The sequence below is a fragment of the Vanessa cardui genome, chromosome 5 (genome assembly GCF_905220365.1).
Source record: "Vanessa cardui chromosome 5, ilVanCard2.1, whole genome shotgun sequence".
In the NCBI taxonomy this organism is placed as follows: domain Eukaryota; kingdom Metazoa; phylum Arthropoda; class Insecta; order Lepidoptera; family Nymphalidae; genus Vanessa; species Vanessa cardui.
The window spans coordinates 15,052,945-15,197,123 of NC_061127.1; the positions used below are offsets into that span (position 1 = coordinate 15,052,945).

The window sequence follows — 144,179 nt, forward strand, 5'->3', positions numbered from 1 at the left end:
TGCACGCATTCTAACCACTGGGCCATCTCAGCTCTGTAAGGGTTGAGGTCTTTGAAATACCTTTAAAACTATATGCTAAATAATTCTTCATTATATATTTGGTGCAATGAACATCTCAAAAACTCTGTCTTAGTGATTCTCCATAATGAATTTTATGCAATGGAAAGAACTCAAAAATTAAGTCTATCATTGGGCTTTAAGAAAACTTATCTGAATACCACTAAATTTACAGTGATCTTGTCGCTTTAAAATGAGTTCTACTTTTAAGAGTATAAGGAACAATTTATTTTAACTCATATGATGTTCATAGACATTTATAGTCATGAGAGCGCATTAACAATGTTAATGTTCTTTATACTCCTTATTTGTCGTTAGATAGTTGGATGACCTACTCACCCAAGATGACAAGAATATTTGAAAAAATAAATATATTTTAACGAACTTGGTAATGTTATAACCAGCCATTGAAGTTTAAATTATTTGAAAATTTTCTTTATGAATCTTTTTTCTTATCTATCAAAATGTAACACTATCATCAGTATCATCAGCCTCTTGCTGTCCACTGTTGAACATAGGTCTCCCCCAGACCGCGCCACGTTGCTCGATCCTCTGCCTCTCTAATCCAGCCTGCACCGGCGATCCTGCGAAGGTCGACGGACCAGCGGGTCGGAGGTCGTCCTACATTACGCTTACCGAGACGAGGTCTCCACTCTACTACTCGTCGCTCCAGCGGCCATCGCTCCCACGACAGATATGGCCAGCCCAATACCACTTCAGCTTGCTGATCCTCCTAGCTATGTCTGTTACTTTATCGTTATCAAAATGACCATTTTGCAAAGGCTTCACGAATAGATGTTGCCCTTCATTTCTCAGCTCTGGGATAATCTTTACACTTTCAATCATAGTAGAAATAGTCATAAGAGATACCACAGATTCCATAATTGATATTAAAATTATTGAAATATGAAAATGTAAAAAGTTCTGCTCTTAACCGTTGTTTTCATTGTTAACTATAAACAAAATAAATTATAAATGAGTAATGTTACGGTATTCAATCTGTAAAAACAAATTCATAACCACAACACCAATAATCCCGCAATAAATTATCGAATAATTTGTTTTTAACTGATCCGTTCTCAGAGACCGCTTGATTTTGAAGCGTTTCATTTTATTATACATACGTTGTAGGTTTTGAATCACGTTTTTTTAAATATGAAAACAGATTAAATTTACATAACTCAACCATGTATATAAACATATATTATATGCCTATCTATAAACAGTCGCTTGCTACAGAGAGTTATGAAATGATAACAAATTAATAAAAATATATATTACAATTAAAATACAAATGTTAAACAAGTTTTGAGCTCATTCTCAATTCGGTATAGAAACGAAACGTTCGAAGAAGCTCAAAGAGATGAGAGAGAAAAGTAATCTGTCGTGTTAAAAATAGATAACACTTATCCTTGACTGAGAAACGAAAATCTAAGATAAGTTCTTTCTGATAAACGGAGATAGCGATCTATCCACAACTTGGATTATTGAAAATAATCGCTAAGCGATCACGGTTTGGATTAATTTTAAGTACGAAAATTATGACCTTATTGTTACACATTTTAAGGTTGTATTTGCATTAAAAAGGAACTGAATTCTGACGTACCGTTAACACTAGTTCAGAAATCAGGGCTGCACGATTTTTTACAAAATATAGTTTGCTGTAAATTTTTCGGCGTCTCGGTACATATTTCCTCACAGGCAATATTCAGTAAGTCTACGTGACTTGTTGTTTTGTTAGTGAGTTAGGGCCTATATGCCCAGTGATTATCAGAGTATCATGATGTTGCCAATACTAGTTTTCCTGAGGATCTACTGGCAAAGAAGAACAACACAAAGAGTATTATGTCGTCAAATTTTTTTTGTCGTTGCCTTATGTAGAGAATTTATTTGACTGTCTCCTTGATCAAAAAAAAAAAACATTTTAAGCTCGGATTTTAGAAATTCGAAGTGTGTTATCTTAAAAAATAGCTCAATACGCAAAGCAGTCCTGTGATTGAACTTTGTCTTACTGCTTAGGATTTATCATCCTAACGAATGGGGAGTATGAGGGGCTAGAATTGTTTGGGATACCTGAAAGAATTTTTCTGTTTTTACTTTGATAATAATATTCTTTTAATTGCTTAGGAGGGTATCATCATTCGTTCATCGTTCACTGTTACTTACATTGTAATTAAGGATGTTTTTCTTCTATTTTTACGGCTATACGTACAAAGGTATATAGGTATAAATGAAAAAGTTAAAGACTTATATTTCTTATGGTAATTTCAGATGAAATATATTAACCTGTTTAAGAATAAAGTAATGTATCAACTAAGCTCACCTGCGAACCAACGATAAGGCTGTAACTCTCAGAGCGTACCCTTTTCCTAGTCGTATTATATAATATTTTTGCGTAACACAGTGATGTTTGCAAAATAATTTGCGTGCTTCAACTTTGCGTGAATGGATTTCGTGTTTGAATAAATTTGTTAAAAAACTACTTTCGGGGGTGAGTAGTCAGGTGTCCCCTTTTTTATCCTGATAGATTATATACAAATTTAATGATGATGCGTACAGTAACTGCTGAGTTTCTTGCCTTCGAAATCTTCTTAGTAGAAGAAGACTTCGAAGGACTATTTGCAAACATGGATTCTTGGTATTCTATGTTAAGTGCTAACCGAAAATATATTGGAAATAAGTTAGTCAGTTAGTCAATAATTGCAAGAAATTTTCAGTATTTTCATAAGGTTATTAAACGTTAAAATAACACGAACAAGAATTTCAAAGTCCAACCGATAAAAACATTTATTCCCTTTGAATATTCGCGTTAAAAAAAACACTTCCGCAGTCCCGGTCGACATTTGTGACCACTGTCCGGTATTTGAAATAAAACTTAGCAAAAATTTCGAGCTTTATCTTTAGTTATTTTTCTGATAGTCTAAACAATTTTGCGTATGGTCTAGTCTTTTCTATATATTGAAAAAATAAACTTTAATATACCTATATAAATTTCTGCGAACCAAACGCTAGAGTGATATACTATCCTGTTTTTCCATATACAACAACAACAACAGCCTATAAATTCCCACTGCTGGGCTAAAGGCCTCCTCTCCCTTTGAGGAGAAGGCTTGGAACATATTCCATCACGCTGTTTGTGAATGTTGAATTTCTATGAAATTTGCCACATGCAAGTTTCCTCGCGATGTTTTCCTTCACCACTGATCACGAGATGAATTATAAAGACAAATTAAGCACATGAAACAGTGGTGCTTGCCTGGGTTTGAACCCGCAATCATCGGTTAAGATTCACGCGTTCTAACCACTGGGCCATCTCGACTCTTTACCTCGACAATATAAAATATCATAAATATTTTTACGGTTTACGCTATCCACAAATTGTAAAAATCTAAACAACCCATCAATATCTCACTGTTAGGTAAAGGCCCCTTTAGCTTTAATGGGATTCCATCCCTCCTCTTAAAGATAAAGGAAAGAAAACGAAGGGTTTTCTTTACTAATTACTTAACTCGTTCAATTAGCTAACTTGTTGAATAAAGAAAAAACGTTATAAAAATATAATCTTTACTGAAGAACCACTTAAAATTAACGATTAATTAATTTACCCGTCTCCGATGTTGGTTCAACATGAGCGAAGGGAAATCAAGTGTCGACGATCAATCATGATCCATAAAAGAGGTCGGTATTGTCTCTTTTATTCTAGCTTAATTAAACGGATGGAATAACTTGGAGGTCTATAAAGGCTATGAAAGAAATGCTATAGAATTTATGATTGCGTGTTGCTTACACACATGTAGTTAATTATTTTCTTTTTATCGGCATAAATACGACCGGTTTTGTAAATGTTGTACTTAATAACATAGGAAATTAAGGGCAAAGAATATAGTCAAGATACAGCCGGTAAATTTCCGAGTGCTCGGCTAAAGCCTCCTCTCCCTTTGATGTGAAGGTTTGGAGCATATGCCACCACGCTGATTTAAAGCGGATTGAAGGATTCGGTGAAATAAGAGAGACACACAGCGCAAGACACAGTTTTTCTCAAGATTTTTTCCTTCACCACCGAACACGAGATGAATTATAAACACAAATTAAGCACATAAAAATTCAACGGAGTTTGCCTCGGTTTGAACCCGCAATCATCATCATGACGTACGTATTCTTACCGACATCACATTAGAAACTTCTTAAATGTTTAATGTTTCATTACTTTACTGACAATTTATTATATACAAGAACGTTTCTCTAGAATCAGAGTACCTATTAAAAAAAATGAGTCAAAATCCGCTGCGTATTTTTAGAGATTTAAGCATACATACTTAGGGATATAGAAACAGAGAAAGCGACTTTGTTTTTTACTGTGTAAAGATTATGATGGTGATTATAGTCCGAAAAATTTATGAACGTCCAGTAGCGTTGTGCACACTCTCCAAACAATTTTCGTTGGAGAACTTCGAATCGAACGATGGGTTACGACGGATTGACAAATACTGCGGGGGTTGCCCTATCCAGGCGGGTCAGGGACAAGAAGGAAGTAGTGAGGTCCAATTGGACGCGGAAGTCAACCTTGGGCATTTTGTCAATTCATGCACGGACGCACTTTGGGAGTGGTTCTATAAAATCAATATATTTTGACTTCCAGGCTTCTATGTTATATAGATATATAATTGTATTTAACTAACATCACCCTGTATTTTTAATTATTGAAAAAGAGTAATTACTGAGTTTTTTGCTACGTCTCTGTAGAATCTATATTCGAAACCGGTGTTAGCTTCACTTAATATAATATGTTAAATGACGATTCAAAAGTTCTTTTAACAGTCTACTTGAAATCTACTTGGAAATCTTTTATATTATCAACATATGCTTATGAAGTCCACTATGAAGTAATTATCTACTCGCGACTCGCCTCTATGTATATTACTATTTATATATTATTTCACAAAGCTTAAATTAATTAATGAAGAAAATGATATATCTGAAATCTATACTCCATGATACTCATGAATCTAAATCTGAAATTACCTATATAAAATCAAACAAGCTTAACTTTGCATAAAATATTTTCAGTTATTCAAAGAAGCATAACATTTAAGATAATTAAGGCTAAATGACATACCTATTCTATTTTCCTTCAATATAATTAGTAATCTTTTACATGATAAAAAATATTTCTGTTCCAGATTATGATTGATTACTAATATATCACGATCTGGTATAATATATATTTTGATAATATTGCAGAATCATCGGGTCAATTAGCAGGTCTAATGAAAAGCCCGTAATGAGAGGAAATTAATGGAAATCGAGTATTATTTTCGATATAAATTAATTTTAGGTGCACACTCTTATATTGTAATTAGAAACGTGGGTTAATAAGGTTTCTTAACAGGAAAATAATAAAAATATACTTTATTCACGTACTCGTAGTCGAATATAGTAAATTTGTTGATGGAAATAGCTTAAGATTTTTGAGGGATTGTCTTATAGTATTATCTTTATAAGTCTCTAAAGAGGTCGTAATAAATTTGGCTGTCAGATGGCTTATATCGCAATTGAACAAACAATTAACATATTATAGAGTCATTTATTTTTATTATTATGGAATATTATATGTATGTAGTATGCTAAGTTCTTTAGTTTAACGATGAAAATGTGAAAATATTTACGTAGGCTATTGAAAAATGTTTCAAGGGGTGAAATAATAATGAAATAAATTGGACTATCAAATTGCAATGAAACACTGAATGCGAACTGCCTGTAATTTGCCAGAGATAGAAATATGAAAAACAACTATTTAAGATTTTTGGTACCCATAACATTTAGAAATATCGTGGATTTCTAAAACTGTTCTCCAATTATGAAACTCAATAAATTATGTGATTTTGATACTTGAATATTAATTGAATAATTCAAATAAGTATCTTAGTAGACACCCTATATTGATTCAATTGAGTCAGAATCAAGTGAGTATGAATTTTCTTTCATTGAAATATATTAACCTAAGTTCTCTCATTACTGGAGAATTGAGGTCATATTCCACTACGCTGGCCTGATACGAGTTGAAGAAGAAACTTGGAAAAAGGAAGGGCGTGCCATGGATTTTTTTTCTCTATAGTCCAGGAGTCTCAATTCGACATTATTATTTTTTTATATATAAATTTTTATAACATTATTAAACGCACATTATTATTATATAATTACTTACTAATACTGCCGATTCAGCTTACTAATTTTTAGTAAACTGAAGTGGCAGTGGGCTGGTCATATTTGTCGTAGAACCGACAACCGTTGGGTAATACGTGTTCTAGAGTGGAGACCGCGTCTCGGCAAACGTAGTGTAGGACGTCCTCAGGCACGGTGGAGTGACGATTCACGCAAGATGGCAGGCAGGAGCTGGATGCGAGTAGCCGGAGAAAGACCACAGTGGCGTGCACTTTTAGAGGCCTATGTCCAGCAGTGTACAAAAACGGTCTGATTATGATAATTACTTAAACATAAAAATATTATTATCGTGTCAAGATGAATTCCACGTTAACGTTACTTACGCCGCAGATTCAGCTAGATTAATATAAAATTTAATGTGAATCGATGGCGTCTGACTTTTCTCTTTATTAGAAAACATTTTTAATTAACTTATATAATTATATCTAATTTTAATACTTTGATTACATTCAATATAGTCAGAGGTTTAATAACACTCGTAATTAATTATACAGTACTCAGTTCTAGGTATTCGAGCTATCAATAAATGGCAACATCATAACATTTTTGTTATAGATTCAAAAATATTTTTAGGTAAAATATACTGACTATACGAATATGACGAATGTTTATTTTTCGAAACATTTATTACTTTTTTTCTCTATGTAAACATTTTTCTCTTTGATGTGAAAATACACTGAAACGATATCGGAGCTGTAGGGTATATATGTAAATGATATTTTTTAATTATTTGTTTTAATCAATAAAATATAATATTACTTTATAATAATACTAGTAGTCGCCCGCAGCTTCGCACGCGTTCGCTTTCGCGCTGGGAGCTTGGCAAAAAACGTAGTATGTCCTTATTGTTGTCTTAAATTTTCTCGATTATTACACATTTAAATAAAACTAATTATAACGGATGAATCGCGTATAATAATTATTTTTTTTTTTTAAACATCCCGACGTTTCGAGCACTTTGCAGTGTTCTTGGTCACGGGTAGACTAAGACAAATAGACAAAATAGACAAATGTCATCTTAGTCTACCCGTGACCACGAACACTGCAAAGTGCTCGAAACGTCGGGATGTTTAAAAAAAAAATAATTAATGTACGCGATTCATCCGTTATAATTAGTTTTATTTAAATGTAGTATGTCCTTTCTTGAAGTTCAAGTTTGTTTCACAACGAATTTCATCAAATTCGATTCATCGGTTTGGTCGTGAAAGAACGACAGTCAGACAGAGTTACTTACACATTTATAATATTATTATAGAAACATAAATTTATGATTTAAAATTCTATGATAATTTCAATAATTAATAGTATATGTATGTATATAGAAGTAATTTAAAATGTTAATTTCAATAATTGTATTAACCAACATGACTTTGTATTTTTTAAATGTTGAAAAGAGTAACTACTGAGTTTCTTGCCGGTTCTTCTCGGTTGAATCTACTTTCCGAACCGGTGGTAGCTTCACTTAATTGTTAATTGACGATTCAAAGGTGCTTGTGGAGGCCCACTTGAATAAAGTTTATTTTGATTTTATTTGATTTGATTTGGATATGAAATCACGAGAAAACATTGTCTTATTACAAGGATCATTAGGAAGGCTTATCTGCTTATAATACGGAAAGGGGTTTGTTGTATTGTAAGCGCGGATGTGTCGCGTGTAATGGCGCCTCATTTCACTCTGATTCATTATTCATGTCTAATCTTACCGACAGGTTCATTTAACCTACACTTATAACTCGATTAATAAACCTTATATATAGAAGTTTATTTTTAAGCGACTTCAAAAAGGAGGAAAAAAAAGAGTGTTCTCAATTCGACCAGTATATAATATACTTTTTTTTACGTTTGTTTGCCGATTACTACGCCATTTATGAACCGATTTTGATTAGTTACAAATAAGATACTCCTGGAATGGTACCATAATGAGGATATCAGAGTCTGATGATGTGATCCTGGAGAAATCGAGGGAAACCCACAAATTTTATAGGCATATGAACCGTGTTTTACATATAAGTAAGTGTGAGTCCTCAATTACTAGGAGTTAGGAAATAGTTCTTTCAACATTAATATAAGGATTTATACTCCTCTTCGTAGTTTTTATGAAGAGAAGTACAGGTTCACTAAACATTTATTTTGTTATGTTATTGTTTTTTATATCATGCTCCAGAAGTGGTCCCATATAAGTTTTATTGAAATAGATTCAGCGCTTTTTGAAAAAATCAACGAAAAACCATTTGTTACATAAGGACTTTTAATTTCTATTTTGAGAAAATAACACTAAAAACAGTAAAAAAAAAATATTATTTCTAAAAAATAACACCAACTTCAAAATGATCACAAAAAAAAGTAATAAAATAATTTGATTTAAACACGTATTATTGAAGTCGGACGATTTTGAGTGAAAAACAAAATGTAGAAATATTTACATACGATCGTCCGATTATTACTTTTTTGTGATCATTTTGTAGTCGGTGTTATTTTTTAGAAAAAATATTTTATATTATATCTGTTTCAGAGCTATCAACGCCGTCACTCAGATTAACAAGAAAGTTGGTTATGTATCTATAATCTCTATAGTAAATAAATATCAATTGATGATTGGGTAAATAAAATACAAATTTAATTAAAACATTTACTTTCCGTAGTGTTACACAAAGCGTAATCCATAACTATCTTATACATCATATAATATATATATTTAATGATAAATAAATAAATTAAGCATTTTATGCCAAGTGCGTCATTTATACAATATTAATTAAAAAAAAATCTTCTACAACTAAGGCGATTCTATTATAAAGTGCTAATTAAATTTAACTAATGCTATATTTAGTATAATTAATTTTAACTTATATTATTTCGATGTTTTAATCTATATGTTAAATACTATTACATATTTCGTAATCACATTACATATAATTCTATTTACACGAAAAAGACGCATATTTCCATATTTGGGCTCAATAAATATGGAAATATACGTAAATGTTAATATTTATTTATGTATATCTAAATTGTTTTTTTAATATATACAAATTGACTACAATTAAAAACAAATATTTACACCTCGAATCTAAAAATCAAATTATACAATTCAAATTTATATTCATTAAAACACACTACCTAAGAATGTGTAACTATACAATACTATACATTATATTTACAATTAATACTATTTTAATCTTTATACGGTGGTACTTATAACACAAACCAAGATTTTTATTTATTTAATAGCTATAATAACAATTATTACATAATTAACTACGAAAGAACAAATTGTATAATTGGATTATACGTTGTATTTCTAGATTTACATTATAATATTAAATTTGCTTTATTGTTAATTATATGTGGTTCAACAAGTTAAATGGTAGCTGATAGATAACAAATGATTATTTATGAGTCGCACACAATTAGTAATCTATACTATAGTTGCTTGATCGGATGTTATGTGTGTGCGACTGCGCAGTGATTCTCAAACGATGTCGTGGCAGGAGTTACCGTTGCCAGTTCGTGTGGTCTTGGTTGGTTGTGGTCGTCCTGACATAGCTTCGGAGTACGGCGGCGGACAGTACATCACCTGGACAAATAACATGTATAATTTAATACAGTTATTGATTACTTAGTGTATAATTAAAATACCATTATGATTACCTAATGTATTTACATGTAAAAACATGTTCATTAAATCTCAATGTAATTAAAAAATATTGCTTTAATAGTTTGTGTACTTTTTTTTAATTTCAAATGTTTTATGTTTATAAGCGCTTTCTTCGTGTAATATTTGCATTTTTCTTATATGAAATTGTAAATTAATTGAACGTAAGACACGCAATGTTTAACATTAACTCGTTCGTAAAAGCTGTTATTATTTTATTCGTAATACATTTAAAATAACGTATGGGTTTAATTACGGACGAGAGATTTCTGTGAAAGTTAAAAGAAATAACGCAAATTTTCTTCCAACATTTTACTCGGGTCTGAGTTGTTTATTTTTAAAACGAACGCATTGACAAGTACGATACAACTTAGATGTAGCATCGGCAAAATTCGTAAAACCGATCACATCCGAATTAAGTACGCTATCCCAAATTGTCAAGATTTATTTCTTATGTGAATATGATCTTTACACAAACGTAATAACTTGTAATATCATATGACCTAATGTATTCACCATTTGACACGTCGACTTACATCCACTTCCTGTCTTGAGTTGAACTGACGCGAGAATCTTTAGCGATGAATAGCTATTCCTATTGTTTGTATTAATCAGCAGTAATCGGTTTTATTGAATTTATGCCGGCCGATGCTACATCTAAGTTGTTTACCGTAGTTCTTTCCGTATAAAAAGTATGTCGTAACAATTACATTCCGTTTTATTTTAATAAAACGTTCATATAAAAGAATATTTCATCTCGATATTTTGATTTGGCAAACCTTTATTATAGAAATATTGGTATAAGACTTCGTACCAAATTGTAAATAAATATTAGCTCTCCAATCAGAAGGCTCGCGGTGGCTAAACGTGATCAAACAAAAAATTTAAAACGACGCTATTGAGATAGCGAATCATGTTCGTTGATATTTTTACCCTTGTCCAATAGGTTTTCCTGTTATGATATTTTAGACAAATACTAGCGGCCCGTCCCAGCTTCGCACGGGTAGACATAATTTTATTTCTAACTTTTAACAATTGTCATACCTGAACTTTCCTTATGAATCCCTCTATCAATTATTGAAAATCGCATTTAAGTCTATTCAATAGTTTTGGAGCTTATCGCGAATATACAGACAGATAAACGTAACTGGGAGACTTTGTTTTATAATATGTAGGGATGTATTTAAGTTTGATTTGGATTTGATCCCATTACTGAGCTGGTGCCACTTTGTTCTCCATAAACTTCAGCTTTTAACCAGAAATTTTGGAATTAATTCCATTGCACTCCAATTCAATATATGTAGCAGAATTTATCATATATAATGTTCTAAATTAATAAGTGGTCGCTGGAAATAGCTTCTCTAATTTGCTCCCTAAAGGGTTGACTTAAAAAATAATCTATCTACGTCCTTGCTTTATTTCTAACTGTGGAAGACCAACAGACATACTATCGCATTTATATTATTGAGTACGAATAACAGATTGGTCCATATAATTTATGACTTATTGAAATCCAACGACTGTTTCAAATCCATGAATAATATTCTAATATATCAAAATGTTACAAGCTCAGCTGAACGCAATACCTCTTCAATGTAAGGACAAACTCAAACGGCAGGAACCCGTGTCACGTTACAGATGATATATTTATTTCCAATAAATATAATAATAATAAAAACATCCAAAAAGATGAAATCGTTTTTGAGAGTATCTCTTATAGTGGAACTTTGTTTTTGTAATTTGTAAACTAAGAGATTTACACCCACAAGGGGTAAATTAAAAAAGGCTATGTACTTCCCCGAAACTCAAACTTTCTCCATACCAAAGTTCTTTTTAATCGGTTCAGCGATTTAAGCGTGAAGAGGTAACAGACATAATTACTTCAACATTTATAATATTATGAATGAATTAATGAATGAATGAATGAATGAATGAATGAATGAATGAATTAATTAATTAATTATTAGATATATATTAGTTTAGATTTTACTCATCATTGACATAAATCTACTAAATATGCTGGTGAATATGAAACATAGAAACTTTCACCAGTCCTCACTTTATCTCCCATTACTGCATTTTCATTAACATTACATATATTACATACATACATTTCCATAATGGCTTGTTAGTCTATTGTTGTGATCACTCATCTTCAGGTGGCACATTTGTTTATACGTCTAACGCTGCCATAAAAAATATAATGAATTAAACCAACTTTTTTAAAAATATATCTCGAATTGACAATATCCTTTGTTAGAAGTCGGTTAAAAATAAATATTTGTCAGTTGTAGGGCATAACAAAACTAACCTTTGTGTATCTTTCAGTTTGTTTATACAAAATGTCATTAAATTTGGTTCAGTGTTTTTTCCGTGAAAAAACAAAACAGAAGCATAAGAAACGCCTCAATCATTATAATCATCTGTCCATATTGATGCACTTATTACACGAAATTCGAAAACTTCTTTCTAAATATCTGCAGCACAGACATCTATACCATACATATAATAAAATTATATTGTCTGTTTGTTACATTAAAATAGCCCTTTTTTTCTTAATGCATATCTATGTATACAAGGTACATATACCACAGTAACATTTTTTACAATTTTTGTCTGTCTGTCTGTCTGTTTGTTCCGGGTATTCTCTAGAACGGCTGGACCGACTGATACAATAAGTAACTTAGGTTACAATGTTTTTCTTGTTAAATTCAAACGCGTGAAAGGTCGCGGGCACAGCTCGTTATAATCGTAAATGAACAATAGTTCATTGCGTCTCTTCATGAATAATTTAAAAAATATACACAGTTTTTCCTATACTTATTATATTATGAAGGTATTGTTCGTCTGTTAGTGGTGGCTTGGTCTGCCAGCGTTTATTATAAATATATCAGCCCGTACAACTCTTTGATCTGAACAATATTTCATTTTATAATTTTTTCAATACACCCGCATAAACATATAACTCATTGTGCTTTCTTTTGTAAAGGTTGAATGAAAAAAAAAACTTCGATGCTCCGTATAATCAAGATTTTTGTTCGCTCATCTAATTAGTCGAGTTCAAAGAAATTTATTGATGCATACGATGTTTCATGATGTAAATACAGTTTTTACGATATACGTCATCAGACTTTATTGATGATCTCAGAGCGCTTGGTACTTTGTAGTGTAGCAACGAAAGTGAATACAAATATCCGGTAGTACAAATGACGCATCTATTTGTAAATAAGTAAATAATTAAATTTATAATAAATAGATGAGTTGATACGAAAAATATGCAGAAAAATTTAGGCTCATATGGATACCTTGTCATTAGTGCATTAAAAAAAAAACGAATATAAATAAATGTAATTATTAATGTCAGGACCGTGGTCGTGTGGTGTGTACGCCGGCTTTCAAGTTTCATAGGCACGCTACTCCGAGGTCCCGGGTTCAATTCCCGGCCGAGTCGATGTAGATTACCTTTAGTATTCTATGTTGTCTTGGGTCTGGGTGTTTGTACCGTTACTTCTGATTTTCCATAACGCTTACTTAACTTCCTTTCCATTAACTTCCATTGAGATCAGAGTAATGTATGTGATGTTATTTCATATTTATTTATGTAATTAATTTTTATATTTGACATGACCTGTGTTATCATTGGCAGTATACATATATGTAAACTATGAATGTTTCATTTATTTTAAAAAAAAAATGTTTCATATTAAATATTATGTAAACGTGTTGTCTTAAATTTATCGTAGTATGTGTAAGGCTTTCTATTTAATTATTTTTGCGAAGTTGGAAACCAACTTTGCATTGGTGGTAGGGCTATGTGCAAGCCCGTCTGGGTAGGTATCACCCACTCATCAGTTATTTTACCGCCAAATAACAGTACTCAGTATTGTTGTCTTCCGGTCTGAAGGGTGAGTGGGCCAGTGTAACTACAGTCATTGTCTATGGGTGACCATTTACCATTAGGTGGCCCATATGCTCATCCGCCCAACTATATCATAAAAAAGGTGTTATTAGTTTCCTCCTCGTATCGATACGATAATAGTCACTGTTACAAAAAGGTTCTCTATCTCTAGGGATTCTCAACCTTTGAGAGTTACTCTAAAGAAAAATACCTTAAGACATAATACTATGAAAGTATATTTACTTTACATATATATATGTATAAATCGAGTCAAATTAACATCAATTAGTCTTGCTGTTCTAATCGCGTATCTTGCAGAGTTAAATCTCCAAGTCAGGTACGATAAACGATTTCACCGAAGTTTTGATTCCGAAGTGATTCCTGGTACAACTGTAGTATCAATTACATTTAGACCACTATTGTTTGAAGTTAACTTGAAATTTTGCTGCCTTACATTAGGTAAGGCAAGGTGTTGTGTGGCAAAAGAAGCCAGCTCGCTTTAGCTGGTCCCAATACTTCGGAAATTATACAGAAACAGCATATTAAAGGTAAAATTTACGAATTAAATTATAAAGTAACAAATAATATATAATTTTGAATGAGAAATATTCAATATCATCAAAGAATATTCAAAAGACAATTAGAAAATACAAATTTTCATTTAAAATTATATTTATATTTGTTATATCGATCGTTTTTCAATTAAACTATATAAATAAGGGTTACATTATGTAAACAATAATTAAAAAGCTTTTGTAAATATTTCGTAATTAAACAAATATTGTCTTAGTAAAAACGTTATTTGTACTTTGATTTAAATATATTTTTATCATAACAAGCAAATCGAAATAGTTTAAATAAACATATAAAATAAAAAATAAAATTATAATATATTGGTAAAAAGAATATTTACATTTAAAAATAGACCCTGTAATATTTTTTACTAAAAGCTTATAAAGAGAATATAAAAGAAAATAAGCATACCAAAATTCCATCATTTTTTTAAAAGTATAGGGCAAATCTATATATTTAATTATTTTGTGGAAACAAACGGTAATCATAAATAATTAATGAATAAAATTAAAAATTAATTTATAAACAATAACTTCCAATTATTTAATAATATAATTAATTGTTAAAGACATTATATGTTTACGTACATAAATACTAAATAATAAAGTCCATTATTCAAATAAAATACAGCAAGATATTACCAATTTCCAAGTAATATTCCTTGCTTCCCGATGGAACTTTCAATTATTCTGCCGTAGCTCGGGGCGCGTGATAAATTCTTAATAAGGCAGCTTGCAACCATCCGAGGAACTCGTGATAATGAGCAAAAGAACTAAAAATTCTCATCTCGAAAGACATATGGTTTCTAATTTGTTATATATACTTTATTTATTAGCATAATTTGAAAACATGCTCCTAATGATACCTAAAAATGTGGCGAGACCTGATTGGTTGCAGAAGGTAAAAACGGGAGTTGAGAAGTGTTTAGGCTGAAACTGCTTTGTGACAAACGAGCTCGTAATAAGCGTAATGATTTGCAGACAGCTATATTATCTGTTAAAGTTTTTCTCTATAGATTATGGATGGTATCAATTGTGGCGGCTTTTACCACCTATGACATCAGAGAACTTGCAGGCAGTCGGTGTCAGCCAACCCTATACTATACCTATCAAAAAACAATACGAGAATACTTTAAGAAGTATTTCTTACAAATTACCTTTTATACGATATTAAACTGGGTCAATCAAGAGGCTCGTATCGCTTCTTTCTTTTGATTGCTGAAGCGTGTGCCTGTGGCTGACACCGGCTCCAAATATAACAATAACTATAACTACATTATATAATCGTAAATCGACTTTTAAGTAGTCTAATATTTTTCATTTCATTTTACCTAGGAGGACTCTCAAAAATGTGTTAAATATGCAATTATTTTTATTACTTTTTAGTGCATTTTAATTTGTTTTAAAATACTGTTTTGTTTGAAGTCGGTTTTTCTTTTTGTTAAAATTTTATTTATCTTCTTCTTGGTAGAACACCATAAAATTCAAACATATAATATAACGTTTTGAAATCGCTTTTATGAGCTTACTTGAATGAAGAATATTTTGTTTATGAAACATTATAAGATAAAAATTAATTAATAATTTTTTTTTTAAGAGTACATACAGGAAGGCAAAACGCCTGTAGATATTGGAGACGAGAGAAAAATTAACTATATCAAAAATCAAAATCAAAATCAAAGTATACTTTATTCAAGTGGGCTTTTACAAGCACTTTTGAATCGTCATTTAACAATTAAGTGAAGCTACCACCGGTTCGGAAAGTAGATTCTACCGAGAAGAACCGGCAAGAAACTCAGTAGTTACTCTTTTTCAACATTTAAAAAAATACAGTCATGTTAGTTAATTTTTAAGTTAATACAATTATTAAATTAATATATCCTGCCTGGAAGTCAACATGTAATAGTTTATATAACCAATGCATCAGGCACCAAACTTCGGAGCTGAGTAGTTATGTCACTTGTACATGTTACATTAGCTACATCCTCCAACAATGCTAATGATGATACACCACAACAAATTAGTGGTACCTTCCCAGATGGCTTTGCAGAAAGCCCTATCATCAAGATAGATGATGAGATTAGAGTACTCTGTTTTGATGCAAGATGAGAGATTTATGAAATGATACTAAAAGGTATTGCCGTAATCCATTCCGTGTCATTAACGAGCTGTAACACGCAAACCAAGAGCAGCGCGTTGGTTCTCATTTGAGCCTGTAGCATTAAGATACGGTTTTTCATTTTACCTCAGTTCTTTTCACTGCATATTAGGACAGTTATATCAAATAAAATCATCATATATTCAAGTAGGCTTTACAAGCACTTTTGAATCGCCATTTAACAACTATATTAAGTGAAGCTAACACCGGTTCGGAAAGTAGATCCTAACGAAAAGTACAGGCAAGAAACGAAGTAGTTACTCTTTTTCAATATTTAAAAATACAGTAATATTGGTTAAATACGATTATATATGTATTTAATATATCCTGCCTGGAAGTCAACAGGTATTAATTCCACGCTTTTTTATCATATGTATAATCTTGAATTGAATAACATCCCTTCTTTAACAATGTTTTTTTTCAATTATTTGAATTTATGAAACGGCAAAGTTAGACATGTCTGTGGAATAGTGATCGATATTCACTTTAATGATTATAAAATTTAATAGTTATAAGCATCAAAATAATGAAGAAGATTTCTAATATTGAATTTATGGAAATTCGTTTAATAGTTGATAGTTTTTCGATTATAAACAATTCATTCCTCTTTATAACATCAGTATAGAATCATTAATTACTCTAAAATTTTAATGGAAATTCCATACAAATAGTTATTACCAATCTATCAGTTTGATTATTTATTTTAGAATATTATAACAACTGGTACATTAATTTTGGTACGTGTATTTGTTTCTATCAATATTAATGCTATGTTAGTATATATATCATGTTCGTTATTAAAACTTTTTCGTGGAAACTTCCCACGTGATATTCACCTAAACGAGGGAGGGGGCGTTATACTATTTCTTGATAAGTTTCTGCTATTTGAGATAAATTTAAAAATAATAAGTCTCTTTGATCATAACGTCGATAAGAAAACATACTTTATTCTTGAATATTATTTTCGAATTTTTCTTTAGAACGAGGATAGAAACAGCTTAAAACCTTATAAGTATACCTATACTAGCGGGCCAAACTGTCCCACCGGTACAAATTACTCTTTTATTTCTTTATGTCTTCTGTGGAAACCTAACTTATTTTTTGCAAATTAAGGTAGACTGAGTTAATCCTAAAAATCATCAACAATGTATCTGTGAGAGTCTAGTCAAAATCGGTTGAGCTTTTTCGGAGAGAACACACACAGACGGCACGACGGAGAATAAAATTAAAAACTGTGTTATTTGTTTGAATCTCATATATAAGGTAAATTGTTTGAGTATTAGTAATTTTTTGAGTATTTTGCAAATATTATATACCTTACTAATATTATTTTAATATTACAAATATACATATCAATTTTATTTGTTTATATAATTAAGATTAAAACTACTAACATTTCGAAGATGAATGAAAATTCTAACGCGCTCGGTAGTTAATATCTTATATATATCTATATATATTATATATATCTTAACATAATATAATATGTAAAGGTCACATAAAGTTTCTTAAATTAGAAAAAAAATAAAATAATGATAATTTAAATTCGTTTCAATCATCTTAATATTGAGCTGAAATGGCTCAGAGGTAAGAACGCGTGCATTTTAACCGATGATTTTGGGTTCAAACCCAGGCAAACATCACTGCACATATGTGCTTAATTTGTGTTTATAACTCATCTCGTGCTCGGTGGTGAAGGAAATCATCGTGAGGAAACCTGCATGTGTCTTATTTAATCGAAATTTAGCCATGTGCATTCCACCAACCCGCATTGGAACAACGTGGTGGAATATGTTCCAACCTTCTTCTTAATGGAAGAGGAGGCCTTAGCCCTGTAGTGGGAAATTTTGCTGTTACTTTACTTTACTTTTTTGTACTTTAATATTTCCATCGCAATGTATCCTTTGAATATTTTAATATAATATATGAATTGTTTAAACCATTATTTGCAACGTAGTATAAATTAAGAATAAATTTAAGAATAACATTACATTTAGAGATGCAGCAAAATTCAAAACCACATTTTCAAGAATGTTACTTCTAAAGAACTTTGTAAAGCAAAAAGAACACGTGTTTATTTCGCTGCGAACTAGCAAAGGTAAGTAATGGTTTACTTGGTGGTAGGTTTTTTGCAAGCTCGTTAGGTTAAATAAAGGTAACATCTCATCAGAGATTATACTGCCAAATATCAAGACTTATTATTGTTGTGTTCCGGTTTGAAGGGTGTAATTGTATGTAAGAATGACTATTAAGTATTAATGATTATTCATTGTAACATTGATGACTTTGATAAAATCTGTGATAATCATTGTATGGACACAAGAAGTAAGGATAAGCCTATAGTCCCACATTTCCGACTCCGCAAAGTCAATAAATTCATCTTGGGGCAAGGTATCCGTTTCTATGATACAATTCCTCAGACATTTTTAACTTTGCCGTTTCATAAATTCAAATTATATGTTAAAATTATATTGGTAGAGAAGGAATATTATTCAATATATTTTTTTTCGCCGAATTTCTTGCCGCTTTTTCTCAGCAGATTCTGCTTTCCGAACCGGTGGTAGCTTCACTTAATATAGTTGGTAAATGACGATTCAAAAGTGTTATTATCATATATTATATAGAGCACAACTAAAATCCATCAAACTAAGAATTGAATTGATATTACATGCTGTCATTATATTATATTATTTGATTTTGATTTGTAAATACGGGCATAAGATGTGTGTGTGTGTGTGTGTACTGGCGATAAAAGGAATAGTTTATATGCAGTGAGGTCCGATTAGCGGCCAGCCTACACATAATTCATCGAAGATTGCAATGAATCAAGACAAACTAGTATTTTACACATTTCCTATATTACTATCGAAATAACTGACTCAAGCTTTAGTAGCGATTCGAACGGTTTTGTTTCAGTTGAATGTAAAATTTGCTTTGTCACATTATCCTGAAACTTCAACGAAGCTCGTGTTGTCATAGTAAATAGCACACGCGAGCTCTCGTTCTATTGTTACTTTAGTTGAAGTGCTTTAGAAATAACTACAAGTTGCTAAATCCTTTCAAAAACATGATTATTTATATTTAAACATTTAAATGTACCATTGAATTGGATTTTAATTTTCAGACGATAAAATAAAGTACGATAACAAAAACAACAACAGCCTGTAAATTTTCCACTGCTGGGCTAAGGCCTCCTCTTCCCTTTCAGGGGAAAGTGTGGAATATATTCCACCACGCTGTTCCAACTCGGGTTAGTGGAATTCACCTGAGGCTGAAGTCTATGAAATTAAATACATGCGGGTTTCCTCACGATGTGTTCTTCACCTCCAAGCACGATTTGAATTATAAACATAAATTAAGCTCATGAATATTCATTGGTGCTGGCCTGGGTTTGAACCCGCAATCATCGGTTAAGATGCACGCGTTCTAACCACATCATAAATAATGTACATTGCTTTTCATTTGAGTTGTTCAATAGTTTTCTAAACGAAAAATTTAATAATAGTAGTTTTCGTATGAGCAAAAATGTCAAATGCTTTTCATACACGAGTACGTTTTAGAGGAATTAAATTCTAACTAAAATTCTGAACATCCATTAATTCAGCGACAAAACTGTCATTTGCAACAAGTACGAGTATTTAACAGTTTTAATTTCTATGGAGACAGTCATCAAGGATTAGTAAAAGTTTCATTTGAAAACACTCTGCTCTAATTTTAAATTATATATTGTGCCGTTTGGGGTCGAAGCATTTAGTCCCAGAAGTAATAATGAAGCACATTTTAAACACCATATATAATATCTGGTTTTAGAGTTCGAATTTACCAAAAGTTGTATGTTTTAAACCTATACAGTCCCGCGGCTTCCACACCCACTCACAATTTAAAATACAGTTCACTACAAGTACATACAAAATAGAGCAAAGTAATGGCTATAAAATCATAACTGTAATTACCTGGAGGAGTTCAATATATTCAAAAAAAAAGAAAAAATCAAAATAAACTTTTACAAGCACTTTTGAATCGTCATTTTACAATTACGAGCTTCCACCGAAAGTAGATTCTACCGAGAAGAACCGGCAAGAAACTCAGTAGTTACTCTTTTTCAACATTTAAAAAATACAAAGTCATGTTAGTTAAATACAATTATTTAAATTAATATCCTGCTTGGAAGTCAACAGGTATTAAACCACGCTTTTTTATCATCTACAAAATCTTGTATCGAATAATATTGTATTTTCTTGATTGCAAAACTCCGGGAGATTTTGTTGGAAGAAATTTCAAATAAATGTCATCAGTTCAAAACTTGAATCCAAGTCCTTAGAATTTGCAAGTAAAAGCATAATAATACTAATAGGCTAATAGGTTAATTTCAATAAAAATACAAATTTCGAATGAACAAAAATTACCAATACTCGTATTTTACCCTAAAGATTTTATAAGGCTGTTGTGGTCAATAGCCCAAAAGATTTGGATCAAACCTCTGTTATTCACATCGCTAGAAATTCCGTTTACCATTGATCAATTGCGGTTGAAAGGTAAAGAGGTAAATAGCGTGATCGAATACTGCATTCATGGTATTACATGATCAAAGCTAAAACGACAAAAATTGGACTAGTTCAACCGACCGGTATAACAGCCGCCCTCAGTTCAATAAAAAAAAAAGAATTATATATGTGCTTATTTCTAATTGTATGGTATATCATAATGGTTGTATTATTTGAAATTTATTATAAAAGTGTGACCTTGTACGCGTTTGAACTCAAAAGTAAAATATTATTTTAGCCTTAGTTACTCCATATTATATCAGTTATCTGCCACAGAAAATTCCGTCAAAATCGGTCCAGCCGTTCCAGAGATTACCCGGAACAAACAGACAGACAAAAGTTGTAAAAACGTTATTTTGGTATATGTACCGTCTATACATACAAATGAATTGAATAAAAAAAGCAGTTTTAATATTACAAACAGACACTTCAATTTTATTACACGTTCTATACGTAACATTAAAAAATGTTTTATAATTTTCTCTAATCATTGATTATGTTTAATTTATATTTTTAATATATGTATATTGTGTAATGTGATAGTGCATTATGAAACCTTCTGTAAATAAAAGAACATTTGCCAAGATAAATTTGAAATGTATTTTTTTTGTTTTGATATGAACTGTTAGTTACTAAACTACTGTTAACTAACTACTGGTAACTATATTTGCTAAATTTTCTTCCAAGTGTTCGATATTCAATAGTGGGCCAAATTATAAAGCCTGGCTGCCATATTAAGAGGTTTCTAAAGGAACTCTCCTTAATTAAGCATAAATAGGTCGAGTTCGTGCCTCATCAGACTAATTAGTGTTGGGAGTAGTTATAATTAAAGTTTTATCAAGGCCTCTATCTGTGCCGCTTTTGCATGAGATTTTACCGGACGTGATCTTGATATATTGGAGGTTTCGTCCATACACATAACTTATCTGTATAAGTTATATATAGCTATATAAAAAATTAAAATTGAATCTTGAAGGTTTTTCGGATTTGGATTTTGGATCTTTATTTTACAAGATATAATAAATGTAAAGTTTGTTGGTTAAAAATTCACTGTACGAGTACATTAAAAACCGGTGATAGCAATCAGTCTAACTTTGTCTGCGAAAAATTCTCTATTCTATTTTATAACAACTTACAATTTTAAAAACATAAGAATGTTAGTCTTTTTTTAAGATGTGCAATAGTTAATTATTATATTTGATTTTGGTTCTAACTTTTTTCAATTTACTTAGACAAAATTCTATAGGTGTTGGCATAGTACCTAAAACTGACTAAGTGTTGACAAACATTATCAAAACAGCAGTACAGATAATTATATATAAATAAACGGTAATATAAGTACAAACTAAATTGCATTAATAACAGCAAATGAGGACCATATCCACAAGGGAATAAAGAGTAGAGAGTGGTAAGGGAAATGATTGCTTAAGAGAGCGTCATGCCATTTGCTGTCATAAGTCTCGCAAGAGTCGATGTAACCCCAAGATCCCCAAGGCGTTTAGGCGAATATATAATTCATACCAAACACTTGCACGGGAGATCAGTATCGTTACAAGTTTAATGAACTGATATCCAAACCTTTGATATTCGATTACAATTCACGTCGCCTTTTTAAGAGATCATAGCGTCATTTTACCAGATTACCGGGAGACAGAAAGGCTTTTTATCTGTTCCCGTGTAGCCCTGAGCTACTTATCATGTCTTGACAAATGAGGTGACATTAGCTTCGTCTTAGAGACCCACGTATTATAAGCTATGAAATGTTATATAAAATCCCACAAGGCGGGTATAAATGGCATAGAATTTTAAGCAACAATGATAAAAAGGGTTTTTGGTACTGAGAAAATATTGAAAAATTTACATCACATTACATTACAAGTATTCGGGCAAGTATGACATATTCGGTGCTTAATTCATGGCTGTAGTAATTTTGTGATCTTCAACGAAGAAAAAATATTAAGGAATGATCCATGAAAATATTTTGCCACGGCAAAAAGTACTCTAAATCCACCAATTATGATTCGAACATCGTAGTGGATTATTCTATAAAACTTTTCCCTAACATGAGAGAAGGTTTTTGTCCGGTAGGACATTTACAGGGATTTACTTTCGTGATTCAAACAGCTCAAGAACATCCTAACAAAGCCTTTCGGATTCTGCCAATGTTATTTCTTTGATGATCAATAATTCATCATTCAATAAGCAGTTTCCATTAAGACAAATCTTCAAAGCAGAGAGACGTGAAATGTTGTTGAATATTTTATAGCACCCGTTTTTGCATTTGGGTGTTCCAATGATTTTTTGAATGTTTCTAATACTGAAATAAATATTTTAAACGTTGACAGAGAATAGAATTTAATAGTTCTTTTACTTTCGGTACAAGTTTGTATCTTGAAAGGGTTGTGAGTATTCAATTAACTTTTCATGTTCCAAACTTACTAAGTACCTTTTTATATAAAGATGTTCTTTGATTTGAGTTTTTCTGTTCGGATGAAGTGGATATGTCTTTTTTATGTGGTAAAAATTTGTAACTTAAAAAAAGAGTTAGTTCCTTATTGAATCCAAATATTTGGAAACTTTTGTCTTCTGAATAATGTTAATGCCACGAGACTTCTCAAGTTCATTATTTACTTGAAATTATTTAGAGTCAAATTACATCTGTTGTATGTTTGTAAACGTCTACCTCTTATTTTCCACTTTTTACCACCAAAATACATTTACCTTTTTTTGTAACTGCACTATTTTAAATGTAAGATGCAAGTCTACTGATTTTCCTCACCTTCCTGAAAGCCACCCTAAAGTTCTCCGACAGGAACGCGTACAGCACTGGATTGACGCAGCTGTTCATATACGCCAGAACATGTGAAACGATCTGGGCGGTCACCGTGAAGTAAGTGATATTGTACGCATCCAGCGCCTTCACTAGCAGGATTATCTGAAACAAATAAAAATACATAACTGTAACATATTATTAGAAAACAGTTTTTGGAATAATTTATGGGTATGGAACGACGGATGGATTTGTGCGAAAGAAGATATGGTTAGAAAGAATGTTACTTGTAAGATGTTGTCCGACATAGAAGTATGGAAGGAGAAGATCCCAAATAAAATTGGGAAAAAAGCAGGTGGATGATATATTTATGGTTGTATTAAGGAACGCATACATTATCAAATATTATGTTGAATCTGGATAAAGTTCTGGAGTTTAGTATGATAGTGATTAATATACGTATAATCAAATCAAGTCACAAAATGATCAAGTAAAGCTTGCTTTTTACTCTAATATACCTCATTACACTTATCACAATGATCGTTAATCTATCATAAAAATCGTCAAATAAAACTGTAATTTTTAGTTATGAGGCACGTGTTCTGACATTTAGAGTATCAACAGATAAAGGATAATCAACCTAAATTTAGTCTATAAATATATTACTAATGCCAGTTTCTGTCCTATTTCATTTTCAAGCACGTGACTGTCTGGGTCTGACACTTCGCACCCTTATAATTGTCTCGCGAATAAAGGTATAATGCTACTAATTTCGAAACGTATTCGTCTTATAATTAAATGAAACTAGAATGCCTTTAAGATATTATTGAAAATGTCATCGGGTCAACCCAAATTTGTCTGGTGAGACGCTTGAATCTAAATAAGTCCAATTCTTAAAGCGTTCTACGTATTTTTCAGTGAAATTTTCGTAACAGTACTTTACATTGTATTTGAAATATCTCTTAAAAATTAATTCACTAGATCTTACAGATCCATAGGTTCTGAGTACAAGACTTAGTTGGTTATTTAACTAATAGCTACATCATCATCGCAACTTCATTTTTCAATCAAAAAAAATAAGTCTCTCAACGAGTGTAAATTATGTCCCATTGGATTATAAGAATGAGGGATTAGAGAATACACTTATGGTTTTGAAAACATTATAAGTTCTTCTTTGCAGTAAGGTTACGTTAACAAAGACTCCACTTATACTTGCCACCGTAATTGATACCAGTAAGTGGGACATTATCGTATTGTATTATAATTTTCCGCACACATTGAAATATTTTTATATATGCATGACCAAGACGGCTATAACTAATTGCTCAAATTTTGTTTTTACAAATAAGTCGGAGTTGAATTTTAAAAATATTATTCGTTTGAAACAAACGCTTTTAGCCAGAGTCAACAAAGGTTTCGTTTTTGTTTTCCCAAACGAAAGGGGTCCAGGATTATTTCTAATCCAGTTCCATCAAACGATGTCAACAGCTCACTTTGGCCTATATTATTGGTCGATTCGTAAATTAATAATCCGAATTCCACATCGGCTGACCAATTAAACACCAGTATGATTACAATTTGTGGTAAAGGTAAGCTTATAATTGAAGTAATTAGTGGTATTTGAGTACGTACTCGTATTTTAAACCCAAATCTCCGCATATTACCGATATATATGTAGAGTTTTTATGTAATATATGTGGATGGGCAAATGAACTGTAAATATATGTTAATCGCCATTACGCCACCAGCCTTTGGAACATATCTCTTGAGTCTTAAGTTACACTGGCTCACTCGCCCTTCAAATCGGAACACAATAATACTGAGTAACGTTTGACAGTAGAATATACGATGAGTGGTTGATACCTATCCAGACGGGTTAGCACAAAACCCTACCAGCCACCAGATCTATAGGCATCTTTGAAAAGATGAAAATCGTCTATAAACAAAAGTCTAATAACAAATTTCACTTTGATTTGACGCTTTATGTTTGGTCCATATCTTAAATAATAATCGACAATATTCAGTGTGGAAAAAATAATCATTTTGAACTTCGCCTAATTGGTTATCTGAATTTTGTAAGTAATATTAAAGTGAATATGAGTCTTTTAATTAAAACTACTCTTGTAAGCAATGAAATATTAATCAAGAACTATTAAAAGTACACAATATAGGCGAACTATGAAAAACAAAGGAAATACGTAAATATAGTTCGTTTACAGTAATTTCAGTCGATCTGTGGTGCTAGTGCCTACGGTTCTATAACTGTATGCTATCATAGCAACTGTTGCTATCAAATATTGGTTACGGATTGATAAATGTTGCAGTCGATAAGTATTATGGAGTATTGTGCTACTGCATAGGTCCATACTGTCTGTATACCATACTGAACTTTTTTTTAAATTCTGCAACAAATACTTGCGTTATAATAAGCAACATTTGCTACCAACGACGAAATAAATTCAAGCTTCACGATACTCCAATTGACATATTATGTATTTCTCAATCACTCCTAATAATGTTGATACATCAATATATCTTTTAAATTAATATATGTATTTTTAGAGCCAAAAGTAGGAAGTAGACTAACCTCTAAAACAATCATCTTTAATTAACATAACAATCAATCTAACACAAAAGAAAAAACATTTAGTATACAACAAAAATAACCATCAATAATTCATATTACACAGTAATAATTGTAATGGCGATCCCAATGTGTCAGCCACAAATCTCCCGCCTTTTTTAAGGGAAGTTGTGTGACTTGACCAAAGAGTAAATAAAGTAGATTTGACGCAGATTTTGCTTGTTTATTCCAACAGTATATATGCCAGTCTTAAAAATGTTGCCACATTACACATAAAAGAAAATAAATTAAAATTTAAAAAAATATTAAATCATTAATTATAAAAATAATTTGAGACACATTAATATCAAATAAATAGTTTCGGATGTAATAATTATTTCATTGAATTAATTAAGACTTCTTTGACATGCCACAGTATGAAGCCTAGGGTTACTCGCCAAAAATTATTTTTATTTCTTCTTCGATTACAACAGACCACAGATCATGAGGCCCCGAGTTTTAAAAATAGAATCCCTACATTTATATGCATGTGTGTGTGTGTTTATAAATATATTTTATAGTAACGGTGAGACTTTGTTGTTCGTCCGTGTGTCATAATCGATTTTCTTGGTAACTATTATTGGCGTGGACATAAAGTTTTAACACAACATCCGTATATGACGGGGTATTGTATTTAGCTCGACTTATTTTAGACATGATCGTCAATTTCACGCTAAATTCAATGTATTAGGTATTAGTAATAGTAAGTGAATATACTAAGTAAAGAAAAGAAAAATAACAGCCTATAAATTTCTCTTCTATTAAGGAGAGGGTTTGGAACATATCCCACCTCGCTGTTCTAATGCGGTTTGGTGGAATGCAAGTGTGGCAGAAATTCGATGAAATTAGACACATGCAGGTTTCCTCAAGATGTTTTCCTTCACCACCGAGCTTGAGATGAATTATATACAAAAATTAAGCACATATAGTGGTGCTTGCCTGGGTTTGAACCAGCTATCATCGGTTAAGATCCGGCCATCTCAGCTCTTGCAAGGGCTTTGTGCAAGTTCCACACTATCTTCCACAGTATCCACTTAACATATATTCCACGCAAAACAACTTTGTATTGCTGTGTTCCGGTTTGAAACATGAGGTCATTGACTTCTTGGAAATCCAGAGAGGGTTGCCGCTTTAAAAATATTTTGCACAATTTTCTGTCTACTGATCTCATATTTTATTTCTCGCTGTTTATCACTAGGTGAACTAACTTCTGATCTTAGTAATCACTTTTGGATTTATTATACGATAGATGTATCAAATTTTGTACTTGATTAAAACTTACCCCGACTTGATGAATTACGCACAGACTATATTCAGTAACTTGTAACAGCCGATAATTTAGGTAAATTTCAATTTTCAAGGTTAGTAAATAATCCTACCGTGTCTTGTTGCCTAATTGTTTGATTTTAAAAGAAATTCAGTACAATCTACTTTAAAGAAATTTACTTTTAATTATATTATAGTCACGTAAATAACGCATGCTCATGATAATTGAACAAACGAAACAGCGCTAAAACACTGAGCATCGGTGTATCGACTAAAGTTCTAAACAATATTATCGAAAGATGTTCAGGATTCTGACAAATGGCTATAGGAGATTCCCAGGTTATATGTATATATCCCATGCTTACTATTAAATAATCTAGATCTAGATCCTACTGATCTTTTATAAATAAAAAAAAAAACTAATAATCCGCTTGGATTGATCCCGGAGATTGAGCCTAAAATACGCCGCTCAATAAACTAGGTATTAGACTTACTGGGTCGTTACCAAGGAGCCAAACAATTATAATCCCACCAAAAACATTAACTGTAAAAAATGCCAAGTCTCTCGATGCAGTCTTTCCATCGTAAAAAGTTTTGAGATCTCATAGAAGGCAAGTCCTATTCAAATTATTTTGTAATTATAAATCAACATTTAGTAATTGTATCATTAGTTTTCTTTATATTATAATTAAAGTGAAAACGAAAACTAAACTCCTAGCTTTGTTCACGTCGAAGATGTAGGGGGGGCGAAACAGCCGCGAATCGCTTCGAGAAAAGTTGGTACGGCCGTGCCCGTTTTGCTCGAGATATAGCTGGGGCACTGTCGTGCCCCCAGATATATAAAACTGATTTTGAAGAGAATGATATTAGTCTCAACGAAATAGTGGGAAATCTAATAAATCCAAAAATTTGTAACATAACTATGGCACCATAATTATTTATATAAAATGAGTACAGTACAAGGCAATTTGTCCTTGGCATTAAAGGCAAAGTGTTAATTCATAAACAGGAGAATATAAGAGAAATTTATTATTTGATTCATTACAATTGTAAATAAATGCAAATTTATCGTTGCTGAAGGACCTAGCTAAATATTGTGAGGACGGCATGCGCTGGGCAGGCTGAAAGATATGGCCGAACTTTTTGTGTAATAGTAGTTTAAATAGCTATATGTGGAAATGATTGCTTGTTGTAGAGCCGTAGTGCGTGATAAAGCCTTTGTTGTATTGTATGTAGAGCCAGATGGCCCAGTGGTTAGGTTAGGTTAGCTGAACTTTAATGTTCTTAATTTGTTTATGGAGCACGGCGGTGAAGGAAAATATAGTCAGGAAATCTGTATGTGTTCTAATTTCAACGAAATTCTGCCACATGTAAAACCAACAACCAGCATTGGAGCAACGTGGTTGTAAATGGTCCTGACCATCTCCTCAAAGGTAGAGGGGGCTTATCCCAGCAGTGGGAAATTTACAGGCTGTTACTATTATCGATTATTGTCTGTATGGTGTTGAACGAATGGAGAACTGGAGATATTGACAGGGAAGATATGGTCCAATTGAGCTTAAGAATAAACGTTTGTCATGAGTGCATTTTTGTTAAATTTAAAATTGGTAAGTATTAACTATTTAATTAATGTTAATAATCTGTACAATATGTTTTACAGATAAAATGTTTCTCATATTATGGATAGATAAATAATTTAAAAAAGAAACAGTTGACACCAATAACGAATTACTTTTCTAGGCCTTATCGGACTGAGTGTTATTGAAGATACATTTAATTGTACCTTCTTTTAGTATAATTTCACATAACAACACAAAGTAACTAATGGTATTAACTCGATTTTAGAAAACTATAATAATAATCGTTCAGTCAATTGCTCTGACGTAGATTCATATTGGTTGTAATTTATCTTGGCTTTCAAACGTTCTAAGTATTAATCTTTGTCGTTTTATGACTAATAATATTAACTAGTATTTATGTGGTAGTTCAAATATGTCCTTGGTTTTGAATTTGCATGTTTGTCAATTTGTTTAGATAGAAATAAAAGTAAAGTGATTGACATAAATAAAAGGACAAAAAGTTACTGAACCGTTCATCGTTCACTGTCATTGTTTATTTATATAAATATACTAGCATATTATATCGTATGGTAATATTTTGCTAAAAGCCTTCTCTGAAACGCGCTGAATATAATGATATAAATTTCATGTCAAAATATTCAGCGCTTTTTGAGCGATATGCTCTCAAAAACAAACAACGATCTCTTTAAAGAGAGATAGATTATGGAAATTAAAATAGCCTTTATTGAAGAGTAAGCTTTACGTTGAAAAAAATAACACCAATTCCGCTGCTACATGGCTCCTAAAATAATCTAAAAATTCATTTAGTTGGTAAGGATAATTGCTTTCATTTGAATATACACATGCGAATCGCCCCCGCTTTACACGTGCGCAATGGTGATACTAAATATACTACAGAATTTGTTTATTTACGACATCATATTAGAAACTTCTAAAACTGTCCGCGTTTCTTTACAAATTGTCCATGTATAATATACAAAAACCTTCCTCTCGAACCACTATATCTATTAAAAAAACCGAATCAAAATCCGTTGCGTAATTTTAAAGATCTAAGCATAAATCGGGATAAACAGCGGTAAGCGATTTTGTTTTATACTATGTAATGGTTTCAGAATAAGATATTTAAAATTAAATAAAAATAAATAAATTATTATTGTCTTAAATTTTCGCGATTATTACACATTTAAATAAAACTAATTATAACGGATGAATCGCGTATATTAATTATACGCGATTCATCCGTTATAATTAGTTTTATTTAAATAAATTATTAGATAAACTAAATAGGTAACTAACGTTATGAGAGATACAGTTCGGACTCCTTGGCTATTGTCGTACTCGCTTAACACGAAGTTGAAAAGGAAAATATAATTAACCTTACTAAGCAATCACAAACTAATTGATTATCATATATTTATTACGATTTATAGATTGAATTGAAGAATTACAAGCAATTTTGAAAAAGGAACATCCATAAGGGATGGAAGACACCCAGCGTATCTCTATTGTTTTTTAATTAACCACAAATAAAAATAGCAATGCATGTATTAATGTATGCATTTCAATTATAACTCATAGCATTTTTGCCACCATTCCACGCGGTCAAAATTTATACAGTAACTAGTTTTAGTTCATATTTGTATCGTATGTTAGTAAATGATATTTATTAGAACACTATCATCTAGAAGTTCGCAAATCCTACAATAATTCGGCAACAGTTACACTTTGACGTGTTTTAGAATTCTAATGTAAGCCCGTATAAATTGCTCCGAAAAGTCTTTCAGGGAGAACTTCAAAGAGAGCTTTATGCAATTGTGTCACAGGAGTAACAAGATTGTGTTTGTTCCATGCGTCTCGTGGTGCCTTAAAAATTCATTAAGCCGTTGCTACATATATGTACATTATATATGTAATATGTTGAGCAAAAACGCCATGTATAGCAAACTTAACCATCTTGGTTACAGCACTGAGACTTCTAAAAATATTCTCTGTAAGAGAACAAAGTTCTTTAGCAATTAGTTTTTAGGTACCAATGAGTGCATACAGATTAAAATCTGGGTATCGATATTCGATATCAATTATTTCAAACAACATAACGAAATTTGTCAGAACAAAAGTTAACTTTTCAGAAAAATATAAGTGATGAGTCCAAAATAATCAAACTATTATTGAATCACTGGATTTATGTATATATATATCGTATGGACCATCTGATGTTATATCACTACTACTCACAACCATCACAGACATCAGTACTTAAATCGCCAATATGCCTCCAACCTTGGGATCAAATATCACAACATCCTCCTAGTGCCTGTAACAGCTCATCATTCTAAGATCGGTACTAAAAAACATCGTTAAAATAACATAATAGCAGTTCAAAGAAATTTTGATCCATCATTAATTTATTTCAAATGTAGATTGAGATACTAACAAATATTTCGTGCCATTTTTTATAATCGCTCCGCCCTTTCACTTGCTCCACGCCGAGACACACATTGACCTAGATACAGAATCATTAATTTCCTTTTATTTATTGACGAGATCACCCGTTTTGATGTCATAAATTAAATCGAGCCATTCTTAATTTATATCCGTGATGTTTTAATCAAAGATACTATAAGATCTAATGTTGTAATTGAGCATAAGAAAGCTGAAATAGGTTATTTTTGTTTGTATTATCTAGGACATTAGAGAATGAGTGGATCATAATAATAATGTGAGTAGTCAACTGTGATGACTCATTTTCATAATTCAACAGCCGTGGCTAATGCATTTGCAATCGGTAAGTACTTTGCAATATACGGTATTGCAAAATATTCGCCGCTTTGGGCAGGCGTATTGGCGAACGAAATTTCCGAATTGAAGAATGTGGTGTGCCGACTGAATTTGGAACGCGAAGAATCGGAAGCTTTGGCCCAGCTAGGGCCTACCTGTAGGGAGCTATGGATGACAATTGGCTGGCGATGTCTAATGCCATTGCGTGCCGACCATGGCACTGGTGTGTGGGTAGCTTTAAACTATCTTGATATAACCTATAACTTTTTAATGTCTCGTTATGGACCCTGATGGTTTAATTAAAACCTGTCTGTCTGTCTTTAGGTACCATCCATTCATCTTATATTCTACCGTCAAACGGCAACATTTAGCCTTCATGTGTTCCGGTTTGAGCGTAAATAGGCCAGTGTAACTGTAAGGGTTATAAAATTTTAGGTCAAAAGTTTGATGACGCATTGGTAGTATGAGGAATGTTTAATATTTATAAAGGTCTAATACCACAATGTATGTGGGCAATAGTATACCACTTATCATCAGGTAGCCATGAGAAGTCTGACAAACAACATGTTAAAAAAAATGCAGGCCATATTAAAATATGTCTGATAGTCTCTTAAATCTAAATTATTTTCACTTTACGAGTTGTGGCCTAAACCAAACGGTATGGAGTAAAGTTTGAGAGAAATTAATGTACAACAAATTAAACCCTTAATCTAAAATAAATTGTTAACAACAAAGTTATCTAGTAAATTACTATGTCATTTTGAATTTAATCTTCCAGTTACTGGAGGGAGTTTCTTTGTTCGACTAATCGAACACGACCATTATTCAAATGGTCTACAAGTATACCGGTTACCTTAAATAACGAAGAATTTTACTGACACCGTCCTTTCACTGATAAATATACTGAAGTCTTTTTTACTACTCATCGTAAACTTAAAAATACAAACAGGTCCTGAAATCTTGTGATAGTTGGAATCCCTATTTTAACCACCGAATTGTTATTCAAAGACTCAACGAATTCTTTGACTAAAATAATTTAGATTTTGTCAAGAGACGTTGTGGTTTTATTTGTAAAATTTAAGATATTTTCACGAAAGTGACGCTGGATTTGTGGTTGTAATAGAATGCCGTCGCGCAATTGTTTGTTTTTGAATTTCTTGATTGGTAATTTGATATTAAGCTAATTAGTTTCTTCGAAGACTTCGCCTTGGCGTTAAGATAATATTTGCTTAATAGCAGATTAAGAAGGAATATCTTATGTACATGTTGATATTGCTAATGTGCTTTTAAAACGATCGTCAGTAAATTTGCTATCAACCGAATTTTCTGCTCTTGGTATCACGTATTTCATAACGTTATAATATATTGTTTAGCAATTTATTTAAATCATTTTGAATTATGTTACAATAAACATGCCTGATTGATTAATCACACCAATCTCCCATTATAACGTAAATGATCATTTATCAATTGAATCAAAACGACTTTGATCTAAGTCGTAACCGATAACTTAAATTTGTTTAACAAAAACGAGCATTATTATAAGTTCTGATTAATTGTACTAACAGAATTATCCGCTACTGATATACGTTTTTAATTTTATTTTTAATTTCTATTATCTTTGACGTAGTATAATTTACGTTAGGTATACAGAAAGGATCTGTGAATGATGTTTTAGGATCTATGTATATAGTAACGATGAAAAAATATAGAGTCTCACCTGTATTGGGCACCAGCATACTGCAAACACAACAACGACCACCACCACCATCCTTGTCACTTTCTTCCTCCCTCTTCTACTTTCTGCTGAAACTCTACCTCCGGGTGCGCTCTTCCATAGCCTCGTGAGCATACACATATAGAGTACGCTTATAAGTGCCAATGGAATCACATAAGATGAAAGAAAGAAGGACATTTGAAATCCTAATTTGCTGTAACCCTGTTCTTCCAAAAATACGCAAGAGGAGTGGTTTCTATGGAAGTAGGAATATTCTCTCTCGCCATGACATATTCCGACTGGAATCGCTGTAGTCAGAATCACAACCCAAATACAGGCTATTGCTAGAAGTGCGTTCTTCTCTGTTCTTATAGACATTGATGCAATGGGATGTACCACAGCCATGAATCTGTCTAAGGACATCAGTACTAAAGTATATACGGATGCATGGGCAGTAACCACGATGAAATATTGCACAACTTTACACCACCAGTCACCAAAAGGCCATCTCGGCATCACATAGTCAGTGGCAGTGAAAGGTACACAGAATATAACGAAGAGTAAGTCAGCTACTGCTAAGTTTATTATCAGAAGATTGGTCGTCGATCTCATTCCAGGATTTGCAGCCACTACAAGTACTACCAACGCATTGCCAACTAGTCCAACGATTCCAATAAAGCCGAAGAAAATTGGTACAACTCTTGATACGACCTTTTCAAGCAACTCGCCATTTTCAAACTCCGTACTATAGTTACATCCACCAACACTGGCGATTTCTTCGCTGGTGAGATTGAGGCATATGCTATAGAATTCGTCTTCCGAAGACTCCATTGTGTTGAATTTTAGAAGATCATATTCAAATTATGAGTGCAGCTCTTGTTGGGTTTTTCAAGTTTTCTGAAACAAAAGAAAACAATTCTATTAATATGAACTTAGCAATGGTATATTAAATAAGAGTTTCAAAAGTGTTATGTAAGTCTAAAATGTCTACTGCATATCTATATATTCTTATATCTAAATTTAATCTAATATCAAGAAGCAAGATCTGATAAAGACATCAAAAATACGGACTATGTAATGAATAACGAAGACAAGATAAAACAATGGAAGCATAACATAGAGGAAGTTATGTGTAACTTCGAAGTTTATTAAATTTTGCCAGCATCGGATGTTTTCAGTAACTTTGTTATATTCGTAACACAAGCTGGTTATTTGTTATAGTACTCTTTGTCCTGGAAATTGCGCAGCATCATCGTCATTATTGAGTGATGCATCGCTTTGAAGCCATAACCGTGGTTGTAAAAGTGACATGTTGAGGCTAAAATAAGGCATTTTCTTTGACAATATTTTCAAGCGAATTCGTGATATTTTGGGCACTTACATATTAAAAATGCCGCTTAAACTCTACAAAGAGCTTAAATTTTTTGTTTAATGAAATAACTCTAAAATCGTGTCGTAGATTTTATCTTATATCTATGGATAAGTGTTGTTTAATTTAATTTATGCACACTGAAAACATTGCTCTCACATTCGACTTTAATATAAATTTTGTCACTCAAACTGATTTACCAAATTGTTATAAAATAATGAGTCGAGTTGGCCCAGTGGTTAGAAGGCGTGCATTTTAACCGATGATTGCGGGTTCAAACCCAGGCAAGAACCGCTGATTCATGTGCCTAATTTGTGTTTATAATTCATCTCGTGCTCAGCGGTGAAGGAAAACATCGTGAGGCAACCTGCATATGCCTAATTTCATCAAAATTCTGCCACATATGAATTCCACCAACCCGTGGATAGCGTGGTGGAATATGTTCCAAATCTTCTCCTCAAAAAGAGAGAAGAGGCCTTTAGCCCAGCAATGGGAATTTACAGACTCCTGTTGTTGTTATTGTTGTTGTTGTATAATTATAATAAGCACTTCGCGGACCAAGTACATTTTGAATTGATGATGTAATAGCATCGTTTGTTTATAATGTATGTTTGTTTATGTAAATTGAAATAAAACCATTGAACTTGTTATTATGATCATTGAAAATCAAAGACAAAACAACATATTTATTAGTAAGGGCTCTGAAAAAGCCCATTTAGCTAGGTACCACCTACTTATTAGAGAATTCACCAATACTTGGTATTGGTGAATTCTTGTGTGAAGGATGAGTCTGACAGCTTGTGTAGCTTGTTGGATGTGTAGCTTCATTTATAGGGATATAGCACCGGAAAAGTGGGTGGTGTGTTGGTGTGATGTAGGATTATTTCATTCAACGCCAATGTCTTTGGACGGTAGTGACCACTTACCACCAGCTAGCCCACATGCCCAAGCGCCTAATTATCCTTTAACAAAATTCTCAAGATCAGAGCAATAGCTCAATTAAATGTAGCAATTACTAGTTGTCAACACAGTACAGATATTAAAATGTTATTTTGGTGAATAGAATGTTTTATTGAGAATTAATTAAGTTTTTGTGAAGTAGGCCATACAGCTAAACGATCAATGCTTTGTACTGCTTTTATCAAAGTGAAATTCGAAACAACTTTTTATCAATAATTCACTGAAAACAGCTCTAGAAATAGAGGGCTCGAACTGATAGGTATTTACGTAGAAAGTTGTATCACTACCACCCACTCATTGATTTTATCGCAAAACATCAATCCGTACCAACATAATTAAGGTTTGTTTGTATATATGATTGTTTTACACAAAAATCACTAGACATATATAACATATAAAAATAAAATATTTATATTTAATATTATAAATGTGAAAGTAACTCTGTATCTCTGTCGCTCTTTGACTACCAAACCGCTGAAACGAATTTGATAAAATTTGCTATGAAACAAATTTGATCTTCAAGGAAGGACACAGGCTACTTTTTTTGTCAATCACATCACAACCAAACCCATAAAACGCGAGAAAAGCCGCGATCGAAAAATAAGCTATAATTGATAAAAACATTATGTGAATAATGACAAACAAATCTTATAGTCGCAAACGAATTTTAGTATGTTATATTTCTGTGTTAATGTAAAAGAGCCTCTATTATTACATGAATAAGGGATATATTTCGTATTTTAGATCATATGTTTTACGACGTACAAACTAAACTTGTTTGTATTTAAAAATTAAAAAGTACTTCTTTTGACTTCTCTAAGACACTTTTATTAATATTTACATAAACAGATGTTAAACATAAGCTGATATCTGATATTATGTTTTATGATCCTTTCATTTATTCCTTTTAGAATATAAACAGGCATTTTTATTAAGATCCAAAGAAAAATCTTCTTGTTTATATACTAACATTTCATATTAAGTTTTTTTTTGTTTAATAAATACAAATCAAATCAAAATAAACTTTATTCAAGTAGGCTTTTACAAGCACTTTTGAATCGTCATTTTACAATTAAGTGAAGCTACCACCGGTTCGGAAAGTAGATTCTACAGAGAAGAACCGGCAGGAAACTCAGTAGTTACTCTTTTTTAACATTTAAAGAATACAAAGTCATGTTAATTAAATACAATTATTTAAATTAATATATCCTGCTTGGAAGTCAACAGGTTTTAACTCCACGCTTTTTTATCATCTATACATTGGCTACTTTTTTTCCCGACGCATAACAACCAACCCGAAAACGCGAGCAGAGGTGCGGGCGACTGCTAGTTACACTAGCTGTACCCGCGACTATGTGCACATTTGCATTTAGCAAAAAAGTTATTGTTCAGTTCACAGATTATACAATAACTTATTAAATCTGTTTGACTTTGAAATAGTTTGTCATTGGTGAGACACACTCGACATGATGTCGTAATGGTGGAGTGCTGGAGATGGCGAGGGCTGGCTGTGGTACTGGAAATTAGCCTTAGTTGGAATAGATTTAAGATATTTATTGTTTCATAAAGAATATTACATATTCACTTAAATGAAACTTAAAACTAATTTATAAAACTATGTACATAAATGTTTAAATTTTTGAGCGTACGAAGCTAAATTCTTAAATTTTATTATACAAAATAAAAATATATTTTACAAGTAACACAACAAAAGAAAAATAAATCAAGATTTGGGTAGTTTTGTATATCAACATTCATCACGGCAAAATCTTCACTGACAAATTACAACTAGATGCGACATTACTAAAACGTAAAATTTACGCCTTATATCCTATCTACCCGTGAAAATACCATGATAACACAGTCATCCTAAAGATAAGCCGAAACAAACAAACAGACAAAAATATATAATTTCATTATATGTGTAGACCCATGTCTTTATTGATTGAATTAGATTTTGACGAACTTCTGTTAATCATTTTTTTGTTTTTTGTTTGAGTAAGAGATAGGAATAATATTAGTAATAATAATATTGTTTTGACCATCTGTGGACTGGTACGGGCCATATATGGAATCTGGGAGCAGACAGAGTATCTTCATTTTTGCCTATTTCGTTAAAATTTAGTTTCGTTAAAAGTCGTAGGTAATGTCATTATATGACCGCCCGCGAAATCTAATATTTCGGAGGGTAAAACCTTCCGGGATGTGAAAAATAACAGGCCTCAAAACACAATTCCTGCACACTTTATAAAATGTATCTAGTTACGTGAAAGGATGGCGTATATTATTTTTCTATTAATTGAATTCAATGATGTTTTTAACCAATGATATTCTAATAAACAGATATGTTATACCCATACTAAACAACAGAAAAAAGTGTGCCGCGCCCGGGACCGTTTATTTTAGTTTATTTTTACATTTCGTTAAAAGTAAAAAGGATAGCTTGATAAAAACAATAAGTAAAAGGGATAACTAGATATTTTAATTACGCAAAACGTATTAATACGTAATTATGATGTATTATAACGTATTACTACGTAAAACGACTAAAGATAAACGTCCCAATTAAGACGTTTTCTAGTCTTCACTTTTTGCGAATAAATTTCGATTTCCTGTTTTTCATTTGTTTTTTATTTGAAAATCGAATCAACTTTAGTTTTAGTAAAGACGTTATTAAAGTCAGTGCAGCTTTTATCTTAATATGTCAGAAACTTGGAGAAATTTTTTTATGTCTTGAGACGTGAATTCGATTCGAATCTCTAGTGAACTGTAATGCAATCTTCTAAAAGGTTTTCCTTCACTATTATGAGTCGTCTGCGAGATAAAATAAAATGATACACCTGTGCTTAGCGAGTTTATATGGTCAAGAATGAAAATTAATGATTGAAGAATATTCTCGGTTTTAAAACACCCAGAACATGTACTAATAAAAGGCAAAAAGATTATGCAGTAAGTAGGGTTTATTAACATACGAATTAATAACATTAAATGCTTAAATATGTATAAATATGAACTAAAACGAATTACTGTATGGCTGGTTATTGTCATGCTTTGGTTCATATACCGATGTGGTGTAGATGTTTACATCAAAAAGCGTACACTTCGAATATAGAATGAAGTGAAAAGTAAAGTAACAGCCTGGTAAATTTCCCACTACTGAAATGCACATGCGGCTGAATTTCGATGAAATTAGACACATGCAGGTTTCCTCACGATGTTTTCCTTCAGCGTCGAGCACCGGCTTGAACCCGAAATCATCGGTTAAGATACATGCGTTCTAACCACTGGGCCATCTCAGTTCACTATTTTTATTAAGTCGTAATATCTTATCCTTATAAGTGTAATTAGCTTTACTTTACTGTGTAATTATATAGTATAGTCATTGTTTATTTCTTTGGATGTTCCTGATAAATAAATCGAAATGTTAAGGGCGGGATTGATGGAGTCAGAAAACGGAGTAATTGGCATAAACGTCTACATTATTGCCTTCTGCGCGAACGTCAGGCTTCCAATTCCTTTTCATTACAAATCATTTTGCAGGCCATATGGCATAAACATTATATATATACTAGTGCCCCGGCTTCGCACGGGTGCAATACTGATACTAGATATACAACAGGATTTGTTTATTTACGACATCACATTACAAACTTCTTAATTAATTATCAGTGTTCAGTCTTTGCTATTTTTTCCATATATTATATACAAAAACCTTCCTCTTGAATAATCTTGAATCTTGAATCATTCTATCTATTAAAAAACCGGCCAAGAGCGTGTCGGACACGCACATGAAAGGGTTCCGTAGCCGTAAGATGGGCCATAAGATGGAAATTTAGCAATCTCTATTTCTACCCTGGCCCACTTCTGTATGTAGGTTTGTATTATTTCTACTTATTTTCATAGTTTGTAGGTAGTTATTTCCATACATTACAATTTAGTTAGGGCAACTGTACGTCATAAGTTGGTCGAGTTGTATAAAAATAACTTTTTTTTTTATGGTATAGGTGGCAAACGAGCAGGAGGCTCACCTGATGGAAAGTGACTACCACCGCCCATGGACATCTGCAACACCAGGGGGCTTGCAGGTGCGTTGCCGGCCTTTGAGAAAGGAGTAGGCTCTTTTCTTGAAGGTTCCCATGTCGTATCGGTTCGGAAAAACCGCCGGCGAAAGCTGGTTCCACAGAGTGGTTGTGCGAGGCAGAAAATGTCTAAGAAATCGCGCTGTTGTGGATTTTCGGACATCAAGATGGTGCGGGTGAAACTTAGAATTTTGACGAGATGTCCGAAGGTGAAATTCAGCAGCCGGGATTAATCCGAACAATTCCTCGGAACATTCCCCGTGAAAAATTCGGTAGAAGATGCAGAGTGATCCGACATCTTTACGCAAAGCCAAAGGATCAAGGAGATCGGAAAGGGCTTGATCGTCGATAACTCGAGCCGCTCTACGTTGGATGCGGTCAAATGGAAGGAGCTGGTACTGGGGAGCACCCGCCCAGAGGTGAGAGCAGTACTCCATGTGAGGCCGAATTTGCGCCTTGGAAAGTTTTAGGCGATGGGCCGACGTGAAATACTGTCTCGCCTTGCTGAGCACACCGAGCTTCTTTGAAGCCAATTTGGCTTTGCCTTCCAATTGACCGCGGAACTGAACGAGGCTCGAAATATCAACGCCAAGTATTCCGATACTACCTGCAGCGGCTATCGGGAAGTTTTCAAATCGTGGAGATACGACAAATGGTGTTTTTTTAGCGGTTAACGCGCAAACTTGCGTCTTTTTGGGGTTGAAATGGACTAAATTTAGCCGGCCCCAGTTCGAGACTTCGTTTAACGAAGACTCGATTTCAGACACAAGTTTGTTCCGGTTTTCTTCGACGTTTTCCCGAGAAATATTAGCGCGGCCGGTGTATAAGGTGTCAACGGTACTACGTCTGCATAGCAATGAATGTTCCCGATTTGCAACAAATCATTGATATGCAGAAGAAACAGAGTGGGTGATAGAACGCAGCCTTGTGGAACACCAGCATTGACGAATTTTAAGTCAGAGCATGCACCGTCGACAATGACCTTGATGCTCCGATCTGCCAAAAAGCTGGTAATCCAATTGCATAATTTCCCGGGAAGCCCATAGGAAGGAAGCTTCGAAAGAAGCGCTTTGTGCCATACACGATCGAAGGCCTTCGCTATGTCCAAGCTGGCTGCTAATGCCTCCCCCTTGCTCTCAATTGCTTAAGCCCACCTGTGAGTAAGGTAAACTAGAAGATCACCGGCTGAGCGACCCCGACGGAAACCGTACTGGCGGTCACTAATCAGCTGATTCTCCTCTAGGTACCGCAGGAGCTGGCAGTTAATAAGGGACTCCATTATCTTGAAGAGCAAGGAGGTGATGGCTTTAGGCCTATAATTGGACGGGTCTGAGCGGTTGCCTTTTCTAGGGATCGGATGCACCAAAGCAGTCTTCCAGGAGTTCGGGACGACGCCTAATGCGTAGGATTGCCGGAAAAGACGCGTTAAGACCGGTGCCAACTCGGGAGCACATGTCCGTAGCACGATTGGAGGGATGCCATCGGGTCCACTCGACTTGTGAATGTCCAAGGAAAGAAGTGCTTTCCGAACTGCACTTTGCCGAAATTTAACCTCCGGCATCGTCGTATCACATCGCGGGATTGATGGTGGTGACTTTCCTTGGTCATCCAGAGTCGAGTTCGTCGCGAAGAGAGACCCTAAAAGATCGGCCTTCTCCTTCGCGGTATGGGCCAATAACTCACCGTCCCTGTGCAAAGATGGAAAAGAAGGCTGACAAAAATTCCCTAGGACAGCCTTAGCGAGAGACCAGAACGCACGTGTTCCTGATGGGAAGCGCACCAGTCTCTCGCCAATTCTGCCAATGTACTTCGACTTCGCCTCAGCTATCACATTTTTGAAGGACCTGGAGGCAGAGTTATATTCCTTTCTGAATGTGCTGGTGTATGTATCACGAGACGCCGATGCGTTAGCCCAGTCTTGGTAGCGTTCCCATTTTCGGCGTGAAGCCGTCTTACAGAGGCGACCAAACCAGGGCTGGGACTTGCCATCAATGGGCACCGCAGAATATGGAATGAAAAGTTCCATACCCTGAAGCACCACATCGGCGACAGAGTCAGCAACAACGCTCGGATCATCCATCGAGAAACAAACTCGCCCCCATGGGTAAGATGCAAAGAAGGACCGCATCCCATCCCAATCTGCTGACTTGTAGTGCCACACGCGACGACAGCCCGCGAAACGAGGTCGTGAGTATCGTGTAACTGGCACTGTACTCCGGACGAGACAGTGGTCCGACGAGCCCAGAGGGGAATCGACGACAATCTTATAGCCGTCCGGATGCGAAGTCAGCAGAAGGTCCAACAGGGAAGGTGTATGATCCTCCACGTCCGGTATTCGCGTTGGCGAGGTGACCAGTTGTGTCAAATCATAAGCCAAAGCGAAGTCGAGAACAGATCTACCCGCATGATCAGTGGTGCATGATCCAAGCCACTCGGTATGATGAGCATTGAAATCGCCCAGAATAATGATCTCTGCCGATGGAGTCTGCTGCAGCACGGAATCTGTAGCCAATTGGACGTGCTCAACCAGTCGGTCGGTTTCGGCATTACCGCTATGGGACCTATAAAGGCACGCGTAGATTCGCGGATGGTTGTCGCAGTCTACGCGCAGCCAGATAATTGATAGGTCCTGCCCTTCAAGGCTGCCGAGACGTCGAGAGCAGATATCATCTCTGACGTATACGCACACCCCAGCTCGTGGCACAAAAGTATGCTCCAATTTGTACCCGGGGTAAGAGAGAAAAGACGTATCGGCAGGAGAAGATATCTGGGTCTCGGTAAGAAAGAGCAAGGCCGGCTTCGCCGTCTCAAGGTGAAAGTGAACGGCATTCAAGTTGGAGTTGAGTCCCCTTATGTTGCAGAAGTCCACAGAGAGTGTGGTAGGGGTTGCCTTATGATGCCTGCTCCGCTTGCCCCGAACAGTGGCGAGCGCAAAATTGCCCCCCCCAGAATTCGGAGGGCAGCCTGGGCATCCCTGCTCAGGCGGTGTACGTCCTGAGCATGGATGCCCAGAGAGGGATTCTCCACCGCAGTCGCTGATGGTACCCTCCTGGGGTAATGTCACCAAATTCTGCACAACCATGTTTTGGGGGGAGAGGGATCAGGCCTCCGGAACTCTCACTTACCGGACGAAACGCGTTAGCATAGCTACCACTTCACGCCGATTTTAAGTGAGAGAGTGGTACTTCCCCGGTAGGTGCCGGCCCATTCGACTGCAACCGAGAGGTATGCAGTGTACTTGGGATATAACTATGATATAGATATGATACAGAGTCCGCTATAGTTTTGGATTTTCACTATACATCCTCCAATTATACCATGTAATGTAATGTTTTTGAATGTTATAAACTCACAATGCAGGTTGAATGTTTATATATTAAAGAGTACCTCTTATATTTACTTGATACATTTATCTTGTTAGATATTAGGTAGGTATTAACATTATTGCTTCCGTTTTACTTCACAGCTGAGCGTGATAGTAAATCATTACCACGAATTGAGCAAATATTAAATTTAGTCCTTGCCAAGAATTGAATCAGCTATTTTTAGTTAAGTTTTACGAATCCTATATACTGAGCTTGCTGAAGAACATTATACCTAAGTTATTAATAAAATGTCTTACAACATGTTCTAACAGGTAATTTTCCGTACACGTGTAAGATACACTTAATATACGCGAAGAGTGCTGTATATGATCTATTATTGGAACAAAAGGCAAAAGAAGATGTCACTTTTGTTATCAATAGCGGAAACAATGCCGACATTTTGTCACATCTTTAAGGGAATTATTAACCGAATAAATTCAAGATGACAGGAAAATGTTAGCGTTGAAAACAGGAAGTAAGGCTTGGCTAAAGGTCAAAATAAAAATAATCTTCATTGAATAAAATGGGAATAGAATTGGATTCCAGACTTCAGTGGAGTCCCCATTTATCATCTCTAACAGGAAGACTCAGCTCCGCAGCATACGCGGCTAGAAAAATTAGACAACTAACTGATATTGATACCGCTCGTTTAGATTATTTTGGTTATTTTCACAGTATTATGTCATATGGCATATTACTTAGGGGTAACGCTGCAGATATTGAATCTGTCTTTATTTTACAAAAGAGAGCAATCCGGTCTATTTATAATCTTGGAGCTAGAGACTCTCTTTGGGATGGTTTTAACAAAGTAAGAATATATTTACAACAATATTGTGTATATTCACAGTAGGTAACATTGATCACTTTGATAAAATCTGTGATAATCATTAGCATATCATCATATGCACTAGGAGTAAGGATAACCCCAAGGATAATCCCAAGTTTCCGACTACACAAAGTCAATAAATCCTTCTGGGAGCAAGGTATCCGTTTAGATTTAGATTATAATAAAATTCCGCAGACATTTTTAACTAAATTTATTTATTATACGATCTATGTTGGCACTTTCGAATCGACATTTGATAAGACGATTATCTTGATTTTTCGTTCGGAAAGATTTTAAGTCTAATTCAGGTCATCTAAAATGGCTCTTCAGAAACACTTGAGAGGTTTTTCCGAATATATTCAATTTCTTCACGACTTTCGGTGAATTAGACACATGCAGGTTTCCTCACGATGTTTTCCTTCACCTCCCAGCACGAGATGAATTATAAACACAAATTAAGCACATATATAATTATATATATGGTGGTGCTTGCCTGGGTTTGAACCCGCAATCGTCGGTTAAGATGCACGCGTTCTAAACACTGGGCCATCTCTGCTCCTAGAGAAATCTTGGTCTCTCTATTTTAAGAACTAATTTCCGAGTTGCGTAATGAGTGTTCTATTTCTGCTTACAGTTTGAAAACAAATGATAGAATAAATATCTCGAAACGCAAACAGTTTAAGTGTGGGCAGTGCTTTTCAAACTGTTATAAATAAATTAAGACTTTTATGGTAAGTGACCGCACATATACTTTCGAAATTGTTTTTCTTTTAGTTTATTTTAGCTAGACTAAGTACCATTACCTATAACTATACTATTTTATTTCTCGAATTGAGGTAATGACATGATTTTAAAGAAACTGAGCTTTTTAAAGCCATTTATGCGTTCGGGTTTCAACCGACTTCAAAAAAGAGGAGGTTATCAATTTGTCTATATATATTTTTATTCAATTAACCGACTGTTTATCGATAAAAAAAAACAATTTGATTAGAATCTTGAGATCACACTCAAACGTACAACTCAAGAGCTTTATATAACTATGATGCATTACATGAAATATACGTAGCCTCAATCAATTATAAACTTTATGGATTATTTGTAACATTATGATACGATGTACTTTTTTATGTATAAAACCTCACCTCATTACCTCCACTGGTGACAGGAGGGCTGGTTCGTCTTTTGCCCAGAGGATCGAAATTGCGATTCAATGGGGAAATTCTGCTAGCATTCTTGCCAACATTCCACGCTGTCAAGATTTATACAGTAACTAGTTTTAGTTCATATTTGTATATATTTAAACATTTAGTCTTATTAATTCTTATGTTTATAAAAGTACTACATTATAAGACAAAAAAATAAGAAAAAGAAATGTAGCCTCAATAGTTTATCTAAGGAATTTATGCTCAAAATCCCAATGTTTGAGAAACGGTGTCAAAACATGTAATACTATGGCTAAAAGCAAAGCGTTGGCGTTTCCTGAATATGAATGATTTATATTTACAAAGATATTATTAGTGTTCGGTAAGTATTGACTAACAAGGACGATAGACATTGATGGACAAAGAGACAAAGCCTCGGTATTATTCAGAAATAACAAGGCAATAGAGCATAAATATACCCTATGATACAAAATATAATATTATCATATAAAAGAAATGCTTGAAAAGGTACTTTTATTAGTAAAATAGGTAGAGAGTCATATATTTAATTTAAATAAATAATAATATATAAAAAAAAATATACAGACTTCTCAATTAAAAACAGCTACTGAACTAAATATGGGAAAAATATTCACGAAACTACTTGACCGATTTTAATTAGACTTACACTGTTCCCTAAACTGAATTGTATCTAACTTATATTAAAAATAATTATCTCAATACGACTTTTAGTTTTCGAGAAATTCACGAACACACATACAAAAGTACACTTACGAAATTAAGCACACTTTCTTGGAAGCCTAAATGGATTATCATACACAAATATAATTCTATTCTAACAATGTTATGTCGAACCAATGACCTAATTATTTTAGTAGTTGGTTAAATATGAAAATAAAATAAAACTCAGTTCCAATCAACTTTGTAAATGTTTTTTTATGGTATAAGTTGGCGGACGAGCATATGGACCACCAGATGGTAAGTTGACACCATCACCCATAGACAATGAAGCTGTAAGAAATATTAACTATTTCTTACATCGTCAATGCGCCAACAACCTTTGGAACTAAGATGTCATGTCACTTGTGCCTGTAGTTACACTGACTTACTCACCCTTCAAACCGGAACACAAAAATACTGAGTGCTGTTATTTGGCGATAGAATAATTGATGAGTTGGTGATACGCACCCAGACGGGCTTGTACAAAGCCCTACCACCAAGGAAATAAATGTAATATAAAAAAGAGAAATGAATTATATTGTAATCAATGTACCGGAAAACTGCTTTTCCGTCAAATATACAGAATCCAGTCAATATTAAGAGCAAGCATCCGTTTTAACTTGACTAATATATTGGAGTGGCACGTTCAAAGCGTGTTCAAATTTATTGAGATGGCCCTTATAAGGTAACTTAGAAAAATGATACAGATTATTATAAAAAATGGATTCTAATAAAGCAACAATAAATAACCTTCGTATTCAGTTTCATGCTCGCAGTCAGGAGTGACGGTGGTGGTAGTGAACGCGATCCATTAAATTTTTTTTTAAAATACAAAAACAAAAATAGTTACCGTATAAATCTTGACCACCTGGAACAGTGGCAAAAGCATTTTCCCATTGAATAGCAACATATAATAAAATCGGATATTTTTTTTTACAATTTTTGTCTGTTTGTTTGTTTGTCCAGCTAATCTCTGGAAGGGCTGGACCGATTTTGACGGGACTCTCACTGGCAGATAGCTGACATAATAAGGAGCAACTTAGGCTACAATATTTTTTTCTTTAATTCAAACGCGCACAAGATCGCGGGAAGCTAGTCCACAATAAATCGTGTAGTCAATGTTTCTTCATGTCGAAATTTGTAGCGATTTTAAATTCAATTTCATTTGCTATCTGTTATAACGCTTCCGCTTCTGATTAAATCGCTAACACTGTGCCCGAACATTGTATCTCATATCTGGAAAGCGCAGGTATGAATCAATTATTTTTGATATGAGTTACGGCACGGAATAAAAATTGTTGTTGTAATTTCATTATTGTACACTTGTATTAATTTTATTAGATAACTTTTTTCATGATAAATAAAAAACTTTAGTAACATAAGAATTAACAACATTAAATGCTTAAATATATATATACAAATATGAACTAAAACTAGTTACTGTATAAATCTTGACCGCGTGGAATGGTGGCAAGAATGCTAGCAGCATTTCCCCGTTGAATCGCAATTCCGATCCTCTGGGCAAAAAACGAACCAGCCCTCCTGTCACCAGTGGAGGCAATGAGGCGAGGTGTTATACTTTTGATGAAGCTTTTTGCACCACTACTCCAAGGGCCAAGCGTTTCGACAGCAAATGGAACAAAAAAGTGATTAGACATAATACACGAATATTTAGTTATTTTTTTGGCTTCAGCTTTTCCGCAGCGGCACCGGCTCTTAACATTGTTTCTCGGATATGAGATGGGGCCAACGTGTCAACACATGTAGCGTCCCACACAAGGGCCCAACCTCGTTCCCAGGGAACCAATGTTAATCCATCAGGTCTCTTACCCATCACGACTAATTCCACGAGGCTCAGTAAGAGCAGGAACGTCGATGGTGGCAAGAGCCCTTTTTATTATGTCATTAAGAGAACTGTGGCGGAAAAGCCTACCTGAACTCCTTGGGCAAGAGAGACCATGTAAACCGAAAGAGTCTACCTCCTTTCCACACGGGCATCTGTGTTCAGAACACAGAGGTGTTCCCAGTCGGAGACCAATCAATATGCGAAAACATTCATTATCTAAAAGTGTCCCAAGATTTTTAGAGGGTAATGAATTCAACCAGTGACTAGACTCTTTAGATGATAACGCTAGAAGCCTGGCACGGTCTTGAGCACTTGTTAAATTTTGTGTCAAACTGTGTAGTGTAGCGTGAACCAATGAAGAATCCCAAAGTTTTTGTTTTGTAACTTCCTTAGGGATATCATCATTAGGGCACTTTACCTTCCAGGTCTCTATCGCCTCAGTAACATTCATGATTTTTACAGATTTTGATTTTAAAATTTCTGAACAAAGATCTGAAATGTTATGTACAGAAGAGAGAAAGGCCGGGAGGGCAACACTTGATATTTTTCTCACGCCGATGCCACCAAAAGGAATGGGAAGTGTAGCTTGAGTCCAAGAATATTCATCAAGAGATAAATTTAGAATTTTTTCTAAAGCTATTTTTTTTTTTTAGGATGATAAATTGTATTCATATTAACAGTTAACTTTGGTACGAGTTTTTTCAGCAAGAAGCCTTCATCGCTTAATAAATCAAATCAAAATAAACTTTATTCAAGTAGGCTTTTACAAGCACTTTCGAATCGTCATTTTACAATTAAGTGAAGCTACCACCGGAAAGTAGATCTTACCGAGAAGTCCTCTTTTTTAACATTTGAAAAATACAAAGTCATGTTAATTAAATACAATTATTAAAATTAATATAATGCTTGGAAGACAACAGGTATTAACTCCACGCTTTTTATCATCTATAAAATCTTGTATCGAATAATATGCTTTTTCTACCAATGTATTTTTTACAAACGATTTGAATTTACTAAACGGCAAAGTTAAAAAACAATAGCGGGTAATTATTAAGGGAGATTAGTCAATAGTGTGTACAACGACAGTTGCACACTTATATTAGAGGGGAAGAGGGGGTTTTTCAATTCGTGTCTACTGTAACCCAGATCAGATGCCTAAGCATACACACAGCCAGTGAAAAGGGTAGGTTAGAAGCTAGAAATTTTCGACAGACAAAAAGCGAGGATATCTTCATAAAATGTCATAACTGTTCCACATGTGTAGCAGAACTATTACTAGAACTAGCGTAAATCGTTAAATCTTTTCTTTTAAAGGAGATTTCTCTTCGTAGTGAGACAATGACTAGCAGACATCACTTCTATAAAATAATTGTTTGAATTTAGAACGATAACTTTGTGACTGACATTTTACATTAAATAAAAAAAACATCTCTCACCATGTACATTTCCCACTGCTGGGCTAAGGCATCCTCTCTCTTTGAGAAGAAGGTTTCGAACATATTCGATTGGTGGAATACACATGTGGCAGAATTTCTACGAAATTATACAAATGCAGGTTTCCTCACGATGTTTTTCTTGACCACCGAGCTGGAGATGAATTATAAAAACAAATTAAGTACGTGAATATTCAGCAGTGCTTGCCTGGGCTTGAACCTGGGCTATATACGCTCTTACTGTACTGACTTTACATTAAATAAAAAAAAAACATCACACCTCAAACTTATACCTAATCGTTTTCTGATTGCGTCCAGAAACTTCAAAAGACCCAACTACCGATGTGCTTACTAGCTCCCAAATTTAATAAGCAATTTATCGTGAAACGAGTAAATCATGCGGACCCATGTTGTAAAGGACATGTTTTGTTTGCAAAAGGCTTGTTAGGAACATTAATAACCTGGTAATTATAGCAAATATTAGTTCTGTAACTCTAGAATTATGTTAGGCGTGAAATTAATTGCCAAATTTTAATTGTTGTTTCCAAAATAATTGGTTGTGTTTGATAAGGAGTAATTGGAGTGAGTCTGTTACAAACTCATAGGTAAGTTTATTTGTTTGTTGCGTTTTCTCTTCTTTATTACATAAACGATATTCCAAAGTCTTGTCATGGGTATAGTAACATACTATAGTTACTTAGCAGTTGCAGTCCGCTTGGACGTAATCACACTTGGAAATTATTAGTCCAAAATCGTTCTTAATAAATGAGCATGTTGATATCCAAAGTCAGCTTTATAATATCAACAGAGATATAAATGCTCTATATTATATGTATTCAATAAAACTGTTACATAACCTATAAATTAATTTAACCTGCCAGACCGTATCTAGCCTCTATGCAATTGCATTGCTTCTTCATCTCGTGGCATGGCTGTGATGTAAACTCACTTATGTAAAAAAGCAAAGATAGATCAATCGTCAACCAAGAATATATTTATTACTTTAAAAGACACATAATTATCAACACCTTAAGGTCCTTAGTATTAAGAATTCTTGTTCCTACATTTTGGGGCTCTTCAATTCTTTGATACTCCACAAAATAGTTATATCAACTATTTTATTGAATGATGAAATTTTATTGAAGAACACAGTCTAACTGTCAAAGATGAGATGTCAGTCGACGGTCGTACATTGGATCTAAGTTGATGCTGTCTTAAATTTTCGCGATTATTACACATTTAAATAAAACTAATTATAACGGATGAATCGCGTATATTATATATTCGTGACCGTGACCACGAACACTGCAAAGTGCTCGAAACGTCGGGATGTTTAAAAATAATTAATATACGCGATTCATCCGTTATAATTAGTTTTATTTAAATAAGTCGATGCTGTTGCATATTTTGGTTTCTTGTCTAGAATCAGATTCATCCACACTTATTGCCAAATAGTCTCTTTAACTTTCATATCTCCTATTTTTATTTCTACCTGAAAACCCCTTTTATTTTCATTGTATATACCAAATATACAATGAAAATAAAAAATAGTATTAACAATTTTCAAAAATCATTTCTGCCGACCGATTAATATATATATATATTCTACGATCGACAAGAACTTTCATGTAAACAATTTGTTCAAATACTGGTAATTGTTAGAACTAAAGTTTGCTACAGCAATAAATCTTCATTATGTCATCTAATTAAACTATTAAAACATACAGCGCTGGATCGCTTATAGAGAATAGTTTTGTCGCGACTAAAACGCCGTAAGAGCCGGGAATTTCTTGGCGCTTACGCTTTTCGTTCAACGTAGTGTAACGATGTGTGGACCCTATAAATTTAAGAGATTGTAGGATGGAGTCGTGTTTAAATAAATAGTATTTTTCCTATATTGGTAGTACGATATTACTAGTTGGGTTAAGTTGGTTTATTATGTAATCGCTTTAACAGAAAGTGATTTAACTTTTTTTACTTTTTGCCAATTGCCATTGAAGTCTAGATTCTTATTTACACTCGGATTTTCGAATTATAAATGTGAAGTTTCGTACGTGCCCTATACTGAAATAAGCAAATCAATTTGACTCAAGTAAACTTCACAATCAATTTTTTTTATTAAAATAATGCCACCGTTTCGGAAAACCCCATAGAGAAAAATCGGTAAGAAAATCGCATAGTTTTTATTAAATAATGAGTGTTCTGTGATGGAACCTGAGTCTCAATCCAGGCTTATTTTTCTAAAAAGTATTCTTTAAGTTAGCCTTAATAAACTTTTAAGTGTTGTAACAACAAAGCTTTGTTAATATCAGGTGAATAGAGGGAGTATTCGTACTTATATCTGGTGAGCAGTACATAATATACGTCGATGAGATTTGACACAAGCCTTTAAGGTCAGTAGCGCTCTCGTGCAGCGCGCTATTTGACTAGAATCTCGTTAAAAGGTTCTAAGAGCAGAAAACCACGTCAAAATTTAATAGTTAGCAAAATATGAAGGACTAACGGCACTAGACCCATTAGGAACTCTTCAAGTGTATAATATTCCTGCAAATTGAGGAATGCAATAAGTGTCTACATAATACGTTTAAAATGGTTTTGAGACTTTATGATAATTTAAATAAATAGGTATCATATGAATATAGAACACAGCCTGATTTGAAACTATAAAATAGAATTAATAAAAGTTTTTTTACGTGAAACCAGAAAAAACCGACCAAAATATTTAACTAAGTGCCTTCTTTTTTTGGTTATATAGATGGTTAGGCAAATTGCCTACCTGATATTAATAGATACTCTGATGACGTAGGAAAAAATAATTCTTCCTTAAAAAACCTGTGCGTCACCAACCTTTGGAATTAAGATGTGAACCTGGTACCTAAAGTTATACTGACTCAAACACCCTTCAACCAAGAACACAATATTAAGTATTGCTAAATGGTGTTAGAATATTATGGTAAGTGTCCGCACTTGAACGTACTCGAACAAAAACCTGTCAAATAAAATGATTTTCAATATAATATTTTAATAAAAAACGTAAAACAAAAGAAAAATATCAAAGAAATATAATTTTAATATTGAAAGTGCGAATTGGAAAAAGGTAAATCTTAAAAACCTTTTTGGACAATGAATAATTTCCCGCCGTCACGAAAGTGTCAATTTGACTCAATTCAATATGGCGCCGATTATCACCGGCTTTATTGTTAACAAGCCATCGACGCGACATTGTTTACTGGGATTTTTTTTTGTTTTGTAAATATTATTTTTACAATTATTATACATTTAATGATTTTTCCATTTCATCAGAATTGGAGTTTTGAATAATATTTTTTTTATGTTTACTGTTTTTGTTATTTGAAAGATATCTATTTTTATTTTAAGAAACTTAATGATTTTTTTATTAAGATATTAGGAATGTGTACGTAGAAATACATCGATCTCTGTGGAATTATAGGCTCACGTCGTTTAAAAAAAAATCTCTTCATACTGTTTAAATACAGGCGGATACTAGGTTTTATCATACATATTTAATTTTCCTGAAGTTTACTTTTCCTTTGGGCTGACTGCACCAAAAAGTTAAATTTCAATGTGAACATAATACATTTAAGTAATCTTCCAAAGCCGAGCCGAGATGGCCCAGTGGTTAGAACACGTGCAGCATCACTATACATATATATGTATATATGGGCGCATGTCGCCATCTATCGGTAACGATTGTTAAATAACGATATTTATATTTTAAGTTATCGTTTATATTATTATATTTTAATTGTATCCGTTTCTATAATAAAATTCCGCAGAAATTTTTAACTTTGCCGTTTAGTAAATTCAAATCGTTTGTTAAAAATACATTGGTAGAAAAAGCATACTATTCGATACAAGATTTTGTAGATGATAAAAAAGCGTGGAGTAATACCTGTTGACTTCCAAGCAGGATACATTAATTGAAATAATTGTATTAAATTAACATGACGTTGTATTTTTTAAATGTTAAAAAAGAGTAACTACTGAGTTTCTTGCCGGTTCTTCTCGGTAGAATCTACTTTCCGAACCGGTGGTAGCTTCACTTAATTGTAAAATGACGATTCAAAAGTGCTTATAAAAGCCTACTTGAATAAAGTTTATTTTGATTTTGATTTTTTTTTTTTGATTAGATAAATGTCTAAGAAGCTTAAATATGTATTTTAATAGCTATTTGTAAACATGATGATGTTATTTATCAGACTCTAATAATTAATAGAGATTTGATTGTTTTATTATTTGGAAGATGTGAGCTCATGTCACCATTTATCGGCAATGGTTTTAAAATATTAATGATATTAATTAATAATTATATATTGTTAATTATCATTTTAATGTTTCTATTTTATTATGTAAATTTGTAAAACACTACAATGTAATAACTAAAACTAAAATGTGGATTCGTCATACAGAGCCACCTATAATGTGTCATAACGGACTATGTAATAGAAATGTTGGTTTATATTACTTATTTTAAGTAATTCACTTGTATTTGATTAAGAGCTGTATTTATAAATAAGAATCTTATAAATATTCAATTTTAATATTAAACTGTATTTCAAGAATGAATTTGCAATACTGGCATAAATAATTATAAAAGTTGTAATTGTGAATATATGTTTGAATTTTCTAGAAGAACGCTTTAGAAACGAAGATTGTTTTAGCAACGACACATCGCATTCACACTCTTTCGAAGAATTTACTTAATTTTATAAAATTGTTAATATCATGTAATAAATAATATTGAAATGGCTGAGTTTAATTGCAATGGAAGCTGACAACCCAACTAATCTCCGACATATACATGGTAGTGTTTCAATTGACCATCAATAAGAAAGTGTAATGCTTCTATATTGAATAAAGATATTTGAGTTTGAGTTTGTGCTTAATTTGTTTTTATAATTCATCTCGTTCTCGGCAGTGAAGGAAAACATCGTGAGGAAACCTGCATGTGTCTAATTTCATTGTAATTCTGAAACACGTCATTCCACTAACCCGCATTGGAACAGCGTGGTGGAATATGTTGCAAGCCCTCTCCTTAATGGGAGAGGAGGCCATTAATACCATAATATGGTATCACATGTTTATTCCAACCACAAGAAGACAACAGACAAATATACAACATTAGTTCGAATGGACAAGATATCATTGGTCGAAAGCTTGAATCATGATAATCATTACAGTATTGAGAAAAAATAGCATTTTGAACGTCGAAGACGCTCTTACCGGAATATTGGAAGAAAATTGAAGTGGATAGCGAGAATTGAAGTTAACAACAGATTTGTTTATCTTTATTCCTTCCATTGGATCCGCTATACATACTATAATTATGATAAGGTATACTACTTTCTTTTTCATTAAATAGTTTAAAACAAAGTCGCTTACCGCTGTCTGTCCCTATGTATGCTTAGATGATTGAAATAACGCAACGGATTATGGTGTGGTTTTTTTTATAAAAAGGATTATTAAAGAGGAAGGTTTTTGTAAATAATTCATGGACAATATAGTAGAGAAACACTGATGATTTTAGAAGTTTGTATTGTGATATCGTAAATAAACAAATTCTGTTGTACATTAAGTATCTATCCATATTGCACCCATGTAAAGCCGGGCGGGTCGCTAGTACTATATAAAAAAGAATTAAAGTACAAGCAGTAGATTCATTTAATGTTGTAACTATTAAACAAAATACTGACTTAAAAAAACATTTCATAATAATGAACCTTATTTATGGTACAGTCACTAATGTATTATGGAATAATGCCAGCGATTTAAAAATACTTCTTTTCAGAATCATCATTACAATAACAGTACGTTATAAGTGTACTTCGATATAATTTACACACAGATGTTAATAAAACTCGATGAAATATGTAATCAGATAATAACATTATTTTAAAAATACTTGGTAAAATTTATTATATGTAGCTGGGACTGACCTTGTACGCGTTTTAATTTAACAAAAAAATAATAATTGTAGAATAAGTTAATTGTAGAGTAAGTAACTCCCTATTATATAAATTATCTGCCATTGAAAGTCCCATCAAAATCGGTCCAGCCGTTCCAGAGATTAGCCAAAACAAACAAACAGACCGTCAAAAATTGCAAAAAATGTTATTTTGGTATATAGTCATTTAACTACTATATTAAGTGAAGCTACCATCGGTTCGGCAACGAGATTCTACAGAGAATAATCGGCAAGAAACTTAGTAGTTAGTTTTTTCAACATTTAAAAATAAGGTCATGTTAGATAAATACAATTATATATGTATACTAACTAATTCCACGCTTTTTTATCGTATGTTTAATCTTGTATAGAATAATATGCCTGCTTTACCAAAGTATTTTTTACAAATGATTTGAATTGTGAAACGTCAAAGTTAAAAATGTCTGTGGAAGTTTATTATAGAATCGGATACCTTGCCCCAAGAAGGATTTATTGACTTTGCGAACATTAACATTTTTAAAATAGTCTTTAAGAAATAAAAATAAAAAAAATAAAAAATCCGCTGAATTTCTTTCGCCGGTTATTCTCGAGGTGTTCCTTTCCGAACCGGTGGTAGATCTTATTCTTGACAATCAATAAGTGTACACTTCTGTATTAGAAATATATTAATTACTTGGTGGTAGGGCTTTGTGCGAGCCCGCCTGTGTAGGTACCATCCATTCATCAGATATTCTACCGGTAAACAATAGTACGCTGTATTGTTGTGTTCTGGTTTGAAGGGTGAGTGAGCCAGTGTAACAAAAGGCACATGGGGCATAATATCTTAGTTCCCAAACTTGGTGGTGCATTGACGATGTAAGGAATAGTTAATATTTCTTAGAGCGTCATTGTCTATGGGTGATGGTGACCACTTACCATCAGGTGGCTCATATGCTCGTCCGCCAACCTATTTCATAAAAAAAATGTTAAATTTAAATTTGACTTTGAAGCTTCTTTCACCAATGGTTGGTTTGAGATATCTTTATAAACGGTATCAGCTTTCTCTTTTACATATCATATCATCCTTATGAGATTTCATTTTTAAATTATGACCTATTTACTATGAAACAAAGCATTTAATCCTGTAATCAGATATAAATTTAATTAATTTATTGGAACGACAATTTATTGACAATGTTTTCGAAATTGCTAATTCAATAAAATACGACAAAATGTAAATAAACAGATGGATGACATTTATTAAAAAGATAGCGTGATACAACGTTCGAGCGATACGCGTAATCACTTTAATTAAGCGCTTTTTTGCTTAATTTTACAATAGATTTAACCGTATCACTGATTACTTGTTAAGTGTCCTTGTATCGAAGGTAAAGCCGTATTAGGGCACTTTTTGTTATCAAATCTGTAAGATTACTTTCTATCAAGCCGATTTTTTTATTAAATGGGTAGGCAAACACATAGGTCACTTGATATGTGATCACAAACGCAGATAGAAATTTGCGTTGCGCCATCTTTGGGAACTGAGATGGTATGTCCCTTATGCCCGTAGTTACACTAACTATCTTTTAAATTTGGAACACGATAATACTTTTTCTGAAAACATGTCGATGAGTTCTTAATTTATTGTGCCAGGAACAAAGTGACTTAAATCACACTATAGATAAAGATTATTTGTGAAACTTAATATTTTACAGATTATAAACGAGGTTTGTTCACTAAGGTTCTAATTTTTGCGATCTGTTTTACTTCTATAAAGATCTAGTGATGCTATTCCATTTGATGGAAGAACAGTTTCGTAACAGAGTGCAGTGAAAAGCAAAGTAAAATTTGACGCAAGTTTTTTATTATGACATTCTCTAAATGTATACGCTAAAAGATTTTTAACGCATTCACTAATAGATTTAATTATTTATACTTACTATATATTTATATGAAAGAGGATCAACATAGCCTTAAGAGCATTAAAAACTCAGCGTCTGGCTTCGTTCCGAATACCCCAATAATGTCGTACTTCGCTGATGAACGAAAATTACAAGAATTTAAATTATTCTCAAAAATTTATGTTGAAAGTATGTTCAATTCATTTTCTTGAATTCTGATATAGTTGGATAACAAGAGACAGTAATCTAACTACATAAGTTTGATTGATGAATAAAACTAACTAAATATGGACCGAAAATATTATGCGATAATTTTCGTCAACCTATCATAACATTACTAGATGAGAATTAGATGACTACACAAGTTTTTACTAATGATTAATGATACGTTTCAATACTTAAACGGATTCAATTTTGATACTTGCGTTCGATACTCCTTTAATTTATGTAATAAAATGCGAGCAAATAAAAGGTTTCATACATCAGTAACGCACTTTAAAATGTACCAAATTTTGTCGAGGTTTTATTTTTCACTTTATATTTAGTATGTAGGTCGACTTCCAACTGAATTTAAAACCATTTTCATCGAAACGATTTAGCTGAAATCTCACATTTTTTACTATCTGGCGTTTTTGGTGCTGATGATGGATTAATCTAGTCTACTAAAACTTATTCGTTTCATTTTCATATAGATTAAATAAAGGCATTTATTACACTTTACTATATAGTAAAACAGCTAGATATGTGTAAAATTTGGTGAACTATTCAACTCAGCTTGACCACCAACATTAATACAGCTAAAAATATTGCCACTCCTTCTACTGTCAATTTACCAATCATGGGATTTATGATCTATCTTAAGATATACATTGAGCCTGCTAACACATAGAGTCGCAGCAAAACAAAATATTATTACTAATAACGGTAAAAAATCTGATGAGCTTACTGATTTGAATGCCATCCAGAGCCATGCTATCTAGCCATCATTGTAACTACAGGCATAAGGGAAATAACATCCTAGTTCCCAAGGTTGGTGGCACATTGACGACGAAAGGAATAGTTAATATTTCTTACAGCTTCATTGTCTATGGGTGATGGTGACCACTGACCATCAAGTGGCCCATATGCTCCTCCGCCAACCTATACCATAAAAAATAAAAAGAAAAATTTGGGGAAATGCCAAACTTTGCACAAAGTCCAAAATATTAAGTAATAACAGTAATATTAGGTAGTAAAGCTTTTTCAATATATTATTATTGCTAATATTGCATTAAACTGAACACTGAATGGCTTAAAATCAAATAACGTTAGCTTAAATCTCTAATCAGCACATGGCGTTTGTTCTGGTATGAAATAATTTTTGATAATCCTCTTGATACCCTTTATCTGTTGGATTATCAAAAAATCGTACACACCTACACGCTCCATGTCACCTATTTCGACTAACAGTCGTTCATTAATATGATATTTAAATAGGGGATATGTTTCGTCATTATAAATGAGATTAAATACAACATAAATTATTTATGTGTATCTGTCCCAAAGCGCCCAACTGTTACAGAGACGGCTTCTATTTTGCAAATTCGTAGCGAAATTTGCTTTGTAAATCGGATTTGAGCGTAAGTTTTGATATCCAGTACCGCATATTTTAAAGTCTTGTTATTTACTATTTTACATATGGTTTTTTTTTAATTATTTACTCCATCATTAGAGCATACCTCTTTCTTCAATACTCTTTATTGAATTAATTACTGCAGTTTTGTTTTGATCTGCAATTAAGTGCAATATTGCATTTTTCGATTATAAAATCGATTTAAATTCTATTTGATTTACTCACTAAGAGCCACCAAAACTTATATTCTGTGGTGTAAGATCTGTTGTTTTTATAATGTTGTCTTAAATTTTCGCGATTATTACACACTAGCTTTTGCCCGCGACTTCGTTCGCGTGGACTTCAGATTCGTCCCGTCTAGTCTAGTAATCGCTTAAAATCGCTTCGTAAATAAGCCATTATTTCTCGTACAAAGTAAAGGATAAAAAATGGTTATTGTGGGTTATTCCTAAGAGATAAACATATACCATCACGGACTTTTTTGTAGACCTTTTTAAGTTGTACAATACTGTAGTACATTGTTTTGATCTATCTTGTAGGATTCAGACAGCGTTTGCAATGTAAGCGCAAAAAATGTGTTTTTTTACGACCTCACATTAGAAACCTCAAAAATTGTAGCCTATGTGTTATTCTGATGTATAAGCTATATTGTGGTAAAGTTTCATTCAAATCCATTCAGTAGTTTTTACGTGAAAGAGTAACAAACATCCATACATCCATACATACAAACTTTCGCCTTTATAATAGTAGTAGGATTTAAATAAAACTAGTTATAACGGATTTGAATCGCGTATATTAATTATTTTTGGCATCCCGACGTTTCTACCCGTGACCACGAACGCTGTAAAGTGCACGAAACGTCGGGATGCCAAAAATAATTAATATACGCGATTCAAATCCGTTATAACTAGTTTTATTTAAATCTGTTGTTTTTTTTTTCGTAATAAAAAAAAAAAAAAATATACCGCTGAGTTTCTTTCGCCGATTCTTCTCGGGTCCAAGGTGTAAGTGAAAACAGGTGTAGGTGAAACATCGTGAGGAAACCTGCATATGGCTAATTTAATAGAAATTCTGCCACATGTGTATTCCTCCAACCCGCATTGGAACAGCAGTGGGAAATTTACAGGCTATTGTTATTATTGAAGCACACGAAAGTGTCAGTAGGGACGCTCTCTTAGAATTGAGCTCAACAGTTATGGTTAACAACCCTATTCTCCGAACATCAATTGAATCAATCAGCTGGACAAAAAGCAGAAAAAAATATACGATCGAACATTAATAAAATTTCGTGAACAGTGAAACCTCGTAATTCTTCTTGTTTCATCGAATTTAAATATGAAAATTGAATTTAAATTGAAACTCGATATTACAGTTCTGAAGCAATACAAATATTTACTTTCACATTATATTTTAGAAATATATTTATTACTCTATCCAATAAAGTTGCCAGTTTTACTGAAAATTGTATCCGTTTTGATAAAGTTTACTCGAGTCTAATATGAATTCGTGAAACAAAAACTTTGAAGTCCTTTTTACAAAAACTCAGGCGAGGAAGTGTGAAATTTGGCACAGTTAAAGTTAAAGTTGGAGAAGGAGTTCAGAAAGTATCTAATTTAGTTAAAATGTTTCAAGTATTTCTGATGCTTATTAATTTGAATTATTCCTTATGCATATACATAAGGAATAATTCAAATTAATATAAAAGTGTTTATGTGTGTGTGTGCAAATCACACGTGCAAGTGAAACTTAATAATCATATTGCTATTTTATTTCTTTGTTCCATTCAATTCAAAACACAATGATTATAAAGAAGTTTTACTTCGGAAAACAGTACATGCTTTTTGGTATTTTTTTGTTTTATATTGCTATATTGACAAGGAATTGTCCTGTTCAGCCTCCTTTTTACAATTGAAAACAATGTATCAAATATTCTAGATATTAGAGGCCGAATTTTGGCCAATGAGCGACGACCTTTATATAATTTATGTTTATGTTGTGTAAAATAGAAACTTGGATAATGATCGTTCAGTCTATTTCGAAAATGTGTTATTAAAACTGTTCGAAACACGAGCACTTCGTCGGACATCCCTACGGCGACCCTGTCAAAATTTCAATCACAACTTCGAACCACAATATTAATTGCTCGATTAATTGATATTATGAAAGGTAGGGATTAAGATCATCGCGAGTTTGATTTGGATCCAATAATTAGGGATCCCCCATTAATATTCGAAGACGTTTAAATTATTCGGATACATTCGTTGATAGCCGATAACTCTCTGAAGTTTAAATTGTTTTGGTTCTCTGATGAGGGAATTCGCGTAACGTTCGATTAATTTTCAAGTAATTGTAGTTTGGAAGTACAAAGTAGCTTGACCTTTGCTTGACTATTAATACTCTAATCTATAATAATATTATATATGTGAAAGTAACTCTGTCTGTCTGTCGCTGCACGGCCAAACCAATGAATTAAATTTGATGAAATTTTGTGTGAAATAAACTGGAATTTCAGGGAAGGACATGGGCTACTTTTTTGCCTCACACATGGCAACTAACACCCAAAAACGCAAGCAAAGCCGGGCAAAAACTTTTTAGTTATCAAAATAAAACAAATACTACAGAAAATCTCAAAATTAAACCTTAGCTATGCCCTATTAATGTAGGTTCCACTTCGGCAGCAAATTCAATAGACTTTTTGAAAATAGAACAGCTTAAAAATCAGGCGATAGAAATGAATAATTTTCTTTTACGTGAACTATTAAATACGAAGTGAAGTAATACCTGATGTGAATAACAAGACTGAACCAGCATCAACATAAAGCTGTCGGTGCTCATAAAACATTAAAATGTTAGGATACATAACACTGAGCGGATAATATTCTAGAAACACGTTCGGATACTGAATGTGTAAATTTTGAAACGTGAAGAGGACTTTTATTTTATTTATTATAAAATTGTTCATGATTGGTAAAAGTGGAAATGTTGGTATGTAATTTAAAAAAGAACGCTAAAGGTCAACATTATCCTAGGAGGCCGATACGTAAGCAACTTATGATAAAGTATTTTAATGTTATTATCGATTCTGGCCAGGATACTAGGCCAAAATTTGTAGATATTTAATATATCGTACCGGTCAGTATTAAGTGAGCCAAATCTCAAGGTCATCAAACATCTTGAAGATTGTAAAATTACCTTGTAAGAAACTCTAAACCCATCACAAGCCAAAAATTACAATATATGTGTGTTGCTAGTTTGATAAGGGTAATTATAAAGTTTATAGGATAACATTTGTTTATGTCATAACAACACGTATCAAAATAGCGTATCACTGTTATCAAAAAAATTACGAGTGAATTCGTATAGTGAGTTCTCAATCGTACCACGGTTCGAGTTATTAAAAATGTGAAAAATCCAACAATACTAATCGCTGTCAAACTCCTCGCTGTCTTTGTAAATCGTTTGAATGAAATATCTTAACTTCTAGTGAAATAACATAGATTTAGGATAGCCATCAATCTCTAGATTTAGCCACCCTTCATATTTTGTGTTTTATTTACTTGTGTACTAGGTTCAATTTAGCATATCAAAAATATAAGATCAAGTCCATTAACAGAAGATGCCAAATGAAATATAAATTAAAGGGAATGTTTGCAATTAATAAATTGTGTTTTAAGAGCAACCTTGTAGTTTATTGTTATGGACTGAAGTATCTAAATAAAATCATGATCAACTATGTTAGATTATATATGAATGTCTATGATTAATGACAGCCATTAAATTGAAGATGATTTATTATATGTAATAAGTATTTAACATTAGTTAGTGAATTGTTTGACTCGCTTGATTGACTAGCCTAGAAATTGGTATTAAACTGAAGTAATCTAGTCTGTAGACAACCTGGGATCAAATCCTAGGTCGGACAAAAATATATTAATTTTTTTTTGTACTCATTGGTTGTCCAAACAGCAGATTTGCATGATGGTGATTGATATTTTCGTTACAAGAAACAATATCTATATTTAATATTGCAACACCAAGCTTGGAAGCTAGAATGTTATGTCCCTGATGTATTTATAAATGTTGGAAAAGAGTAATTACTGAGTTTCTTGTCGGTTCTTCTTGGTAGAGTCTACTCTCTGAACCAGTGGTAGCTTCACTTAATATAGTTGGTAAGTGATACAAAAGTGCAGGTAATAGGCTACTTGAGTAAAGTATATTTTGAATTGTTTTGATTTGACGCCTCTACATTACATTAGCTCTTTAAAATGAAGTACAACAATACTGAGTATAATGTTTTGCACTATATCATAGAATAAGTGGAACATACCTAAACGGACTTTCATAGTATCCAACAACAATAACAACAACAACAACAACAGCCTGAAAATTCACTGCCAAGGACGAGATTAATTATAAACCCAAATTAAGCACATGAATATTCGGTACAGCCTGGATTTGACCCCGCAATCATCGGTTAAGATACCACTCTTATCACAGTGCCCTACTACCAAGTAAAATTCTTGGAAAGTATATTTTAATTTTGTTTGATAAACAAACCGCGAAACAACTCACCTTATGATACTGTGGAACTTTTTTCCAATGATGTTTTGAACGTGAAATAGAATTATGCATTCAAAGTGTTACGTGACTAAGCATATTTATATGGAAATTTGATATTTAAATTTACAATATATGTCCAAATTAGATTCAACAAGCAATTTATGAACACGAGCTGATTTCGGAGATATGATAATGTATACGCTACGTGTATATTGAAAGGTCCATTTACATTGCGTTGGATTATAACGTTTGCTGTAATCATTATAAGAATATTTATTGTAGCAATATTTTACGAGATTTAATCTATTTTTTTCCGCGAATATGATTTGTGGTAACAAATGTAAATGAGTTATTTGTATGCTCACTTAGTATGGTCATTATTGAGGATATCCAGTATTATAATAATATAATAAATATTGGACAACATCACATACATTACTCTGATCCCAATGTAAGTAGCTAAAGCACTTGTGTTATGGAATATCAGAAGTAACGACGGTACCACCAACACCCAGACCCAAGATAACATGAGAATCGAACCCGGGACCTCGGAGTGGCGTACCCATGAAAACCGGTGTACACACTACTCGACCACGGAGGTCGTCAAACGAGTGAGTAAGTAAGTTATTTTGAGAGTGAAATGATCGCCTTCACACTATTAGCAAAAATGTAAACATTAAAAAAATTGTTGAGTTATTTGTTGTTTATAAAACGGTTGTACTGTTTACTTTTGACTATAAATACGTTTATGAAATATTGAATGGACTATAAATTTTCAATAATAAACAAATATATATTACTGTGTAATTTATTTATTTATTTTTTGATGTATAAATGCACATCACTATTTATCGATATTGGCGCCAAATATCAATTTCTTAGATCATGAATAGCCGTTAGGAACTATATTGTTAGCGTTGTTGCGTATGGAGTTACATTGGCTCAGTTACCTTTTAAGCCAAAATACAACAATCCTTAGTAAAAGTAAAAAGTAATGTAACAGCCTTTAAATTTCCCACTACTACGCTAAGGCCTCATCTCCCATTAAGAAGAGGGTTTGGAACATATTCCACCACGCTGTTCCAATGCGGGTTGGTGGAATGCACGTGTGGCATAATATCGATGAAATTAGGATATTTTCACTATGTTTAAGGATATTCTCACTATGTTTTCTTTCAGCGCCGAGCACGAGATGAATTATAAATACAATTAAGCACATATATATATAGTGATGCTTGCCTGGGTTTGAACCCGAAGTCATCGGTTAAGATTCACGAGTTATTACGACTCGGCCATCGGCTTTTTACTGGGCCATATCGGCTCTTTAAAATCCTTAGTAGTACACTTAATATATGATGAAGAATCTTTGCTGGTTTATGAATGGGGATTCAAACACTGACCCTTCAGATTTGCTGCCGTAAGACAGGATAGCAACAAGCAAGCCTAATTGCCTGAATATTATAGTTTATTAACATAAGAATTAAAAACATTAAATGCTTAAATATATATATACAAATATGAACTAAAACTAGTTACTGTATAAATCTTGTCCGCGTGGAATGGTGGCAAAAATGCTAGCAGCATTTCCCCGTTGAATCGCAATTCCGATCCTCTGGGCAAAAAACGAACCAGCCCTCCTGTCACCAGTGGAGGCAATGAGGCGAGGTTTTATACTTTTGATGAAGCTTTTTGCACCACTACTACAAGGGCCAAGCGTTTCGACAGCAATTTGTCTGACTTAATATTACATAATCACATATATCTATGAGATAGCATGATGCAGCGTCATGGCCGATGGCGCGTTTGCGACCTGACAATTTACGCATCACGCTTGACAGCTCTTTAATATTATCACAAATTTATCAATTACAGTTTATATCTTATTTTAAAATAGCAAACGGTATTTTGTTCATGGCAACACTGAGATTCACAGATAATAAAGTCCTTACAAATGAACTAAGCAATTAATCTTAGTAACATTTAAATTCTTCTAGTTAATTCAAATAATCAAGAAAGACCATTTTGAATTTGGAACCTGTTCTTTTCAGTTTTTTTTTATTCATAGCAGAATGTCAGTTGAGAAAAATGACCCAATTTATCTATTTCGAAGATCAGTCCAAATACAGACTTGGGAGAAATATAGAATACGCACGATTTAATTTAACTGATCTGAAGCTGTTTACTCAACCGAGTAATTTGAGCCTGAGTGATCCCGTCTATGCACAAACGATATAACATCTCAGTTCCCAAAGTTAGTAGCATATTGGATGTAAGGAATGGTTAATATTTCCAATATGTATGGCCAATTTATATGCCCACTGGCCAATTATTGACTTACCATCAGGTCCCGCCATTGTTTCATATCCAATCTGTAGTATATCCACAGTTTTAAGTAATATCTACTAGTAAAGTCACTGTTGACAATACAACTAATAAAAGAAAAACTAATGAAACAAAACAAGTAAGTTATTGCAAAAAAATGGATTAGTTTTTAATTAAACAGCATTGTGACGTCACAATGGACTATCCACTCGGCTTATGTCGGCAACATAAAAGCCGCCGGACCCTTGAGTTCTAGCGTCGAGTTTTAGCCACCTTCTATTAATAATTAACACCTAAGAATGACAGGGATAGATTTAAAAATAATTAAAAGAATGAAAAAATGGCAAGTTGAGGAACATATCCATTCTTGATTTTATGATCTGCAGTACGATTGAATAAGAATTCACTTCGTATGTCATAGTCATAATGACTGTCAATGTTTTTTGACATATTCTGACATTTTGTGTGCTGCAGTGAGATTCGAGTTTCTTCCTATTTAATGCACTGTTATATATTGTTTGTCATATTTAATGCACATATGACTTTTTACGTAATTATGTTGGTATTTAATTGCTAATGTGAATATTATTTTTAATGATTGATTTATATTTCATCAAAGATAGCTTTTATGATACTGGTCACATGATTATTCGTATCGTTTTTTTAATTTCATGTTCTTAATCTAAAGGGGGTCTGGAACAAAACTATCTCTTGGCAATAAGATTGTCTTTTGTAAAGTTACAACCTCCAATAATACAACAACTGGGCTAAAGCCTCCTCTCCCATTGCGAAGCAAGTTTATCCCAACACGCTTCTCAAATGCGACAGAATAACATTGAAATTAGACACATGCAGGTTTCCTCACAATCTTCTCCTTAGGCGCTGAGTATGGACTGAATTTTAAACACAAATCTCATGACATTTGACCATGAGAGGTGCTTGTCCAATTTGAACTCACAATCATCGTTTACAAAGCACACATTCTAACCACAAAAGACTGAAACCGAAATGGCTTTCGTCTTTTCTATACACCATTAACTTTATTGTTAGTAACTGTATTATACCTGTACTATTTTTGGATATAAGGGCTTATTATGTTTTCTAAGAATCAGCAAAAAAGGTACATACAATATCCAATATATCGTTCATATGTATAGGAGTTCTTTTTATGTCTGTCTCGTCAAAACCAATGTAAGAAACGCCCGCGTAATATCATTGTTCAGGTTGATATTTATAAAAAACTATATTAAATATTATAAAGGTAAGTTTATTGATATTAATATCGCACATGAAACATTATGGAAGTCTTTTTTATATCACAATTTCGCTTTTGTATTATAGTTCTCGTTACTTGAAACTAAATTTGATCATTGATTCTTTTGACTCACTATAAATAAAAGACAAAATATAAAGTATTTTATTGAGCAGACACTTTCTTATTGCTTTATCAAAAAAAATCATTATCTGCCTTATCACACTATCGTATACTAGCTGATACACATGCATCATAACTTCATTTGACACATGTAGGTTTCGACGTTTTTTTTCACCGCAGAACATGAAATCGATGCAATTAAGATTTAGGTGCTTAAACTTCTGGACCTCTCATTGTGCTCGTCATTATCATCGTCTACTCAGCTCTATCTTAACAGTTTAAGAAACCAAAACTCGCTGCGATGTGATCGAATTTTATTTCTTAAGCGCGGTACATTGTCAAAGAGACTGCGTTCTAAATAGGTACACCATTGCATTCCAATGCATTCGGTTTTCAATAGGCATCATTTAAATACATTAATCAGTTTTCTAAAATATATCGATTATAAAAAAAGTGTTACGGCCTCCGCAAGACAGAGAAAACTATATTTTTCTTAGTCGAGCAGCAAGTCACATACGAGGCGATTAGATCTCGCTCCTCACGGAACGAGTTAATGAATTCACTTTTGATTGAATCCTATTCTGATATTTCACTTGGTTATATATGTAATAATAAATTCGACGTCGAATACAATATGGCGTAAAATTATAAGAAATTTAGGTAGGCGATAAAATTTATAGTCGACTTTGGAAGGATCGTGGTCATACTCTATCGTGACCACGAAACATAAAATGCACTAATGAAATGATGAAATCGAAAACGAATCTCATTCCCATTCCATCATTAAACGTGTTAAGACCTCCCAGCAATCTCTGACCCTTCCTTACTATTATCATCGCCCCAACACTAATCACTAAGCGAGATGGGTCAGTGGTTAGAACGCGTGCATCTTAACCGATTCCGGGTTCAAACCCAGGCATGCACAACTGAATATTCATGTGCTTAATTAATGTTTATAATTCATCTCGTGCTCGGCGGTGAAGGAAAACATCGTGATGAAACTTGCTAATTTCCTTGAAATTCTGCCCTATGTGTATTCAACCAATCCGAGTTGGAACAGCGTAGTGGAATATGTTCGAAACCTTCTCCTGAAAGGTAGAGGAGGCCTTAGTCCATGAGTGGGAAATTTACAGGCTGTTGTTGTTGTTGCAACACTCATCTTCAATAATGATGATTCAAAATGCTTGTTGTTGTAACATAATTGAATTAATTATCCATTGTTGTCTGATTTTCTAAATGTAATGTATAAAACAAACAGAACGAGTCTTATAACAATTGTTTATTTAAATTTCGAAATTGAAATTTCAAAGCTAAATTAATTATTTTCCAGTGAACATGTAAACAAAGCCGTCCTCAATTATTTCAACAAAGAATGTTGAACGTTGAAGGGTAGTTTGTCAGATGAGTACGCGATTCGTTTTAAAATTGTACAAAGGAATGCGATTGAAGTCTGTTGCCATCGGTCGTTGCTATTGGTTACGTGGGCATTCTGTTTCATAAATGTCATATAGGCTAATATAACCTAAAACAAAAGGACATGTCTTTTGTTTTTTTTTTATGGAATAGGTTGGCGGACGAGCATATAGGCCACCTGATGGTAAGTGGTCACCATCACCCATATATAATGACGCTGTAAGAAATATTACTAAAAGTCAGGGCATGTAATAGTTTAATGGATAATTAATATTATTATAAAGCTAACAATAAAAATTACACACAAACAAATATTAATAATACTTATTATATAACCAGTAGTTCTATTTTAATATTCTAGAATGATGAAATATGTAAATATTGAAAGTTTTAATTTCAGCGATATTATGATTTCGATACACGGTATTGTATATCGTTGCTCCTACCAAGTCACTATTTTTTTTCATATTTTTTGATTGCTGTGCCGTTTTAATCGTTATTTCGATGTGTGAATATAGCATAGTTAAATTTGTAAACTTTTAAACTGTAGAAATAATATGAGACAATATCACATACATTACTCTGATCCCAATGTAAGTAGCTGAAGCACTTGTGTTATGGAAATCAGAAGTAACGACGGTACCACAAACACCCAGACCCAAGACAACATAGAAAACTAATGGTAATCTACATCGACTCGGCCGGGAATCGAACCCGGGACCTCAGAGTGGCGTACCCATGAAAACCGGTGTACACACCACTCGACCATGGAGGTCGTCAAGAAGTAATGACGAAACTGTTTTTACAGTTCGTATTGAAATAATGATTTAAACGGTGTAACAATCGAAAAATATAAAAAAAACACAGCGACTTTTGCATGAGCGACGACGATATGCAATATATGGTTAATTTCTGCTTAATAACGTATGAGATACAAAAAAAATGTACAAAGTCAGGGCTGATGGTTAGTATCCAATAAATCGACATATTACGACGACATCTGACAATATCAGAATCAAGCCGCAAATAACTTTGAAAACTCAATTGTAACTGAAGAGTACTCGGAACTCAGACAATTTCGCAAGAGAAAAGATCTGCAAAATTGTTTTATTAGAAAAGGGAGGCAATGGAGAAATAAAGATTTCGTTTCTAGTTAAACTTTTATTTTATTGAACCCGTCCTTTGGGTTATTGTATGAACGTTTAGTAAACTTGCTGACTACTCTTACACGTGTGTTCTTTGATATATTATTTTTATTTTACTGGACAATTTTCTTTTATCATGAAACTGATTAAAAAATATATAAAAATATTATCGCTTCTCAATGTAGAAATACTTGGCTATTTGTGTTACTGTGTTACTAAAAATATAAAATACTTTAGTAGAAATTATGGCATTCATCCTGTTAGTTCTAGGCACAAGCATAAAATAGTCAATGATTCCTGACTGTACAATAAATTTAAAAAAAACATCCACAACTCATTCCACCACGCTTCTCCGATGAATATTGGTGGAAGAATTTCATTTGAATTAAAGTACTACAAATTTCCTCACGATGTTTTTTACCATCATGTATGAAATGTAGAATAAATAAAGGCACATGAAAATTCTGTTGTGTTGACCTGGATTGGAACTCACAATCAACGTATAAGATGCATGCAGTCCAAGTATTGGGCTCGGCTCTTCATGGGTAATAATAAATTTATTTGAGTTTGAATTATATATCGTTCCATTAGTTTTTGAGTTCTGAAACATTATCAACTAGCCAATTAGTTTCCCGAGGGGAAGCGATATCATAGTGCTTTTGTACCCAAGTGTGTGCCCAAACAGAGAAATAAATTGCTAAGGGATTTTTTATTGATTAACATCGGATTGTTAGCATGGGGACTTTCATAATCCTATGGGAAAGAGTACTTTGAAAACCTCCTAATTGAAAGTATATATAGCATTTTAAAATTATCGATAGTAAGGCTCTGTTCAGCCCTACTCTGTATTAGAAAGCATACCACAGCTGGTCTGAGGCCTCTTCCCCCTTTGAGGAGAAATGTTTAGAGCATAATCCACCACGCTGCTCCAATTCGTGTTGGTAGATACACATAAGGCAGAATTTCGTTGTAATTGGACATATCCAGGTTTCCTCACATTGCTGGCCTTCACTGCTTAACATGAGATAAATTATAAAGTCAAATTAAGCACATGAAAATTCAGAGGGGCTTGCCTGCGTTGGAACCCACAATCATCTCTTTATACGCCTTTTCTAATATTTACGAACGATTCTAACCACTTGCCATCAGAAAATACATCAGATATTAAACTTAATTATTTTTTTGTAAAGTTTATCTGTTTGCCTTTGACCATACTTAACTTTCGGAATGAAACTTTGCAGCGTATAGTTTTTCCACAGAGTAATAAATATAAGTTTAAAGAACCTTCAGTGTCCTCGTATTGCTATCCGCAGGGAAGTTAGTTTTGCTCTCAAAGAATTTTGTATGCATTCCATATAAAAAATCCACCTTAAAAAGCACCTATTCCCCTTTTTTCATTTTTCCTTATTTGTTTTCTTTTTTAATTCAATTATTGATTACTACAAAATCCCATTAAAATTTTAAGTTAAATTACTGAGAATAACAAGTAGCTCTGTTCATTTTTATTTATTTAAATATTTCAGAAAAGGAGAGCTAAGATTGCTGTGTTAAGATCTGTCAGTCATCCTTAAGGCGTTCTCGAAAGTAGGTGTGTAAAATAAAAGCAAAATTTTGTACATAACATGATTTTTAACTTTGTTTCTGTTCGACTAAAAATAATTAGGATTATCGTACTTTACTTGATGGTGTTATGTAAGTTTGTCTGGGTAGGGACGCAGTCAAATATTCTACCAAACAACAATGCTCAATATTGTTGTGTTCCGGTTTGAAGGATGAGTGACACAGATAAAGATGTGAAGATGACATAATTGATTCGGAGATTGGCAGCGGATTGGTGATGTAAGGATTGGTTAATATTTCTGACAGAATTAATATCTATGCCTGGATTATTATTATTATTAGGTAATTCTAACGGAAAGTTAAGTAAGTAGCTTGTAAAAGCCTACTTGAATAAAGTTTATTTTTATTTTGATTTTTGTTTTTGGACGTAATATTTCTAAAGGATTGTATGGATGGTGCTAACCATTTGCCCATCCACATAAATAAAACGACCTATTTTATGCTAATGGTAAATCTTATATTGTTCCAAAAAGTTATTATAACCCTGTGTAAAGGTAAGGGGTCAGAATTAATTTTCAATTACCAAACAAAATCATCCAAAAAAGGTATATTTTTGTATAAAATTTATGAGAACAGTTTTCTTTTCCTCCAAGCTAGTAAGCTCGAGAGAGAATATTGTACGATCTAGACTAACACCCTAGAGGCGACCTGTGCAGTTCAACTTTGATGAGCATAAAATAAGTTTGACATATCTCGTATCCTTCGCTTCGTTTACAGTTCCTTGAGGCTCAAACTTTAAAAAATATCTAAGCAAAATAAAAACAATAAAATTCTTGGGAAAGGATGTCTTTATTGATTGTATAACTTTCATCGTCAAACAACTAAACTGTATTCAATGAAACAAGCTTGAACTTCATGGAATAAATAGGAGATCTTAACTTATTGTTCTGTTACGCTTTTACACCTTAACTACTTTACTGACAATCGTGAAATTTTGCATACACTTTGATGAGCAAAATAAATAGCAATAATATATAGCATACCCAATACCTGATCAACATAACTCCTCACAAGTGGGCAAATCCGCAGAAGAAAACTGGTACATTTCATTACAACTTGTACACTAATTTTGATGAAAGTTTTTTGTGTTAAGCGTGGAGTTTTGGGTGGCTTTCTTAGTTGATAAAATAAAAAATATTTATAATAGCAATACATTTTATAAAAAAGCCAAACACCTTTAGCTTAAGTGGGTTACGTTCTAATGCTGTTACTTGGTATTCAGAGCCTCAGGTGTCGGTTGAACCTTCCTTAATCAATTTACCGAGCAATGTTTATTTAAATTTCATTATTATACGCTCGGTAACATATTTACATTAAAGATCCAAAGTTATATCGTGGTATGTATAAATGTATAGGAAAATGTAGAAGTTTAATGTACTGTTGTCTTTGGTCAGTGATGTCAGTGACTCAGTGGAATTGAATGCATAAAGACGACGGTAATATCATGCATACATACCATGTGTTTTTGAGGCATATCTTCGTGATGGATCCTGGATTTCTCGAGGGAATAATTTTGGAATGTAAAATGTGTTTTTAATAAGACAGCGAACAAAGTATTAACTGTCAGCCAATCTAGGTTATAACCACCAACTCCTCATACACTTCACTGCCAAATTACTATTTAATATTGTTGTGTTCCGATTTGAAGGTTAAATTTCTAACATCACTAATATGTATGGACAGTAATGACCACTTGATATCTGGTGTACTACAGGCATTTGACAGGTTCCCTACCAATAGAAGAGTGTGGGACTCTTCTTTTGGTAGGGGACCCACCACCCCCATCCCCACCATTTCGTACTAACTGATCAACTGCGTAAATAATACTTCGGTATTCCAATGTGGGCGGTGAGTCCAGTGTCTCTTTGATTCCAACGAGAGTTATATTGTTAATCACATATGATTTTTTTTAACGCCATGATAAAGCCTAAATACAATAAAAATATTAAACAATATTTAAGGAAAATACTCTTTTGTAACGCGTAATGCGTATTTTACGTATAGTACGACACAAATTAGATGTAGCATCGGAAAATGCAATGGAATGAAAATAAAACCGATTACTGCCGATTTACACAACCAATAGAAATAGCTCCCTATCGCGCCATTCGACGCTAGTCGTCGCTATAGATTCACGCGTCAAAGAAAGCAAGTGCATGTAAATCGATGCATCAAATTGACGACTATATGAGATCATATGATATTACAAGTTATTACGTTTGAGAAAAAGATCATATTTGCGTGAGAAATAAATATTGATAATTTGGGATAGCGTACTTAATTCGGATGTGATCGGTTTTACGAATTTTGCCGACGCGACATTAAGTTGTGTCGTTCTATACTCCCTTTAGATGTTTTTAAAGATATAATTTACAAACGCTTGAATCCTTCCAGCGTTTAAATTATCCGTCGACTTTGTTTATTGTAACTATTTATTATTAATTAACTGAATAATATCACTAATTATTATGTTTATTCAACTTGTTTACAATAACAGTCTTTACTTTATGTACTCCATTAATTTAGTCATTGTAGATACAGTTGTTAGCAACTCACTTGCTTTTCAAAAGTTGTCCAAATATAAGCGTTGGTAATCACGGCTTTTAATGCTATGAATATACTAAAATATACAACCTTTTACAAACATCATACTTACCTATAAACATAAGTTTTATTTTTTTAAATAAATAAATAAAATAACATCACATACATAACTCTGATCATAACGTAAGTAGCTAAAACATTTATGATGGAAAATTATAAGTAACGACCCATCGTGTGGTAGGAACCACAAACACCCAGACCCGAGACAATATAAAAAACTAATGAACTTTTTCTACATCGACTCGGCCGGGATCGAACCCGGTATCTCAGAGTGGCGTACCCATTAAAACCGTTGTACACACTACTCGACCATGGAGGTCATATAATGCTTTGTTATTAGTTTTTTTTAAGGAGAGTCTGAAAGGATTCTGATAGGGATGTCCAAAATAATTAATATACGCGATTAAAATCCGTTATAACTAGTTTTATTTAAATATGAAAGGATTTGTTCTCTGTAACGAAGAGTTCTGTTAAATATTTTTTATAAATCTATGTATCTATTTATAATGAATTCTAATTATACCATATTAATTAATAATTTTAGACTTAAGTTTTGAATGACTTGCATTAAATATTATGTTCATAGTAATCACATCAACGACCACGATTTTACCACCCCCGAGTTAGGTGTAAATGCTATCGTGACGTAATCGAAAATTCCCTATAACTCATTATATAAACGACAATTAATCGTTGAATTGAAGGTAAAATTAATTCATGGCTAATCCGTGTATTAATACCAAAACAGTAATTGGACCCCAAAAACCCTTCCAAAAGCTAACATGTAATTTATCATCATTTTCTTGGTGGTAGCTTAGTGCAAGCCCGCCTAGGTAGGTACCACCCACTCATCAGATATTCTACTATTCTAAACAACAGTATGAAGTATTGTTGAGTTCCGGTTTGTAGGGTGAGTGAGCCAGTGTAACTACAGGCACAAGGGACATAGCATCTTAGTTCCCAAGGTTGGTGGCGCAATGACGATGTAAAGAATAGTTAATATTTCTTACAGCGTCATTGTCTATGGGTGATGTTGACCACTTACCATCAGGTGGCCCATATGCTCGTCCACCAAGCTATTCCATAAAAAAATCTGTAATCATCACGAAAATACCAAGATACAAATTTGACAATTGGTAAATATAGTTAAAACATTTAATTCATTAATAAATTTCTCAATATACCTAGTTGGTCAAAGTTTAAAATTTTGATAAAACATCAGATACGAAAATATATACGCGACAAAAGTTCTGTTGTTAATATTTTAAGAATGTTTTATAAAAGTTGAATATAACAATTCGCATAATGGCCGAGGGAGCACGGGAAAATGCGAGATATCCACTGAGACCCAGTCATGATTGCGCACCATACCTTGCCCTACATCCTAGATTAAATTCCGAGCACTTTGCAGGGTTCATTCATTCCAATCTTAACTACATTGCGATTGTTATGTGTTCTGTGTTAATTTTTAATCGTGCTTCTATTTTTGTGTTTGTATTTTTTTAATCATTATCATTCATTCATTCATTAATTCATTAATTCATTCATTCATTCTTTCATTATCATCATCATCATCACTGCATAGTATAAAACATACTCGCTTTCTCTGTCCCTGTATCGCTATGTACGAGTAAGCTTAAATCTTAAAATCTACGCATCGGATTTTGATGCGGTTTTATATGGATAGAGTGATTCGAGAAGGTTTTTATATATAATATATGAACAATTTAGTAAAGAAACACTGATTATTTTAGTCCGTAATAATTTTATCAGTGCGAAGCAAGGGCGGGTCGCTTGTTACTTAGTAAAAAACAGTCGCTTACCGGTATCTTTTTGATTCCGTTTTTCAACCGACTTCCAAAAGGAGGAGGTTATCAATTCGTCTGTATTTTTTTTTTTTTTTTTTATATTTGTTACCTCATAACTTTTCACTGGGTGGACCGATTTTGATAATTTTTTTTGTTTGAAAGGTAGTGTTTCCCGTGGGGTCCCATTTTTTTTTAATTTTTTTCCGATGATGGTATCCGTATGAAAACGACATGAGTCTTAAATTTGCATTATGTATATGCGCGACAAATAGGTGAATAACTGAAAATCACGTTAACCAATTTTGATAATTCTTTTTTTATTATAAAATATATACTTCAAGGGTAATTTGGTGAAAGTTTGGTAAGGTTCTGAGCACAGGATCCATGACAAAGTAACGGAACGGAAGGGAACGGAACAATTCTGAGGAGCACGTTAGCGATACTCAGTCGAATCTTTTATTTATAGGTTATTTGGATATTTGAGTCACCTAACGTAATGTGGTTATGTTTATGTAATTATCATAGTCGAATATTATAATCAACTAGCTACCCACCCCGGCTTCGCACGGGTGCAATACTGATACTAAATATACTACAGAATTTGTTTATTTACGACATCACATCGCAAACTTCTAAAATTATCAGTGTTTCTTTACTATATTGTTCATGTATTATATACACAAACCTTCCCCTTGAATCACACTATCTTTTAAAAAAAACCGCATCAAAATCCGTTGCGTAGATTTAAAGATATAGGGACAGAGAAAGCGACTTTGTTTTATACTATGTAGTGATGGAACTCCTATACGGCTCGCAGTTAGGGTGCGATATGGGGCAGAATTTCTTACTATCTTTAATCAAATTTTGTGTATGTGATGTGATGTCATATGATGTACGAAATATAGTTGGTCTTTTTCAAAGTTTTTTTGCTGAGTTCGATTACAGCTCTTTCGAGGGATCCTTGTAGTTTACGCCGCGAGACGTATTAAATCCGCATTTTCGAAAGTCTATTTTTGCTTTATTCGCAAGTTTCCTTTGAAATTGTCCTCGAAGTAGTTTTTGACTCATATAAACGGAACGCTGTTATATTTGGAGTCGGTGTCAGCCAATAAAACCCTCCAGTATATCTATCAAAAAACAATACGAGAATACTTTAACAAATATGTTTTTTACAAATTACCTTTTATACAATAATATACTGGATCAATCAAGGGGCTCGTATCGCTTCTTTCTTTTGATTGTTGGGGCAAGGGCACCGTGGCTGACACGGGCTCCAAATATACCAATAACTATAACTACATTATATAATCGTTAATCGACTTTTAAGTAGTCTAATATTTTTCATTTCATTTAACTTAGGAAGACTCTAAAAAATATGTTGAATACGCAATTATTTTTATTACTTTTTCGTGCATATTCATTTGTTTTAAAATAGTGTATTGTTTGAAGTCGGTTTTTCTTTTTGTTAAAATTTTTATTTATTTTTAATAGATAGATTGATTCATAAGGAAGATTTATATTTAAAACATGCATAATAGAATAAATACTAATAATTTTAGATATTTCCGAGGTGATGTCGTAAATAAACACATGTTTTGCGCTTATATTGTAAACGCTGAACCCTACGAGCTAGATAATAATCAGCATATTTATAAGGCAAACGTCAAATAGTAACATTTCTTTCATTATTTATCTGTGCGAAATAACGAGAGGAAAATAACGAGTAATCTATTCTTAACCTCTAGATGTGTTAGTTATTTTTAACATGATTGGCTTGCCCAACATTGTAAGACGTGATAACTCACTTAACTCCCACTTCGAATTGTGGTATCCATTTGAAACTTTGTAACTCTAGTACTAATACAATTATGTGGTACCATCAAGTTAATATTGTAGAAACGTATATCCGTATGAAACCTGTTCTAGCTCGCTAATCAAGAAAACGAATTACAAGATTTCTTTATAGTAATTTTGAAGAAATTGTAATAAATATTGGACAACATCACATACATTACTCTGATCCCAATGCAAGTAGCTAAAGCACTTGTGTTATGGAAAATCAGAATAACGACGGCATCATAAACACTCACACCCAAGACAACATAGAAGACTAATGAAGTTTTTCTGCATCGACTCGGCCGGGAATCGTATCTGAAACCTCGGAGTGATGTACCCATGAAAACCCGATCACAGAGGTCGTCAAATATTATAGTTTTCGGAAATCATCAACATTATCAACAGCCTGTAAATTTTCCACGACTGGGCTAAAGCCTCATCTCGCTTTGAGGAGAAGGTTTTGCAATATTAATAAAACCATAGCTAATAGTTAATACAGTGAAATGATAATTTAAATATTTGTAAGAACCTTGGCGTTATTTGTCTGCTGGCTAGTACAAGTCAGTGACCTCTTTAGAGCGATTGGCAGTCATGCTCATTTTATTAATGTTGTCACCGAATTAGCCTTGGTAATCAGGCATTTTTATGGTATAGAACCATAAAAAGTGCTGAGTATTCAAAATTTAGCAATGTCACATAAGTTAATGGAATCTCCTTTATATATCTAATATCTAATTTACTTATACAACAGTTTTGGGTTTAGTTGTTTGTTTGACGACCTCCGTGGTGTACACCGGTTTTCATGGGTACGCCGCTCCGAGATCCCGGGTTCGATTCCCGGCCGAGTCAATGTAGATTATCATTAGTTTTTTATGTTGTCTTAGGTCTGGGTGTTTGTGGTACCGTCGTTACATAGCTACTAACATTGGGATCAGAGTAATGTATGTGATGTTGTTGTCTCATATTTATATATTTAGTTAACTTGAAATAATATGACTTGACTGATTAGCAGAAGTTACCGTGTGATCGACTTTGTAACACAGCTTCAAGAAAGCAGCCTAAGAATCTTAATCTCTTTTTGCTTTTAAAGACTAGATGGCCTAAGATTGGCATTGAAAGAGTTCAGGTTTGAGACGAAATGCTCTCTCATGAGCGAGAAGCAGCTCCAGAGATCAAAATGTACATACCTCTTGTGCACTATGTATCCTGCACTATAAGGGGCGGTCACGTGTTGATAATAATTATTGACACAACTGTAGGATTATTGCATATTTGGTGATCGGCTGCCAATCTGTACAACAACAACAACAACAACAGCCTGTAAATTGCCACTGCTGGGCTAAAGGCCTCCTCTCCCTTTGAGGAGAAGGTTTGGAACATATTCCACCACGCTGTTCCAATGCGGGTTGGTGGAATACACATGTGGCAGAATTTCTATGAAATTTGTCACATGCAGGTTTCCTCACGATGTTTTCCTTCACCACTGAGTACGAGATGATGACAAATTAAGGTCATGAATCAGCGGAGCTTGCCTGGGTTTGAACCCGCAATCATCGGTTAAGATGCACGCGTCCAACCACTGGGCCATCTCGACTCCAGTCAATCTATACAATATATACTAATATTATAAATGTGAAAGTAACTCTGTCTGTCTGTCTGTCTGTAGCTCCTTCACGACCAAACCATTGAACGGAATTTGATGAAATTTGGCGTGAAGCAAGCTTGAACTCCAAGGAACGTTTTCGGTTTCGGTTGGAACGGACAATTAATCGTTGAATTGAAGGTAAAATTAATTCATGGCTAATCCGTGTATTAATACCAAAACAGTAATTGGACCCCAAAAACCCTTCCAAAAGCTAACATGTAATTTATCATCATTTTCTTGGTGGTAGCTTAGTGCAAGCCCGCCTAGGTAGGTACCACCCACTCATCAGATATTCTACTATTCTAAACAACAGTATGAAGTATTGTTGAGTTCCGGTTTGTAGGGTGAGTGAGCCAGTGTAACTACAGGCACAAGGGACATAGCATCTTAGTTCCCAAGGTTGGTGGCGCAATGACGATGTAAAGAATAGTTAATATTTCTTACAGCGTCATTGTCTATGGGTGATGTTGACCACTTACCATCAGGTGGCCCATATGCTCGTCCACCAAGCTATTCCATAAAAAAATCTGTAATCATCACGAAAATACCAAGATACAAATTTGACAATTGGTAAATATAGTTAAAACATTTAATTCATTAATAAATTTCTCAATATACCTAGTTGGTCAAAGTTTAAAATTTTGATAAAACATCAGATACGAAAATATATACGCGACAAAAGTTCTGTTGTTAATATTTTAAGAATGTTTTATAAAAGTTGAATATAACAATTCGCATAATGGCCGAGGGAGCACGGGAAAATGCGAGATATCCACTGAGACCCAGTCATGATTGCGCACCATACCTTGCCCTACATCCTAGATTAAATTCCGAGCACTTTGCAGGGTTCATTCATTCCAATCTTAACTACATTGCGATTGTTATGTGTTCTGTGTTAATTTTTAATCGTGCTTCTATTTTTGTGTTTGTATTTTTTTAATCATTATCATTCATTCATTCATTAATTCATTAATTCATTCATTCATTCTTTCATTATCATCATCATCATCACTGCATAGTATAAAACATACTCGCTTTCTCTGTCCCTGTATCGCTATGTACGAGTAAGCTTAAATCTTAAAATCTACGCATCGGATTTTGATGCGGTTTTATATGGATAGAGTGATTCGAGAAGGTTTTTATATATAATATATGAACAATTTAGTAAAGAAACACTGATTATTTTAGTCCGTAATAATTTTATCAGTGCGAAGCAAGGGCGGGTCGCTTGTTACTTAGTAAAAAACAGTCGCTTACCGGTATCTTTTTGATTCCGTTTTTCAACCGACTTCCAAAAGGAGGAGGTTATCAATTCGTCTGTATTTTTTTTTTTTTTTTTTATATTTGTTACCTCATAACTTTTCACTGGGTGGACCGATTTTGATAATTTTTTTTGTTTGAAAGGTAGTGTTTCCCGTGGGGTCCCATTTTTTTTTAATTTTTTTCCGATGATGGTATCCATGTGAAAACGACATAAGTCTTAAATTTGCGTTATGTATATGCGCGACAAATAGGTGAATAACTGAAAATCACGTTAACCAATTTTGATAATTCTTTTTTTATTATAAAATATATACTTCAAGGGTAATTTGGTGAAAGTTTGGTAAGGTTCTGAGCACAGGATCCATGACAAAGTGACGGAACGGAAGGGAACGGAACAATTCTGAGGAGCACGTTAGCGATACTCGGTCGAATCTTTTATTTATAGGTTATTTGGATATTTGAGTCACCTTCCGTAATGTGGTTATGTTTATGTAATTATCATAGTCGAATATTATAATCAACTAGCTACCCACCCCGGCTTCGCACGGGTGCAACACTGATACTAAATATACTACAGAATTTGTTTATATACGACATCACATTGCAAACTTCTAAAATTATCAGTGTTTCTTTGCTATATTGTTCATGTATTATATACACAAACCTTCCCCTTGAATCACACTATCTTTTAAAAAAAACCGCATCAAAATCCGTTGCGTAGATTTAAAGATATAGGGACAGAAAAAGCGACTTTGTTTTATACTATGTAGTGATGGAACTCCTATACGGCTCGCAGTTAGGGTGCGATATGGGGCAGAATTTCTTACTATCTTTAATCAAATTTTGTGTATGTGATGTGATGTCATATGATGTACGAAATATAGTTGGTCTTTTTCAAAGTTTTTTTGCTGAGTTCGATTACAGCTCTTTCGAGGGATCCTTGTAGTTCACGCCGCGTGACGTATTAAATCCGCATTTTCGAAAGTCTATTTTTGCTTTATTCGCAAGTTTCCTTTGAAATTGTCCTCGAAGTAGTTTCTGACTCATATAAACGGAACGCTTAATCTATCCATATTAAAAAAAATTAGTTAGTCAACATCAGCTTCACTTAAAATCAAAAAATAAATAAAATTTTAACAAAAAGAAAAACCGACTTCAAACAAAACACTATTTTAAAACAAATGAATATGCCCGAAAAAGTAATAAAAATAATTGCGTATTCAACATATTTTTTAGAGTCTTCCTAAGTTAAATGAAATGAAAAATATTAGACTACTTAAAAGTCGATTAACGATTATATCATGTAGTTATAATTATTGTTATATTTGGAGTCGGTGTCAGCCAATAAAACCCTACAGTATATCTATCAAAAAACAATACGAGAATACTTTAACAAATATGTTTTTTACAAATTACCTTTTATACAATAATATACTGGATCAATCAAGGGGCTCGTATCGCTTCTTTCTTTTGATTGTTGGGGCAAGGGCACCGTGGCTGACACGGGCTCCAAATATACCAATAACTATAACTACATTATATAATCGTTAATCGACTTTTAAGTAGTCTAATATTTTTCATTTCATTTAACTTAGGAAGACTCTAAAAAATATGTTGAATACGCAATTATTTTTATTACTTTTTCGTGCATATTCATTTGTTTTAAAATAGTGTATTGTTTGAAGTCGGTTTTTCTTTTTGTTAAAATTTTTATTTATTTTTAATAGATAGATTGATTCATGAGGAAGATTTATATTTAAAACATGCATAATAGAATAAATACTAATAATTTTAGATATTTCCGAGGTGATGTCGTAAATAAACACATGTTTTGCGCTTATATTGTAAACGCTGAACCCTACGAGCTAGATAATAATCAGCATATTTATAAGGCAAACGTCAAATAGTAACATTTCTTTCATTATTTATCTGTGCGAAATAACGAGAGGAAAATAACGAGTAATCTATTCTTAACCTCTAGATGTGTTAGTTATTTTTAACATGATTGGCTTGCCCAACATTGTAAGACGTGATAACTCACTTAACTCCCACTTCGAATTGTGGTATCCATTTGAAACTTTGTAACTCTAGTACTAATACAATTATGTGGTACCATCAAGTTAATATTGTAGAAACGTATATCCGTATGAAACCTGTTCTAGCTCGCTAATCAAGAAAACGAATTACAAGATTTCTTTATAGTAATTTTGAAGAAATTGTAATAAATATTGGACAACATCACATACATTACTCTGATCCCAATGCAAGTAGCTAAAGCACTTGTGTTATGGAAAATCAGAATAACGACGGCATCATAAACACTCACACCCAAGACAACATAGAAGACTAATGAAGTTTTTCTGCATCGACTCGGCCGGGAATCGTATCTGAAACCTCGGAGTGATGTACCCATGAAAACCCGATCACAGAGGTCGTCAAATATTATAGTTTTCGGAAATCATCAACATTATCAACAGCCTGTAAATTTTCCACGACTGGGCTAAAGCCTCATCTCGCTTTGAGGAGAAGGTTTTGCAATATTAATAAAACCATAGCTAATAGTTAATACAGTGAAATGATAATTTAAATATTTGTAAGAACCTTGGCGTTATTTGTCTGCTGGCTAGTACAAGTCAGTGACCTCTTTAGAGCGATTGGCAGTCATGCTCATTTTATTAATGTTGTCACCGAATTAGCCTTGGTAATCAGGCATTTTTATGGTATAGAACCATAAAAAGTGCTGAGTATTCAAAATTTAGCAATGTCACATAAGTTAATGGAATCTCCTTTATATATCTAATATCTAATTTACTTATACAACAGTTTTGGGTTTAGTTGTTTGTTTGACGACCTCCGTGGTGTACACCGGTTTTCATGGGTACGCCGCTCCGAGATCCCGGGTTCGATTCCCGGCCGAGTCAATGTAGATTATCATTAGTTTTTTATGTTGTCTTAGGTCTGGGTGTTTGTGGTACCGTCGTTACATAGCTACTAACATTGGGATCAGAGTAATGTATGTGATGTTGTTGTCTCATATTTATATATTTAGTTAACTTGAAATAATATGACTTGACTGATTAGCAGAAGTTACCGTGTGATCGACTTTGTAACACAGCTTCAAGAAAGCAGCCTAAGAATCTTAATCTCTTTTTGCTTTTAAAGACTAGATGGCCTAAGATTGGCATTGAAAGAGTTCAGGTTTGAGACGAAATGCTCTCTCATGAGCGAGAAGCAGCTCCAGAGATCAAAATGTACATACCTCTTGTGCACTATGTATCCTGCACTATAAGGGGCGGTCACGTGTTGATAATAATTATTGACACAACTGTAGGATTATTGCATATTTGGTGATCGGCTGCCAATCTGTACAACAACAACAACAACAACAGCCTGTAAATTGCCACTGCTGGGCTAAAGGCCTCCTCTCCCTTTGAGGAGAAGGTTTGGAACATATTCCACCACGCTGTTCCAATGCGGGTTGGTGGAATACACATGTGGCAGAATTTCTATGAAATTTGTCACATGCAGGTTTCCTCACGATGTTTTCCTTCACCACTGAGTACGAGATGATGACAAATTAAGGTCATGAATCAGCGGAGCTTGCCTGGGTTTGAACCCGCAATCATCGGTTAAGATGCACGCGTCCAACCACTGGGCCATCTCGACTCCAGTCAATCTATACAATATATACTAATATTATAAATGTGAAAGTAACTCTGTCTGTCTGTCTGTCTGTAGCTCCTTCACGACCAAACCATTGAACGGAATTTGATGAAATTTGGCGTGAAGCAAGCTTGAACTCCAAGGAAACTAATAGACTACTTTTTTCCTAACTCATGAGAACCAACTTCAAAACGTAAGCGAAGCCGCGGGCGATAACTAGTTTAAAATAAACTCGAGTTCTTTATACAAAGTATCGGACTTAAGTGTCGAGTACTCGTTATTGGATATCGAGTAACTTTATTGACGGATATTCCTCGACTGGGGTTACCGGGCTACCGAGTACTTACTGGTTATTGATTACAAGAGCTCTCAGTACAAGAGTTATTATATAGTGTCGGAAATATGCAATGTTTTAAAAAATATAATAGGACATATTTATATGCAGTATTGAAATCGTATATATTCTGCAGAAAAGTGCTCCAATTTTATTTGATGTAGCATTCGTTTTTTCAACCGACTTCCAAAAGGAGGAGGTTATCAATTCGTCTGTATTTTTTTTTTTTTTTTTTTTTTTTTATGTTTGTTACCTCATAACTTTTCACTGGGTGGACCGATTTTGATAATTTTTTTTTTGTTTGAAAGGTAGTGCTTCCCGTGGGGTCCCATTTTTTTTATTTTTTTTTCCGATGATGGTATCCATGTGAAAACGACATAAGTCTTAAATTTGCGTTATGTATATGCGCGACAAATAGGTGAATAACTGAAAATCACGTTAACCAATTTTGATAATTCTTTTTTTATTATAAAATATATACTTCAAGGGTAATTTGGTGAAAGTTTGGTAAGGTTCTGAGCACAGGATCCATGACAAAGTGACGGAACGGAAGGGAACGGAACAATTCTGAGGAGCACGTTAGCGATACTCGGTCGAATCTTTTATTTATAGGTTATTTGGATATTTGAGTCACCTTCCGTAATGTGGTTATGTTTATGTAATTATCATAGTCGAATATTATAATCAACTAGCTACCCACCCCGGCTTCGCACGGGTGCAACACTGATACTAAATATACTACAGAATTTGTTTATATACGACATCACATTGCAAACTTCTAAAATTATCAGTGTTTCTTTGCTATATTGTTCATGTATTATATACACAAACCTTCCCCTTGAATCACACTATCTTTTAAAAAAAACCGCATCAAAATCCGTTGCGTAGATTTAAAGATATAGGGACAGAAAAAGCGACTTTGTTTTATACTATGTAGTGATGGAACTCCTATACGGCTCGCAGTTAGGGTGCGATATGGGGCAGAATTTCTTACTATCTTTAATCAAATTTTGTGTATGTGATGTGATGTCATATGATGTACGAAATATAGTTGGTCTTTTTCAAAGTTTTTTTGCTGAGTTCGATTACAGCTCTTTCGAGGGATCCTTGTAGTTCACGCCGCGTGACGTATTAAATCCGCATTTTCGAAAGTCTATTTTTGCTTTATTCGCAAGTTTCCTTTGAAATTGTCCTCGAAGTAGTTTCTGACTCATATAAACGGAACGCTTAATCTATCCATATTAAAAAAAATTAGTTAGTCAACATCAGCTTCACTTAAAATCAAAAAATAAATAAAATTTTAACAAAAAGAAAAACCGACTTCAAACAAAACACTATTTTAAAACAAATGAATATGCCCGAAAAAGTAATAAAAATAATTGCGTATTCAACATATTTTTTAGAGTCTTCCTAAGTTAAATGAAATGAAAAATATTAGACTACTTAAAAGTCGATTAACGATTATATCATGTAGTTATAATTATTGTTATATTTGGAGTCGGTGTCAGCCAATAAAACCCTACAGTATATCTATCAAAAAACAATACGAGAATACTTTAACAAATATGTTTTTTACAAATTACCTTTTACACAATAATATACTGGATCAATCAAGGGGCTCGTATCGCTTCTTTCTTTTGATTGTTGGGGCAAGGGCACCGTGGCTGACACCGGCTCCAAATATACCAATAACTATAACTACATGATATAATCGTTAATCGACTTTTAAGTAGTCTAATATTTTTCATTGATTCAAAAAAAGAAACATTTTAACAAACCTAAAAAATGATTTTCAGGTTTGGGAGGTTCTATATCCTTATTTGTAGTTTTGGAAAATGTAATATATGAAACAAATTAACTCAGTTCCGTACCATATTATGTTCAAGCTTTTGTTCAATCAGATCCATAACTATCTAAACATAAATATATCATCACACCATTCATAATGTCGAGTGAATTGTGTAATTAATTATAAGACTTTATTGAAAACGTTAATTAAGTACTAATGAAAGCAATATGTTTGACGAGAGCCTATAACTGTATAATTGCTTCGATATTTGAACGTATGGAACTATTATGTATACATTTGAAATATGTAATGACCAAGTCATTATATATTTCATATGTATACATAATAGAAACAGTTTGTAAATATCCCACTGCTGTGCTAAGACCTCCTCTCCCTTTGAGGAGGAGGTTAGGACCCATCCAATAAGCTGTATCATTGCGATTTGGTAGATTCATATGTCGCAGAATGTCGTTGTCGTTATTATTTATTAAGCACATAAAAATTCAGTGATGCTTGCTTTGGTTTGAACCCGCAATCATAGGTAAATATAACTCGCTCTAACCACCGAAACATTTCGGCTCTTACCTTTATGTATACGTAAATAAAGGTATATTCAGACATATTTGTTACAAATAAAGGTAACGTTCGGTTACGGGGATTTTTTATTTTTCCGATAATAGCACGACGTCGCTTCGTTCGTTGTAATTACAGGTACGATGTATTGCGCATTGTAGGCGTAATTAATGTTTATAATAATTTTTTATTTTGTTTCAGTACGTGACCACGTACACAGACATACTGTTTGTTCTCTCTTCTATCTTATTTTATACTAGTAGTCGTCTGCGGCTTCGCCCGCGTTTTAGGGTGTTGGTTGTCATGTGTCAGGCAAAAAAGTAGCCTATGTCCTTTCTTGGAGTTTAAGTTTGTTTCATACCAAATTTCATCAAATTCGGTTTAGCAGTTTGGTCGTGAATGAGCGACAAACGTACAGACAGAGTTACTTTCACATTTATTATATTAATATAGGTTTATTGATGTTAATTTTAACGTCCTTATTTTGTTTACGGGTTAATATTTTTAATATTTAGTGTTGCCAACATATAGTACCTCATTTGCGTGTATATGTGTATAAATCACTTTCGTAGTAATATCACTCATCAGTTATTCTACCGCCAAATAACAGTGCTCAGTATTGTTGTGTTCCGGTGTGAAGGGTGAGTGAGCCGGTGTAACTACAGGCACAAAGGACATAGAATCTTAGTTCCCAAGGTTGGTGGCACATTGACGATGTAAGGAATAGTTAATATTTCTTACAGCGTCAGTGTCTATGGGTGATGGTGACCACTTTCCATCAGGTGGCCCATATGCTCGTCCGCAACCTATACCAAAAAAAAATCTGTTGTCACATTAGTAACTTTGTTAATACTTTTCAACAACTCAGATTTTTGCCGACCTCCGCTGTCGAGTTATGTACACCGGTTTTCATGGGTGCGTATGTAGGAAAAGTTCATGAATTTTCTATGTTGTCTTGAGTCTGATTGTTAGTGGTACAGAAAAAAAAGATACGTAATTTTAGAGTAAAAATGTATGTCGTATTTTACGATTAAGCGTATGCAGTAAAAATCAAGCAAAAGAAACCTTAATGGTTAATTGAAATCTCATAATTTACTTCAGATTTAATTACTCACTTTTACAGAACTTGGTTTAATACTTTGGCACAAATGCATAAAGACCTCTTTGTGAAATCCGCTTCGTCCCAACTATTCCATGGAAATTTATGATTCTTATTGCCTCGTAATAAATGCTATAATTCAACTATGATTAAAATCAAGGTGTATTCAAAGCTTGTAACTGACGCAAAAGTTTTTATCACGAGGGAAGTTGATACCGAAGTTTTGAATAGCCTTTTGCGTTAAGTTAGTTTGACTGATAGACATTATACAGTTTTGCTAACGAAGTTTTAATATAAAAAGCAGATTATTTTTAACAATAGAACCAAGTCGCTTCTCGTGTTTGCCTATCTCTTTTCAAAGCAAACAACGGAAGAGAGATAAACGATAATAGCTGTATAATTCGTAAATAATTTCTCGCGGCATGATTGCCGATGGCTGACACCGCCTCCAAATATAACAATAACTAGAACTACGTTATATAATCGTAAATCGACTTTTAAGTAGTCTAATATTTTTCATTTCATTTTACTTAGGAAAACTCTTAAAAATACGTCGAATGCGCAATTATTTTTATTACTTTTTAGTGCATTTTTATTTGTTTTATAAAAGTGTTTTGTTTGAAGTCGGTTTTTCTTTTTGTTAAAATTTTATTTATTTATACATAGAAACCTTCGTCTATTAAAAACCTGCATTAAAATCCGTTGTGTAGTTTTAGAGATCTAAGCATACACAGGGACAGATTGTTTTATACAGTGTATCTATTAAATAACGATTCAAAAATTAAAACATTTCAATATTTTGAATGATAAAAAAAAATATATCATAATTATGTGATAAAATTCCGACTAAAATATTGAAATAAAATGCACGCAATCAATAAAACATGATAACATCATATTTTACAAACCGTGGGTGATGTTAGCTTAGTCGCCCACTCGATGAGTATTTTGACGTGATCGTATTTTGTTATCAATATTTTGCATTTATTATACTGTAATATTTTAAATTGTACATGATTCATTCCACAAATCAAACAGTAATCTGTTTATAAAAAATCTACACATTTAAAAAGATAGCACTGTGTTTGTGAGCGAAATTATCGTTTGAAATTCGCTATTATTATTGAAGATTTATGATCGTTATGAAGTTATGATTGTAAATAATCGGTTTTGATAATTCGCTAGTGTTTTTAAATTGTGATATTAAAAATTCTGTCGATAATTGATTTAAACTATCTGAAATACTATTGGCCCTGTTAAAGAATGCCTACCGGTGCGTTACGCGTGATATAAAGGAAAGCCAGACAGACTGGCGCCGTAACACGTTACGTAACTCAGTTTACCTTCTCATAAGAAGTTATCACTTCCAAATTCAAAAAGCATAAAGTACGAAGTAAATTAATCCTGATCAAATAGGCACAAAACTATACATCTCATTTGAGTACATACATTCTCTCATTTACATACTACAAGCACGTTTTTTTCCATCACACAGCTTAAGTATATGGAGGTTTTTATGCTATATTAAAGTAATCTCTATAGGAAATTATGTAAACATTTTTGGCTAGTGGCCGTTAGGATAACAACCCTGACCGCTAATTCACAGGTCTCCTAATTCATCAGCACATTTTTTCATTGATTACATAAGAAAACTTAGTATTGCTTACTTAAATGCTTTATTTAGTGCATTCTTGGTGTTTTCATTTTTTGAAAAAAAAATATATTTAATTTTATATTTTAATTTTGCTAAAGAAAACAACCTATAAATAACTCACAATGCAAATATAAATATTTTTACCCTAATTCATGGTACTATAACATGAAAGTAAAGTAACAGCCTGGAAATTACCCACTGCTGGGCTTAGGCCTCCTCTCCCATTAAGGAGTGGGTTTGGAACATATTCCACCACGCTGTTCCAATGCGGGTTGGTGGAATGCACATACGGATGAATTTCAATGAAATTAGACACATGCAGGTTTCCTCACGATGTTTTCCTTCACCGCCGAGCACGAGATGAATTATAAACACAAATTAAGCACATATACATATGTAGTGGTGCTTGCCTGGGTTTGAACCCGAACTTATTGCTTAAGATGCACGCGTTCTAACCACTGGGCCATCTCAGCTCTATAACGTGAGCTTGTGGTGTATGTATATGTATCTTACATATTATTTCTAACTATATTGATAAAGGTACTTAGAAGAAATTCGATTGAATCGAACCGTATACCTCTAAGGCTCTTTTATTCCACGTGTCACGTAAACGTTACTAGGACGTGACATCGTCAACAAAACTAGATAATGTATTCAGAAACAGGGCTCTCCAGATCAATTTATCATTCAGTATCAAGATGTGTAGTGTGTGAAAACAGTAACAGACTCTTCAATCTAGCTAACTTATAAGGCTGCAAGTTCCGAGGTCTTGGATTCAAAACCTGCAATTATTTTAATACGCAATGTGAATCAGCATCATGATCACATGGTGGCAAGTGGTCAGTAATACATATATATGACGATCTCCGTGGTCGAGTAGTGTGTACACCGGTTTTCATGGGTTCGCTACTGTAAGGTCCCGGGTTCGATTTCCGGCCGAGACGATGTAGAAAAAGTTCATTACAAAGTTCTTACTCTTGAAACCAGAACACAACAATACGTATTGATTTTGATAGTAAAATATCTGATATATGGTTAGTACACAAAGCGAAAGTAGTGGATACACCCGTGTTAGCTCTATTACATGTCGTCAACACCAAAAATCAACCAATCAGCTGAAATTACCTAAGTACATATTTATATATGTATTCTTACAGATCAGTAGAACAAATTAGTTTTTAAAACAAAACATAATAATATACCAGTGTTTATAATTGAAAAGACAAACATACACAAAACATATTTGTCGCAGAACCGATACCGTTGGGGAAAACGTGTTCTAGAGTGGAGACCGCGTCTCGGCAAACATAGTGTAGGACAGCCTCAGGCACGGTGGTGTGACGACTTACGCAAGACGGCTGGCAGGAGCTGGATGCGAGTAGCCCAAGAACGATCTCAGTGGCGTGCAATTGGAGAGGCCTATGTCCAGCAGTGGATGGAAATGGGCTGATTGATTCTTTGATTGATTGATACACAATACAATCAAATTCACTATAAATAATAAACAATTTCAGACACCAACTACAATAGAGAAATATCTTTGAAATTCTAAACGTAAGTCCTAAGCACCCCAACTTTGATCTGAAAGCAACCCCAAGCATCTACTTCGGGAAAACGTGCGCTTTTTAATGTTTTACAGCACAAAAATCATTACATTCGCTTGGAAGATTGTGGGGAGTATAATTGAATAATTTTGTAATAATATTTATTTAAAGAATTCCACAATCGAAATTCATTGTGATTTCAATTAAGTACCTTTGTTGTTCAAATTGCATGATTGAACAAGTGAATGGCGATATTACGAGTAAGTCAAGTGCGTTGTTCATGCGCTAGTGCCTCCATTAACCAAAGAACAGGTTTCAGAAATGGTTTCACGAGATACAATAAAGTCAAATAGGGGCGTATTTTACTTGTATTAATAATGTACAATATTATAACCTGAGGTATAACTAGTATACAGCGAAAATGTCATGGATTCATTTTTATATTCATTTCATTCTTTCCCGTCAATTTTGAAGCACTACAAAAAAATACCACTCACTTTGACAGCATCATTTGAAAAAAAAAAAGTTCAACGGAAAGGTGACCCTGTATGTAATAATCTTTACACATTTAATTTTGATTTCGATAAGGTATAACACTTTAGTGTCAGACTTATAGTTCATGTTTTATGCGAGTTTTTTTCATGTCAAGGAGCATTTTATGGATATGATATGGATATCCTGTATATATGGGCACTATTTACTTAATGCTATCACCAAAGAGTAAAATCAGAGCGTTGATATGTTCCAGTTTGAAGGAGTGACCCAGTGTAACTACAGCATAAAGTTCCCAAGGTTGGTGGCGCATTGGCGTTGCTGGGAATGGTTAATATTTCTTACAGCGTCATTGTGAATGGACGGTGTTGACCATCAGTTCGCCCACATGCACGAATGCTATCAATGCTGGCAACCATAAAAAATGCTGCTGGAATAACTGAATTTCACATCTACCTAATTGATACTAAATTGTCTGCCCTTTATGATATCAATATACTTCTGAATCGTTTATAATAAGGCAAGACCACGTGCATGAACGTTATGTAATGATAACACTTCCATTAAAATCTTTACTCTAAGAGATTAACGAATTTCTGGGGATAATCCAGTAACCACTATCTAGTATCCAGTATTTCAATTAAATACCTTTCTCGAATTCCTCGATATGATTTCGATATTGATTCTACAATCTTCGAGTGTACGATTATATATTTACACGGTACACAACAAAGTCGCTTGCCGCTGTGTGTATGTATGCTTAGATCTTTAAAATTACGCAACGGATTTTGATACGGATTTTTTTAATAGATAGAGGGATTCCAGAGGAAGGTTTTTGTATACAATACATGGATAATATAGTAAAAATTCCCTGATAATTTTAGAAGTTTCTAATGTGGTGTCGAAAATAAACACATTATTTGCGCTTACATTACAAACGCTGGCTAAACCTGATCTATTGCTATTATAATACACGCGTGCGAAGCCGAGGCACTATGTATAGTTTTTAAAAAAATAAATATGAGGCAACATCACATACATTACTCTGATTCCAATGTAAGTAGCTAAAGCACTTGTTCTAAAAAAGGGTGAAAAATCAGAAGCAACGACGGCATCACAAACACCCAGACCCAAGACAATATGGAAAACTAATAATAATCTACATCGACTCGGCCGGGAATCAAATCCGGGACCTTATAGTGGCGTACACATGAAAGTCGGTGTACGCACCACTCGTCCACGGAGGCCTTCAATAGTATAAAAATTGTCTCTGTAAATATAAAAGTATTATTAATATAATTATATATTCAATTTTACCCAGCCGTGGGATGATTTTAATCCAGGATCAATCGCTGAATTTCAGATCTATCCAATGGAAATAGTATAGTGATAAAAATATCTAAATATAAAAAGGTATAGTCCCTATTGATTTTCTAAAAATAACGTAAAACAAACGTGGGGATGTTAGGGATGTTGCACAACTGTGCATTTAAAATATCTACTCTTATTTCATGTATATAAATAAATATCTAATATGTATATAATGTATATAGAGATATATGATATAGAGGTAGAGGACGACTAAGAAAACGATGGATGGACTGTGTGAAAGACGATATGGTTACAAAGAATGTTACTTGTGAGATGACGTCTGACAGAGAAGTATGGAAGGAGAAGACATGCTGCGCCGACCCCGAATAAAATTGGAAAAATGGCAGGAGGATGACGATAAATAAATGTCTAACTCGGTGATGATGAGGAATGATAGGCGGATTTCATTTTTATGAACTTTTTCAAAATATCTGGAAAAAACGTATATATGAGAGTAAAATATAAATTCGCAATGTAATAAACATATTATGTATTTAAAAAAAAAACATATTTTCCGTCTCCTTCATCTCGACATCATATTTGATCGTGACTGATTTCAGAGAATAGTAATTTTTGAAGGAAATATAATCATAACATTTATTACAAACGAGAGATATATATCACCATCTACTAAGTGGACCTAAAAGACATGCTAAATATTTCGTTTTAAACAACTGTAATAAAAAATAGCAATGTTAATTTAAGATCTTAAGTATAATCATTATCATCAGCCCATATTAATCCACTACTGAATGGGTCTCTTTTGTGGCAAACTTTTAAGTTTGTTTGTCAGCCCTCCTTCAAACCCTGTCCGCTACATTACTAATATCGCCCACTAAACTACAGGATCCACGTTTGCTAACACGCGAAATCCACTCAAGAACTAATCGTCTCTAACAGCCATCGGTCCTGCTGCACATATGACCTGCTCACTACCACCACGCACGAATATGTATGCTGTCTGTCAGTAACAGCCTGAAAATTTCTCATTGCTGGGTTAAGGCCTCCTTTCCTATTAAGGAGAGGGTTTGGAACATATTGCACCACGGTATTCCGATGTGGGTTGTTGGAATGCACATGTGGCAGAATTACGATGAAATTAGACACATGCAGATTTCATTTCGTGCTCAGTGGTGAAGGAAAACTCCTTCACCACCGAGCACGAGATGAATTATAAACACAAATTAAGCACATAAATATAGTGGGGCATCATCGGTTAAGATGCACGCGTTCAAACCACTGGGCCATCTGCTCCGATGTCTGTCACATCAACTCTATCAGGTATGTATGTAGGTAGGTAAAGTGCTTTACAGTGCACAATCATTTATTGCTAAAAACGACCGATGTCGATTCGAGGATCAAAGGGTCTGCAGCCTTTTAAACCGCTAGATCACAAAGGGTGCACATGAATGTAAATGCTATTCTAGTAAAAACGGGATATAACGAATGAATGAATGAACAAGTAGGTTCCAGTGCGACAAAGTGTGTCTAAAAAATGTAACACCTGTACGTCAGGTCACCAGGCTCTCATATCACCAATGAATCAATATTGTTTGATTATAAAATTAGTAAAATATTAAAATTTAAACCACCCGACCTTTCCCGTTCTCTGTTTGTACAGATAGAGAAGGTCGGGAGGAAGATAAACAAATCTTAAATTTACATATTCTATGCAATTTGATAATAGCTGATACATTATTCATCTGTATACATACTAGCTGTGCCCGCAACTTTTTGCAGATTTAATATAACTTGTTAATTCTGTCTTTGGCAGCTTTTGTTAAGCAGGTATGTATGTATATGTATGGTCGTTGGTAGGAGGCTTCCGACGTGACGATGGTGGCATGAGCTAGGACTACGCGTGTCATTGTATAGTATTTGGACATTGCAGTGTGCCTTTACTATAATTGTATGTATTATTCTAAAATAAAAGTAGTCTAATTAACCAATGAAAGTCCCGTCAAAATCGATCCAGTCGTTCCATATATTAGCAAAATCAAACACACAGACAGATACACAAACAAAAATTTGAAAAAATGATGATTTTATATACGTCCCATGTGCATTTAGTAAAACCATAAATAAACCACCATCCTTTCACGATTCTATAATAAATAGAATAGAGGACCCAGAATATTCACGATCTAAGCCAATCATATCATGCCCAAGTTGTTTATCTGCATTTACTCCTTCTGTGACGTAAATAGGCTTTATATTAGAGTATGAAGCGTGACACTACATAGGCGGGTGTATATGTTGTCGCCCTGTCGCCCTGATTTCAGCCACAGTGCCAATCTCAAGGGAGACAACTCAACTACGCATGACATATGATAATAATTTACAAGTGTGTGTGTAAATCGGCTTCTATGGCGGGACTCGAAATAGTTTAGGCTTACTTTTTGATTCAGATGTCTATTGTATATATTTTTTATTTCCAAACTCCATGACATGACTAAATATGTTCAATGGATAAACCCATAATCCAGCCTCCAAAAACCTGGGATCTGAACCTTGGAATTTGCCACTAGACCTACAAGGCAGACCAATATATATTGGCATGGGTAGCAATGGTACATTTAATATTGTATAATATTTATGATCGAATGTAAAACAGCTGTTTTTTATAAATGTGTTACGGATGGTGTATTCGAAATACAAATTATGAAACCCCTTACCATTACATAACCATAACACATGTTTAATTCTTGACCTACAACATTTAATGGCAACAATAAATAAAACGTTTTTGCCTCGAAACGGCCATTAGTAATATCTTTCGACGTTTTATGACTTGAAGGCGACTCCTTCTTTTGTCATATATCTTGACGAACACTGTTCCACATTTAAAAGTGGACATAATGTTTGCACTTAAAAGATTCGAGACAATAACTTCTTATAATTAAAACCTCTTTGGTTAGAATTTAATAGGGGAAAATACAACGTTTTATTTCTAAAACTATTTATTTCAGAAACAGAAGTAAAGAAATCACATTTATCCTATCAAGTAATTAGCCTAGTGTCTCATGCTTGAAGCGTGATCCAGAAGTAAAGTCTCCTTCGTACTTGGTACCGATGCCGATGGTTGGCAGCGATTCATCCGTGGTCTTGGTGTTGCAAATCGTTACGGAATACATTTAAAGAAATCAAGATATTGACTGTACGATAAAAATAAATAATGATTTTATGAGAAAATGTGATACTCATAGCATTGGTACAAGGAACAAACACAAACTTGTTACTCCTGTTACTTGACTGCAAACAGTCAGGAATTCCTTTGTGGGGCAATGTAGGTATACGGTTTTACAAAGTAAAGTAAATGGTATAGGGTTTAATAACAGGACCCCAAAAAGCGTTCAAAATGCCTCTGTTGACAAATAAAATAAAATATTTAAGGAACGCTTCGCCAGTTCTTCTCAGGTCAGAGTATTTTCTTTTCCGAACCGGTGGTACTGTTTCAGTTGACCATCAATAAGAAAGTGTAATAGTGTGTAGAGTCGAGATGGCCCAGTGGTTAGAACGCGTGCATCTTAACCGATGATTGCGGTTTCAAACCCAGGCAAGCACCGCTGTTTCATGTGCTTAATTTGTCTTTATAATTCATCTCCTGCGTGAAACCTGCGTGTGACTAATTTCATAGAAATTCTGCCACATGTGTATTCCACCAACCCGCATTGGAACAGCGTGGTGGAATATGTTCCAAACCTTCTCCTCAAAGGTAGAGGAGGCTTTTAGCCCAGCAGTGGGAATTTACAGGCTGTTGTTAAGAAAGTGTAATACTTCTACATATATTGAATTATGTGTTAATTATGTATGTAAGTATGAAGTTATTTGAGTTTTGAGTTAAATTTTGAGTACGATTTCCACGTTATGTATTACGAAGAATTATTGAATTCACGGCGATCGCTTTGGTGGTCTTTGTGTTGTGTTCCTGAGAAGGCTCAAGTAAGGTGTTACGAGAATTAATAAGGTCTTGAATGAGGAATGTCAATGGGAAATATATTCTGAATAGTATAGTTCGATAGTTATCAATACTGTAGTCTAGTGCTATTATAACAGACGTACAGCTTCTTTGTTTATAAATCGTTGGTTCTGATTTCTGATTCATTTTGCGTTGGGCAAATTTAATGACTAATTCACCGGGATGGTTTAAGATTGTAATTTATAAATATTGTGCTAATATTGTTCAATACTAAGAACTGTTATTTCGTCGATTAAGTCATAGCATTGCGTGCTATATATACCGATAACTAAGAAGTTACATCAGTGCAAAGCTAGAGCAGATGGATCTTTAAAAGTTAAGGCAAATAGTAGCATTTCATTCAGTCAAGGTTGCAATATGTGGCATTATTAGATACGGTTTCAAATTCGGAAGACAAATATTACTACTCATTTTTCATATAGACATAATTCTGCATCACTAGCTGACCAAACAACATTCTGCTTCAGGAGTGACCTCGAAACCTTCTCAAACACTTCTTTATAGCACCTAGTATGATATGGTCTCACGCAAACTGTGGTACTATTTACTTTATAATTTTCCTTCGCAAAAACTATTATATTGTTAATTTATTTATGGTAATACCGTGATGATTCTGTTAAGATAGTCGCTAATAGCTTTTAATCTCTCAATACGTATCCCGCTGTTGCTGAATTTCATGTGTTAACATGATTATGGGAGTGTCGAGGCAATAAACGTTTAAAATAATTTCACACACGAGTTTTAAGTATACTCATCATCATAATGTTTTAACCGTAATTATTAACGTTTCAGCCGAGATGGCACAGTGGTTAGAACTCGTGCATCTTATCCGATGATTGCGGGTTCAAACCCAGGCAAGCACCACTGACGATTCATGTGCTTAATTTGTGTTAGTAATTCATCTCGTACTCGGCTGTCAAAGAAAACATCGTGACAAAAAGTGAAATTCCTCCAAATGTGTATTCCACCAACACGTATTGGAACAGCGTAGTGGAATATATTTAAAACTTTTTCCTCGAAGGGGAGAGGAGACCTTAATCCAGCAGTGGAAAATTTACAAGCTGCTGTTGTTGCATTAACGTTTATAAAGTAACAAAGAAACTCATATACATACATGGACCCTGAAACATTACACTCCGTTTCAGACAGTCGTGTAAACAAAGTATTTCTTGTCGGTTATTTTAGGTAAACTTGAAACCAGGTTAATTTCAATTCAAAAGGTATATAAGGGCCAACTTAAACAAAGAATATTATGATTTTAATAACTTTAGAAGATAATAACAAGTGAAGATACCACAACTTAGAATCGCAGAAGTTAATAACAAGACTAGACAAGTTGACACACTTCTTGAAGAACCACTTACTTTGAAATTACTCGAGTAATGAATCGCTCCAGAACAAAGGCAGTGAAGTTAAAAATCCAATTTTGATCTTAATTAGGTGAAAATTAAACAAACGTTTTAGACGAATAAGAGGATATTGTTAAACGAGATTACAGGATTTCGTATTTTTGTTGTCTCTCGCGTTTGTCGAACATATAATGATAAGGCCTGTTAAGTATTCGGCGGACACTGAGAACTTAGTTGCAAGTAACAGCTGCATATAATATACTATAGATATGTGCGTTTCAAATCAAATCAAATTTAAATAAATCAAACTTTATTCAAGTAGGCTTTTACAAGCACTTTTGAATCGTCATTTAACAATTATGTGAAGCTATCACCGGTTCGAAAAGTAGATTCTACCGAGAAGAACCGGCAAGAAACTCAGTAGTTACTGTTTCTGAACATTTAAAAAAATACAGTCATGTTCATCAAATACAATTATATATGAATGCTTGAAAGTCAATCCGTATTAGGTAGGTTTGGAATGTCAGTATGTTTTATTAAAGTAAACTTTAATATAAAGCATTTGAAGAGTAGGTGGAATGCAAATGTGGCAAAATTTCGATGAAATTAGACACATGCAGGTTTCTTCACGATGTTTTTCTTCACCGCCGAACACGAGATGAATTACAAACACAAATTAAACATATATATAAAGTGGTGCTTGCCTGGGTTTGAACCCGCAATCATCGGTTAAGATGCACGCGTTCTAACCGCTCGGCCATTTCAGCTCTCAAATTTTTTAAATGATGACTTAATATAATTGTATACTGTCCAATCTTTTAATTTTTTTATTTGTGGCTTATGGTAATTTTAACAATTGATTTTAACAAAAGATTGCTCATATATATTGACCTGAAAAAATAAAACAAATCGTCATTGAACTGGACATAAAGCCTTTTAATTACTGGTAGGCCAAAGGCCGAAACGGACTGAATGTCTAATTAATATTGCAATAATATTACCAAAAGAACCTTACTATTTATAAAACAACATTAAATTGAATTTTATCAAGTATGCCTAAAGTCAAAGTAAAATTCATTAAAATTAAATCTATTTCGTGATTTTAAATGAAGTGATTAATGCTGCCTCCAACGATGTCACGAGGCCCTTAATTATTCTTAAAGGTTCAAAAGGACTTAGGGCGCACTTATACAACTTCGTAATTATTTATTTTGTTAAGTACTACAGCATATTTATTCAAACTACAGGTGTCTGTAAGAATGATGAATATTTTTTTCTTAATTAAAAGTAAATATTTCAAAATTATGTAAAGACTACGCGAATACTTAATAAACTTATGATGAAATTCGAAGCTTAATTATTTTCTTGTTTCGCAGACAAATTAAAATTAGCGAACATAATATTTCCATGAACTACTTATTTTTCCCAGCCCCACACGAGGAGTTTATATTTAAGGAAGAATATACAAAAAGTATTTTTACTTTAGGACGGAAGTCTTCGCAAATATACTGACATTTTATTTATCATAAATCATTACACGAATGCTATAATTCTCGACCTATAGATACAAAGATTGCTTTTCAGCATTAAATTACTGACGAGTTACTTGACTTACACCACCGACCCAAATATCAGCTTATGTTGAATTTAGGAATCGTCGTAGTTCATTTTGTCTATTTTTTTTTAATTTATATTACTACATTTTTTTTTTAAATATACCCTATGCCTGATTCTGTGTAGAAACTAATTTGCGTGGGATCCAAAAACAACAAGATCTTGTTTGTTTTAATTAACTTTGAACGAAATCGATTCTGGTCCAAGATTTATTTCTTAATATAGCAAACAGGTATATGAAACCATAAAATATTTATCTACGGAACATAATGTAAAACTAACAACAAGATTTCTTAAGAAAAATCATTGGAAAGAAACTACGACTGATATGTGCGTTCTTCGCATCACATTTATTGCAATTTTCTTGTTGGTAGTGCTTTGTTCCAGCCCGTCTTTTTTTTTTTCCTCGCTGGAAATACGCTTTACGCGCTTCCCCCACGTGAGGGAAAGTGGGGGGGGGGGGTGGTACTCCCCGGAGCCCTGGACGCCGAGTGCGCCCAAGTACGCCGGGTTTACCCACTAAAAAACCAGCGGTACCCTCTCCGTCTTTCGATGGACGCCACGGGATCGCTTACGCATGCTACCGTGACGCCCTGACGGTCGGCCCACCTATGCGGGCCTCTAACATCAGGGGTGATTCCCGGGGTACTGGGACCCCCCTAGTCCCTGCGGCGCCTATTGAGGCGGTGGGAGAAGGTGCGCGTAGCGCCTTTTCCTCCTCCCCGGTCGTCTTCTGCGGAGCGAGTCAGCGGCGGCACTCTCTTCCCGCTCCCGCTCCGCGGCTTCCTTCTGCGACATGACACTTTCGCAGAAGGAGCGCATCTCTGACCAGCACATCTTGCTACCGAGCATGGCGTTGATGATGCTAGCCCGTCTGGGGCGGTACCACCAACTCATCAGTTGTTCTACCGCCAAATAACAGTACTCAGTATTGTTGTGTTCCGGTTTGAATGGTGAGTGAGCCAGTGTAACTACAGGCACAAGGGACATAACATCTTAGTTCCCAAGGTTGGTGGCACATTAACGATGTTCAGAATAGATAACATTTCTTACAGTGTCATTGTTTATGGGTGATGGTGACCACTTACCATCAAGTGCCTCATATGCTCGTCCGTCAACCTATACCATAAAAAAAAAATTTAATTTCACATGCTAGTGTGAGTTAATGATCTCTTCCAACTACATTTAAAATTAGTTTTAAAATTTAAAACTGTTTTCATACCTACGTCCGTGAAGTAATGGGAAGATTGAAGTACTTTTGTGATTTGACCAATTTTGTTTAAGGCGATAATTCTTAAGATTCAATCATTTACAATTTCAAGTTCAAATAAGTTCTCAATACTTGAGAGAGTTGAGGTCCAAAGACTTTATTGATTTTGAGAGACAGAAGTACTGTCAAGTTTTAAATTTCTAAAACCTGATGTTGTGTATTTTACTACCACGCAGTTTATTAGTGACTAAACAGTCCAGGACCACCTTAAAACTAAAACCTCATAGTATGCAGATCTATATGCGCGCCGTAAAAGATAACCGCAGGCAAGATAATTAAACTTAAGACACATCCCATATAATGTTAAGGGCGCTGAGAACATTTTAAGTCTAATGTAAGCTTCAAAAGACGTTAAGATCTATTAAAAGATATGACAATATGGAAATACGGATAAATTTCCTGCGTAATGCAGATAACCCATTAAGAAATTTTCCAGGTCAGAGCGTTCTTTGAGTTTTATTTCGTTGACGTTTTGGCAAAAGTTCGGTGCAGCTGTTACGAGACGGGAATAATGAAAATGTTGACGGAATTTCGGGACAAAAAAGGGGAAATTTTTAAAATGAATAATATTATATGACACGTATAGTACGACACAAGTTAGATGTAGCATCGGCAAAAATCGTAAAACCGATCACATCCGAATTAAGTACGCTATCACAAATTATCAATATTTATTTTTTATGCGAATATGATCTTTACACAATAACAGTAACGTACATTTATAATAAAATAATAATATACATTTTAAATTTCGAATAAAAATTAAAAATCGACAGTTATATGAAGAGGAGCAAATGAAAAATTCATTCGCGTTGTTTAATCAAGTTTGATTGGTAAAGAAAAAAATGTATTTTATTATTGGCTGTTAATATCATGGTAATTGCACATTACATGCGCTCTGAGAATTTTTAAGCTTTGAGTTGATAGGTCAATACATCATCAATATTTGGCTATAAGTCACGTGTCACAATTTTTACTACTTAATATGACTTTAACTGGTTTGTTACTTTAATGAGTTAGTCGGATTCGCGCTTATATTTTATGTCTATGTATCTAAAGTTGTAAGACCTCTCCCCGACCGTGTTGGACTCGTTTTAATTGAATGAATATAATGTGTACCATTTGTATTTGTTTACTACAATATATGCGTAGTTCGCTGTTTTCATCGTATAATGATAACCTTGGTCATAATTCGGTAATCGCTATCTATATTATAATATGATAAATTTCAAAGTAGCTCTGTCTGTCTGTTAGTCGCTCTTTCACGACCAAACCGCTGAACCGAATTTGATGAAATTTGGTATGGAGCAAACTTGGATTCCAAGAAAGGATCTAGGCTACTTTTTGCCTAAAACATGACAACCAACACCCTTAAACGCGAGCAAACACGGGGGCGACTACTATTGTTGTTTAAAATTTAAGTTTGAAATATAACTTTGTTGAACTTTGAAGACAAGACATTTAAGTCTCGTTATTTATGGAAATTCTACTTGGGATCATTTTTCATTCTTAGCGGTTAGGACAAAAATCAGACGATCCACCAACGCAATGGATTTGCGTGATGTTTATTCAAGCCTACTCAAAGGAAAAGAACCTCTAAGTGCTGAAGACATGAGTTGTATCTACTTTTGCTAATAATAATTTCAACCTTACAATATTGTTTGAAATGAATATTTTATACATTATAATATTTTGGGTTTCTATTATTAACAATTCTTGGAATCTTGCTAGACCATATTTGTAAGCTTTCATTTATATTTGATTTCGTTAATTTTATGCGGTACATTTAGCAAGAAAACAAAGTATATTTCGAGTATTTTTTCCAAGAATCTCCACTCATTTCTATCACTCATTCGAAACGTAAATGAGCCCATACAAAAATAAATTCAATTTAAATGAGATATTAAAATATCTAAGAAATGAGTAAGATACCATTTCTTGAATAAAATTCTTAAAACGAACATCGAAATAAAAAGGAACGACGTTTCACCGGCTTAATTAATGTTTCAAAGTAAACAGACGGAGTGAACGAAAAAGATTTTAAATATGGCAATTAATTTACTTAGCTATCATGGTAATGCTTAAGATAGAAGAAGTGGGCCATATTTTTCAAAAATCTTTTTAAATGCCGACTGAGTTCCTCGTCCTGACCTTTGTCCGGTAATACTTAAGAAGTAAGGTATTGAAACTGAAACAGCTTTTGAGTAAACGCTCAGTATAACTGCAAACATTTCTACTATAGGTAACTCATTGATAATATTCGATCACTTGTTAGAATAACAGCGTTTTATCTGACATTGTTGTACGAAAAAAATAAACGAGAAAAGGGTACATAAGGCGGTGTGATTGCATGGGAAGGTAATTACTTTTTCGAGATTGTGCGGAGCGGAGTTCTTCTCAATTATTGTAAAAAATCTTTGATTACTGTTATTTCATCAGTTTAAAAAAATAAAGTTCTGTTTAATTTACTAGGTAGATACATTTTTTAAGTAAAACCGCGTCAAATAGATTACAATAAATGTCTTTAGTCAGATAACTTCATAGGTCACTTAAATATTATAAATAATAGTAACAACCTGTAAATTTCCCACGTTGGCCTAAGGGCTGTATTCCCTTAATTTAGGAGCATATTCCACTGCGCTGCTCCATTACGGGTTGATGCATTAACATGTGGCAAATTTGTTGAAATTAAAGGCATTCAGGTTTCCTTACGATTTTTTCCTTCACCACCGAGCTCGAGATGAATTATAATCACAAATTAAGCACATGAAAATTCAGTTGTGTTTGCCTGGGTTTGAACCCGCAATCATCGGTTAAGATGTACGCGTTTTAACCACTGAGCCATCTCGACTATAGTAATAGACTAAGAATTCAATTAAGCCATCTTATTTTATTACAAGAGGATGAAACTACAAAATATATAACGAGCTTTGAATCAGCCTATCGGATATCTTTACGTTGTGTCCTGTTTATTCAAGTTGCTATGTTTACTAAATGGGGATGAAAGGGGAAATTTATGTAATAGGCTTAAACGTTAACCCGAATCTCGAATTAACATCGCGGTAAATTAGGAAAGCCTTTATTTATATTATTAATGGCCCTAATTATGACAGTTTTGACTTTGAGATGCTAACATTTTGTGCTTTAAAAATATCTACTTAAAAAATATGCTGAGCCCATTCTACGGTTCCCTTACTTTTTTAAATTCTTATGGAATTTAAGGCCTTATGGGAAATGATCCCTGATGATGAGCTGAGATGGCCCAGTGGTTAGAACGCGTGCATCTTAACCGATGATTGCGGGTTCAAATCCAGGCAAGCACCGCTGATTCAAATGCTTAATTTGTCTTTATAATTCATCTCGTGCTCAGCGGTGAAGGAAAACATCGTGAGGAAACCTGCATGTGACAAATATCATATAAATTCTGCCACGTGTGTATTCCACCAACCCGCATTGGAACAGCGTGGTGGAATATGTTCCAAACCTTCTCCTCACAGGGAGAGGAGGCCTTTAGCCCAGCCGTGGGAATTTACAGCCTGTTGTTGTTGGGCAATGATCACTATCGCCCCTAAACAATGGCACTTGGTGTTAACCAAGTAAAAACAGTATCATACTATCGTCTGAGGGTTGTAGCGCAGGATCAACAAAATTTAGATTGCAAAAATATATGTAGTAGTAGAGCTTTGTGCACGCCCGTCTGGGTAGGCACCACCCACTCATCAGTTATTCTACCGCCAAATAACAGTACTCAGTATTGTTGTATTGTTGTGTTCCGGTTTGAAGGGTGAGTGGGCCAGTGTAACTACAAGCACAAGGGACATAACATCTTAGTTCCCAAGGTTGGTGGCATATTGACGATGTAAGGAATAGTAAATATTTCTTACAGCGTCATTGTCTATGGGTGATGGTGACCACTTACCATCAGGTAGCCCATATGCTCGTCCGCCAACCTGTATTATAAAAAATGGCCCTAACTTTAATAGTTTACGCTCAGTGATGATGTATCAGTCATTCAGGACTTCTTATTTCATATATATAGATATATATTATTATTATACTGCAAGCCTCTAAATTATTTTGAATGAAATATTAATTAAAAATTTGTATAGCTTCTAGCTATTGTGTTATATTCAATCACTGAATTACATTAAGGTAAGGGATACTTTTTGATCTATTATTTTTATATATAAAAGTACAAAAATAGTATTTTAATTTTGATACGAGAATCGTTAATCTGGATTGAAAAAGAAATAATGGATGATTTTAACAAAAACTGTAAAATATAAATATTTTAAAGTATTATTGATAATGTAATTCATTTCATATTTACTTAAAGCTAGGTCAATATATATAAATTAATGTCTGTAAAATGTTTGTATGTCTTTACTATATTTTCATAATTCAATATATCATTGTCACGACTAGTTTTTGTCTTTAGTATTTATTTATTGTCATATTCCTGATGTGTCACGTTAATAACAAAAGGTGCATGTACAGTTAGAATAAGAAAACCTTCGTCACTTTTCAAATTCAAACCTTTATCAAGTCTCAAACTCTTAGTACCTTTTAAATTTAAGCATCAAGTCATTGTCATTCTCGATCGGTAAAGCAGATTATCGCTCATACTGAACACACGAAAATAGATCTTAAGGTGACAAACCTTTTCTTACCTCGACTGTACATTTGCAACGCTGACAACTTTATGAATTAATTTATTGATTTGGTTAAACTTACCCAAGTTGATTATCGTTGCGATCTGCCATCAGCGTTACATGGAACAGAAAAGTATCACATAATTTTGCTGATAATGACTATGATAACATATATTTTATTAATTATATTATAACAATACGAACGTCGCCTCCATTTAACGTCAATTTAAAATTGAAATTCTCAATTTAAAAATCGATTTGGAATTTTTTTATTTATTTGGAAATTAACCTCTGATTTTGAAGTCTATTAAATTATTGAAGTCTGTTTTTTTTGTTGTTGATATTTAATGTTATTTTGTTAGGTAATATATAAGTCAATGATTGTTATTTTTCTATTCTTATTAATCACTACCGACCCGCTCCGGCTTCGCACGGGTGCAATAGTGATCTTAATATACTACAGAATTTGTTTATTTAAGACATCACATTAGAAACTTCTAAAATCATCCGTGTTCTTTTACTATATTGTCCATCCATTAAAACTTTCTCGCTAATCGCTATATCTATTTAAAAAAAATTGCGTCAAAATCCGTTGCGTAATTTTCATAAGCACAAATAGTAACAGACAGCGGTAAGCGACTTTGTTTTATACTAGGTCTTTATGTAGTTTCGTTGTTTCATTGTATTTAAAACAATTTACTTCTTAATTAGACATTCGCTTGAAAACAATTGAATTTCGGCGTAATATTTATAAGATAATTAATACAACTAGCTTAAATTTTTATATATTTAAAATAGCTTGATTTAAAATACACGTTTCTTTTCACGGTAGACGAAACCCGAACTCTGGCTATAAGAGTTCTTGACCTACAACCAAATCAAACTGATTTTTATAACATACATGTGTTGCCATTTTCTGACCATCAATAATATTGAACTGTTATGACCCAATGGTTAGACGAGTGGAATCTGAACCGATGGTTGTATTCCAACCCGCATTTTTTCAAGCGTCACTGAATTGCCAAAGTATCACATGCAATATTGACTTTTATATTATACATTTTATCTATATTAATATTGTAAATATAAAGGTAGCTTTCTCTGTCTGTATGTCGCTATATCACTAGTAAACCACAAAATCGAATTTGATGAAATTGAAAGCAATTTCGAACTTCAAGAAAGGACATGGCTACTTTTTTCTCTTTACACATGACCATTTTTAGAACGCAAGTGAAGACGCGGGTAACAACTAGTATGATAAGTATCAAATTGGCGTATCATCATGTCAGTTGTCAACATAACATGAGTGAGATGCGAGTTTAAATCTTACAGAATCGCACCGCTGTATGAAGCAATTCGAAACTCACATAATAATTAAGCGTAACTGTTAATTGTCTGTCAAGGTAACGTGAGTGACGTACCAAGATATGCTTACAGAATATCACTGCAGGCGTATTTCCCAGCGAACGCTGCCTAAGCAATAGTTACTCGAAAGCTATGTATGACAGATTTGCATATCACGAAGTTCAACTGTAAAATCAGATATTATTCATTTAATTAAGTCGATTGAAATACTCGTTGAATTAAATAATTTGCTAAAAAAAACCTTATTGTATTTATCAGTAAATAAAAAAAACTCTCTCTCTCCTGTGCATTTATTATTCCCATCTGATGGTGGGGTCTCCCGTCCTAGTCTTTTGCTTCCACTTCACTCTATTTGACGTATCGTTTTCAATAACATTGCAGGAAGTAAGATCTTTTCTGACCAAATCTGTCCATCTGGATTTAGGTCGCGCTCTGGGTATTGACCCTGCAACGTTAAGATTGGTCACTAAATTTTCAAGGCAGTCTGCTTTCTTGGAGCTTGTCGGCAATGTCACGTAGTCCCAGGCTACCACGAACGTACTCGTTGCGAATTTTATCACGTCTGGTCACGCACATCCACCGAAGCATCTTCATTTCAGCCACTTGCAAGGACTGGACATGGCGACGCGTCAAGGCTCACGTTTCGCTACCATAGTAAATAAAATAAAAATTTCAACCTTTTTAAATTCAATAGTTAAGAACACGGGGTATTTAAATAGAAACGAAACTGAGACAAGATGCATCCAGTCTTTCCACTTCTGGCATTATATGTATGTTTATATCACTATTTTCTATACTATACTTTACTTGGTGGTAGGGCTTTGTGCAAGCCCGTCTGGGCAAGTTATAAGCCAAGCCACCCATTCATCAGTTATTCTACCGCCAAATAACATTGCTCAGTATTGTTGTGTTCCGGTTTGAAGGGTGAGTGAGCCAGTGTAACAACAGGCACAAGGGACATAAAAATCTTAGTTCCCAAGGTTGGTGGCAGATTAACGATGATATATATGATATATAATTATATGTATATATATATATATATATATATATATATATATATATATATATATATATATATATATATATATACATATATATATTCTTTAGGGATAGAATCTAAATATCTGCATATAGACTGGTCCAAAGTTAACAAATCTTCGTAATGTTATGAATGCGAAAGATTAAAAAGATGTTCGTTGGCCACTCAGATCAGGACGACTTAACAGATATAAATGAAATTTTGTTAAGAGATAGAATACCTAAACATACTACAACGTTGAGTTAACCGATGATTGCGGGTACAAACCCAGGCAAGCACCACTATATACATGTGCTTAATTTGTGTTTATAATTAATCTAATGCTCGGCGGTGAAGGAAAACATCGTGAGGAAACCTGCATGTGTCTAATTTCATCGAAATTCTGCCACATGTGCATTCCACTAACCCGCATTGGAACAGCTTGGAATATGTACCAAACCCTCTCCTTAATATAACAGGAGGCCTTATATCAGCAGTGGGAAATGTACAGGCTGTTACTTTACTTTACTATACGTCACGTAATTATTATTAAACAGTCTGTTTTCCTTGGACAATTGTTATATAAATAGGTATGTGAAAGTAATAAGGAACTTAGAATACACAGAGCATTGAAAACATCAAAAATCTCGCCTCGGCAGGTAATTGACACACGTTAATTGGCAGACCACTTGAGCACGTCACCCGGGGGAAGCTTGTTTAATTTCTTACTGGCGCAACTTTTGATTTGCTTTTCAAATTCGTATCCCCACGTGATATTCACTTTTAAACTTGTAATTATATTTTAAACCTAGCTGTGCCTGCGAAATTGTACGCGTTTGAATTTATCAAAAAAAATACTATTATAGCCTAAGTCACTCCCTATTATAGTCGGTCTCGCCGGAACAAACAGATAGACAGACAGATAGACAAAACTTGTGAGAAATGGTTTTTTGGTATACGTACCATGTATACATACATATGCATTGAATAAAAAAAGGCTATTTTAATATTACAAACAGACACTCCAATTTTTTTATATGTATAAATTGCCATCGCTATTGCTGATGTATTTAAATGAATAATTTATGTATTTTTAACATTTATAAACATTATAATTATTCCAAAGTTGATCGAGAGCAATTTTAATTATTTACTTTTGTTCATTTTAGTTTATTATTTCGATTTAAAATATATTTCAAATTAATTGCGATGTAATTGATTTTGGTCAAAGATACACGTGTATTATTTAAATAATTGTTGACAATATATGGCAAGTGCTGATTAATAATTAATAGTAAATAATTGAGGTATGTACTCCAATGTTTTTATTTATTTGTAATGTAAAATATGAGAGCCAAGATGGCCCAGTGGTTAGACCACGTGCATCTTAACCGATGATTTCGGGTTCCCAGGCAAGCACCACTAAATGTATGTGCTTAATTTGTGTTTATAATTCATCTCGCGCTCGGCGGTGAAGGAAAATATCGTGAGGAAACCTGCATGTGTCTAATTTCATCGAAATTCTGCCACATGTGCAATCCACCAACCCACATTAGAACAGCGTAGTGGAATATGTTCCAAGCCTTCTCCTTAATGGAAGAGGAGGCCTTATCTCAGCAGTGGGAAATTTCCAGCCAGTTACTTTAATTACTTTTATTTATAATGTAAAACTATATACGTTAAACAAAAATATTCAAAATATGACTATCTGTGCTATATAGAATATATTCCATGTAGCAATTATTGTGAGCTCACTCAGGCTACAAAAGAACAAATACACTCCTGTCTACTATGACACTGAGAATTTGACTTTGGTGAACATACATGTGACAATATATCAACCAAAAAAATCATTAAAGTTCGTCATTACTCAAAATGGGTAGTTTAATTCTCAAAACAAACTGTTTTGGAAATTTTGAAAAGGGTCTTATAATTCATTTCAGTTGAGACAAGAAAATTGTTTATATTCTTAAATATGAAATGATTCTAATTAGGAGTTCATAAAGGATGAAGTCGTTACGTCTTTACGAAAAGTTTCGAGTAAGAATTCGAGTTCATTACGAATCAAATTTACTTTGACTTACATAAGTATTACGGGGAAAAACATGTCTTTTAAACATTATCCGCTAATGCAAAGGACTCATGAAACATTTCAATTATTAGTATGATATATACTTTTGCATTTAATAGAATCATTAAATTTATTTATTTCCAAACCAACTCTCATTGGAACAGCGTGGAGGAATATACCACAATATTCCACCTTCTCCACAAAGGGAGATCTTAGCCCAGCAATGGGAAATTTACAGGCTGTTGTTGTTGTTATTAATTTTAAACCGGATTTAAAAAATAGAAAGAAAAATATGGCACACATTTTAATTCTGTTATACAATTTAAATATCTTTGTCGTTTATTTGCATATCTTGTGATGGTACTCAGTGACCCAGATGCTTTGGACAGCTCTCATTTTCCACACTCCATTGCTTTGCATGGGTAAGTCTTAAAATTTTCTTACCAGACTTGTTTTCGTTGACTTTCGATAAGTTTTAGAAAGGTTCAATATTGTTTACTAATTTAAAGACACTTCTTAAAGTTGCTATGACTTGTTGATTTTAAATATTTAGAGGTAAGTTAAAGTTGCATTTCTCTCTTCACTACGTATTATAAAATAAAGTCCCCCAGCCGCGTTTGTCTGTCTCTACGTTCGCGATGAACTCCAAAACTACTAAACAGATTTTCATGCGGTTTTCACTAATAGATAGAGGGATACAAAAGGAAGATTCAGGTATATACATAATTTATTAAGGTTTTTGTATAAATAAGTTGAAATAGAAAGACAATTGTTAAACATATCGAAAAATGCAACAAAAATGTATAAATAAAAATTAAAAATGTAAAAAAAGAAACATAAATCCACCAGTGCGAAACCAAGATGAGCCGCTAGTAATAAATTAAAATAATATTAATAATTAATAAATTAATAAAAAAAAATTAATATGTACCATCCAAGTATTCTATTCCATAATATTTAGTATGTAGTGGTTTGCAGGTTAAGTTAAGCAGTGCAATAGTAAGCGATCGCATCCAGACCGCATCAAAAAGAAATATATTTTATTTTATATTTTTATTTATAGATAAATGCATTTTATTCCGTATAAGCTCTTTTTAAGTCTGAAGTGGTTTATTGACTTTTAGATGACACAAGGGTCATAATATCTTAGTTTCTAAGGTAAGTGGAGAGTTGTAAGTGAAGTGTCATATCCTTTAGAATGTAGTTCCTTAGCAACGTATCATTGTTATGTAATTACAAATATATATGGAATAAAAATGCGTTATAAAATTATGAATAATTATTATTTAATAACAACATATTAAATTGGCGAGGACTACAAACACCGTAAAAAAAATACAAAAGATTAAGAACCTTCTTACGGGGTGATTTAACAAGAACGGAAAATTATATAAATTTACAAGAAAATAGAATACTTTGCAACATATTAGTAAGGGATGGTTGTTTCTTACAGGTTGAATTTCTGTGAGCAGAAGTGATCACTTACCACTAAGTTGGCTCTTTGCCAGTGTGTGAATTTAAAAAAAAAAACATATCAAACGGATTCTGTATTTATCTTGATCAAATACCTCCATCTCGTTTTTAGTATAATATCATGCATGTTAAGTAGATTATACTTGGGAAATTGAACCTCCTTTGAAAGCTCATTTTTAATTTAAAAAAAAAAAATGTTTATCGAACATCCTGAACCGCGCCTGGAAAAACTTCGGCATCCAAGTTTCCTCACGATCTTCAATAGCACGTGATGAATATAAATTTTTAGAAAATAACTTTCTTTATAAAACTTCGAGATTAATACATTTTTTTCTGAAATAGTTACGCGGATGGGCAAATGACCTATTCGACAAGAGGTCAAAATATTACCCATTCCTTGCATCACCAACGCGCCACCAACGTTGGGAACAAAGATGTTATGTCCCTTATACCTGTAGCAGTACACTAGCTCACTCATCTTTCAAACCGGAAAATAAAACAAAATATTTCAGCTTGGCGTTATATATGAGGAGTGGGTACCTACCTGGCTTGCACATAACCCAACTTCAATGTAAAATGCTATGGCAATTTATATTCTTCTAAAGATAATATGCGGTAAATATCCCAAATAAATGACCTTTAAAGTTTTAAAGGTCATTCTATTCTCGAAGATATTTATTGTTATTTTCGTTAAGTTTAGGATGGTAAAAGTCAACGAGCGCACTTTGGAGATATATAATTATGTAGTTAAATATAGCGTCATTATTTATGCATGATTGAACTATTGCACATGAAATTACTTTGATTAACCGACTTCAAAAAAAGACGGAGGTATAATTTGGATATATATTTTAGAACTATGTTGGTTTTCGCAGCTTACAGTAGAATTAACTAGTATAATCTCTCTCTATCTTTATTCTATATGGTTTTAAATAAAAATACTAGCGGTTTCTCTCGCCCTTGCACGAGTGGACAAAAGTTTTTATTAATACTTTTACCTTTTATTTATATACTTTTTGTTGCATTTTTCCGAAATGCTTGACAATGGTATTTCAGCTTATTTACATAAAAACCTGAAGAACCCTCTGTCTATTAGTGACAACCACATGAAAATCCGTTCAGTAGTTTTGGAGATCGCAATCATATAGACAGACGCGCCCAAGGGACTGTGTTTATTTTTGTTATTGTTTTAAATCACGAGAATTTTAATTTTATTTTCTCTAATTTAATTGTCTCTAAACATTGTTTTATTATTTTTATTTTATCTTTTTTTTAGTACATTATATAACAGATAAAATATTATTAATCAATTTTATATAGCGCAAGCAGCTCCCTCCCAATGGGGTGTCGCAAGACACAACTCATTTTTTACGTTACCTCAGACCATCATATACGAACTGATTTAGGAAATTATTTTTTTATTTGGAACGATATATTTTTAGTTTATTCCCATTTATTATACTATTTTCTTATAGTATGTCATATTTTATTTTATAAGACATTTTCTTACTTGTCCGCCAAACAATATAAAATATTGGGCTACCAGCCGACAGGACAAAGGAACCTTTAAGGAACACACCTGCTCTTCGAGCATGTCTCCATGGGCGGGGGTAATTACTTTCCATCAGGTAAATCTCTTGTCCGCTTGCCAACAAGAGCATAAGGAATAAAATAACACTTCTATCTATCACTTGACAGGATCTTATATGTTATATCACTTGTATCTTATATAGCCATAGAACTGGAATACTTAATCAGAATAATAGTTAGTGAGTAGCACCCACTCAGACGATCCTGCCCAAGCACAACAATAACCGTTATTATTAAACTGTTTCAATCTCGTTTAATAAACTTCAAACTAAATTGAACCTAATAACAGTAAACATTAGTCTCAAAATCGAACATTCAATTCATTTTGTGAGGTTATATTTTTCGGCGTCGTCTAATAGAAGTTCAATATTGTGTTCCTTACCCTCCATCTATTGAATCGAACTTTATGAAGGCTGTCCTAAAATAAATATTTTAAGCGTCCTTATGGTGTTATCAGAGTTTCTGGCTGATTAACTATAAAAGAAGGTAATAACGAATCATTTATAAATAAAACATTATTGGAGGATTCGTATCAAATTCATGAATACCCCTTGGGAATTCAATAAATCAACTCTATTTACGAGAACTTCGTGTGTAATTTATACGCTATTTTCTCTTTATTTATTTTTACTTATAGTATTAGTATTATATTTGTAATCATCAATTATGTGTTAATTACTTATTTTTACAGTATACCAAGGCCAAGCTATTATGCCTAGTTGAATGGACGATAGCACTCCAAATATATGGAAACTAAGATGTTTTGCCCCTTGTGCCTGTAGGTGCACTGACTCGGCCTTCGAATCTAAAAAACAATTCTGAGAATTGCTGCTTGACGATAGAATATATGGGTAGGTATGATATGACGAATGCGTGTTCCCTACTTTGACGTGCTTCCACAGTGCCCTGCCAACAAGTAGATACTTAATTATAATTACATAGTATAAAACAAAGTCGGTGTGAGTCCCTATGTATGTATATAAAGTTACACAACGGATTTTGATAAGGTTAGGAAGAAAAGGAAGGTTTTTGTATATAATACATGGACAATATAATAAAGAAACACTGATAATTTTAGAAGTATCTAATGTGATATCGTATATAAACAAATTCTGTAGTATATTTTGGCATCAGTTATTGGTAAGCACTGGAACATAAAGCGTGAAAACCACAGGTAACAGGTAGTAAAATTGCGAACTATAAATTTACAATATTTTCTCTAAAAACGTTTTCAGAAAATCTTTCATCATTTGGAAGACTTTCATAAATTGCTCAATCAATAACAATATTTCGGGTCGCCCTTTTTCGTCGTAACGATTCTTCAAATAACAATAGACATTTGCGGTTCGTCCACTTTGAACCTGTGTTCTATCACATTACTCGCCCCAACGAGTGCTCAGTAAACACGACCTCACTTATCAACGATAAATATATTTAAACTCAATTTTGGTCATATTACTAAGTTTGGTTCCATCATTACTTTACAAATTAACTTACTCGAAGCGCTCCGGGCGAGACCCTATTGATACTGCGAAGCAACAAGCAAAAGAAATTCCTGATAACTTTTTTCTAAATATATTTTGAAGGTAAAATGACTTAAGATAAAAGAAAATGATTGTTCCCAACTTTTTGGCAAAAAAATTATATTGTATGCCAATTATTTTTCTTTAAGGACACGGTGGTAACTAAAAATAACGTAATGAAACGGCATATGACCAAAATAGGTACAAAATATTCTAGAAAATTAAAAAAAGTCTTATCAATTTAAATACAAAACTTGTTAGACCAAGTTGAGGAGAATTGAACTGATGATAAGATGTTCTTCCGGTACATCCAAAATTTCTAACTACAATGTTTTAGGGACAAGGTAAAATGAAGTCTATTTATAATAGAAATATAGAACAGGAAACCTTCAAACATTGAATTTCACATGTAACGTTACAAGTGCCTTTAATTACACATACGCACTCGCCATTCAAGAAGAGATGGCCCAGTGGTTAGAACGCGTGCATCTTAACCGATGGTTGCGAATTCAAACCCAAGCACGCACCACAATATATATGTGCTTAATTTTTGTTTATAATTCATCTCGTGCTCGGCGGTGAAGTAAAATATCGTAAGGACACCAGCATGTGTCTTATTTCATCGAAATTCTGCCACATGAGCATTTCACCAACTCACATTGGAACAGCGTGGTGGAATATGTTGCAAACCCTCTCCTTAATGGGAGAGGAGGCCTTATCCCAGCAGTGGGAAATGTACAGGCTGTTACTTTACTTTTTACTTTACTCGCCATTTAAATAGGAAAACGTAAGCAGAAATTGTTACTGTTTGGATATATTGACTGAAACTAAGTACATACATATAAAGTACCAAGCAGGCTTGTAAAAATGTCTTTTTTCCTCACATCTGTTCGTATTATTAAATCAGCCATAAGCCCAGATACGAATCCGTTTCGTTTGTCAATATTAGGTCATATATGTTTTATATGACATTTACTTCTCTCTCCGTTTAAAACAACCATAAAAGGCACACTGGTATTAAGGTGCCACTGCTATGCTATGGATATATCCACATACAGAAATATCCAGTGATATCAATTTTATACTATTATCAATACTACCTGAGTTGTTTGTGTACTATTGATTTAAATTTATTGTATCCGTCTGCTGAGATTTAAGTCTAGGATAGTATAACTATCAACAGAAATGTAATGTTGATCTGAATTGGCGAAAATTAAATAATAAGTGATGTAACACAGATATACAGATCCCAAAACAGACTGTTGCTTTTTGTTGATATTTGTTGGAAGTGAATTACGGAATTAATGGAAGAGCAGTACCAGATTCCAGGTATGGTTTGTTTCGTACTTAATATATATAATGTCTTGTGGAGCGCTTCTCCACAATTAGATCAAGTCCATAATTACTTATGTACAAATGTTATATTATGGCCGTTTCAGGATTTCGGCCTTATACATTTAATCTAATTGTATGATACATAAATATTTGATTGCGTTACTCAGGCTACTAACCCATTAAAGTCACTAGCTAGATATAGAACCCAGAACCAGGGTTCAAATCCTAGGCAGGCCCAATAAAAAGTGATAGATTTTTTCTGTTGAAAAATTCTCATCAGTACACCCAGAGTCTAAAAGTCAGAAGTGTTTACCATACCGTACCTCGGAAAGCACGTAAAGCCTTGGTTGTGCCCAAACGAATTAAATTGGTCAAAAAAGAATCGTCTAAATTCATCATATCACCATCCTCCTGCCCTTATCCTAATTTTTTTGGGGTCTGTGCAGCGTGTCTTCTTCCAAACTTCTCCATCAGGCTTCATCTCACAAGTAACATTCGTTCTAACCATATCTTCTTTCACATAATCGTCTAAATTCATTCAAATAATTACCAAGTCTCTGTTTAGATTACGTATTTGTATTCGAGAGATCTTCTAACGTAATTAGCAGAACTGTTGCCATTGAGTGTGTTTAATGTGTTTATTTAAAACTGCAAACATAAATAAATTAACTATTTATCGCGTCAACATTCGTGTCATTGTTAGTTTAGCGATATTTCTGGAAGTACTATTTCTAACTGTAGATGATGCCTGTCATAAACTAATTATGCAGTTTCATTTGTTCTAGGAACAGCGAAAGACACGTAGAACTACCCAGCTACGTCAGTTGTGACGAATATGGTTACCATCATGAATAATTAATACGGATACTTAAATATTACTACAAAAACAAAAACATACCGAAGTTAGGAGATGACAATGTCACAATTTTGCAGCAATTTGACCATACTTCAAGTATAGAGGTGTTCCATGAGAGTGATTCCTTGTAGACAATAAATGGCTCATCCAAAACAGCAAGTTTTTACACAACATTTTCCTATCGCTTAGACACGAAACCTACATAAAATGCAAAAGTAACTCTGCTACCTCTTCACACTAAAACCACACTTGGTTTAGAGATTGTTCGAGTTCCAGGAAAGGACAGAGGAAACTTTTTATTTAAATCACCCCCGGAGGGCGTAAAATGTTTTTGTTTGCTATATGAACAATCAATATACATGTATAAATGGAGAGATAGAGTTTTCAAATTATATTAATTAATTAGAATTATATATACAAAATATAAATTAATTAAATAGTACCATAGTACTTAACTCAAATCTAGTATTGAATTTTAATAACATACTGAAAATTTACAAGAAAAAGGTTCTAAAAAAATTTCACATTAATATTTGGTCTCTAAAATTTTTGTATTTAGTTATTAAGATCGTTTCAGTGTAGACTAATAAACATTTTTAATTAAGTTGCACATACCAGTCTCTGTAACTTAATAGCAAGTCGTGAAATTAAGTCTAGCTTAATTTCATTTAAATTTTATATTTGTAATAGAGTTCGCTACATAAATATATAATAACTAACACTTAATATAGCATAACTTTTATTTATTTTTCATTTTATGCCGAAGATATTTTGAATTGATGTGTTGTAATTCTTTTCTTGAATGTTCCCAAGTCGTATCGGTAAAAAGTGCTACTGAGCTGATTGCTATGGTGGTTTCAGAGAACGACGCAGAACATACATACTTTAGTGCACAAGAGTGTCCGTATAGTCTTTTGCACTATCTGTACTTATATCACATAATCTTACAGGTGAAAAACACCACCACTCCACGTCTGGAAAAAAAATTAGGTGCAGGACGAACCGCTTTCCGTGCTTTCAGGACTAATCCTGTATACGTCTACGTATTTCTTTTTTCTAGACTCCAGCCATGCCAGGTTGTTAATGAAAATTTTTGACCGTAAAACCCATTACAACAGACCGACTTGGTTCAAGAACCTCATGATCATATGACCTTATATCCAGTTATGACATTGGTAAGCGACAGCAAGAACTGTGTTTATAAATAATAAATATTAAACATTCGGCTCACTATAAAATATAAATGAAATGTCAAATATTAATAAGTAAGAAAATCTAATTAATAACAGGTAACAAATAGCATTTTATTTTCGCTACAAGCTCAAGCGCAATAAGAAACTTATAACTTTGCGAGGCTTAGTGTCACTGGCAAAGAAAAATAATTCAATTTCGCTTCTAAGGACGATCGAGTTCAGGAAATGAAGCCGTAATTAGTTCGGCAAGAAGTCGGTTGAAGCTTCCATTTTTTTATGTGACTGTTAAATAATAATATTCAATCGCAAAGGGACGCGTCAAAGTCATTGAACAGTTTCGAAGTTTTGTTTTAAATCTTAAAGCCTCATTGCTTTTGTGGTTTATTAATGTAATTCTTTTGTGTTCGAATTTGGAGTTTAAGAGAGTTTTGGATTGGTAAAATTGACATTCTATTAGAACATTACAATGAGAAATTCTTGTGCTGTATTTGTCCATGAGTGTTTTTGATAACTGGTTTTAGAAATTAGAACAACTTATGTATCAACTAAATATGTACTTACTTAAATTATTATACTTAACACTAAGAGGTAACTGGAAAAACAAATATTTCCAAGATAAAATTCTGATGCTTAAAACGATATCAAGTGCCGGTTAATATTTGTTATGTTTTTATTTTTTTTTATATGTTCTGTTGTAACCATAAGTAGGAAATTATTAACGATTAGACGCAGTTAATAGAATAGTGTTTTTTAGACCTATCTAATTAATCTCAAAACAGCGGTCAGATGGATCACTAATGATCTTCTTTTCTTTCCATCTCTTCTCATTTATTTTCTTTCATAAAGTATTCGTCTTCACATATTCCTAAAATGGCAAAGCCACTATACTGATACATGATATTACACAGCCATAAGACGCGAAGATAATAAAATGTTCACGGTTTACGATACTGATAGTAATGAGAACCACCACGTGCCAACAGCTCCACTTTTTTTTACGACATTTTGTAATGAAATTTCGTGGGAAATTGTTTGCGAAAGGAAATTGATTGAGCGTGTAAAGAGGAATATTTCGAATTGTTAAGTATGCTATTTAATAATTTATCTTTTCTAAATCACGCTGGCAAGATTTTTAAACTTGGAGTATATAGTCATGAAGGAATTTTATTAAATGTTTGGTCTCATTCATGATTCCCTCGATTAAATTTGACGCTCAAATATTGTGAAGTTAAATATTATAATTTGTACTAACAGTAAACAATTCTAAACTTACAATGTTTTAAATTTCTATACACTACTGCAAATGTACCCACATAATAATAATAACTGCCTGGGTAGGTACCACCCACTCATCAGATATTCTACCGCTAAACAACAGTACGCAGTATTGTTGTGTTCCGGTTTGAAGGGTGAGTGAGCTAGTGTAACTACAACAACAAGGGACATAGAATCTTAATTCCCAAGGTTTGTGGCGCATTGACGATGTAAATAATAGTTAATATTTCTTACAGCGTCATTGTCTATGGGTATTGTGTCCACTTGCCACAATACCACAATACTACACCATATGTTAAAAAAATAGGATTATAAATTATAGTAAATAAAATTAATTAACAAGATTATCTTTTAAATTTCTACTTGATTCGAAATTTGAATTCATCGTTATCACAAAAAGACTTCGTATTTCACCCGTGATACAATGAAAATCGATACACGGTGATATTATGATGCCTACCTGAAATTTATAACAATAAATATTTAAGTCAATTTCGCATATTATAACTTTCTGACGTTCACGTTTCACGATCGTTTTCCGAGTCGAGTTCCGAGTTTGTTTTAACAGAATAGCTTCGCAGTTCCAGCGAACTTTATGTGGTGATGAAAATCTATCTAGCACAGTTTTCAAAGCGCGACGAGAGTTGCACATTATCTTTATATTTATACTTCGTTTTTATAAACTTTTTCTAAATTCCTTACTGAAATTGGGTTGTCTAAAAGAGATGGCTAATTAGCCTTATGTCTGCCCATTGCTAATGAACATTTATTTTTTAATTTTTGTATTTTATGAATTTTGTTTTATTTTCTTTTTTTCTGTGTCTTTCTATATTTTTGTTTATGGTGTACAATAAAGTATAATTCATTCATTCATTCAAAATTATTGAGATCAGATTATAAAAACAAAACGTAGAGCGAACCGAATATTAATGTGTAGCTACAAAAGCGAATACAAAATTAAAATTGAACACAAGGTCCCGGTAGTGTGTTTTGCACTTCTCGTATTGGCTTTTGTTCTTCAGTAGAATGTTCCGTGTGCTCCATATGTCTTTTGTTTTATAATCTGAGATAGAGAGTGTCATCTTTAATAAGAAATACTTCCCACATAAGTCTGACTCCAACAAGACTGGTTTACAAGCAAATTGTTTTTTATAAAAAACTTTTTTCAAGACGGTAGACGAACATACAAAAGGTGACCACTTGAACGCTGCCCATAGGCGCCATATGAAATTTTAATCATTCCTTACTTAAAGAATGCGCCACCAACCTTGAGACTTGAGACGTTATGTCCCTTGTGCTTATAATAATACTGGCTCATTGGCTCCCTTCATTTAAAACCGGAACACATCCATCACCAAATATATACAAATGTAGATTACATCACCTTTTCAAAGACTAATTTGGAAAGACATTTGATACAAGCCTTGCAAACCTAAAGCTACGACCAGACAAACGCGAAGATCCCACTTTGATCTATTCGTAGTTCTACTTACAACTATTATAATAACAAAATTTAATTTTATCTCTTTTTTGTAATTCCCTCTTATATACATAGATTAAATATCTTATGAGTTGCTCTAAAAGAATCAATGTACGACACACCACAGACGATCTATAAACCAAAATATATTAAACGGTGTTTGTCAATCGCGAAAGATTATTTAGATACAAATATTTTTAAGAAATTTCAATCATTTAAAAAAAAATAATGAGTTATTAGCTGTAAGGATTGTTTGTCAGCTGTTAGATATAAAGCTACTATACAGCTTCTTGCCATCCTGTGTCCTTCATTAACATTCAAAGTTGCTTCATATTAAATTTCATCAATATTAATTCAATGGTTTGACCGTGAAAACCGTGAAGAGAAACACAGACAGAGTTATGTACGCATTTATAAAGTTAATATAGATAATTCCAAAAGTCAACTTAGCTCACATTTATGAAATTATTCTCATAAATTTTAGATTTATGTAGTAAAGGTACAAGAATACTATAACAATCTTAGTTATAAGTGTTTTCAATTACTACAAATTTAGATACTCCTGTTCCGACCTCTCATGACAACTATATATAAACTCCATACTATTAATTCACGCCTAGCAACAAGTAAATGTGAGACCTAGTACTATAGAAACATCAAATATACATATATCCCGTATGAAAACAAACACTTGGTCACCCCATAACCTTAGCGATTGTTTTGTAAGCTCTGTAACGCATAAATGCAGTCGGGTTAATTCTGGAACGATACAAAATAAACAAAGTCATTTCAATCATCGATCCCTTATCTCGCAACAGATCAAATTGTTCTTGGCTAGTATCCCGTCAGCGGTTACCCAGTCTATTATTCAGAATACAAGTACACTCACAAACAGACGTACGAACATCTATTTTATAAATAGGTATCATCAAAAGCAAATTACAATCACAAATTTTCGATACTTCTACTTTACAGAATATTACTTGGTGGTAGCCCGTCTGGGTAGGTACACCCACTCATCAATTATTCTTCCGCCACATAACAGCACTCAGTATTGTTGTGTTCCGGTTCGAAGGGTGAGCCAGTGTAACAACAGGCACAAGGGACATAACATCTTAGTTCCCAAAATTGGTGGCACATTAACGATGTAAAGAATCGGTAATATTTCTTACAGCGTCATTGTCTATAGGTGATGGTGACCACTTACCATCAGGTGGCCCATATGCTCGTCCGCCAACCTATACCATAAAAATATATTACTACACATTTTTCATGTGCTTATAATTCACCTACTCAGTCATATTGTGGCAGCCCTTCTGGGTATATCGCGATCATATATTCCACCCAAATAGTAACATTGGGAATAATGTGACGGTTTGTGTGTCAGTAAGTGTAACTAAAAACACAAGGGACATAACATCTTAGCTGCCAATGTTGGTGGTGCATTGGCGATTATGGAATGCTTGATATTTATTGGAGCACCAATCCTTAACCAATAGGTATATAGTCGCCCAAATTCCTGTCCACTCAACCACATAGTGTTTAACAAAAAAAAAACTTAATGATCAATGGGGAATAATATATTCACGATTCATATGAAATTCTATCACCAATATCAATAAATTTTAGTTGACATATTGTGCAAATGCACCAACACAGGTGCAGTCTCATAATCTAGTAACCACGACCCGACACAACCATGCTTTCTGAAACACATCCATAAATTAGACTTCATGTTCCGTTACTGAGAAATTTTCCACTGGAAAACCCAATAACTTATTCTAGGCCCGTTCTGGAATTTCAACTCAAGCCCCTGGGGCTCTGTATCTAGCAACAAGAGCAATGAGGCAGTAATATAGAAATTAATTAATTCTAAAATATTTTTTGGTCAACAAGATTGACTTCATTTAACATTGTACGCTAAAAGTATTTAAATCCAATGGGTGATTAACATTTCTATCAAAGGTCGGATGAATAATGACTTACTGAACCGTTAAAATGAAAATAGTTTGCCGAAAACAGAGGATAAAGGGAATAAATCTGTACAAATATACCTACCATTATATTTCCTATTTATTTTCAAGATGGTTTTTTTTTTCTAAAAGAAAATGACACCTACGTAAATCTTGTTTTACTTGGTGGTAGGCTTTGTGCAAGCCCGTCTGCGTAGGTACCACCCACTCATCAGTTATTCTACCGCCAAATAACAGTACTCAGTATTGTTGTGTTTCAGGTTTGACGAGTGAGTGAGGCAGTGTAACTACAGGCACAAGGGACATGTCTTGGTTCCCAAGGTTGGTGGCACGTTGACGATGTAAGGAATAGTTCATATTTCTTACAGCGTCATTATCTATGGGATGGTGACACCTACCAAGAGGTGGCCCATATGCTCGTCCGCCAACCTATACCATAAAAAAATGCATAACATATATTTCATACAGATTTTAATAAAATCTTTTCTTTGTAATTTTTTTTTATAACGAATTTCTTTTCGAGGCGTGTAGTAAAAGAGTTAGTTATAGTGAAGTGGCTTGCATTGTCATGTAAGGAAAATGAGTTATGCCTTCTCGAGGCGACCTTTTCCTCTCTCTCTCTTGGTCCCAGTCTCTTTTTATATAATATTTTCTTTTATTTGTATTTGCATTTCATTATTCTTTAATGTTGTTAATTTATTTTATTGAATTTGGTAAGTAATAGGTAAATATAGATAAAGCAATTTATTACCAAACAGGTGCCCAAAACCAAAAAAAAATACTCAAGAATATTGACACATCATCATCTAACAGTTTAAGACTTGACAAAGGAATGAATTTAAAACTGACGAAGGTTTTCTTACACTGGCTGTACAAAGAAAAAAAAAACTGTAATAATATTTATATTTAATGAGACAATTCACCAATCTTGCACTTGTAATATAGCAGATACCTTTCGAATACTTAGTATTGTTGTATTCTAATTTGAATAGTAAACTAATGTTACATACGGACATAATATCTTACTTCGTTAGGTCTGTAGTGCATTGGTGATATGGGAAATTATGAATATTTATAACATTAACAAAGTTTATGAGCTTTGTAACCCACAAATAATCAAACAGATATAATCCTATGAATTAAAATAAATACGGATATTACCCATAAGCATTGAAACGCTTTTAAATATAATAACTTGTAGGAAATGAAAAGAAAATTCAGTAGCGCTCGCCTGCTGAATTCTCAATATTCGATTCAGATTAAACGTGTTCACGCGATCCCGGTTACCGTGAAATTATAACATCGCTACATACTCGTATATCATCAATAAATGATTACTATATAATTAAATATAAAATTATAACAAAATAACCCACTTCAAATAATAAGCTGAATAAATAATTGGAGCTCAAAAATATCTGATAGCTGGTTTTCTTTTTCAATTTGAAACAGCGACGAACAGGAATTATACTCCCCCAAACAAAAAAGAATTTTTCCTAATCGTTTCATAAATGAAGGACTTAAAACATTGAAATAAAAAAAATATAACCCAATATAGAACCTCCTTCTATTTTGAAGTCGTTTCAAAATAATTTCAAATATAGATTTATTTCAAAACGAAAATGCGTCCCTTTATTCAGTATTATCGGCGTGCATTAGTGTGAGTGAATCATGCTTGTGTCTACAAGTGTGTGTGTGTACGACGAGTAAGGATAGCAAAAAAAGTAAAAATTATTTTAAATTTTTTAAGTTTATTTTATTATAATTTAATTAATTGAAAATAAAGATGCACTTCTTAGTTAGTGATTAGTATGGAGTGATTATTAGTCTTGTGAAGTTATGACTACAAGACGTTACATAACGATCAATAGTCCTGGAACATATGCATGTAATATATTAGTGGCAAGAATGTTAGTACACCACTGGATTGCAAATTCTATGCGAGAGTGACTTCATTCCATAAGTTGGATGAGATGCAATTTAAATGAAAATAGTTTGTCTAGAATTGTTGAAGGCTGCACGTATCGCAATACAGCCTTTGATATTTATGAAGGACTATAAGCTTAAATTAAACTTCTGTGCCACTGACTTCGTCTAAGCGGACGTTCGTTATGGGTCTTCTGTTTGATATGTCGGCCTTCACCTGGGAAAGCTTTCAGAGACACCTTCAACAAATATTGCTTTATAGTTTCTATAGAGTTTTCATATTAAGTACTTTTTTATAAATTTAAAAACTTTAATAAATTTCCGAATTGATATTCATAACTTATAAAGTTTGATTTTGCTGTGAAGTTTATTTTAAACACTAATCTGTCTGATGCTCATGGGCAAACCACTGAACAGTATTGATTAAATTTATTATAAAAAAAGCTTGTGTTGATCCTTCCTTAGATTTTTGTTGTTGAAACATGTTTTTGTGATTCGAATCTATGCAAACACCAGATAAATATCAACGTAACTTCTCTTTATAATTCAACTGACGAAAAATCCCTTATTCAACGTAAAAAGATCGTGAATATCTTGCACTTGGTCACTCCAATAGAAGCCTTTGCCAATTAATATGTTTGAGTAAGTTCCTATTCTAGCCATGTTATCAACATGATATATATCATAAATTCACTGAACAAAATATCTAAATAAAAGACTTTGATAATATCTCACTACATTAATATTAATATCTGATTAATTTTCAAAGAATTCCCCTAAAAACCAATCGACGCGTGCCAATTTCGTGATAAGTCAGCGATTGTGGAGCCAGCCATAAGAAGATTATTGAAGATAATTGACATCTGTTTTTACCTTTTATAATTACGTTTTAGGATGACGACATTCTAGGAAAAAAAAATATCTTACGTAAAATTTACACAATATTATATTATATGGAATGGAAAATAGAATGAAATATTTTTTATTCTTGGTATTTATCAAACAGATACAACAAAATTGACAAGTAATTTTCTTTCTATTATACAAAAACGACGACCTCCGTGGTCGAGTGGTGTGTACACCCGTTTTCAAGGGTACGCCACTCCGAGGTCCCGGGTTCGGTTCCCGGCCGAGTCGATATAGATTATCATTAGTTTTCTATGTTGTCTTGGGTCTGGGTGTTTGTGGTACCTTCGTTACTTCTGATTTTCCATAACACAAGTGCTTTAGCTACTTACATTGGGATCAGAGTAGTGTATGTGATGTTGTCTCATATTTATTTATATAAAAAAAACAACGAATAAATCTAGAAAAACACTGAGCAAATAGTAATACGTTATAATTATTTAAAGTAAAACTAAATACAAACAATTTGATAAATCAAGGCTTAAATAAACTAAAGCGTTCGATCGGAATAAGAATTAATTCATTTGTCCAAGACAACCCGAGCTCTTAGCTTTATTGGTTCCACGGCAAAATGAGAAATACTCAGAAAATTGTATAAGAGTTCAATTTATCTAGGTTAATACGAGTCAATCATTGACGTTAAGGTTTTTATATGTTCGTGTATTGTTTTATTTAAAGATGTAACCTGTTATTTGACTACTATTTAGCTACTGAGTTTCTTGCCGGTTCTTCTCGGTAGAATCGAATTTCCTATTTAATAAGTGGTATCTTCACTTAAAGTAGTTGTTAAATGAGTATTCAAAAGCCTACTTGACTCTATATTGATATTATAAATGTTAAAGTAATTCTGTTTGTCTGTCGCTCTTTCACGACCAAACCGCTGAGCCGAATTTGATGAAATTTGGTATGAAGCAAACTTGAACTTCAAGAATAGGCTACTTTTTTGTCTGACTCTAAGATGCGAGCAAAGCTGACCAATAATTTTAAAGTATACGAGTCGAGATGCCCCAGTGGTTAGAACGCGTGCATCTTAACCGATGATTGCGGGTTCAAACCCAGGCAAGCACCGCTGTTTCATGTGCTTAATTTGTCTTTATAATTCATCTCGTGCTCAGCGGTGAAGGAAAACATCGTGAGGAAACCTGCATGTGACAAATTTCATAGAAATTCTGCCACATGTGCATTCCACCAACCCGATTTTTCAAATGTGTTGAATGTGTTCCAAAAACCTTCTCCTCAAAGGGAGAGGAGGCCTTTAGCCCAGCAGTGGGAATTTACAGGCTGTTGTTTGTATATATTGATTTGATTTGAATTTGTGGGCACCATATTCCATCGACATTAGGACTATATTTATTATCAGTTCGTAATATTATTTGTCAGTAGAAAGCGATGAGTGGGTGGTATTTAATCTGGTCTTGCACATAACCATCAACAAAAGTATGTAATAGAAATTTCTTTGTATCGTCGTAGTTTAAATATAAAATGAGCAGGTAATTAGAGGCACGCGTGGAATCTTTATTTTATGTATGTGTGCGAAGTGAAAATGTAAAAGCCTTACGTTGTTAATTACCTTGACCTCGTGCTGTTTACTAGTGTTTTCCAACTATTCATGGAAATGTCGAAATGAATCTGAGCAAGCTCGAAAAACACATTGAGAAATCTCCAAGTGCAGAACATTTTAGAAGTATTGAATTCTAGAATACTTTCAAAAATCAGATGCATTATCTAGTCTTATACATAACTATTGAACGTATCATATAAAGGATTAACATCTGTCAATCTGTAACGTGAACTCATGATTACCTTTCAATCATGTGGGACGTATATATTCGTTCGTACGTTAGTGCATTGTTTTATAAAATGCTTACAACACGTTATATGTAACGGAAGCAAAATCATTTATCAAAAGCATTAGACATTGAATAGGACCTCGAAATTTGAATCTAAATGAGTTTATAGGAATATCTCTTATACAAATTTTCAATGCCATAATTGTTTATTGTAAATAAACTGTGACGAAAGAAATTATGTTACAGCATTCGATTCTGGAAAATAATAAAATAAATTAATGCGTAGGTTAAAGCATACTAAAAATACAGTTTAATTTCCCATCTCACGCACTTAATTAAAATACTTCAGAGTTTTGCTTTTCTATTTCCAGATAATGTTTATTTTAAACACTATTTGTTTGAAAACTAGAAACGTTTATTTTTAAATTGTGACTGCTGGATCTTGGGGAAATGCAAAGAGGTTTTATTGCATTATTAATAAGACTTTTTTAGTTTGTATTTGTTTGTATGACTTAAATAACTTCTTACAAAATTATATCTGCCCTCCCCTTTTACTCTATCGTCAGACAGAAATAACTTGAAACTTTGTATTGTTAGTTTTCTTATTGGCACATTGGCCTTGTAAAAAATATTTAATACTTCTAACAGTGCTAATGCTTCTGAACACTAATGATCATAAACCATCAGGTGGTCCATTCGATCGTTTATGTTCCTTTTGATGGCAATTTAATCTTCTCTTGTTGAAGAACCTGCTTACCCAAATGATTATATTGCTTTACAATTAATTAAATGTGATATGCTTTACATGCTTTGATAAACCATTAATAAAGACTATTTCCATATGATTGTAAGATAACAAAATCCAGATCTTCATAGATTAATACACGGCTGTCCAAGGCATGGCCCGCAGGCCGTATGATGTCATATTTTTGGTTTACCAATTTAATAAAGGTTTTCTGATAACAATTTAAAGTTTAAAAAAAAATAGTGAATATGTACAGTTATTGATTTCAACTTCTTACCAATAATTTGAAAGACTTTTTTAGTATCAGAGCTAGACAACCCTGGGTAAGTACATTGACAATTCACACAGTACAACACCATTAACATTGCCAGCGTTCCCTATCGGCCGTATTACGTATATCCTGACCTCAGAAACGATATATCATGACGCTTCTATGAATCTAACAATACCTCATTATTCCAAACGCGCTTTTAATTAGTACCACACATAAACACGTAAGTTAATAACAGCGCGGGTGTTATTAAAATGATGAGATATAAAAACGTGATGTTTATCATCTGAAGGTAAATGAACTTTATAAATAAATATTAGACAACATCACATACATTACTCTGATCCCAATGTAAGTAGCTAAAGCACTTGTGTTATGGAACATCAGAAGTAACGACGGTACCACAAACAACCAGACCCAAGATAACATAGAAAACTAATGAATTTTCTACATCGCCTCGGGTATCGAACCCCGGGACCTCAGAGTGGCGTATCCATGAAAATCGATGTACATACTACTCGACCACTTTTACGAAGGTTACCCTCGGTACAGACAGCTGTACCGATTTTGATAGTATTTGTTAAGCAAGTTTGAACTCCAAGACAACATACTTTTTCATACCAAACACCTAATGACCAACTCTAAAAACGCAAGCGGAACTACGGACGTCAACTAGTTTAACATAACCGATTTCCTGTTATGACGTCATTGTCCCACTCGTCATTTCAATAAAACATAGCTTTACAAAATAAACGGCAAGTGGTTGAGTTTTAATTCTTCATTAGACCAGTGTCTTTTTTACTGTTATTATTTCATTAAATGTTATTCATAAAATATTTAATGAAATAATAACAGTGGCAAACGAGCAGGAGGCTCATATGATGGAAAATTACTACCACGGAGTGCAAGGTAGAAAATGCTTTAAAAACCACTATTGTAGATCTTTAATTTATAAATATAAAAAAAAACTCTAGAAATTATAATATAATTGCTACCTTATAAGGTATCTAATAATAACAAAAAAGTTATAAAAAAACGAATGAATAATTGAACTGATGTAAGGTTTCGCTCTCTTATATTATTTTTAGAAAATAATTAATTGCCCCTGATATTTTTATATCTTCTCGGTAAAATAATTTTAATTTCGTAAATATTTCTATAATAAAAATTGTGTTTTGAAATTATAAGAAATTTTATATCTTAATGAGCGTAATTTTACAAGATTAATTAAAAATCAATTATATCGTCAGCTTGGAATGTAGCTTAGAAAAAAAATAAACGATAAGAAATTCAGGATTTACTCTTTGAAATTGTTTATAAATATTATAATCTGTGACTTTGTATGTCTGGACGTCCTCGACTTCCTTTACTTCACTAAACCTCTCACCCGCACCACTTAGATGCTTCACACAACCACTCTGCGGAACCAGCTTTCGCTGGCGGTTTTTCTAACCGATACGATCGAGGCCGGGAATGCACATGCAAGCCCCTCATGATACAAATGTCCATGGGCGATGGCAATCACATTCCATCAGGTGAGCACCCTGTTCGTTTGCATGTGGCAAACGAACCAATACGATACCAAGAAAAAAATTAAATATTGTATGAAGTAAGTTTGAACTCCAAGGCATTTCTTGGACTATTTTTTATGCCTAACATCTGACAAACGGCCTCTAAGACACGAGAAATTCCGTAAACTACTACAATAAACTACAATAAAATACTGCACATTCTCTTGTTATTAAACAATTTCGTCAATGTTATATCGAGAGTATAGTGACAGGAGATTTTTATTTTTTATATTGAATGGTAATTTATGTACATAAAATATAAGCGAAAACTTACTGAACCATCAACGATTATTCATTTTTAAATATTCGTTTCTTAGACTTTTCAAAGACGCTCATAAAAGTTATATGAAAGTTATTTACATAAGTGAATAAGTTAATGAAGCGATATTGTTCAGAAAAAAACTCTTAAAAATATTTCCGAAAAATTCAGTCGAACTTTTATGTTTACAGTAGAACCAATGAATTAATATAATCAAAAGTCTAGCAATTTGTAGTTTAAAACTTTAAAAAAAATACATTACAGTAATATTCTAAAATATATTTATATTCAGGCCTTACTGGATGTCCATCTGGGTACGTTCCCGCTTAAAATCTTATTCAATCGTGAAACAGTATTACTTAGTAGTGTTTCAATATGACTATACAAGCACACTGTTGACCTCAATGGTCGTAGTGTGTTCATGGTGTTCATAGGTACGCCGCTTACATCCCGGGTTCAATTCCCGGCCGAGTCGATGTAGAAAATGTTCAGTAGTTTTTTATGTTGGTTTGGGTATTTGTGGTACCGTCGTTACGTCAGATTTTCCATTACACAAGTGCTTAAGCTACTGACATTGGTATCAGAGTAATGTATGTAATGTCCAATATTTATCTATGATTTTTATAAACACAGGAAACTAAACATCTATTCCAAGGTTGTAAGCCAAAATCAATATGACGACCTCCATGGTCGAGTGGTGTGTACACCGGTTTTCATGGGTACGCCACTCTGAGGTCCCGGGTTCGATTCCCGGCCGAGTCGATATAGATTACCATTAGTTTTCTATGTTGTCTTGGGTCTGGGTGTTTGTGGTACCGTCGTTACTTCTGATTTCCATAACATTGGGATCATAGTGATGTATGTGATGTTGTCTCATATTGTCTCATATATAAATCAAAATAAACTTTATTCAAGTGGGCTCTTACAAGCACTTTTGAACCGTCATTTAACAATTAATTGAAGCTACCACCGGTTCGGAAAGTAGACTCTACAAAAAAGAACCGTCAAGAAACTCTGTAGTTACTCTTTTTAACATTTAAAAAATACAATCATATTAGTTAAATACAATTATATATGTATGTAATGTATCCTGCCTGGAAAGTCAACAGGTATTAATTTCAAGCTTTTTTATCATCTACATAATCTTGTATCGAATAATATGCCTTTTTTTATTGCATTGAGAATGTAAGGAATGTACCATGCGCTTTAAAAGTTAAATAGAATTATAAACTAAACTCTTTCTAAAATTGTTACAAACGCGTCTGAAGTACTTTTGAGGATCTTGTCGCCAACAGTCGTGTACTAAAACTAGACCGAGGTACTTCAGTAGCACGATATATCACGGACTTGCTGTTATTACAGGAGATTTATTAAAAACAAAGTTTAAAATTAAGTAAGTTCTTCAAGATGGCAAATAGACTTAAAATTTCTGAATTGTACCCTTCAATCTATAGAAGCATTATTATATATATAATAATAAAATTGGTATGTTTGTAATATTGAAAATATATTTTTTTTACAATTTTATTTTGTCTGTTGTCTGTGCCTGTCTGTCAGACTCTTTATTCCAGAACTCTGGAACGGCTGGACCGATTATGACGGGACTTTCTCTGGCAGATCGCTGATATAATAAGGATTAACTTAAGCTACAACAATATATATTTTTTGATAAATACAAACGCGTACAAGGTCGTGGACACAGCTAGTATGATATAAAAATAGTTACTGTAGAAATCTTGGCTGCGTGGAATGCTATATAAAAGGAGTAACTTAGGCTAATTTTGTTTTATGATTATAAATAAAATAATAGTAAAGTCACACTGCAATGTACAAATACTGTTTAGTACCGCACGAAGTCCTAACGAAACGAAACGAACGATAACTTTTTTGCTAAATTCAAACGCACAAAGTAACGTGCATAGTGTTATAAATGCCAATAATTGTAGACATTGTGCCTATTTATTTCAGCGTGCCTTGCTTAAATATAAAAAATATTACAAAAAAAAACCTAGCTTATTATCTCTATGTTAGATATTTTATTACTATTATATAATTTAAGGAAATTTGTATTTAATGATAAATCGGTATTTCCCGATTAAACTCGCAATCTTCGATAGAGATTCGTGATGAGTTCTGACTATCGGAATCGAATCGAATCTCATCTTATAAATAAAGACGTCATCGAAAATGATACAATCACCTAAGAACTATTAATGTAAAAGATCAAAAGATCCGTTTGGAACGTAATCAATGTGAATACGACTCCATAAATGAGGTTCTTTAGAGACTTGAATAATTCTTTTGGAATATTTTCATGCTTTCGCGACCAATTCCAAAGGATTGGCTGTCAATAAAATCGACTTCTAGCTCGAATACGACTCACATTGAAAAGAAAGTCTACTGAAAATAAAATAGCTTCAAAAATATTCGAAGCGATGCCTCCATAAATATAAAAATTCGAATACATGTCTCTGGTCGCAGAAATTTCAAAGCTTTTTCAATTAGTCTTTCATTTTTATTTCGTCGAATAAAAGATGGATTACATATAAAGGAACGGCATAATATTTATGTTCCACATAATATTAAATAGACTTCTCTCATAATTATGTAATTACTAGCTGTCGCCCGCGGCTTCACTAGCGTATTAGGTTGTTAGTGTTTGTTATCATGTTTTAGGCAAACAAAGTCGCCTATGTCCTATCTTGGAGTTCAAGATTCACACACCAAATTTCATCACAATCGATTCATTGGTTCTCTCTCCAATCAATGAATCTGAGAGCTGAGATGGCCCAGTGGTTAGAACGCGTACACCTTAACAACACAAAGCCTAACTAGGTATATATATGAGCTTAATTTGTATTTACAATTCATCTCGTGCTCGACGATGAAGGAAAACATCGTGAGGAAACCTGCATGTGTCTAATTTCATCTAAATTCTGGCACATGTGCATTCCACCAACCCGCATTGTAACAGGGAGGTGGAATATGTTCCAAAACCCTCTCCTTAATGGGACAGGAGACCTTAGCCCAGCAATGAAAAATTTACAGGCTTTTGTCGTCGTCGTCGTCGCCGTGGATTCATTCGTAGTTTGGTCTTAAAAAAGCGACAGACAGACAAAGTTACTGTCACATTTATAATATTAGTATAGATTAAATTTAGCAGAACCTATTTTTTAAGTAATAATTTCTTATGGTAAACCACTTCGTTACGTAACGCGTTACGACGCCAGCCAGTCTGGCTTCTCTGTCTTTTATACATACGATAACGATAGACAGGCTCTTCCTCTCTCTCTCTAACTCACAGCCCTAGAGTATTTCAGACAGTTAAAATTATCTCTTTGTCAACTTACACGTATTAGTCATGTATTATCCTTTACATATAATATATTAAATATACCTATATTTTTTGTTTACGAATTCAGAGATCGCTGTCATTTCGGTCTGTTTTTGATTGAGGAATAATGAGATTTCCTATTTTTATTTCATGTGTCGTACATATATTGAATAAATTGCACGAAAAGCTGCCTTTTACTTTAATGTTTATATATAGATCTATTTGTAAGTGACTATAATATAATAAATACATGTATAAAAATGATTCATGTACTTAATTTGTCTTTATATTTCATCTCGTGCTCAGCGGTGAAGGAAAACATCGTGAGGAAACCTGCACGTGACAAATTTCGTAGAAATTCTGCCACATGTGTATTCCACCAACCCACATTGGAACAGCGTGTTGGAATATGTTCCAAGCCTTCTCCTCAAAGGGAGAGGAGGCCTTTAGCCCAGCAGTGGGAATTTACAGGCTGTTGTTGTTGTTGTTGTATAAAAATAAATTAAACGGCACTTTTGAGAAATATCTTATTATAGAATTATCATTATCATTACATAGTATAAAACAAAGTCGCTTGTTATTTACGCTTATATCTTTAAAACTACTCAACAGATTTTGATGTAGTTTTTTTTAATAGAAAGAGTGTTTCGTGAGGAAGGATTTTGTATGTATAATACATGAACAATAACGTTAATAAATACTGATAATTTTAGAAGTATTTAATTTAATGCCGTAAATGAACAAATTCTGTAGAATATTTAGTAACAGTTTTGCACCCGTGCTAAGCTAGTCGGGTCGCTAGTATCTTCTAAGCTGAATAAAAACGTATCCCTGCGTCACTCAAACGTTGAAAGACTAGAAGTACGATTTTTATGTTATATGTTTTTTTTTATGGTATTGGTTTGCGGACGAGCATATGGGCCACCTGCTGGTAAGTGGTCACCCATCACCCATAAACAATGAAGCTGTAAGAGATATTAACTATTCCTTACATCGTCAATGTTCCACCAACCCTGGGAACCAAGACATGTGCCCTTGTGCCTGTAGTTACACTGGCTCACTCACCCTTCAAAACGGCACACAACAATGCTGAGTACTGTTATTTGGCGGTAGAATAACTGATGAGTGGGTGGTACCTACCCAGACGGGCTAGCACAAAGCCCTACCACCAAGGATGTTATAAGGATTGCTTACGTTTTATTGATAACGTGATCTCAAATTGAAACTACAATCGTCGATCACGGCTCACGTTTACCGTATGGGTTAACTCTTTCATATGTAAAGGTTCTTAAATTCATACATAAAAAATACATATTCAAATTGGTTTACGGGCACTTTTGCCGATATGTGGCTATTGCGACTAGCTGGGTGCATATTTCAAATGAATTCGTCAAATCGAAATGGAAATATTTTTGTCCTATACTTCGGAATATTCCTACTAGACAGCGATGTTATATTAATAAATTCGCAGTTGCTTAATGCTCATACTTGTACCCCCAGTGCTTGTTAAACTTTGCTTCTGTGATGTCGATTTAATTTATTTTCAACCGACTTCCAAAAGGAGGAGGTTATCAATTCGTCTGTATTTTTTTTTTTTTTTTGTATTTTTTTTTTTTATGTTTGTTACCTCATAACTTTTCACTGGGTGGACCGATTTTGATAATTTTTTTTTGTTTGAAAGGTAGTGCTTCCCGTGGGGTCCCATTTTTTTTTTATTTTTTTCCGATGATGGTATCCATATGAAAACGACATAAGTCTTAAATTTGCATTATGTATATGCGCGACAAATAGGTGAATAACTGAAAATCACGTTAACCAATTTTGATAATTCTTTTTTTATTATAAAATATATACTTCAAGGGTAATTTGGTGAAAGTTTGGTAAGGTTCTGAGCACAGGATCCATGACAAAGTAACGGAACGGAAGGGAACGGAACAATTCTGAGGAGCACGTTAGCGATACTCGGTCGAATCTTTTATTTATAGGTTATTTGGATATTTGAGTCACCTTCCGTAATGTGGTTATGTTTATGTAATTATCATAGTTCGCACGGCTGCAATACTGATACTAAATATACTACAGAATTTGTTTATTTACGACATCACATCGCAAACTTCTAAAATTATCAGTGTTTCTTTACTATATGAAAATCATGCCAATAAAACCCTACAGTATATCTATCAAAAAACAATACGAGAATACTTTAACAAATATGTTTTTTACAAATTACCTTTTACACAATAATACACTGGATCAATCAAGGGGCTCGTATCGCTTCTTTCTTTTGATTGTTGGGGCAAGGGCACCGTGGCTGACACCGGCTCCAAATATACCAATAACTATAACTACATGATATAATCGTTAATCGACTTTTAAGTAGTCTAATATTTTTCATTTCATTTAACTTAGGAAGACTCTAAAAAATATGTTGAATACGCAATTATTTTTATTACTTTTTCGTGCATATTCATTTGTTTTAAAATAGTGTTTTGTTTGAAGTCGGTTTTTCTTTTTGTTAAAATTTTATTTATATTTTAATTAAATAAAAATAAGTCTTAATAGCGTTCTATTGGTTCTATATTTCACTTCATGATGAATTGGAGAATTTAGAATATACCTCAGGATTCGATGACAGTATAAAACAAAACTTAGGTAGCAACTTAAATAGGTCATCTTATTCTATGTGGTCACCACCGCCCATAGACACATCGAACTGCCTTACAACATTACATTTTATTTTAATATTATATATATTTATAAGTTTTCATACAATGTTTAATAAAGCTTTTTAATACGATATAATGAGATCTTTTGAAGTTAATTTCTATGGATGCCGAGTAATACTGTCGGCTTCTTTGTGACACAGAAAAGTTAAAATAATGGAAGTGCCGTATTGCATTATAAATAAAGTATCACTATGACCATTGAAGTATTTACGATAAACATCCAACGTCTTGTATGCCGTGACATCTAACGGTAGGCTTTCTTATGCCGTAATGCTCTCTCTCATCGGGCGCTCTAATCCTATTGTGTATATCTGTAGAATCTTTATTATACTTAGTTTTACTCCTTTGTACTTTTCCTGTGGCAACACTTACTAAATGTCATAAAAAAGCTTCTCTCATAAATTAAAATTATTTTACATTGTGAAATTTAGAACACCAAATGTACATAATGTAAAAGCCGATGTACCCGGGAATCGATGGATCCAATTGATTCTGCTGAGTTTCTTGGCCTTACTGTTGATGCCAAGTTGCAATGGGGCCCCCATATTAACGGATTGGCGAGTAGACTGAGTTCTGCGGCATTCGCGGTCAAAAAAATAGAATAGAAAGCGTTCAAAATGCCTCAATTGCCAAATTTAAAAAAAATATTAAGGAACGCTTGTGTTCAAAAGGTTACTATACAATTAATGAATTTATGATCGATAGCACACCATGGAAATGAAACGATCGCCTCCTGACTATTTCATATCATATTAAATTGTTTATATAATATATGAGACAAAAAAAACCCGCTGAATTTCTTTCGTCGGTTCTTCTCAGGTCAGGGTATTTTCTTTTCCGAACAGGTGGTAGTGTTCAATTGACCATCAATAAGAAAGTGTAATGCTTCTATATTGAATAAAGTTATTTGAGTTTGAGTTTGACTCAGTATAAAACAGTGCATTGCAAACGCGACAAAAAAATGTATTAGAAAGTAGATAAATATCGCAGATAGTCAGTTTGTTTGACATGCATTAAAACCTTATTGCTCGATGATCCTTATCGGTAAAACTTTAAAAAATATTTTTTAATTTACATAATCTCCTTTTCGTATCAATATGCTTTAAAAAAATGGGAAGTATAGAAATTCATAAGCAGAGTCACTTATCAGTCGTTTTTTTACTGATTTTCTTTTATTTTAACATATAATCATCATTTCATCAAAGAAAACTTATTCCATGATTTTCATATATATATAATATATTTTATGGTATAATAAGCATATTTGTAAGTTAGATTTTATTGATAGGTTAAAAATATCAGAATCTTATTATAGAGTCGTATAAATTCAGATCTATTGACTTTGCGGAGTCCAAAACTTGGCGTGTTATAAAATATAAATTAGCGACCGGCCACCTGGCTGACCCACCCTGGCTTCGCACTTGTGCAATACAGATCCTAGGTATTAAAACAGTCCATGTATTATATACAAAAACCTTCTCTAATCACTCTATCTATTAAAAGCACCGCATCAAAATCCGTTGCGTAATTTATAAGATCTAAGCATACATAGTGCCAGACAGCGGTAAGCGACTTCGTTTTATAATATATAATTATAGCAATATTTGGTACAATAGACAGTACCTTCCCAGAGGAACTTATTCATAGTTCAGCAATGATATATTCTAATCTACGACATTGGTGCCTCGAAAATCATAGCAGGTTCAAATGGAGTATTACGGAAATCGCCCGCATTACTTGTTTGTGTTTCAACTCATTTTGTGAGCGTTGAGATATTTAGAGAGGAAATTGATAGTCAGATCAATATTGAGATATGCATGTTCGCAATCTGCTACTCAATTGTTACTAGAAGTTATTGAATCTATTTGCACTAAGTTGAAATAAATAAGGGGATTAACTTCGCCGTTTTATTCAGCTCTTAGCAGTATGGTAAACTAATATGGCGATATCATCAACATCAGCCTGTAAATGTCCCACTGCTAGTCTAAGGCCTCCCCTCCCTCTGGGGAGAAGGTTTTCGGAAGATATTCCACCACGCTGTTCTAATGCGGTTGGTGGAATACACATGTGGCAGAATTTCTATGAAATTAGACACGTGCAGGTTTCCTCACGATGTTTTCCTTCTACTTTATAATTTGAGCATGTGAGATATTATTTCTCAGACAAACAATATAGATGAATATAATAATATTCGCCTTTCATTTATTAAATATTCATATATTTTATAATTCCCCAAAAATATTTATATAAAATCGTATAAAATTCATGTTCACGCAAAATTCAAAATATAAATGGAACATAAAATTTTATATGAACAATATACAATTTCGTTTGAAACCACTTGCACAAAAATATTTCGCAGCTTCAAAACTTTATTCTATTCAACGTACAACTAGTAGTTTAGTGGACGTAGCAATTTGTAAGGGTCATACTTCAAAAGCGCCAGCACCAACTAATCGTGGGTAGTTTGCAAAACTAGCTGGTAGCATTCGAAATTGAATTCAATTGTATGGGCGTAGAGTTCAAAATGCATAAATAGTACACATTGCTTCCCATGTTGTTTTGAGGCTAAAATTAATATTTATCAAAACTCGTTTTTGGTTTTCTAAGCGAGTTGTGTGTTTGTTTGTATGGTTTATTATATTGAATGAATAATGTACGTATTTTTTGAGCGCGTTTATTTTATTTTGAATATTTTTTTACTTCAATTATTTAGTTTACCAAAAGTGCAGACCTATTTGCCTTATGAAAGGATGCCATATATAATTCTTCTAGTGCTTGACGCCTTATCTTAAATTTAATATCCCTTATGCTATAAGCTGATGCAAGCCATTATGCTTCGATAATTTAGTATAACAAAATTTGCAAATAATTAAATACTAGTGGTAAAAGTTATACATTCTGTAAACATTCAAAGGGAAGGGCGTGTAGTTTAGTTTCACTCACAACTATTAATATAATCCAATTTTTGGTCCAATGTTTGTTCCAATGTTTGTTCCAATTAGATGTGCGAACATTGAGTTTATAATTATTTAAGATGTGTGTAAATAGTGAAGACAAATAAATAGTATTAAAAATAAACTATAAGTGTTTGTGTTAAGGTTAAAAATTAGAAACCAATTTGAAACCTTACAGATACGGTAGCTGAAGATTGAAACTGATAATGCGTGTACCGCGTGTGACAATCTAAATATAATAATAATCTAAGTGTTTATTTAAATTATTGTGTAAATAAACTGCATTATAATTTTTGTTATTAATACATATATACTTTTAATAGTATATGTAATTGTATTCATTTGTATATAGTTTGGATCAAAAATTGTATTATAATTTGTAATAACAAAAGTCAATAACTAAAAATTCATATTAATAAATAGGCACATTGTTTTCACACTACCGGGATTTGTTTTCGCCTTTTTTTGCTTCACTATAATGTTCTGCGGACTCCATCTGCCTTTTGCTCTATAATTTGAGATATATTGAAAAAACACGACTATAATATCATTTAAAACACAGGTCACGTAAACTTCTCTTTATATTCTGTACTTAAGACAATATTTTTCGGTCGAAGCAATTTAAAAATTTGTAAACAACGTTTCAAGGTAACGAATAGTAGCAACAATAAAGACTACATTGGAAAATGAACTCTATACTCAAGAGATAGAGTTCAATCTTAATCATATATCTACATGCTATTTATATTATCTGCCATCTTGTTGATGAAAAATAATTCGTTATAAAAGTGCAGTCTTCAAAATGTAAACGAACTTTTGTAAATTGAAAATGTTTTACAAATAAAAAATGTAAAGATAAATTAAGAGCAAATTAAAATTAATTGTTAGCTAGTGGCGTCACGCAGCACGTGGTTGGAACTTCCGTAAGATCTTTCCAATTTAAAAAAGAAGGAAATTAAGTTGAATGATTTTTTTTGATGAGTCGTGATGGCCCAGTGGTTAGAACGCGTGCATCTTAACCGATGATTGCGGGTTCAAACCCAGGCAAGCACCGCTGATTCATGTACTTAATATGTCTTTGTAATTCATCTCGTGCTCAGCGGTGAAGAAAAACATCGAGAGGAAACCTGCTTGTGACAAATTTCATAGAAATTCTGCCACATGTGTATTCCACCAACCCGCATTAAAACAGCGTGGTGGAATATGTTCCAAACCTTCTCCTCAAAAGGGAGAGGAGACCTTTAGCCCTTTACAGGCTGTTGTTGTTGTTGTTGATTTTTTAAATCTCTATTAATGCTATAAATGTTTAAGTAACTCTGTTTGTCTGTCGTTCTTTCACGACCAAACCGCTGAACCGTATTGGATAAAATTTGGTTTGGAGCAAACTAGAACTCCCATAAAGCACAAAGGCTTTTTTGCCTAACTCTAGACAACCAATGACCTTAAACGGAAGGAAGCCGGAGGCGACTTCTAGTTTTTATTTCATAAATTAAATTCGTAACAGGTTTCATTCAATTTTTATTATGTTCTTATTCGTTTAGACAAGAAAGAGAATTAAAAAAAAATTACGCTCTTTCACGACCAAGCCGCTGAACCAAGTTTGATGTAATTTGGTATGAAACAAACTTGTAAACTCCAAGAAAGGCTTCTATTTTGGGTAAGACATGACCACCGACGACCTAAAACGTGAGCGAAGCCGCTGGCGAACACTAGTAAAATATATAAGCTCTTAAGGGGTAGGTAGGGTAGTAATTCAAAAGGCGTTGCGGCTTGACGCTCTCTTATGCCAACATGACCTTCACAAATGCCGTTCTCTACACTCCTGTGTCTGCATGGAACATATACTTCTAACTTAATTACTGTGTATGATAATAATAATAGTTTAATGTAATACAACCGATGATTGGGGATTCAGACCCAGGTGAGCACCGCTAATTTTTCATGCGCTTAATATGTGTTTATAATTCATCTCGTGCTCGGCGGTAAAGGAAAACATCGTGAGGAAACCTGCATGTGTCTAATTTCATAGAATCTATGTCACATGTGCATTCCACCAACCCGCATTGGAACAGTGTGGTGGAATATGTTTCAAACCTACTCCTCAAAGAGAGAGGAGGCCTTAGCGCAGCAGTGAGAAATTTACAGGCTGTTGCTGTTTGTTGTTGTTGTTGATTATAATAATACGGGAAGAAGTATTTATCATACTAAGTCAATATACACTACTCACGGTACAGGTGACTGGCAGGCATTGTTACGTAAAAGAAGACTGTATATCTCTCAATTCTCTACCAGTCTCTCTTCTTCTGTTTCAATTTTATACGACTTCATATAAACCTATTTATAACCTTTTACGTTTTAATTCATATATTTAATTAAAATTCATTCATTGCCATTGAATTATTATCCTTTCAAATTTACACCATATTTATTTACCTTGATGGCCTTTTTTTTAATAATAATGTATGTAAGATATAAATATTAACAGACATAAATCTTCGTTACTTGTGTATGTATCTGAACTCCAAAGATGTTAGTTCGATTTCAAAAAAATTGTGTATTTCAGAGGTGACCTCATTTGATCAGGAAGTAAATACAATGATTATATCTCCAAGACGAAATCGGAAGCCGTCGGTAAATGATTATCAACGATTATACAATATGATTAATTCACATATTTTCTTAATCTTATAAAAGGTTCAATTAAACTCTAGTTAACGGCTTAAGAAACCGGGGATTAATTAATCAGTGAGACAAGGCGTATATCTTCTGTTCACAAGGCTTTAATTAAGATCAATTGTAGCAGTTACCCGCCCTTTTCGCTGTAAGTAAATTAGAGCAGATCATATTTACTATGTGTATATATTATTGACATGGTGGTAGGGCTTTTATCTGCCGAGATCGCCCAGTGTTAACACGTGTTAAATTTAACATTAAAAAATCTCTTAGGAACAACTATTCCTTACATCAACAATGCGCCACCAACCCAAGGAAGTAAGATGTTATGTCCCTTGTGCCTATAGTTACACTGGCTCTCCCACTTTTCAAATGGGAACACATCAATACCAAGTATTGCTGATTAGCAGAAGAAAATCTGATAAGTGGGTTATAACTATCCAGGGCCTGCACAAAACCCTTGCCCCTAGTATTTATGAATCATTACAAAAAAAATCCCAATCGTAAGGAAACCTTACAAATAGATCGAATAAAATTATGTACAATTTTGTTAAACCAATGAACTCATAATAAGTTTTATAGCTGTATGAAAACCCTCGAAAATTAAGGTGAAAAATCAAAGTAGTCAAAGTATAAAAAAAAAACTTCACGTCATACGTCACGGATACACTTGCTTAATTATTTAAAAGTTGAATTTAGCGTTAAAAGTTGTTGTAGTCTAACTAAATGTGTAAATTGCAAAAGGACACTCTGTGGTAAATGTTGTCTCGTCATCAATTACACAAATTATCGATAAATTAGTGATAAAAGTGAAAACTTATAACTGAACTCAAGATCTAGTGATACCAAAACAAAATAAGTGACTGTATATAATCACTAACATGTATTTGTGAAGTGCAATAAAACATATAAACAATAACAGACAGTAACGAACCGCTACAATGAAGCAATAAATTTATAAAATTTCAATCTTCCTTAATAGTGTTTAAGTGCCGATAGTGTAAAAATAAAACAATATCATTGCAAAGCAACAAACAAAAGGCATTCTTATCAATTCGCATAACAGCCAATATATGAGTAACTATTTGACAAAACATAATCGGCGAACGCTGGCGTCTTGGTATGAAACATAGAATTCACATGTAATAGATCACGGATCGCGCCTCATCAAACCCATGTTTATAAAGATTTTTTTTTTTTGTTTTTCTTTCTTTTTTTTTTCTTTTCGGTACAACTATAAAAATAAACTATGGCCGATCAAGCAAAAAATGCACTTAATAAAAATAAGTTCGAGTGTTGTAACCGCCTAACAAATTCAAATGAAATCTTAAAATGCCAACTGTGTAAGAAAAGGTACCACTATACCTGCGTAACGGTTATTACTACTACACTGTATAAAAATTTATCTGAAGATTTCAAATCTACATGGCTCTGCCCATCATGTAATAGACCTCGTCCTGGAACTGATAACACCAGCACACCCGTGAGATCTTTCCCAGATAATAATCAAGAACCTCAAAATAATATCACCCTTAGACGAAAACAGGAAACACATGGTTCAAATGATGGCGAATCACACTCCCTGACACTTGCTGATGTTCGCAGAGCTATTAGGGAAGAACTAGTCAATACTTTAGAAAATTTTAAAACTAATATAATGTCTCAACTGAACATTAAAATTATGCGAGTGCTAGATCAATTGGTGCAAGTTACAGACTCGATGAACTTTATAGAACAACAATATGAAGACTTAAAGAAGGAAATATCAGCGAAGGAAAAGGTTATTCAGACATTGGAGACCGAGTGCAAGAATTTACAAACATCGGTGAATGAATTA

General features: G+C 33.4%; 1 protein-coding gene across 1 annotated transcript; it reads right to left on the minus strand.

Annotated features, from left to right (window-relative positions):
• Positions 1-9,314: 9,314 nt before the first annotated feature.
• LOC124530063 (allatostatin-A receptor) lies at positions 9,315-106,132 on the minus strand. Its single transcript, XM_047104050.1, has 4 exons — positions 106,115-106,132; positions 33,844-34,737; positions 23,886-24,041; positions 9,315-9,856 (listed from the first exon to the last, which is right to left on the minus strand). The coding sequence occupies exons 2-4, from the start codon at positions 34,669-34,671 to the stop codon at positions 9,752-9,754; spliced, it is 1,089 nt and encodes a 362-aa protein (XP_046960006.1). The 5' UTR covers positions 34,672-34,737; positions 106,115-106,132; the 3' UTR covers positions 9,315-9,751.
• Positions 106,133-144,179: the final 38,047 nt, after the last annotated feature.

Excerpts from the sequence above, each read along its gene's own strand:
- LOC124530063 (XM_047104050.1), bottom strand. The coding sequence starts at position 34,671 with ATGGAGTCTTCGGAAGACGAATTCTATAGCATATGCCTCAATCTCACC. Across the intron at positions 24,042-33,843 it reads TATGCTGGTGCCCAATACAG|ATAATCCTGCTAGTGAAGGC; the intron begins GTGAGACTCTAT and ends TATTTGTTTCAG. Across the intron at positions 9,857-23,885 it reads TTAGGGTGGCTTTCAGGAAG|GTGATGTACTGTCCGCCGCC; the intron begins GTGAGGAAAATC and ends TTATTTGTCCAG.